The following is a 128921-nucleotide window of genomic DNA, read 5'->3' on the forward strand; positions in this document are numbered from 1 at the left end:
TTTTTATTTATTTGTTTTGTGTTCTTTGTCAGTAGTTTATCATGTAGACGTTATGGCAATTCATGATGTAATTCTAAAGTGTTAGGTACAGGGGAGCCACCACATTTCCCTTTTGGGTCTCAAGCTGAAAGAGTTTGAGACCCCTTGAAATAGAGTATAATTGAGAATGAGTAATGCGATACGTCAATGTCATCTTTTCAGTAACAGGAAGCCAGGCTCGGAAGTGGATGAGGTAAGCATGATCACATTTATTACAATAAATCACATTAATAACAAAAGTCTGTCATCACCTAGAGAGACTCTGATGTGATGCTGTAAATGTGATAAACAGGGTAATCTGAATAAATCTGAATACTGTAGAAGACAAGCTGTCTCTATAAAAGCCTCCGTCTGTGGGGCGATGGCTCAGAGTCCGGGGCCTCCAGCAAATATGAGCTCCAGGGCAGATTGGATGTCACCATCTGTGGCCTGCAGCACCCTCAGCATCAGATCCTCGTCCTGGATCCCCATGTCCCTGAGCTGCTGCATCTGGGACTGCCAGCGGCCCTAGCAGAACAAAAACACATTCACTGAATAACTATTTCATCCAAAAGACCATCCAAAATCCAGAGCACCAATCATTTCCATTCCTGCCTTGTTTTGCTTCAAAATATACAAATATTTTACCTAAAAAAGGACAGTAACCATTTTAATTTAATCGACAATTCAGAGTACACCTTCTCCATTAATTGCGGCATTGAGTCTGTTCAGCCTCACCTGTAGAGCCGACATGTTGGAGGCTTGCAGAGCTTGCTGCAGCGCCTGGCTGAAGAGATCGTTACTCACTGGGGTCCCTGCTGGCATGGGGGCTACGCCACTAGAGGGGTCCGACTATAGCAAAAACAAAAATCTGATTTTGTATGTTTTCAATACATATTAATGTCCTTAATAGTTCCATATTTTAAGCTCAATACAACATCGGTTCAGTAGTAAAACATATGTGTCATCGTTTTCTCCTTGTTATGTTACCTGGCTAGAAGTTGTTGGAGTGACCGCGCTGCTGTCAGGCGTGCTGGCGAGGGCCAAAGCTGTGGCCAGCTCGCTCTGCGTTATTGGTCGAGGGCCCGTCGCTCCGCTGTGGCTCAGAGACACTGGGCGTATTCCCGCCGAGCCTCCTGCTCTGTGTGAGGGACCCGCGGGGCTCCCCTGTTACACACACACACACACACACACAGACGTTAGCATCATCAGTTATCCTGTACATGACACGTGATGTTCAGAAAGGGGCGGAGGTACTCACGGACTGGAAGTCGTCCTCATCGTCAGACATGCCCTCAAACATGAAGCCCCCTGCCAGGTAAAAAGGATTATGTATTTGTAGTGAAAAAACACAACAACATGGATTCAAAATGTCTATGCATGTTCTATTTTAAGGAACACACGATACTCTAGGTTTTATTTCATTGAGAGCATTGACCTTGTGTCTCACTTTAATCTGTTGTTTAAATGTATAGCTTGCCAACAACAATTCTTCATAACCATAAGCTTCCCTCTCTTGCTTGCCATAGGTTATACCTGTTTTTATTGCACCCTGTCCTCGCTCACCTGGCATATCGCTGTAGGAGCTGGCGGAGACGTTGCGAGAGGAGCTGGCACTGGCCTGAGCGGGCATGCTGCCGGCCACAGAGTGCAGCACCAGGATGATGGCATTGACGAGGGCCGGGTGTGAAGAGATCAATCTATGAAACAGACAGAGAAGTATAGATGGGAATTTAAAGGACTTTCTGTGTGTGTGTGTGTGTGTGTGTGTGTGTGTGTGTGTGTGTGTGTGTGTGTGTGTGTGTGTGTGTGTGTGTGTGTGTGTGTGTGTGTGTGTGTGTGTGTGTGTGTGTGTGTGTGTGTGTGTGTGTGTGTGTGTGTGTGTGTGTTGTACTCACTTATTATGTGTTACATTAGAGTGAATAACAAAGAAAAGCCAAACTTACACATCCAGCATGCTGGGGTCTGTGAACTGCACAAAGAGATCTTTGTCTTGAAGCACGCCTGAGCAAATAAAAGGGCGTATTGGGAAATGTAAGCATTTGCATACTTGCACAAAATAGGATGGTAATATTAATAAAACTCAGCAGGTCTTACCTAAGGCAACTGGGTCTAACCTGAGCCCGGGTGTGGCCACGATGATCTGATCCAGAGAATCTTTATTTGTCAGCGTTTTATAAACCTATGTGAGGGGACAATACAGTAAGCTTCATTGGTAACTATAGATCTGAAACATTTCGATACTATCTACATGTTTACACTTAATACACATGCAGATTTTACACAAGGTTGGACGAGTTACCCACTGATGGTGAAACATTAAAATAAAAATATACAGTATAGGCGATCTACACATCCTTTGAATATAAATATACCATCCTTGACTTCAAACTACATTTGAACCATCCACAGTGTTTTATATAGATCTGTCATAGAAGTGTAGATCTATTAAGATCTGAGGGATGTGTAGTGGTTTCAAAAGTTGGTGCTGACACAGCCCTATCCACGTCCGTGCCATTATCCAAGGATCAAAGTCAAAAATAGTTGAATCTGAACTATCCCTTTATCACTTAAGCCAACATGCTGGTATTCCAAAATGGTGCGAGTAGGTGGACACCATGGAAAGCTGCCAGGCATTAATAGCTAAACCTCTTCCTGTTAAGAATCATTTTTGACCAGCTCGATGCTGATCTGACACACGGGAACAAAAATGCATCCAATCAGAGGTCAACAGCTGTAAACACAGGTGTGACTGCACCCGAGGGAACAACTAAAAATAACCCCAGCTAAATAGTTACAAGGTTAGTGTGTCCAAAAATGTGTTTAGTGCCAACAACACAATGCAGTCCTGTATTCGGCAGTGAAGGACAACCCATTTAAACCTTTACTGAGTGTAAGGCATGAGAAAGCCACCAAACTCCAATGGGTACAGTGATGTTTGTATTCCAAAGAGGATGAACTCTATATTTAATTCACCCTTTTCCAAGTTTGGTGAAGTTAAATCTCATCAGAAGAGGTCAACCAGAGCGCGTGTTTTCAAGTCTGAAAACAAATCTTCACAAGGCCTTAACCTATTCCCTTCTGTTGTAAAATAAATCGGCGATATTGTAGCAAAGGCAAAACAAATATGGAAATTAATACACGTTTTATACATTATGCCAAAGCAATATTCAAAATATATGTATGTGGAATGGATCACAATTTAAACTCATTGGATCATAAAGGGTTGTCTCCACCATGTGCTTGTCCCTGTGTGTGTTTTCTACTCACTGAGTCTCTGTAGGCAGAGTTTAGAGAGTGTAGAGCAGCGTGAAACACCCTGAACTCCCTGGCTGCTGTTGCTCTGTTCACAGGTTCTAGAAAAGGAAAGAAAAACAGTTCAGATTCACTTTCACTTACAGTACAGCTTAAACAAAATGTATTTCAATACTTAAATGACAAAGCAGACAGACCTGAGCGGCTCTCTGACTCTGGCCAGGTCTTTTTGAGGATGTGTAAGGTGGATCCCGGTTGAATCCCGCAGGCATCAAGAGTAAGGTCGTCCTTAAGCTTCCGACCACAGTGGACAAACTCTGATATGAGACATTATCACACATTTTAAGACAAATAACAATAAGACATACATTACAACTACACACAGAGATGCATCTCATTCAAAGTTGATGGCTTGAGGTTCAAACACCACACATGTTACACACCTATTAGTTCAGGATCTGGGAAGGAGTCTGGGATCTGTGCTGCGACAAGCTGTTTTACAGTGGCGATTCTGTATCCTCCAGGAGGAACGTCCCCAGGCATCATGTCTGGGAAGTGGAAGGTGGATTTGGGCTGATCCATCATCTTCAGAGACAGGCGCCATTCTGAAGAAGTCATCGCTACCTATAACATAAACAGAAAACACACTATCAACTACGTATTTACTCCATATTTGACGAGCTGTTGTTATTGTAAGCCGGTTGTTATTTACGTTAGCTATTATAATTTCCACTATGCTATGACACGTTCGGTACCACATGCTATAGATAATATACATCAGAAATGTGCATTATCACCTCCAGCTTAATCTTTTTGGGGGGTTTTGACATCATAAATTACGTTAGCAAACCTGCTAAACCCCTGTTAGCTTCTTAGCATTTGCTAAAAAAAAGCAGACAAAAAAAACATGCCGGTTCACAAATTCAACGTAATCTATTAGTAACGTATGTCTGGTTTAAAAGAATGCCTAGCAAATGTAAAATACATTACAGAAATAAATGGCATGACAACTGTAGCCGTTGTAAAATAACCGCAGACTCACCGTTTTATTGTTGACACTCGATTCACTTCCTGGTTTTTAGTCACGTGGTCTACGTAACGTTTACTTGCACCGTTCAAACAAAGGATCTTTCATATCTGTGTTTTCCTCTGTATTTGTAACCATTGGTAATCTTAAAGTGTCTCCTTTTCCTCTTTCGCACTCACACATAAAGACCTAATTGTTATCCAGTTTAGACCACTTGCATTATAGACAATATGTCCATATAGGCTACCTATTTTGTAAAACAATAGATACACACACAAAAAAAAACTTTTCTTGTGCTGCGGACCAAAGGTTCCCAATTGATTTTCCTGCTGCTACACAGCTACGTATTTAACATTTTCTAAAGCTGTGTCATGTCATGTCAATGTTTCCACACAGTAATGTCTGTCTGTATATCTCATTTTAGGGCAATTTAGGTCAAGTATTATTATTATTCTTATTGCAACCACATAACTGCTCACTAACAACAGCCTAGTTGTCTTTGGCCTACCACAAAACTGGCAAATGTAATTTATGAATCATATTAAATAACGTGTCTAATATATAATCAATCAAATAGATGTATTAATCCACAAACAAATTATTAGGCTATACAAATGTGCACTCAAAGTTAATTATGTGAGTTTCATTCCTATGGTTTCATATAAACTGCATAGTTGGCACTGGCAGCTCAGTGATACGTTCAAGAACCATGTGATAAATCAATGCGGTTATTATAAGATAGTCTATACAGGCTACATGTAAAAAGTAATGTCGTGTGCCCAGCGAATGAAAGCAGTTGCATATGAACCAAAACGTGTATTTATAAGATACTTGGTCTACTGCATGTGTAAAGAAAAAAAACATGTGTGTTCACAAACAGTTAAGCAGGGGGTCGGGACTCTCCAGTCTCATTTCTCCCCTCGGTATGACATCACTGCTGGACAAAGCAGCACCAAGGAGTGGTTACCGTGAAGAGACGCGTCCCAAATCATTGGAAGACACTCACACACTCTGAAAACACATATTACAGCTGTTTCCACCGTCAGGAAGAACTGTAATCGGCTCAGCAAGTTCTAGAAGTGCTTTGTGTTGTCCGAGGAAGGAACTATACTGTGGAAAAACACATCGGCTTGTGCTGGTCAGAGAAAAGAGGAGTCCCTGCCGCTGGATGGTTGGTGCTTTCCAAGTTTCGCCTTCCTAACATGGTAAGAAAGTTTGATATGAGAGCATAAGCTAACAGAGACGATATCGAAGACATAACTTTGGTTATTTTCCAACACGCGCAACAGCTGTCGGGGAACCCCAACTCGAGTTAGGGTGAGTGGTTCACAGAGTTGGCTTTATTCACTGGCTCTGTGTCATATATCTGTTATTTGTTGTAGTTTTAAAAAGCAAGCCAGAGGCCCGCTAAGCTATACAGTGTAGTGTTTCACAGATGTAGCTAATAACATCTATGAATGAACAGGACGGCGCCCCCATTTGAGAAAAAGTCAATACTGCAGCAAGGCATTTCATCTTCCTACCTTCCATAAGTCAAAATAGGGACATAACAGTCAGCTTTTTTTTTTAAACATACAGTAATACATTTTAAATAAAGCCCACCAAGTGCTTTATTTGGAGTCATCCAGCTTCAATATGACGTTTGATAGTCTCCAATATATGGACCTTTTATAATAAGGAAACACCACATATCTAAAAGTATAAGTTTCCTCACTCTTTCAAAAGAGGCTTGGTCGCACTGATAGCCAACCTGAGATTTGAAACTAAATAAAGGAACAAAACAAAACTGAGGGCTCAGTAAATATTAGCAGGATAAAACAGTTAGAAAATACACGTTTCTGAACTATGCTTTTATTCAGAAAAACTGAGAGGTTTGGGAAGCGGTGGATAGGAGATGCTGTAGCCTGGTGATGTTGCCTGGCCTCATGCTGCCCTTATCACATGGTAATGCAGATGTGCTTTGCTGGCAGGTACAGCTTCCTGTCATGTAGGAGGATGTAGTTACTGCTCTGACTTGGCAAGGAAATGAGATATGATATATTGGAAAAATAATTATGTTATTTGACAATGTTTGAGATGTTCACATGTTTTTTCCCGGGATGTGATTGCAGTTTGGCAATTCATGGTCCTTTTCCATCTCCATGTTATTGCACATATGTCAAGCTGCCATAAGATAAAGGTTATGCTAAATTGGCTCCTGCAGCTTTACAAAAGCAGGAGGTTGGAGTATCCGTCACATTGCAAACACTTTTCTTCTCTTGACTAGACACGTACCAACAGCTCTCACTGCCACGGTTGCTAATTATCATTGAGATAAAAATAGCAGTGTAGTATTGGGCTGGGCAAAAAGGCCAACGTCTTCTCTCACAATAGAGGTTATTTCATATTTCGATAACAGTATCAAGATACATAGTAGCATCTTTTCTGGTACTTCAATAAATACATAGTCTATGTGAAAATAAAAGATGATATCGTCTATCTTTTTACTTTCAAGTGTGAATTAAAATATATAACAAATGAAAAGGACTGTCATTTTAAAAACACTTTCTTAATTAAAGAAATTAAGAGTTTTTAATAATATTCTAAAGAAAAAATGTTTAAGCCTTCATCCCGATAAAAACGTATACATATATATACAATAAAAAAGTGTGTATCTTTTGATATATTTCATCATATTGCACAGCCCAGGTCTATTATTATGTTGCTTAATGGCACTGATGCATTGCCTAGTGTAAATGCCTATACAAGTAAAATGGAGTTTCAGTTAGTTAAAAAGAAAGTAACTTTCATACATCCCCTTAGTCAAAAAAGCTTTCTTTAAGTTTATGGAGCTCCTCTCTTTTCAGTTTGACGAGCTAATGTATAATTTGACCAATGACTTGACTACTATGGGAACATTTCCTTGCATTAAGTGAATCCAGCCATCCCTTAAGAGGCCTGCTTAATGCTCACCACCGCTGCCATATGGATTTGAAAGGCTCGTTTTCATCCCATGATGCCCTCCAAGGGACGGGGGTTTTCCAGGTGGGAAATGTTCCTATTGTCAAGGATGAATGGTTCCCAATGGTTTGAGAAGCTTGGCAATGGTGCCAGCCATATGCCAATGAGACATTTGGGCTCAGAAGGTCAGTTTGATCCATTATATTAATAGTGTTTAAAAGTGGTCTTGTCATCCAGAAGAGGAAAAGAACAGTTGTGTCAGTAAAAAGACAAACTGTTAGAGGACCACTGTCACAGATTCTTCCAAAGAATACTGAGTTGGTACAATGACCATGGCGAAACAGTAAATCTTAATGTTCTGTGATACTTAAGGAATAATTTCTCTCTCGTTTGACCTCAGTAAGAAGCTTAATAATCCTTAGTGCAGTGTCAAAAAGAAATACACTGGTGATTATGGCTCAAAAGCTGCCGACCAATCACTAAAAGAAAGTCAAGACATTCATACTGTCAAACATTCTATCAGTGACCGACTCTTTTACATATGAATGATCTTCAATTTAGAGAGCACCATCATCAAAAAAGATCCATGAATAAGTGTATAAGTCATTGGGGTAATATACTGATGGATAACATAGCCTTTTAAAAATACAACCTTTTACAGTTAAAGTTGTATCATTATATTCTTTGGGTTGCAACCTGGGAGCGTGGTCAGCTTGTTTTGACTTCTGACAGTGAGTGGAATCGTTAAAGGTGAATCGTAAAATGACAGGAAGGAAAATGCATTAACAGGCCGGCATGGGGTCCTTTAAAAACCTTGAGTCATTCAGTAAAAAAACCTTTTGATGGCTTCCTGCTGTCTGGACAACACAGACAGTCAGACTGTGGTTTGGTGTGTTGGCGTTTTGTAGTTCATTATGTCTTTAGTTGATATATTTACAGAAATCTTGTCCTTTTGGAGAGGCTGGCTGTGGTATGAGCCTGGTCTTTTCCTCATTTGATATTTATCTCCATTTTTAATGTCTGCCCATTGAATAAGCCACGTTCTCTGCCTTTGAGGGCAAGTATCTTGGGAGATTCAGATGGTTTTGCAGGGATCTCTTTTGAGTTTGTTTCTGGCAAATGGTGAGTGTGCGCTGTTGGAAAGTTATGGATGAATCTGCACTTCTTCCCACATCCTCTCTGCTAAAGCCATACATGGAACCTCATGGAAAACGCTTTGGTTCAGCCATGAGGTGGAGCCACAGCTGACAGCAATTTCCAATCATTTATAACACCAAAACATCCCGACTGATCTGTTAGCTGCCTTCTCCAATCTAAAGGAACTCATATATGTCCACATATAAAACTAAGTTTGAATTAAAAATGTGAATTTGATTAAACCTGAATCTGCTCAACCGTAAGGATTCACTTTTCTTGCTTTGAAGCTTAAATTATATGTTTCCAGTATAGACAGACACAAACTGTTGTTACTGATATCTTCTGTTTCTGTAAAACTACATGTAACACTATACGGCCTTGAATGTAGTTAACAGAAGAAACTAAAATGAATATGTGAAAGCATCCTATGACAAAAGGATGAATATGGAAAGATATACTGCCAAACAAAGGTTGGTACAATCCTTTTGTCTTGTTTGTTAACAGCCACATAACTAAATGATAGAGAGAAGAAGAAATGTAACTCCTCCAATGCATCTGAGCATCCTCAATGCCAGTTCACACAGACCAGCAGTATTAAAAGCAGTTGCATTTCTGATGTGTGCTTTCCATTTTGAACGCCAGCACTAAAGATATTTTATTATGGTCCTTGGTCTTGGAATAACCTTCAATCACGCCTTAAACTGATGGCACTTGTCCCAATAGCCTGTTTTAAGTTGAAGGTGTCTGAGGTCCTTACCACCAGCTGATCTGGCAGTAATAAGTAGTGTACCTTACTGTCCCTAATGTTTACTTAGTTGTGTTTTCTGTATTTTATATGTCTGTGTTATGTGTAAGAACGTTACTGCCTTCTTGGCCAGGTCAGCATTGTAAATGAGATTTTCTCTCAATGTTTTCATCTGGTTAAACAAAGATTAAATACAAATAAATACATTTAAAAAATATAAGCTACTGCACATTTAGCTTTACTTAAAGGGGACCTATTATGCAAAATGCACTTTTTGATGTCTTTTATACATAAAGTGTCCCCGGTGTGTCAGGGAACTCACACAGCATCAGAAAATAAAACTTGTCTCTTTTCCTCCGTACCCAAATCTCTAAAAACGGGGCTACAACGGAGCTGATCAAGATTTGCGTCCGATATGACGTAATGTCGGGAATGTAGGCTGGCTTTACACCCACGGCCCAATCAGAAACGTTGCTATCAGAAACAATGTCCGACTGGTTTGGACGTAATATGGTCGGTGCATGCTTACATTAGCATCGCTAACACTCAGAGCTAACCTGTACTGGAGAGCATGTGTGTGAAGAAGCAGGAAATAAAAAGGAACTCACCTTTTTAATATATAACCGGCAAGAGAGAAAGCCTTTGAGCTCCATACTGTTTCAGAAATAATCCTTGATAATCCATGATATGGCTTCGGAGATGGTTCGATAACATTTGCAGGATAATGATTATGTAGCATTTCTCTATTATCGAAATGATGACATTTTATAATGGGATAACATCAAAGTGAATGGCCTGCTGCTGCTGAATGCGTCGGGCAAGTGACTGGAAAAAGTAAAAAAAGTTATTAAATAGTTTCAGATAATAATAATGATAATTCATTCTATTTAGAGACACCTTTCAAAGCACCCAAGGAAACCTTACAATTCATAAAATATTTGAAGGAAAGGTTTAAGACAGTCCAAAGAATGCAGTCCGGGGGATGTTTCTTATGTGGGGTGCAAATGAGAGGGAGCTGTCCAGAATGACACCATGTCGTGTTTGAGTTGTGCTCTTGATAAGCCATTAAAACAGTAAAATACGTGTCTCCTGTTCACCAAAACATACCCATCTGTTATGGAAAAAGAAAGTTTTCCAAAAGTATTCTAAAAGTAATCTGAATACGTAACTTTTTTAAGACACATAACTGTAAATGTATTCGGATTACTTTCAGAGCCATGTATTCAGTATTCAGTAATAATTACATTTACAAATTAACCCTGCCTATTGCCTAAAAATAGCATGATAGGTGCACTTTAAGTTTTCCCATTGTTATGTATATGATTTGAAATGTAGTGACACCCAGTGGTTGTTTTGAAAATGTCACCCTCACTAAGAGGAAACTGCCCTACACACACACAATCTGAAACACTGGTGCTAAGAAGAATGGGCTGAAGGCAAAACATATTCTACACCAATTGTCACTATCGATATCTATTGCTGCCACAAACCAAAACATTTGCCATCAGAATAACTTCAAATATAAAAATATAGAAGGAGCTGTTATCAACCATGTGCTTCCTCTTTCAGCCTCTCAAACGTCTCAGGGCACATACACTGTTTCCTGTGTATTTAAAGAGGAATTGAAAGAATTGTGATACATGAGAATATGAATAACTCCTGGAAAGGAAGCAGAACCATGTGTGTCGTGCTAAGACACCTCATGTTATTGACAGGAAGCTGTTGCTCATATCCTTTTCACCTTAAGGGTATGCCCACCACATTCCAACACAATAAAGATATCCAATTGTTTGAATGGCCATACAATCTTTCTCAAAATATGTTTATTGGAAGGTTTAACAAGTGACAAGTGACCCATTTGGATGTTTTGAAGTAGTGTTGTGTCAGTTACCTTACCATAGTCACTGTATAACCTACACTGTACACAGTAGAAAATCAATGTATTGCTGTGTGCGGGGGCGGCTGCAAAACATTACAGCTATGGGAAAGAAAAGCCCTCCTAAAAAAATCAATATCAGTTTAAGTGTTTGCTATATTTAGAATATTTCCTTCGTCAGACCGCTGTTTCCGACGGGAAAACTGAAGCCCTACTCAATGCCACCGGTCCTCATGACAAAAACAGCAATTATACCGAGCAGAACAGGTGAGAGCGAAGATGAATACAGGCTTCAGATCCCTGTCTGACAAAAAGGCCTGCCTGCTGGCAAGTTTAAATGGTGTAAATATAATAGCCTAGACTTATTTAGATTTTTGTATGAGGGCCTTATTTTTAGATACTCACACTACATTTTTACATGTGGCTGCTGTCATCATCCACAGCAGTACTTTCCTGATGGTACTCATTTCTCATGAGAACTCTCTATTCATTTCTCTTTTTTATCTTCCTCTTTTTCTTGTACAGTTTATAAATGTCATTGGTTTCGAATAATATGTGTTTTTATTTCGAATAATATGTTTTTTTTTTGTCATTTTGGTTAAGAAAAATCACTTGTATTATATTTTGGTTCACATTTGAAATATTTTATATTTATCTTTTCACTATTTATAATTGTAGACATTTTTTTTACATTTTGAAAAAAAACGAAATTCCATAGAAAATGCATGCAGGTCATTTTTGATCACTTATGGAGCTTGGGGTAGAAATAAAAAAACTACAATTTCTTAAAATTTAAATTTAAAATTTGAATGGCACGATGTTTTTTGAGGAATAGCTGGAATATGAAATGATAAAAAAATGTAATTAAAAAGATACTCTAAGAAAACCACCTCACCGGGTCAAAAAAGACCCACTTATGCATCTAAGGGCTAAGACTTAAAACCATCTTAATCTAGGTGATCCATTACTTCTATTGCATATTTATCAGTGGTCTTATTGCTCTGAGATTTACCAACAAAATATTTGCATTCATCCCAGAAGATACTGTGAGAGAACATGGACACTGGAAATGCAACACTGAATTTGCTTTTCGATTTAGCTGTCGTGTTTTCGTTTTACCCAATTATTTATAATAGCTGACAAGCCTTTAAAACAGTGACTTCATGTAAATGAAAGAAAACATACTTCCAGTTTTGCCTATAATAAAAGTACTGTTTGTGAAATGCCAAATACAAATGCAAATATTGACCTCTACCAAACTCTCCAAGAATATCACCTCATGAATATGTTATGGGTGGTAGAGTGGAAGTAGAGGGGATGTTTTGTCTGTATCTACTCGCTCCTAAAAAAGTGTTTTTCCGTCTAGAATGACTTGGCTGTTTCCTGTCATTTTGGAAGTCCCTGTTCATCTTCACAGCTTTCTGAAAGAGAAGAGCCTTGAGCAAGCACGAGAAACGTCTGACAGTCAAGTTCAGACACAGATTTAATATATCTAACTTTTAAATAAGCCTGCACTCCATAAAATATGTTGGATTGTCTCAAACCCCGCCCACTTGAGAGACCACACACAGGAACAGAACACACCCTGTCTGTTTCTCTCTTTCACCAACAGATCTTTTTATTTTTCTGTACTATTGTGTGTATTCTGTGCTATTACAAGCGCCCTCCTCCTCTGATGTCTGTGTTTTGTTCCCCTTCCAGAGCTGTGTCTGAGATGATCTGCAGATTGAATCCACCCTGGAAGACCATGCTGTCCCTCCTGCTGACCGCGATGATGGCCCTCCAAACTATGGGTGGGTGTTTAACCCCGTTAGACCAGAGTCACCGCAGTATAAATGCCTCTGCCTGTTAAACAATACGCCCTGCAGAGCCTATTAGTCTTCCCCCTTCAAAGGCTTCACTGGGCAAAACAACAGTTTAAATGAGGCAACTCCCAACAATAATGTGCTGAAAGTTTGAAAGTTATAAATGTTTAAACTCTCATCAATCCAGAAAAGTTACCACAAAAACATTTTCTTATTTATATAGATGTCGTTTCTCACATAGTAAAAGACAATTTTACCCTATGATATGGCTGTGAGTTTTTATATGTTTTTAATAATTCAGCTTGTAAAACAGAATAGCTTTGACCTTTTGCAGACAGGTGAGGAATGGAGCTTTGGGCTTGGGTGAGGCCCTCGATGAAAAGTGCCAGAAGTGCAGTTTTTCTGCTCTGACTCAGGGAGTGTGGGGAACTCATCGTCTTATATTTATAACACCGGGAAGCAGCGCTGTGGTTGATGTTGCAACTGAGGATTCATAACTCACACACTCAAAAGTTTGACTTCAATAGAAATGGTGCTCGAGGAAGAACTTGTGTCATCATAAAAACAAGACAAATAGCCTGTACGGGCTTGATCGCGTCTCGAGACACGGTGAATAAAAGAAAATACATTTGGCATGTCAAAAGTTGGATCAACAGTGCATATTTTAGCACCACACATGTCCCAACTGCTGTGTTGCTGACACATATCATAGTAGGTGATAATGTTTTATATTATTAAATAGCCTGAAGAAGAAAGAGTAAGAAAGCCTTTAACGGTTTCTCCAAAAATGAACTTACTTTGGCAAACCCACAAAGTTCACAAAGAACTTATATCATCCAAAATGCCATCATTTAAAAAGAGCTATTTTTTGCCTGTTCGGCTCTCTGGTTGAGCTGACACAACCTCCTATCGGCCATCAGTGGCACATTTCAATCTTGACTCAGTGGACCTAAGTGTCTTCAGTGGTTCATTAGGGACCTATTCTCTCCCAGCACAAATGGCCCCGCAGCCTGCTCATTACCGGCTGTGCGGCATCCGGAGCCTAACTCGCTGCTCTCACCGGGGGGGGGGAAGAGGAGGAGGTGTCGGGCACTGATGGAGCTCTTTAACTCACGGGTAATGGGCTATTGTTGCTCACACACTGATTCAGTTTCTCTCTGCTAACTGGAGCACTAAGTGAATTAGTTGGAGTCTAGTTTGATTCTATAGTCTGTAACACTGTATGATGAAACAAAAACACCATGCTTATTTCATTTAGTAACTTAAACTGTGCAAACAGCTTCCAAAGAGTTTCAGGTTCTTTCAGAGCAAGAGAGACAAAGACAATGTGTTTTGGTGACAACGTATTTCTATTTGTTTTACCAGATAGGACAACAGAAATGTTCTTGATGAATAATTAAAGGTCAATTTGGTTTTCCTTTGTTTTATAACTAACCGTGTTTTGCTTCTGTGGGCACCCTAAACAAAAACCCTACAGACTTGTATAGTTATAAGAGCAGCTGTGTTTGAATATGTGTGTGTCTCTGTCGGTATGAGTCAGGGTCTCCAGTTCCCTCGCTGGGATTACTGGCTGTAATCTTCCTTGTATTCAGCCGTGTCACTGCTCGATAACTCCTGCAAGTGCCCATATCAGTAGACACTATTACACTTTGTGGTCTCTGCCAACACACTTCCTGTCGTGAGAAAAATATTTGTAAAAGAAAAAACCACAAGGACAGTGCATGACAACACTGTCATCCCGACGCAGTAACATCGCCTCTGTAGCTACCAGCTGTATCCTGACTCACTAGTCAGATGATGGATCATTCTCTCTGAAACCTCTCCCTGATGTTACTCATACACAGCTGTTGTGTCACTGCAGCGGTGAAGAGGCTTGACTGTGAGGGGTTGTTGATTTTGTGCTTAAATGCACTATTAAGGAAGCAGAAGGGATACAAAAATATGCTACACCAATCAGCTTTGACCATTGACTCTACTGGATGCTTAGGTGTATTTGTACCGCATTTATTATAACCCAAAGTCTTAATAAACGTCAGCAAATTCTTGAATCTACAATGAATATGTGCAGTAATGACTGCTTCACAACAGTAGCTGTGTACAGTAACATCTTTGGCTCACTCCAGCACAGTGTCAGACAGTGGCAGAGCTAACAGGAAGCTGTCTAGCTAATTGCTTGTTGTTGTCGTACTCTGTGTTCAGTTAGCACAGCCACCAGGCTGCCAGAGCTCCCTGTGTGCAGCTCTTAGCACCCAAAGAATGAGCGAGAATTGTATTCATGCAAATGCAAAAGAATTGAAAGCTGACCTGATTTCACTCGCAGTGATGGGAGCTGTAAGGTAATTCAAATTAATTAGCATAATTGGATAGATTGCATCTAGCATAGCAGTCGGCAGGCCCACATTATGGCAGGGCTGCAGAGCGTGAAAATAGCCCGCTCGTGCCTGCATCTCTGGTGTACTTTTTAAAGGTCTGCTAACTATGAATGCCCTCTTCCTGTCCTCCTTTTCTCTTCACAGCAATTGATTTTGCAGAGAGGGGACACTTTAGTCTGCGCTGAAATTCAATTTAGGGTTATTACCCCATATCAGTGATGTTCTTGCTAATTTGATTGCGTCAAGTGAAGTATCCTTTTAAAAACAATCGAGGACAGGCTCAACAAAGATTGGTTTCGCCGCAATGCATACATAATCACCAGTCTCTGTTGGCTTGCCTCTGTCTCACCGTTCCCCGGCTCTTCTTTTTCTCACAGTGCGCTCATTGAAACAGAGTGCATTACCCAACAAGCACCTCATGATTATTTCAACAAGTCCTCAAAATGCTGCCTTGTGGGAATCGTTAAAAAATTGATACGGTTAATATGCCGAGATTGCAGTTCTGGAGGGGAAGAGGGGCCCAGAGCCATATGTGGGTCTGTTGTGTGCCTAGTGGGCTGTGATGAATGATGCTGATCTGTGCTTGGAAAGCATCACAGCTACTGAGTTGCTGAGAAAGCTTCACAGCAGCTGACACTGGGAGACACCCACCTCCAGAGTGAGGCTGTGGTGACGCGGTGTTTGTGATGTCAGGGCCGGGGGCTCTGTCATCGAGACATCGCACAGCTGGCGACCAACTAACCCCTGTTTAACCTCGTGTCACATCTGGTGCATGGAACCATGAGGCAGGATATGAACCAGAGAAAGAGCTAAACAAAATGTATAAGGCAGCATTTGGAAAACACTGTCCTCATTAGAATATAAAAAAACTTGCTTTTCTCTGATAGTGGCTGTTATTTTTTTTATTCTTTATTTTTTAACACTTACATTAACTTATTGTGTTTTATTTATTATAGCATTATTTATTTTATTATTTTATTTGATTCTAATAATGAAGCAAGTGTCACAAAATCCTATTTCCCCTTAGATACACAAAGTATTAAAATTGTTATTCATAGTGTACACACTACAGTATGTAGCTGGCCATTATGAGAAATCAGCTGCACTCAACTCAGATCTGACCTCTTGACTCCCTGATACCTTGTGAGACTCCCCCGCTCTGCCTCGTTTCTTCACCAGCCTCCTGCTCATCAAAGGCTCGCTGTCTCTCAGGCTCGTAAGCCAGAAGCTAGTCCTTATCAGCCCACTGTCCTTTAGCCGGCCCTATTATCTGACTGCCGGAGCCCATTAACAGCTTATTGACAGGATATGAGATGGCGCACATCTATGAAGGAAGCAAGACAGAGCGAGCAGCGATAGTGAGCAAGAAATAGAGCTAAAAAAGGGAAAATAGAAAGACCCATTTTGATTTATGACATGGCTGAAAATAAGCAAGTCAGAGTCCTTGTCTTCCCTATCTGCCATCACCTGTATCTCCCTGAGTGAGGGCACTCACACTCTATGACGAGTCCCTGCAGCAGAAATGGTAAAAGGAGAGATTATGTTCACAGCTTAATGTTGAAAGTGACCCCTGCACACCGCAGAAGGCTTTAAGTGTCACCTAATCTCATCCATTTTGGGCCTCTTCAAAAGAAACGCTGCTTAATTCACAGACTGTTTTTGAGATTGCTAATTTCCAAACAAATCATGCTTACTATGGACGCAGTCGCTTAATATTTTCCCAATGCTAATTTTTTTTTCTCCAAATGGACATCTACATCTGCTCCTGACACCATGAAATCAAAAGCTAGCTTCCCCTGAGACTTTTTACCAGGATTGGATATATCATAAGAATAATCGGTATGAAAGGGCTCAAAGATCCTTTGAGCAAAAAGCCTTTGATGTTCTGGTTTTGCAAAATGTCCAGGCTGGAAATGTGTAGACCTGAAGTCACATTCTTCAACAGAAGGGGGCAGTGTTGTAAAAGCAGACTTCTCCTTCTCACCCTAATGCTATTGCAGTCTGTTAGTATTGCACCTGTTTACTTTGCCGTGTCAATATTGCCCCTCCAGTGCTAGTGCTTGACTTTCCTTATGTGTGAAATCCTATTGATACTTCCTCCAAATTAGTTTTCAGCAGGGTTTTAGACGTACCTTTTTAAAACAGGTGTACATATGGTGTTTAACAAATGACTCCACACAGATTGTGTAAATAGCTCTGTTCACTCTCTGTTATTGAACATCACCATTTTGTACTTCTTGAGGAGAAGCTGTGAGGTGCCATTCTCTGTGAGGTTGTAGTGATATTGGAGGGAGTCAAGTTGGAGTGACGTTGCCCAGAATTTGATATTAAATTGCATGTTGAAATGTATGTGTGTATGTGTTCTCAAGATCGATATATGAACTGCATCTGAAAACATCTGCATCTTAGTTGACTAAAACGCATTATGATATTTTGGACTAATCAATGAGTTGATATAAAAGACAGATGAATGAATCATAAAAAGCACCACTTTAAAGCCTATGCTGGATGTGCTTGTAAGATTCCTGGAAAATAAGTCACTCAGCATGAAAAAGGTAAATCGACCAATCACTTTCCAATTTTTTTTATTGACTATAACAACCAATGAATTGACTAAAAGTCATGTTCCCCCCACTTGGTACGGCTCTACTCAACGCGACTCACTTTTAGAACCAGGTGCTTTTCAGGATCTGTTTCCCACTGCAGATCGTAGCCTATCAGTGTAGGCGGGATGATCAGCTATTGTCTGGAAACTGCCATTTAAACAGGAGACTCCCTAATTAATCGGCAACCAAATAAATGAACGTCAGCACTGACAGTAGTTTACTATTAAAAACAATTGCTTAGTGCAGGATGTCTCATTACAAGCTAAGAGTCTTTCTGACCAATCAATGGTCTGCATTGTTTTTAACTTCACCTTTTGGTATTGGCTCAGCTCCATTTGTACCTTCAGCTGAGGTGGTACTGAAAAAGTATTACTCACCAGGTGCAATCCACAATTTATCCTAATGGAAACCAAAAAAGAGCTAGCAATTGAAATAGAGCTGTACCATGCAGTTCAAACATAGATAGATGGATAGATAGATACAGTAGATACAGATAGATAGATGGATAGCTGTGTTTGTGTGTGTGCCAGCCTGTGTGCTAGCGCTGTGTACATTTGTGTATTTGTGTGTATTTGGCTGTTGCTGGTCATGCTGATGGGGAACCTCTCTGCTCCAGAGCAGCTTTGTAACAGCGTCTCCATTGTAGTGTCAGAGTACCTTGTGTCCAATTCCTCAGACAGTGTGTTGCTGTGGAGCTGTCAGGAGTCATACAGGTGTGGAATAGCAATGCGCTCTCTAGCCTGTGAGTCTCTGTTTCTGCATGAAATTGTGTTTGGGAGGGTGTGTGTGCAAGACAGGATATTATTTCAAGTTTAATGATACTTTTACAACTGATTTTTATTTCTGATTAAATCCAAAGCTATGTAGAACTTGTACTGTTACGTGTTTCTTTTTCAAACAGCACAGTCAAAGATAGAGCCGATCCATTGCACAGTGGATAATACATGTCTAATCACTTGTTACTGCTTCTACACAAAGTGCAAAACCATTTCTCCCTAGTTAATAAACGACAGCAGAAATGAAATAACCATCATTTAAAAAGCTGACATGCACTCAAACAGAACTGATCATTTCTGGCATGAGCATGATTAGTTTTTGGAAATGCAAGAGTATATTTTTCCCAGAAGGGATGAGCTGGGAGCATTTTGCAAAGATCAACAGTTTGATACAAACTCTCCTCCACTGGAGCATGTCGTAGCTCTAGCTGGGCTCATGTCTAAGGATAAATTACTGATGATAAAAGTAAGGATTTCAGACAGACTTTTTCTCAAGTCATCGCTATTGAATTGGTATCATTTGAGTATTCTAGGCTTGAAATGTAGCCATTAAAATCTTGATTTTATGTCAGTTATCTGTCTACTCTAAACCGTCTCCGATTGAGCAGTTTTTGCAGAGAAAGCTGGAAAAGGAAAGGAAAAAAGGACATAAAAACTCTTGCAGCATAATCTACTTCTCTGTTCTCCTTTTTGTTATATCAGTACATTTCAGTTAAACTACTGCCAGAACCCTGCTAAATACACTGTAAATATTTGACACCAAGCTCATCACTTTTTTGGTTCTTGATCACATTTTTGCCATTATTTTGGTTGTTTACTTTTTGGTATTTAATTAGAAATGTTAGCCGGATGTTTGCGGCTGCATTGCTTTACATGACAGATATAAAGAAGAATGAGTCAGATTTTAACAACTATTAAGCAGCCATGAACACAATATATGATCTATTTAGTGAAAGTAGGGACACAGTAGAATACATTTGATGTTATTCAACCCCAACCCTCTTTTTAGCATTGTTTGTATAAAGTCATGTAGTTATTTAGTTAACGCTAATATTGTAATTCATACATGCCTGTTGTTTTAATCACAACACTATATCGACCAGGGAAGAGAAATATTCGTATTCCAGTTAAAGGTGGGGTAGGTAAGTTTGAGAAACCGGCTCGAGATACACTTTTTGTTATATTCCATGGAATGCTCTTAACATCCCGATAGCAATGAATATCTGAAGTGCTTTGACAAAAAATCCATCTGTGGAAGCCGTAGCGCTGTAAAAAGCACGACCAATCATCTGAGCCGGCCCGGCTAAAGTAACTGGATGGCCTACCTGCCTGTCAGCCTTCCATCTGTGCACAAACTTATCTGGTGCCCTCATTGGTCATGTGCGCGTTCGTGTGTGTTGGAGGAGGGGCTCTGTGAGGAAGTGGCAGATTTGTTCCGGCTGTGTATTTTCAAATTCTAGTGCACTCGAGCTGGTTTCTCCAAAATTACCTAACCAACCTTTAACTGATTTTGTGTAACAGTTTACTATATGTGCATGTGGGTGTGTGCTCTTTCCTTACTGTCTGTGCCAGGACGATGATGTGAGATATCTCTGGATTTTATTTACCAACAGCCTTACACGTCACCCTGCAAGCACCCTCCCTATAAAAGCTGTGATCTTCTTATTTGCTGTCTGCTTGCATCCCACGCTGTCTCCGTCTCACACTCCATGCTCACCTCATGAGCCCAGCTAGCATCACTATACAAATAACATGGTAGAAGCCACACCTGAGGGAGAGCTGATGGGAGGAGGTGTTGGTGGCGACAAGGTGGTGCATGGTTTTGAAGGTGGAGTTGAAAGCAGTGTGAAGAAGCCTTTTTTCCAGCCGGCCCTCTGCCTCTCTGCTAAGCAGGGCCCGTTGCCAGCGCTCGCGAAGGCTGTAATGAGTTTATTTCATGTCGGCTGTGAAAGTGCCCGTCTCTGTCTCGCAGGCACTCAAACAGAGCTGAGGCCCATAAACACAAAGTGCAGTGTGTAAATCCCCACAGCCTGACGTCTCCCAGCCTGCCCTCTATGGCTTCTGAGCATCTCTGTATCGAGAGGGAGAAGGGGAGAGGCGAGATCCCCACTTACCCCTCAGGAGAATCCACAGGCAAGGCTACAAGGTGCAGCCCGGCCCCCTCACCAAAGACCACTTGTGTTGTGATCTTCAACCTCTGCTGCTTACACTTGTCTCTTCAGAGAATGCATGTTTTTTCATGTCGAGAGGCGATCAAACGGCCGGCTGCCACGAAGAACACGCTGTGTGGTGTAAACAGCAGCAGATCAAAAAACAGCCGCATTGATTGGCTCTGGCTCGTGGTATTCCACCTCTGACGAATAGGACATCAGATGTTCGCTTTCCATGACGTCAGCCGGCCTCGCTTGCCCTCCTCTGCTCTCCTGCTTAATTCCCTCCCCTCGGTGTATCGCAAAATACCTCCCCTTGAATTTTCTTTCCAAGCACAGGTCGGTGTCTCGACACAAGGTCCCTGTGTAGAGCTGCGTCCTCCCGGGGCCTCGGAGCCAGTGGTAGGTCACCGGTTAAAGAAGCAGTGAGTGAAGGAGCAGGAGGGAGGAAGGGATGGGGAATGAGAAGGAGGAGTTTCTATCTCTTTCCTTCCTGACATGGCTTTGGTCCGTGTTGAGGGATTAGTGTGTGAGGCTCCACCACAGCTTCTACCTTGGCTTGTATCCAGATATTATCTTTAAGTGTGAGTTCGGCCTCTCTCTCTCCGTTTCCCTTCCCCCTTCCCGTATGAACTCAGTAGTGTGAGTCATCCCAGGCTGCTCGGGGAGTGATTTAATTGCTCTCTCTCCTCCTCCTTAAATGTGCACTTCTCAAAGAGGGCTGTCGCTGACCCCTCCACTCCTACAAAAAACACCAGCGACCTATTCATTACCGCAAAGGTTGACCCACCTCTCAAAGACAGCGTAAATACACAATGCTGACATTTGTTCGGTTCGCCCTGTTGATGCCGGCACCGCCTGCTCCTGCCGCGGTTCGCCCTGATAACTCTTCTTTATTGTTTCCCGGGTTGTAGCCCAGCTGAGTGAATGTGGGCACAATACTCACGATTGAAACGACCCCACAGCACCAGAAGAGCTTTGGTAATCACAGTAAAGGAAAAAGCGCTCTGTTGTCATCACACTGGGGGTCACAGAATTGTTTTGTGACTGCCAATTGTTTGGTATATAGAGGCTTTGAATTGTTCCTGGTTGAAATTGTGGCACAACATTCTCATTCAAAATAACACACTGAGGTTTTCTGGTTTTATGAGATGCAATATGTGAGGGGACAAAACCTATATAGAGTGTTTCTATTACACAATTATTATACTTTCTATTTCATTTTTCTCTGAGCAATTTGGGCTCCAATCAATGGCGCCGTATGGGGTATTCGGACAGCAATCTGCATTTTTCTGTCTCACGTCTCTGCACTTGTAAGTGTAGTCAATAGGTGGCACTGTTCCTACAGACCAGCAGTTCTTTCCTAATGTGATGTGTAGACGCTACCTAACTTGGAAAGGCTGATTGTGATTGGAAATAGGTTTGCCTTGACTCAGAAACACCCATCCATATACTGTATGAACCCTCTCAGATGAAAGACTTGTTTGTTGTTAATAGGGGAGAGTAATTATTGCACCACCACATCAGTCCAATCTCATTCAAGTGATTGAACATTGACGCTGGCTGTGTGATAGACACAGCTCAAAAAGGGGGCGAGGAGGCTAAAATGCCACTGTGATTATAACAATTAGAGAGGCTGAGCATAAAGAAGAGTGCATTGCTCCTGGGGCCGACTGGCTTTTTTGTCTCCCCTGTGATGCCGATGAGTGTCTCAGAGTTGTATAAGAGCGGACGGGGATCAATGGAGAATGCTGACTCCTGAGAATACTATGGATGTACTCTGGACTGCCTGAGATGGCTACTAATCCAGAATGATTATGCAGTGTACCCTTTGCTCTCGGCCTAGTCTAGACAAACAACACATACTTAGACACACACACACACACACACACACACACACACACACACACACCCCCACACACACACACACACACACACACACACACACACACACACACACACAAAATATACTCTGTTACAAGTAGGAGTCATGCATTCATCATCGTACTCAATGATCTTAAGAAAAAAAGTATTACCATCAAATATATTTGAACTATTGAAAATAAAAGTACTCTTTTTGCAGTATGGCCAAATATTAGTCATATTTAATAGTCTATGTCTTTAGTAACTAAAGTTAATTTCAACATTGACCAAAAAATGTGGTGGAGCAAAGTTATATTGTAGTTGAATTAGAAGTACCTAATTGTGAAGTTACATACACAAACACGTACTGATGTGTACAGATACTCCAATGAAACAAATCAAATCTTTAATAATAGGCATTTGGTTCAAAGCAGAGTCACTTTTCTTTCCCACAAAGACACACACTCTAGAGTTTTGCTGCAGTTTGCAGTTCACCCCCCTCACAGAGAAACAGATTTATTTCAGATTTAACTAATGATCTCACTAAAGCTATACAGATGTTGTTGCTTCCATCGCTGAGCCATCGCCAGGAGGCAAAGCCTATAGGAGCACAGACAAAGTCCTAATGCTTACCTCCAGATCCCTCCTCTTCCCTCCTGCCTTCATCCTGCCTCACCCGCTCCATGCTGCACAAACAGAGTGGATGCTTCCGAGGCAGTCACAGCATAGATTTCAAAATACTGCATTGATTTTGTTTTCAAAGACATTCAAATTTGAGAATGTGTCAGTTTCTCACATCTGAAAACAGCATGCGGAATTAATGCTGTGATTCAGTGAATACTGTGTGGTTAAACTAGACCTGGGCCAAGTAGTGTATCTGATACACTTTACACTACCATGAAGACGAATGGGTTATAAGATTGACACAGTGAAGACTGCAGAGACAAAATCACTGCAAGAAGGATTTTGGAAGTGTATTTTTTATATATTTCTTTCTGTGACAGCTTACCTGCCATTTTCTATCGCACAGCAAAACTATTGTTACAGTCATTTCAGCAATTTTCTTTCTTTATTAATTGTGTTGTCACTCCTCATATGTCCTCCTCTTCTCTTTACAGCTATGTTGGAAGTGAACGTCCCGGAGCAGCCAGTGGTGGTGCTGCACGGCAGGGATGCCATTCTCAACTGCTCCTTCAGTCCCGCCAGCGCCTTTAACTTGTCCGATCTGAGCATCTTCTGGCAGCTGACGGACACCAAACGCAATGTGCACGGGTACTGGGAGGGGCGCGACCAGCTGGTAGACCAGGCCGAGAGATTTGCCAACCGTACCAGCCTGTGGCCCGTCCAGCTGGGCCTGGGCAACGCCTCACTCCTGCTGAGCAGCGTGGTGGTGGCAGATGAAGGCAGCTACACCTGCTTCGTCAGGGTGCAGGACTACGGCAGCGCCGCTCTGCTGCTGCTGGTGGCCGGTGAGTCAAGCTCCGTGACACCTGTGGAAACAGACGAACATGCACATGGACATTTATAACCAGTGGGAGGTAGAAAATAGATACACACATAAAAAAAAACATTACTTACAAGGGACTGCAAATTAGCTTCATATCGACAAATAATGATATCCAATGCATTTATTATATATATATATAACTATGTTTATCTGTATTGTTCTTGTGGAATCAATCAACAAACACCAAGATTGACTTTAATTATCATTTAGAATTATTTCTCTCTTTCATAATCAACACAATATTTTATCAACCCAAAAAATAAATATATATATTTATAAATAAGCTCAGTTTCCTACCACTCAATGAGATGTTTTAGAAAAAATACAACATGTATGACATTTTTCATAGAATGATGAACTGAATATATAAGAAGAGTAATGATGATAATGTTAATAAATAATTAAAGCCTAAAATGTATGTATTTCTTCAAATGATTCTCTTTTACTTTGAAAATAGCAATTTAGTATAGCACCACGAGTTAGACAGTGAGACAGATTTTAACTGGGTCTTTCATAATATAGGATTTGCACTAAAGGAAGGAAAATAATGTTACCAACACACACACACACACGCACGCACGCACGCACGCACGCACGCACGCACGCACGCACGCACGCACGCACGCACACACACACACACACACGCACAGAGATGTGTACATATATTGTTTTCTGTCATGCTGTTTCCTTGACTAACGTTTGCATCGTAGCTCACTTCACACTTTGAAGTGATTGTATCGAAAGTGATTTGACCTCAGCCCTTATACACACATATACACCAACATCACTTAATACAATCTATTATTCAATTACCTACAGAGGAGGTTATTTATGATTATGTCTTTTCACAAGATGTGCAGGTGATAAACAGTTTCCTCAGGGCTGCTGTGGTTTTGCTCAATAAGCGCTGATTGTGGTCTGTCATGGTCAATATCTGCTGACTTTGATTATTAGCTGTTGTTACAGTCAATCAGCTATCACTAACATCTTCACTAGATTGCCCGCCTTCACAGCTGGGAGCCTTTTATATATTTATAATGATACTGTGGGCCTATCTTTTCATCCTGGCTGGGGAAAGGAAAAACAATGACTCAAACGGGGACAAATTGGTTCCATTTTTATGCATTAGATTTATAGCTTAACCAACATTTACAGTTATCTTTGTAGTCTTCCTTGAAGCTGTGCTGGAAGAAAATGAAAGGAGCCCCTTGATGGAAATCTGCCTGTCAGTCAAACGGACAGCTGGGGAAGTTAGTGTTTACCACGCTAAATCTGTCTTTGTGTTGAGAGTCCACTTTTGAAAAATCAGCTCAGTCAAACTTATTTCATCTCACCCTCAGCTCCACCCCATTGTTTACTGTGCAATGATTGGTTCTGGGAATACAGCAGCCTATTTCCCCGCCACCTCTATACTCATGTTTCAGCTCAAGGGATTGAAGAAGCGTGATTTCAGCTGAGGCGGACAACTAACCCCTCACCTTCACACCCCTTCGCTCTTTTCCATGCTACAGGCTGAGTCGTTTTACATTTCTGCGCCTGCCACTTTTCTCCTAGGCCTGCCCACCTCGTTCCCCCAGGCTTGCACCGTATTCCCTTTCTGAAAGTGTCTCAGAGCTTTGGGTCTCTAGAGAAAATGGCGTTGAGAGTGTGGGGATGCAGCATCAGGATGTGCCACAGATGCTCTCTGTGTCTGTGGGATCTTAAGCACTGTGTTATGCTAAGCTCCCTAAATATAATTAAGAATTTAATGGGAATCATGTCAAACAGTTCCCAGGGTGACTCTCACTGCAGAGAATTCACTAAATTCACTATGTGTCTGCTTCTCCTTTTCCCCCTCTCCATCTTTACCCCCCCATACCTCTTTTTCTCCCCCATCCAACCCTTTCCTTCTCTATTTCTTACCCTTTTTCAGCCCCTTACTCCAAGCCTGTAGTGACGTTGGTGTCTGAAACCAACCTGCGGCCAGGTGATGAGTTGGCACTAACTTGCGTGGCCTATGGTGGGTATCCTGAAGCAGACGTGATATGGCAGGATGGAGGCGGGCGCAACTTGACGGACAATATCACCACTTCCCTGGTGGCCAATGAGGAAGGGTTGTTCACGATGACCAGCGTGCTGACAGTAGTGCTGGAGCCCAACAGCACCTACAGCTGCGGACTGATCAATCCACTTCTGGGCGAGGAGGGCTACGCCTTTGTCACAATCACAGGTGGGTGTGGGTTTTCATCTCCCTTTCTCTATAAATAACTTCCAGGCATTTCAATCAACAATGTCAGCTCCATTCTGGTGCAACGTAAACAATATTCACTGGCTTCCTGCCGCGTTTGAGTGTTACCAGCTCAGACTAATCTCACTTTCAGACATAGTTTCTTATTATAGTCTGCTATGCTTATGTGAATCAATCCATCAGTCAAATGTTATGCTATGGAGAGACTGTCTTTGTCCTTCTCAGTCTCTCTGTTTCAGTTACGGTTCCGCTCCAAAGAAATGAATTAGAAATAATGAAATGTCCAATTATAGTTCAATGAGCATAACCCATCAGTTCTCTTGCATCGGTAAGTGAGATCAGTGGGTGATCATTTCCCGGGGGACAGTCAAATAGCTATTCATTACATATTTCAAAAGGCAATTTGGGTAATACAAAAATTGTGCTAGGGGGAAAGATCGGTCTCTTACCAGCTTATTGCAAGTGTTAGCTAACCAGGAAGTAGATTCATGTTTTAATGTCTCTGTTTCTAATCTTGAACTTGGTGTGACAATACCATCTAATGGGTCTAATGGTCCCCTGAATCCCACAAACCATCTTCAGCCACAGCCCATGTCCCCCTGGCCCTGCTGCTGTACTATATGTGTTAAGTGCAAGGAGAGTGGCGTGTAAGGTGGGCCAAGGCTGGGGCTCTAATGGGAGCAGCCCTGTGTGAAATGGCTCATAAATAAGTAGAGGTAGCCTGAGCCGGCTCTCTGGGCTGGAGCTGGTGTTGGAGCTCGGACTGTTGAGGCGGAGGTCGAGGCAGAGGTCAGGGAGTGCTGCTCCACTGGGCTGGGAAATGACTGTGCTGTCTGAAGACGGGATGGCCGATTGGCAGGGCAGGTTTGCAGGGTGGCCTTTTCTAAAAGTTTGGTTGGCCTCTTTCAAGACAGCAAAGCTAACCAGAGTGACCATTGGGGCAGTGGACAGGTATTAAACACATGGTAGGAATGAAATATGACATTAGGGTGACTGGTAAAATGGTCCGGGGCTGCTATTACCCTTTGATCCTGCCCGATGGATGTACTACTTCAGGTTCGGTTGAAATATAAAAATATGTGATCCTTTTACACGGCCAATGCTTGAGTTATTGTGTTTTCAGGTTGTCGGTACACACGTCTCTCTGTTAGAGTTGCATGATATTCTTCCATACCTTTTCAGCCCGAAATTTTATTCAAAAAAATGGTCCCTTGATGGAGATCAGTGGCATAGCAGAAACTCTTAGTTATACACCAGAATGACATCATCTTACTATTGGATGGCTTCTCAGTGCACGACATAAATGCTTGGTCTTCAGGGATGCAATAGTGTCATCATAGTCCAATGTCTGTCATCTTTCTTTGGAATAAAAGTAACAATAAACAGTTAAGTATACTCGTCAGCACGGTATGGGCGCCCTGCTGTGCCATGTGGATAACAGCCATTCTCCCGTGCAACTCTTCAAAGCCAGTGTGACAATTGCTTTGAGTGGTTATAACAATAAAAGGGAAACGACAAGAGTCCAAATTCTTGGTGAGTGATGGATTGGAAGCATTCTCTTTTAAAAAATGGTCACTTCTGCTGTAACCACGTCGTTTATTTCAAACTTCAGAAACGTTTCTGTTTTATTTGATTGAGAAACACTTGCATTGCCTTATCACGTTCACTTAAATGGCTTTTATATAGGCCGGATCGTAATTCTGATGCAATTGCATCGTTGACTTTGGGTATGATATAAACATTTATTTGAAACATGTCATGGACAAATTAATAAAATAATGATATGAACATGCTCAACTTGTGAAAAGCACTGTAAAGTGTGATGATGACTTGAGTTCCAATGCTTTGGTAATAGATACATTTTTTTGAAGCTAATGGGGATCATAATAACGAAGACAGACGGGTTGTTGACATTTGCGTTAAGACTTCATTCATTCACCGATTATTCCAGTGGGAGACTCTTGCACACAATTTGGCATTTAAAGGAGAAAGATAAAGTTGCAATGATCAGTTGATTATTCTATTAAATAGGGCAAATATTCTCTGTTTCTGCCTTCTTAAAAATAGGGATTCGATGCATTTGTCACACATGAGTATCTTTGGAATATAACCAGTTGGTCAGACAAAAGCTGACATTTGAAGATGTCACTTTTGACAGTGGGAAAATTAAACAGTTTTCTAAATTTGATGGCAATTTATAGTGAAAAGTAACTAGTTGCAGTGCTAATAGTCAATATTAGAGCCGTTTATATAGGCTTTGATTGTCTTAATCGTTTAACATGGTCCTGCTGTTCCTCTTACTTAAAAAAAGGAATCAATTTGAACGGTGGCAGTCAAAGAAAGTACCAAGATGAAAAACAGACTGAAATCGAGACTTCAGGCCAAAGAGTAAGGATCTACATCTGTCGTGTGATAAGTTACACATTTAAAGGGGACATAAATCCACACATAAACTGGATAACCTTCAATTAAAACATTCGTGACCACGATTTACAGAAATTAGGTATACATGAAAAAGAGGAATTTCTCTAGGAGCGCCAGCAGAGCTCATTGATGGCCCGAGTTGCTGGTAAACACACCAAGGATTTACAGTTTTTTTTTATGTGCCGCGAAAGAAGGGGGTTTGTTTGGAGAGAAAATGTATTTGCATTTGTTTACTGCAGCTGGTGTGTGCTTAACAGCTTCTGTAATTAATTTTGACCCAGCAAAAACTCTTCTGCTGGAGTAGCTGAGTGTGTATTGTGCCGAGCTTCAGTTGATATAGAGAACACACTTGCTTGCTGCATACACTTACGGGCACAGCACATCACACACTGCACTCAGGAAGTGGAGAAGCCTATTATGAGAATGGGGGAAATATGCTTAAAATTCTAAATGGACTATGTGAGTGAAAAAAACCCAATAAGAAATGAGTAAAAATAGAGAGACGCAGGGATGGGGGGAGGTTGAGAGTGAAGAAGCATGTGGAAATTTCACACTCTCCCCAATTTGTGATTGAAAAATTGCAATAGTAATACAAACCTCCCCCGGGCAGAACACGAGTCTGACAAGGTTAATTTTGAGAAAATGAACCCTTTACTCACACTGAGCGCAGCAGAGCCTGTGTGAAGTCATCCATGTCCTTCTAACCTCTTTTATAGTCACCGCCAATTGAACTACCTCCCCATGAAGACTGCCAACAACATCCACACTATCATGCATTCTAAGGGACGGTTATGTTTGTAAATGTGACCTTGTGTATTTGTATAACATCTCAATGCCTTCATGTGTTCATTGCTCAGTTTAAGCCACGCTCTGGCATCGGGAGTGTTTTTGTGTTTTTCTGGGATATTGATAGATTTTGCAGCAAAGCTTAGCTGCAGGGAGACTCTAAGGAACAGCTGGTATTAATGAATAGTTGAATGATGGAAAAGAACAGCTTCAGACCTCGAATGAACTGTGTGCTTTCCTGGCAAGCATACGTGTCTACCAACCCGCCCTTCTTTCTCTCATCCTCCCCCTCTTCCTCCACCTGTCTTGATGCTTTCCACTGCCTCACATTTCCAGCCTATTCTGACCACTTTGTTCTACTCAAAAAAAGAACAATGTACTTGGAGTTTGGGGGGGGGGGATCAAGAGTCCATATCCAATCATTTTTTTACTCATCCTTTTCTGAATGTGGAGCTTTAGCAGTGTATCCCATCTACTGGAGCTGGGTGATTACTGCAGTGTGTTGTCTGATGGCCGGGTTTCAGGGCCTGTCACTGTGAACACCCCCTCCAGCACCACCCCCACTCCGTCTGCTTGCTCTCTCAATGAGGATGGCGCCATTTCCCCGGCATCTCTCTGCTGGCACAGCATTTACAGTGAACAGTGTGCGGATGGAGATATATAGAGCGAGGAAAGGAAGGAGACAGAGAGATGAGGCAGGGAGATAGAGAGAGGGAGCTGGGGGGACAGGGTTAGGAGGGGTGAGAAGTGGGTGACAGAAAGTAAGATGGAGACGAAAACGTTTGCTGAGCTCGGAGTTGTGGCACTACGGCCTGACAGGCGGGAGATGGACTCGCTGAAGGGGAGGGAGATCACCCCACATGGTGTGGAAGGCTTTTTGCTGAATTTTACTATCTATCTGGCATTCTGTGGCTTTTCTCTTGGCAACACAGTGGCTCAGCGGTTAGCACTGTTGCTTCACAGAAAGAGGATCCCAGATTTCCTTCCCAGTCCCCGTCCTGTCTGTGTGGCTTTGGCTCGCTTCCTCTGTGTTAGTGTGGCTTCCTTTTCATCCCTTGGTTTCCTTACACATTCAAATGTCATGTCGTTTTCACTCCTTATAGTATGTGTTTCTGTATTTTATTACCGAGGACGAAAACTGTTGGCATTTTGAGATTTTGCTAAATAATTTCTAGTGGACCCATGAAATAAAGACTGATAATAGACCCTCTCTTAGGTCAGCAGGAGCTTGTCAATGGCATATATTAGGTGTTGAATAAAACCCATGAATGAAACTTAACCAGGGTGTCCGCGGGGTCTTAAAAAGTATTAAAAGTTGATCAATCAATTTAGCGAATATTAAGGCTATTCAAAAGTATTAAACAGCATTTTCCAAGGTATTACATTTTGTAGCTTGTTTTCAATAAGTATATCAATGGTCCAAAGAGGTTGTATTCTACAGTCTGCCTGAATGTAATCATTGCGTAGGTGTGTAGTGTGATTCTGTGTAGTTTATTTATGGCATCCCGTTGGATTTGACGTCATCTTAACAGGACATCTCACGCTCACTGCTTGAAAGCGCACGAAGGTCCGTTTACGCCGGTTGTTAAACAACATCGTTATGGAGAAATGCAAGTCTGCGTCCAAATGGTTGGAAGATAAGGAGGAAGGACAATCAATACTGTATATAGTAACTGTGAGGTAAAGTGTGTCGCCAATGTAACCGGTTAAAACTCAAAGTAGCGATGAGGTCTTAAAATGTACGGACAGGGTCTTAAAAGGTTTTACATTTGACTTCAGGATTCCTGCATATACCCTGTTAATGTATAATAGGAATCAGTGCTATGTGTATCCACAAATGTTAAATGGTGTTGGTTTGCCTTATAACTGGATGGAATTGGTATCAAATTTTTTCGTAAATGTTTTTTTTTTAATCCAACCCTGATGGACTCTTTTCTGCCACATTTAATTAAAAAAACGATATCGAAACGCAGAGATGGGGGGAGGTAGAGAGTGAACAAGCTTGTTGAAATTTCACACCATCCCCTATTTGTGATTGAAAAATTCCAATAGTAATACAAATCTCTCGTGAGTCTAGGTTTCCCATCTCAACTTCATCAAAGGCCAATGGGCAGGAAAAAGACATGATGGCTTGTTCCATGTTCCCTTGTGCAGGAATAAACATGGAACCTGGTCACTGAGCATCTCTCTGTGCTTTTCCATTCATGTCTTATAGACCACATTCTAACATGTCCCCAGATCCTTTCCGTTTCCTCCAGAGTCTTTTCTAAGGTGACTTATTCTTCTCCTGCTACAGCACTGTTTTTTATAGGGTACATTTCCCCACGGAGACTGTTTGTTACTGTATGAGTGGGAAGCATGTGAATGCTAAACCAACCTTCGCTGGGCAAATCAAGGTTAAAAAACATCTTTAATTGCTATATAAACATTGACCTTTGCTGTGGAGATGGAATCTAAAACCGATGGTACTGAGAGCATTCAGCAAACCACTTAGCTGGGTTTTCTTCATTATGTGTCTGCCAGTTGGGTTTCTTTCCCCCTTGTTCCTGACTGTTATTATGTTTTCAGACATTTAGCTTGATCCTGACATCACTTTGCCATTTAATGGCTACCTGCCACGCTTGCTCCAGCCATGAAGCGCTCATTCCTCTATTGTTGGTAAGATGTCCCTCAATGGGTGTTTTCTCTGAATACCGTCATGTTCATTATTTTTCTCTGTGTGGCATGTTCAAACATTTGATTAAAAGCATTGCTGTGCTAGCATTGCCAAGGGGCCAAACAGAAAGATGCAGAGATCTACTAGTTGAAATGTTCTCTCATTAGAGTAACTGTTGGGGGGAAATTGCAGTAATTGCAATTATTCGTGAAATATTGTACAAGCATGTTTGCACCTTTCTCTAAAAGGAACTTCTTTCAAAATCTCTGTAAGTCAACTTCTGGGTAATATATTCCCCCATATGTTTGTTTTGCTTCCAGCTTCTATAACAACCCATGCTGCTCCTTTTTCTCTCCTGAACAAGGTCTAATTTAAATGCAATTAACAGAGGCTTTCGGGGAAGCAGAAAACAGCAGTATGAATGAATCTGTTGTCAGAGGAGCAGCAAGCAGGCGACTTTCCCGACAGAGCGCTGTATTAATTAGTGTCCAGTTCACGAACAGGCCTTCTTCCTCTTGCTGAATGCATGCTCTGTCTTATCAGGAGCCCAGCCAGGGAAAACTCCCGAATAGGCAGATGAAGTAATGCAGGCAATCTAAAATAAATGCAGGTAGGCAGCAATGGCACTATTGTAAGCACATCAATTCCTATCAGGATTATTAACTCGGGCCACTTGCCGCTGCCAGTGCTCTGAAGTTTGAATGTTCTCTTCTGGGCCTTCACTATAGGACATTTTATCCTCGTATTATGGCCCAGCCAATGTTATTTGTCATGCTCCCAGTCTTAGTGTTAGCGCTTCTGAGGGATTGTTAGGCTTGGATTGAGTTGTGGCCACTTTCTGGTCTGTGTGCCACTCTTTTAGAACGGTACAATCAGAACGATCAAATGAGCCCCGTTCTTTTGTGCTGGGATCTATTTTCCCTTTCTGCCTTTCTAGTCCCCTCTCTCTCTGCCATCTTGACTTCTTAGCATTAAAGGTTTTTTGGTGTCAAAACGCTTCTCATTGCCACACTCAAGTGCTATAGTATATCTTGCTGGATGATGAGCTTCTGAAAGGTCATCAGAATGTGTGTGTGTGTAGATATATGGACATGTTTTGTATGTCTATCAAATGCACACACATGGGGTTTATTCTTCTTTCCCGATGTCAACATGCCTCCGAACAAAGACAGGTTGCCATCTTTGTTCCAGGACCATCAGATCATGGCGGTGTGATCTTCCCCTGCTGTCCTCTCACAAACAGCACTCTGACATCTTTATGCTCGTCCCCCGCCCGCTGGAAACCCGCCTCTCTCTGTTCTCACTCGCTTTTCCTTTTCAGGACAGTGTATTTATGATGGCAGTAAACGCACAAAAGCCCTCTTTTGTTACTGATCGGGTTCATTTTGATTTGGACTCACAGCTAGGACTATCATTGGGACCGGTAGGGCCCTGCAGTGTACATTTCACACAGCTCCAGCTAAATCCTGTAAGAGGGATTGGTTTCGGGAGGTCTGGCATCAGTCTTGGCTTCACGATATGAAATCATATTAGTTTCAGCTTTTCAGAGTCACTGGGAGAATAGCCACCAACAAACGGCTGGGCACACCTTCAAAGTTTGCTTATTTAGTTATTCAGCCTGTTTATTTGATGTTTAAACCCCGGACCTGATAACACCGTGAATTATTGTCCTGCAAAGGATGTTTGCAACCTCAGTAAATTGCTTTGTTCTGTGCATGCAAACAGTCCGAATTAGTGTCTGGCTACACAAAGAGCATTGTCTAGTGATATAATGTGTTTTCAATTAGGAGGCGTTGAGAGATTTAGCTTATTCTCAGGATAGGTAGCTCTTTTCTTCGATAGCACTCGAGACCAGTAATTGATTACCAAGTGTGAAATGGAAGTTAAGAACGGACTGAGTGTGGCTGTGTCCCAGAGGAGGGGAGTTTCAAGCAGGCGTATAGTGCTCGAGTCACTCTCCCCCCCACCCCCCTCCCCCATCTCCCCGGTGCTGACAGCTTGACTTGAAATACGTAAGCACCCACTGACTCACTGTGCGATAAGAAACACTCTTATTATAGAGCCCTTATTTCAACCCCAGTGTCAAATATCACGGTAATGACTGTGATTAAGCCATGCTGCGGCCGTGCACCTTATGATACCAGCTCCAATGGACAGCGGTTGAATATGACTCACATCCCCTTCAGGTTGCATTAACATCTTCCCGCTGTCTCGGACTCTGTATCAACTCCTTCCTCCCAAGAGCCTGACAACTTGCAGCTCATTACAGACTGTCCACGAGGAAACAAACTCGCTCCTCTTACCTTATTAATATTGTCAACCGTGTTTAATTCCATCACATGCGCTCTCAGTGTGTGTTGCCGCTGTAAGTGCAACTCTCTGTCAACAGCCGAGACAGCTCGGTGACCCACACCGCAAGAGTCTGTCATATCTATAATGTATCCGTCTCCACGCTTTCACCCACTTACTCTAGCAGATGAAGAGTGATGCCGTTTGTAATGTCGGGGTCGTTTTCCTGATGTGGTTGTTAGAGGGGTTAAGCAATCCAGGGTTACACTGCTAAGAGTTTCTCTGATTACGATGGCTGTGTTGTCGAACCAAGACATTTAGTTCAACCAAGCTGAAGTTTGAAAGGAACGAATTGAAGAGGTTTGCAGACACTTTACATGTGGTTTAAAGTCATAATTTTCAACATCAAAAAAGCTAATTTCCCCAAAAGTCAAAGAAATACTGATGCATTACACATCTTTGCACAATGTAAAATGCACTTGATGTCTAATTGTCATTGACACATCTAAGTTTGCACCCCACAAATCAAAGGTGTTGTTACAAGTTGTGTATACACCTGTTAAACGACACACACAGGCATACAGATAGACTGATGTCCTTGGATTTCCATAACGTCTCGGTAATGCCACGTGACATAAAGTGATGACATTGCGTGCGCCATGATGTAACTGGTTATAGTTTTGAAATATGTGCTGCTTCAGCAGAGTGATGACTTACACCCAGAGATGAAAGTGTCTGTGCGTCCTGTTTTGTATTGTGTAAGACGAGAAGAATTAGTGCCGGTAGTCTTAAGCAGGAAAAAGAAGCTGTCAAGGTTACAGAGAAAAATAGGATTCAAGTTGTAATCCTGTACATTGTAAATCTGCCATTGATATACAAGAATGTCTTAAATAATGTGTCTCCCGGTATTTTCGTGTTATTTATCATACATTTTAAAGCAAGACAGATTCAAAGATGGCAGTAGTGTATATCATAATGGTGTCAAAATATGATAAAGAGAAAAGGGAGAACACTCCTTTTTATCTGAGCTTCAAGGTCTACTTGTCATTCCAGCGCAGTGGGGGCTATAGAGGTCTATTGTGAATCTAAAAAAAGCAAAGTGAGGAGATAATTGCTGGGTGTTTTACTGATCACCCGTTCTGGTGTTTGTAAGCTTGGGGAGTTGGACACATTAGCCATCACATGTAGTAGATGTGACTGACTTATTGGCTTCTGTGTGTGAAGTAGATTGGACAGTGAAAGTGTAAAGCACATTATAATCAGTTGAATATTAGTTTACCTGTATTAATATAATCAAATCCCGCACCTACGCTGGGACCAGTTTAAAGCGGCTGCCAATCATCCTGTTTGGAAACTTGTGGCTGTGGTTTCGCAATTGTTCTGTTGGAAGAAAATTGTCTTGAAAAGATGGCCTTTGTGATCGTCATTTTAGTTTTTATTTACCAAGAAATTGCTTTCATAGCATGCTGGTTATAGTGGTGGCCTCAATCTCACACACACACACACACACACACACACACACACACACACACACACACACACACACACACACACACACACACACACACACACACACACACACACACACACACACACACACACACACACACACACACACACACACACACACACACACACACACACACACACACACACACACACACACACACACACACTCACACTCGTCCTGCCTGTCACTCCGCAGCTCCACAGGAGAGATTTAGGGGCTAATGCCTCGCTCAAGGACAGCTAAACAGTAGCCTGCAGCCTTTTCAATTATTTCTGCCTTGTTAACATGCAAACATTCAGAAACAAATCTTTATTTACCCTCTTTTACATCCTTTCTTGTTACTTAGTTTGCCTTTTTCTGTATTTATCTAGAAGCCTATCAAATGTATTCTTTTTATTTTTTATCAACTTAAGATGCTTAAAAGTTGATCTATGTCAAGTTAATCTTTTGCTTGGTCTTCCCTTAGACTTTATTTACACAATGCTCACTCTAAGCCACATGTGTCAAACTCAAGGCCCGGGGGCCAAATCAGGCACTTGGTGGATTTAATTTCGGCCCGCAGGATAATTTCTTATTACTATTAGATCTGGCCCGCCGGTATATTGCACGCACCTTCACTCAATCCTGAGGGTTTCCTCAGATCAGAGCCTGAGCCCAAACATTGATGAACTTGCACCTAAGATGAGATGCCAAGTATCTGGCTTGAACTAGCATCACAGAGCAGCACACTGAGTTTACATGGATGTTTCCTGCTGCACTTTCTTTCTTGAGACAACAGGGCATGTTTGGTTTTCTCTTTGAGGGAAATAGTTTTGTTTAAGCTGTTGTTGACCTGTGGAAAAATGTACTCATAAGAAATTACTCTGGAGAAGCTGCAGATAGAGCCATAAGAAATGAATGCAACTGATTATTGAATGTTTAATGTTGTTTTTATAGGCAATCATTTAAGCTTTGTTAGTTCCAGGTTTAATATGTGCAATAAGTTCATTTCAATACGTTTTGCAATAAACATTGAACCAGTCTGGCCCTCCACTATCAATGTTTTAATGGTGGCCCACTGTGTATTTGAGTTTGACACCCCTGCTCTAAGCCCTCGGTGTAGATATTTTATGGCATGGTCATATAAGAGAATAAAGGTCCTTATTTCTGCATTAGCTAGCCTTGTTTTTGTCATAATGTATTAGTTTCTTGGAAACTGCTACCCTTGTGGGACATTGGTTTGAACATATTGTTCCTAACTCTTTTCTTAGCCTGCGGCTGAGCATTTTCTCAGGCTAAATGACTTAGCTACACACAAGTTGTGGGACTGTGATTAGCTATATTCCACAGAGGGAGAGATTTACAGAGTCATTTTTTCAGTCTGTCCAAGATATCATATTTTAAAAGTGCTGGAAGTCCTGGAAGGAGACAAAGTATATTTAAGCAATAAGCCATGAGAAGCTGCTCTTGACAGTGATTTTGGAGCAGCTTAGAGGCATTGTTCGGGACTCATCTAAAAAAACTGTCAAAGCACGGCTCCAAGTAGCTTTCTGCTTTGTTAAATGACTGCAATAAAAAAAGAATGCAAATGTTACATTTTAATGTAATTTCTGCAATAAATAATAATACTTCTCCTTGTGTGAGTGGAGATTTTGGTTTGCTAGGTACATTAGAAGAACTTCAAACACAATCAATCAAAAGTGAGATAGGCAACTGTTATGATTTAATCTCGATAAATGACTAGATTTTTTAAGAGGTATTATATTTATTGATCCTCTTGAGCTAGTAAGTGACATTGAAAATATGTTTCAGCTTTTAAAAGCCTTGTATCTAGGAAACGTTTATTTTGGATACTTTGATTTCACAATTGATCTCAGTACTTTCTTCTAGTATCAGTCATTCATGTAAGCTTGCAATAAAGGGTAATGCAGAAATGTCCATCCAGCTATAAGATAAGGGTAATAATTAGACCGCACTAGTAACTTAGATACGATAAAAGTATTGTACATTGCTATTGTACGCTATAAACATAGTGTTTTCATTGTGGTTAAAAAACTGTAAGCAATGCATACTTGATATTTCCACCCAACAACATGCACAACACTTTAAAAAACAAATGCTAATCTTGACTGTGTCACCGAACAGAGGAGGGATTATAGGGAAAGCCTTTTGCCTGTAACGTTCTGTCCAGAGAAATGTCCTCAAATAAGACTCCGGTTGTGGTAGAAAAGTATTTTCTTAGAAGTTTCCTAACGTGGTGAAATTATCCAGAAGTACCAAAGTGGCAGCCATGTTTAGGGCGGTGAATTCTCTGGACTAGGGGTTCCCAACCTTTATTCCCAAGGGCCCCCCCAAATGACTCCTGTTGGAAGTCATTTGGTAATTAACAGCGGTAATTAAAGTTTGAAAGACTCAAAAATGCTACAACTGCTGCCACAAACTAGATGAATGTGAAGTATTTTGTTAAAGGAGGATGAAAGCGTAATGAAGGAGCACTATTGGAGTGACTTTGATGTTTATTGGACTCAAGATTCATTCATTTGGATTCCCTCTGAATGAAGAAATTAAAGGACGGCGCGGAAGTGGAAACAATTCACAAAGGGATTAAACTGTTTAAAACACATGCTCAAAGTAAGCCGGATTTTGCCGATGTGTTTATGTGGATTCAAAAGTCGTAAATAATCTACAAAATGGAGGAGACCGATCTGATCGGAGAAACTGTGACAAATAATCCAACTGAAACCGGCATGGACAATGACTATGTTTTAAAAATGTGCTTATCCAGAAAAGCCTGGTTCGGACACTTTACGGGCAGAAGAAACATTTCTATTAAAGAAAGAATTATACATTGCTGTCTTTGTTTGCCTGTAAAAGCTACTAACTTGAATTTTTATTCAAATGAATGAATCAATTATTTTTTATATTTTATTGTAATTTAGGGACAAGGCCTTTAGTGACAATCATGTATTGCGTTACAATTATATGTATAAAAAAAAAAGGTACAAAAAAAAAAGTCTAAATATGATATTTGGCATTAAATCATCTGAGGCCTGGCGCCCCCCCCCCCCCCCTGCTCTCTAGACGATATAAGAGTTGCTTAAATACTTCCCTTATTATGTTCTCTAGCATGGGATGCACTGGACCATCCTTTACGGAAAGAAAGGATCAAATGTCGTCCATTTGAAGTGACGCACCATTCTGAAGTTCAACGATAAACATCCCATCGTGACCAACAAACGCGTATCATGTAAGCTATGGTGCTTATTAAGCATTTGCCTTCTTAAGCCATATCTTGCCAACGGTGATCTCTGAATGCAGTCGGATTCTCTGAGCACTGCCTCCTAAATCCTGATGACCTTTCCTTAACGTCTTACCTATATCCCATTGTTTTTCACTGAAGTCAAGGACAATAGGTTAGGAAAAGGCAAAGGACCTGATATTCTTTTTCTATTGGACCACAGCACGAGTATCCCTTCTAGCACCAACAGTGTTCAGGATGTTTATCTAAAGCTATACCTGACCTCTGACCTCCGTAAAGGCAACAAGTATTTCTATTAATTTGCATTTTAAGTGAAGTTAAGTTCATTGCAATAACATGAGTAGGTTTGATTTTGAGATGAATGACTAACAGGAATTAGCTGACCTGCTCCTAAGTCTGAGCGAGGCCTATAGCTGGAGTGCTTTGAGAGTATTCATCTGTCTCTCTAGTAACCACCAAAGACTCCAGTAGAAGAAAATGAGAAATGCTGTTTTATAATGAGAGCCCTAGGCAAAGACATACAGAGACATGTCTTTTAAAAAAATCTGTCATTATATATTCTCCTGGTAATACTGCAGAAGGAGAAGCATACTAAGAACTTGCGCTCTTTGAAGAAGTCCAGGCAGCTCTTTAATGTTTGGGATAGTACTCGAGTTTCCCTGTGATATAGGAATATTAATCTTATATCCTGTCATCTGGTGCAATCATGTAAGCAGAAATGGTCCCTTTCCACATGAAACAGCCTGGATACAGACATAATCAACCATGGCTGTAAACAAGGTGGACGTGTATAATGGGACCACACTAGATACAAGGAAGAAAGGGAAAACTATTACAAAGGCTGGTGCAACTTCTGGGTGTTTCCTAGACTTAAGTAACCCCTTAAATGGATGGTTCAATAAGTGTCATGTTAAGGTTTATACTCTGGTTGATATTTCTCACCCACTTTGCGGTGTACTGATGTAACACAGGAGTTGTTGCAGCAATAGGTGTGCACTTCACAAACTGAGTGCAAAGAGTTTCAAGCTGCAGTCTGTTCTTGGTGCAATGAGCCGTTGGATTGAGCACAAAGGAATTGTGTAAGCATGGCTTTCTGGTAGCATAGGGTCTTAATATTATTTTCTGTTTGTCTTTATGTGTCATTGAAGCAATCTATGTGTAATGGACCCTTTTAATGCTTTTTATCTGTGCGCTTGATCACTTACTGTCTATGGTCATTTCGCACAAGCAGCGGGTGAACATGCACTCGTAAAATAACGGCTCAGGATCACAGTTAAAGCTGCAATAATTAGTTTTTTGATATCGGCAATGGATTCAATTATTGATCGTAATGTGTTAGAATACAGTATGCGGTTAACATCAGCTCTGCATAGCAATTTAGATTCTTTTAGCGCTTTGTTTTGCTTTTGTTAGCCAAAGTTTCATGTTTTGTTGAGTCTTACAGCTCTCATATGTGCACTGTTTTAGTGAAAAAAATCAAAGAATATAGGCTACTTTTCTAGCCCTTAATGGCAGACGTATATGGGTAGCCAAGTAGCTATAATAGTGAGCATTAGGAGCAAGATATTTCTTAACATACAAATATTGGACGGCTGGGTGGCCATGAACACAACTGCAAATGTGTGCTGATTTTATTTTATATCTGCTGCATGCGTAAATTTGTATTGTATGTATTCATTTGCATCATGTTTGCCATTAAGGCTTGTGTGATAATGATATGTCAATGTTGTGTGTAGAGCTTATTGCAATGCCCCATGTGTATAAACCACATCAACACTGATTTAGGAGGAACTAGATGTTCAGGTTACAAATGAAGTTTGGGTTTGTTTAGCAGGATCAATGCATACGCTTTGATTTAAAAGGCTCTTTAATCCTTGCATAGTTTTGTGTCCTTGTCACTCTGCTCTCAGTCCTCTACTTGGCTTTATCAACATAGCCACTAGTCTGTTTTGGTACTGATAGCTGTCAGGAGTGATTCTCTCCGACACATCCTCAGCATCTCAGCGGCAGCTCTCGCTTTAAAGCTAATTAAAAATGTAGACGCAACACAATGTTGTAAACTGAGTATTGCACCCAAGTTCTGCATGCACTGCAAAGATGGTCGAGTGAAGAAATGGAGCAACCAGAATAAAAAAAGAGGAGAAAATCAATAGCCCACTCTGCCTCCAACATCTTAATGCCACTCTCAGTGGAGGGGGATGTGTGGATGTGTGGATGTGATGGAGTCTCTGTCAGTTACGAGACATCAGAGGAGTTTTTAATTGAGGCCTCAGTGGGGCTGGGAGGGACGCGGGAGATGTTGAAAGAGAGTGAGCCCGGCCGGTGTCAGACGAGGTGGGCAGACCGGTTGTGAGACAATATTGTCGCCCTCTTTTATCCCTCTCCAAGAAAAGGGTTGGGCAGCGTGACATGACATTTATAACATAGCATATCTTTGATGGTGGTGGTATATATTATTTTATTACAATCTCAATGAAACGAGATTCAAATTCAGGACAGACTCTTGATAGTAACAATTTATTAACTGAAGTTAAAATTATAATCATGAACTATTAATAATGTTTATAGCGATTTTGGAGGAGTTTCATACCTGGTGGAAATTAAGAGCTTATCACACTGCACAGCTGTGTGTGTGTGTGTGTGTGTGTGTGTGTGTGTGTGTGTGTGTGTGTGTGTGTGTGTGTGTGTGTGTGTGTGTGTGTGTGTGTGTGTGTGTGTGTGTGTGTGTGTGTGTGTGTGTGTGTGTGTGTGTGTGTGTGTGTGTGTGTGTGTGTGTGTGTGTGTGTGTGTGTGTGTGTGTGTGTGTGTGTGTGTGTGTGTGTGTTTCACTTTTTCACACACACAGTTCATATTAGGTTTGGGTGAAATAGTTTGCTTGCGTCTGTTTCATGCACCATGGACATGTCCTTCCACGTCAAACTTGTCTCATCATTAGGACAGGGACTCTACAATGCTTTGTTTTTTTGTTCAAACCAGTGCCAGTGCTACTTGTGTCAGCAGCCCATTTTCAAACCTTCCTCATGCTTACTTGCTGACATGTTTCCTCATGACTTGCTCCTGCCTCTTCTGAGCTGTCTGATTCAATGTCTTCACCCACCCTTTTCCTCGCATGCAAATGTGTGATTGTTTTAGTGTAAAAGGGAAGTGATATGCTCACTGGTTAATATGCAGAAAGCCTATGCTTGTGATGCAATTCAACGTGACATTTAAAATCCATTCTGTACCAGAACAAATAGAATAGCCAAATCCACATCACAGCACGTATCTCCACCAGTGTGAATTTAATTCTGGTTATACTGCCAGCCTCTACCCCAGGCCATATATTCCAGCACAGAGCTATTACACATTCTTGCACCTCTCTGCCTGTAACGTAGCCTCCGCCTTGCTAACACGACAACCATGCAGTTGGCTCTGAGCTGTATATCCCGGTAATTAGCCAGTCTACTGGGTATGGGATTACCTTCGACTGTAAAGATGAGAAAGCTCTCTCTAACCTTGCCTCTGGCATATCTGAGTAAGACTTGAAATCATCCCTTTGAATATACCTGGGACTTCGCTGTGCTTCCCCTTCAAATCAGTGACTGTCATATGTTGCCCTCGGTGTATACTGGAGTATAAAAAAAGCTTCCTGACAGTTATTGAGTTTACCTGAACGAGGTGTATTTAAGGCACTATGACATTGTATCACATTAATCATTGATGTCGGTCACCTTATCTCTGTATGTGCAAGTGTCTTTTAAATATTAGGTATTTACGTGTGTACAAAAATGCACACACATATTGAACTGTTGGTTCGAATCACTTTGCATGAATCTCGCAAAAAATAACGACCAACAATCACTTCATTACTGTATGCGCGAGAAGAAAGAGTCTAGCAATAGTCTTTATTCATCTTTAAAAAACAGATAAAAGAAAATATAGGACTGTAGATATGGAAGCCATATAGGGCTCCTCAATTAATCGTATTTGAATCGCGATTACGATTATGGCTTGCGACGATTACGAAAACAACGTAATCGAAATAAAACGATTATTTTTTTACTATTATTATTATTCCTTTTTTTTTTTATATAATTCTTTTTGAGGTTTTTCAGTTGAATTATACTTAAAGTTCAGGGTAATCAACATAAACAAAAAAAACATACTATTCACATTTTTTTTCTCCAATACATGGATGTTTTCAAAGTCAATGAATAATCGCATTTAATAATCGCAATTACAATTATTGACCCAAATAATCGAGATTATGATTTTTTGCCATAATCGAGCAGCCCTAATATCAGCTCTACTTTCTTTTGTTGGAGCGAGCCACAATGATTGGGATCCATATGGTGCATTGACCATACCTCAGTAACTTAAGCTCATTTAGTCTGCTTCTCTTAATGTAGCCTCTCTAGGGAGTGTGTGTCCACGTTGGGTGGCAGCAAATATTCACTTAAGGATAAATCTGATAAAGTCTGACCTAAAAAACCAACCCTTCATTCTGAATCCATAGCGCCTCACCATAGTGTCTTTGGACTTTGAGCCAACTTACTCCTGAAGAAAGGTCAGTGTCAGCCTGCCATGTCTGAGAGACAGCTTATAGGTGGAGAGAGGTCTAATAACACAAAACCTCATGGTGATTACAGCTCAGTCCAGCATTCACCTAGTTACCAGCTCCATGTCTGCTCGCTTTTGAACCCACAACCTGAAACATATTCACTTGCTGGTTTTATTCCACCTTGTCGGGCTGCATGGACCCCCTCCCTCTAACCTTCCCTCCCTCACTAACTCATTCACCTTACTCTCCTGTTCACCCTTCACCATGTCCCTCACCACCACCAGATGGCTTTTATAGTTCTCCTGCTGAGAAAAAAGAGGGCTGTTAGAAACTTTATTCCTATAAATGCAGAGCCATTACTCTGTTTTAATGTGCACGTCTGCACATCATACACTCGTGTATGCCACAAGCCCATGGCGTCAAGGGAAGGGCAATAATGTCAGACAAATTGTGTAAGTAAGTGGCAGCTGGGTCGTCCAGGAGACGAGCGCATCGCCTCCCTGCATGACAATAAGACAGTGAGGTAGCATCTCGCTGAAAAGCAATTTATTGAAATGCAAAAAAAGAGGAGAGAAGCCTCAGAGCAAAGATGCTGACAGGACAAAACTCTTTCACCATCCATCTCTGTTTGCCAAGTTTTCCCTCTACAAGTGAGCTTCTTATCCTCTCCCCGAGAGGAGATGTGTTTCCTAGAAACCCTGCATGAACAGCTGGTGTGCCTGTGTGGTCACAAGCTTTCCATGCTGGGGTGGAAAGGGAAGGGTTCAGAGGTTTTGATGGACACCTCTGAGGTAGATAAAAAAGGCTGGTAATTGAAACTGAAGCGTTGAGAGTCATTTGTTCAATGTAACCCTAATATTCATGCTCATGTTTTTCATTCTGACTAATCCACGTCCTCTGACACCGAGGCCATCTTCTTTCCATTAGCACGTTGTTATTGTTTCTGCCAATCTCTTTCCTGTGAGATCGGCGCTGCTACACAGACACTGAATAAAGAAGTTTAAATCACCGACGTCGGCGAGCCTGCTTTCACTCGCGGAGGTAGCATGCATCAATCACCTCGCCAGTGTTGGGTGAATGTAATTTAAGCGTGAGCTCCTGTTTTGTCTCGCTGAGTTTTATATCTCATTCACTTCTTCCCTGCCTTACTGTATTGTCTGAATGAATGTCTTTATCTCAGCCATGTGACCCATTGTTAGAGAGATATATAAGCCTATTCCCAGTCACGGGCCTGGCTTCTCCTCTCTGGTCTCCGGGGCTGTAAAGGCCCTCCAGCTGGACGGGCACTGCCACAGATCAACCCCTGGGCTAGCCCCTGGTCTGTGACACTCTTCTCTGATCAGCACTGCTCCTTCACAGGGCCCCCTTCTCCCTTCCTCTCTCTTTACAACCAGGCAGGATAAGGTCAGGTTGTTGATCTTGACAATGAAAGAAAAACCTAATTGACTTTTCCTCTCTTCCCCCTCATCCCTCCAGCTTGTCTACAATGAGCCTTGAGGCTCTTTTTAGCCTGAAGCCATCTTTCTGTCAAGGGACATTATTCTCCTTTGGTCACAGCTTAAGAGGCTAGGTTTCTTCTCAGCAGGTAAAACTGGGCTGACAGTTGAAGAGAAGGCAGCTTTGATCTCCATCGTCTCCACGTTGCAGAACCAAGATGACAGGCAAGGGAGTCTTAGGAGCACTTTATTCCACCAAAGGTGCCGGAGAGAAAACACTCAGGCTTGTAAAACTGCCTGCAAATCCTGGCTCTCACATTCACTGAAGCCCAAACAATACCAAAGCTGGCCCCTCGCTAGGCCCCTATAGTGTCTTCCAGAGAATAAGGGAGCCTCATTTCTCACCAGTGATGTGCCCTGTGTTACAGGCTCCATATGGAGGTGGTGTTTTATCATACTCTTGCCTGCCCCCATTAAATATCTATTTTTACCATAGCAGTCCGCTGTGGCCTCCTACATTATGACACACGAAAAACCTACGGCGAAGTACCACCTATAAAAAGTAGCTATTAGTGGCGGATGCGCCAGGTGTGGTCAATATAACCTGTAATGCATTTTGCTAACATGGATTGAAGGTGCATTTCTAGCTACCCGTTGTATCTTTTTATTCTATATCATTTTTTTAATAGAAGTTTGATAGAGTTCAACAACAACAAAAAGCTGCAAGGGATGGACAAAATAACACATCACATTATATGTACAACATAAAAGAACATAATACCACAGCAACACTTTATAGCCTCTAAATCTGTAATAGTGTCGACTCAATGCCTCGCAGACATAGTTTCAATAAAACCTGAACATTTTAAGTAGGCTACTATATTGGATATGCCTTATATTGATTGGGCAGGTGTTCCTGTAATTGTGTCCACCTACCAAATCTCTCAGATATGACCTCTATATGTATTATTTGGGCATGTTATAGGACTAAATTATACTTAGATTTGTGATGTCACAAAAAGATGATAGGTAAGGATAATGGAAAATGGTGGCAACACACTTTAACCACTGCATGCCTCACAGACAGTGCTACAATGCCAACGTTAACATGTGCAGTTTTACTGACACGCATCCAACATACGGAATCTAATAAAAGCCAAAGTAATAAATGCTGCACGCAGGTTAAATGTGCTGAAATGTCCAGAAATGCATCAAGTCTTCATGTGGGAGTAAATTATATGAGAACAAAATGAAAATATGTAATAAATCTAGAGTGTAATTGTATTCACAGGCTACATACTTTAGCCCCTATCTCTTTTTATGTTTACTTGTCAATTAGCATTGAGTGTTGACATCAGCAGAAGTGAAAAGAAGTAAATACAGACAGGAAACTGGGTGAGTGTGTGGCATTTAAATTGGTAATTATAATTGTCTTGTTTCATTCTCTATCGTGTCAGTTATAAACACACTTTCCACTTGTTTTGATGTGCATTCTAATTTGTGCCACACATTAGACAGTATGGAGGAAACGTGTGTGAAGGGAAGTTTCCCCTATCGGTGCAGCGCTGTAGTCGAAGGACCATATAGTAATGTGACACTGCAGCCAAAAGCACTCCATCCTCACCCCTTGCACCGGGGGAATAGGGGAAGGGGGGAAGAGAGGATAGGTAAACAGAGCCATTAGAGACAAATCTATTTCTGAAGAAAACAAAATCACATCATCAAACAAGAGAAAAAGAAAAATATGATCCTGCAGCCCTCTGGGTCCCGGCGTAGCAATGATAGCCGACTATGGCATTTGTCTTTATCAGCCTGCCTTGAGGGAGGGAGAGTGTGGTGGGAAGGTGTGAGAATGAAAAGAGAATGAGAAAGACAATGGAAACAAAGAGCATGCATGGCGTCTTCTTCCCTCGTCACAAAGAGCTAGACACATTTGTTACTGTTGTGACTTCCAAGACGTGAACGGCTTGTGTATGATTATTCCGCTTTCATACATGTTTTGTGGTTTCGCTGTGTGTAAGAAGTGGCTCTCCGATGGTCATTCTTTAAATATAACAGAGTGAAGGGCTCGGTGGACAGCGAGCCACGGTATCATCAGTCATGACCGGCCTGGGGAGGCATACACAGCTTCATCAAAATGACAAGATTGACTTTCCAGATGTTATCCTTTCTCTGTGACATTTGGTTGTTTATTCCGCTGCACAGTAGCAGCACCGGAGTGTCTTTATAGTGCCTTGTGTATTGAGAGACTCTTTAAATAGATATATATGTTCAAGCAGACTATGTTGACCTTAAAATTGAAATATATAACATGTAATAAACATGAGTATCTGTTGACGTGACAACTGCCTCTATGTTATATTGAAGGCATTTTTCAGATACTGCCATATAACCAAGAAGTAGTATTAACACGACTAATCTGCATGCACGCTAGCAGCTCTGTAGGAGGGTACTTAGAAACAGTGGTGCTTTGGGCTAAATACTAATGGCGTCAAGCTAACATGATGATGTTAAGCAGGGGTAATCTTTACTTTGGTAACCATCTTAGTTAAGCTTCATCAGCATGCTAGCATTAGAACATTAGCACTGAACATGAAGTACAGCTGAGGCTGATGGGGATGTTTTGAAGTTGACGAACCAATTAACTGGACAAATTAAAACTTTGACATGAGGATGACACTTTATGAAAGGTTAAAGGGATCACGAAAGTTATAATTTATCCAGAGGGGATATTAATGTCTGTTTTCATAGGATTTCTAGCAATCCATCCAATAGCTGTTGTGACATTTCACTCACAACAACCGTTATTAAGCTCACGTTAGGGCTAGGAAAATGTCAGATGATCATTAAAGTTATTCGGTGTCATGTTCTAGGGACCTCTAATGTCTGTACAAAATGAAATGGCAATAAATCAAATATTTATTGGGTTATTTCAGAGAGGAGAAACAGGTATATTTGCTTCTGGGCATCAGATGGACTGGATTTTAATCTGAGAATCTCCTCCAAAATCACGCCTTTATTTGCCCTCCATCTTGGCTAGGCTGCATGATAGCCTTTCTGCATAGCTGAAGCCAAGTCTTTCCAGATGCTCCGTCATTTCCTCTTTCCAATAGCAGTCATTTTTCAGTCTTTTTTTATTATTATTATCTTCCCAGAGCGGGCACTCTCTGAGGGAGGCCTGTTTGTGCTGAAGCCAGGCTCGCAGCTACAGTATTTAGCGGCTCGGCTGTTTTCTTTTCTTCTCCCTCTGTTCGGTTTGAAAACCCCAGGGAAATTTGGCTGTGTTTCGTCCTGCTGACCAGTTTGTATTCCTTCTCATCAATTTGCAGTTTGCCAACATACTGGAACTCACTTTGATGTTTAATTGTCTTCAAAGTTATTTGAGTGTAAAAAAAGATCATCAAAAAGTTACACAGAAATTTGTGGCGTGCAAGTTTTTCAATTTGCCTCTATTTGAAATGCACTGAATTCTTAGACATTAAGAAGTTATAGAATATGAAATCAAACGCATCAGAACATCTGAGTAATGTGTAGCAGAAGGCAAGGGGGTGGGATAGTTAGCGCCAACATCCTCTTAATGCTGTGCCAATGCTCTATGAGTGAAATGACAACATGGTCTTATGTGCCTGCATAGCTATCTGCCATCTGGACTCAATTGAATGAGTCAAGTGTCTTAATTGGACACTAGTAAAGCAGTTCATACTCTGCTCACATTGACTAATGGTTCAGACTAATTTCTCTAAATATCCCTCTATTTCTGAGTCAAAAGTTATACAGAGACAATATGAAGAGCCTTGCGATGATGACGTTGGAACCATATTTCACTTCCTGTTCTGCAGTATTGATAACTCTTGTTCTTTTATGGTAATCAAATCGAGTTGTATTTATATAATCCTATATCACACACTTAACATTTGTCTTAAGGGGCTTTACACCCTATGTCCTTAGACCCTTGAGGCGTACAAGTACAAATCTCGGAGTCCTGTCTCCCAGGACGGACCAATGTGCAATAGATGTTGTTTGTTTAAAAAAAAAAAGACATTGTGACCGTATGTACAGAAAAGATAGATTCAGGTGCATTTCAAAAACTGTCCACGTGCTGCCAAAAAAATCGAAATGGTCAAATAATAGTGATGGACACATGAGTGACAGTTGTGCTCCGATTTTTAACTCTGCAAGAGTGAATAACGAGGCTGTCCCCTTTCTGCCCTCCCCTCTCTCTGCCCTTTGCTTCAGGTCAGAACATGGCGTTCCCCCCGGTGGCTCTGTGGGTCACTATTGGCCTGGCCGTCTGTCTGCTGGTGCTGCTGATCGCCCTGGCTGCTGTCTGCAGCAGGAAGATCAAGGAGAGCTGCGAGGAGGCCAGGAGAGAAGGTACAGGGAGAGAAAGAGAGAGGGGGGAGGGGAGGGAGGCTCTGCACATTCAGCACCGGAGTATATTCTCACAAGTCATTGGTGATGACTTGAAAAGCCATGTTTAATCCTTAAAATGAGATAAAACCATGTTTTTTGGCTTTCATTAATGGCAATATAAAATCTCAGAACGTTGCAGCTATTTGTACAAAATAATAACATATTTCTTGATTCGTTTTTGGACAGTGATAGCCCACATACACAGTTCAAGGGCTTGCTGAATAATGGATGCTAACCTATCAAGCACTCTGGCCCCTTCAACCCTTTGCAGGGCCTCTAATAAATGCAGAATGACTCCTCTAAGCACATAGTGGGTCAGTAATTGATATCCATAATTGCGACATGTTGCCTTGATGATGTGGGAGGCACAAGAAGAGCGGTGAGAGAGATAGCAGCAGCAAGCAGTGATGAGATGTTAACTGCTCAAGGAACTTTGGGGATCCAGAGGGAGTTCTGCTTAATGTGCAGAGGCAGGATCTCGGATGGTGGGACACATATCTTCAGCAGGAAGGGACATCATTACTCGGGTCCAGTAATTAGCGGTGCAGAATGGCTGAGGATCGCCGCAAGTGCAAAGAGAAAAAGTTTTGAAATGAGATAGATTGTGCAGAGCCACCAGCTCTGCTGTAATGAGATCCGCTCATAGTGGAGGAGACATTTAAATAAAGGTCAGCCAGTGTCTGCACCAGGGCCCAGAGGTCTAAAATAAATATGGAAGTGACACAGACTCAGAGGAAAGAGTAAATAGCTCCGTGAAACATATGAAATCAAATGAAATGGAAAGAGAGAAATGTAATGCAGTTCCTCCCACGGGTCAATAGGCTCCTAGGGTTGTTGGGCCCTTTTATTCAGTGTGTGGGAGCTACGATTTCTGCCTGCTCCGAAGGCGGGATTGATTATGTGGTCAACCACTGTCCGCCTTGTTGAAATGTTAAGTCTTATTCTCTACCCTGCAGGCAATTGTTCTGCAGTGTTTGGTCTTTTCCAAGCACGAAACTGAAGAGTGGGAACGTCGATTTATTCACACACCATGCAGACTCTTCTGATACAATGATACTGTATGAATACAGATGGGGCAGGGCTTAAAATAGGATTGTTAAGCACATATCCAGAGCTGAGGGGAGGACAGGAAGCAGGGAAGTGCAACCTAATTGTTGTTGTCTTATCTTTTAATGGCGTTGCCGGCTATGGTCAGATTGAAGTTGACTCTCTCTTAACCGTGTCTGGGTAGTGAGGGTCAGTAAGAGTGGAGAAGGGAGTAAGTCATTTTTCTTACCTGTCATAATGTATGTGGAGCACCCAATATCGCAACAGAGCCGAGTGGCTTGTGGAAGCTCAATTCCAGAGGCAGTGTTGTATCTAAACACCAGCATGCTTCAGTTCTTTTTCACATAATGGTTATGAATCTAATATGATGTGCTTTCAGTGACCTATCCGGTGCCGCTGTTCCATTTCTCCGAAGCATATTTTACATTTAGATAAGCATATGATTTAATCAGACTTACGCTCGGAGCTCATCGGTAGGTGACACGGGACGGATCTCCCCTGGGTGATGGATGAAAGTCATGAGGGAAGCCGTGGTACCCCTCGGGGGGGGGGGTTTGAGCGCATTGGTGTACATTTTCAAAGGGGGTGAAGCCTCAGCTCTACCAAAGACCAAATGCCTTGGATAATTCACCTTTGTGTGCATGTGACTCACATTAAATAACTCACATGTAGATTCTTTCACCTCACATCTATGTAGCAAATGTTCATAAAAGCAGACATTAGTCAACTCCTTATCAAGTTAGCCAAATGAGCTAAATAGTTTCATTTTTGTCATCAAGAGTTGGTATTCGCAGGGAGAGAAAAGGAATCAAATGCTAATCAGCACAAACTCCGGCGACGTTAAGCGTCAGATCCGCATAACGGTTTTAAAGAGAATACGGCTCCACTGTTTCTTGGGTGCGAGAATGAATGAATTAGTCTCACTAATCAGTGTATTTATAGCACTATACGTTTACCGAGAGGACATTTGCCTTTGCTTACATTTGTAACAGTCATGATGTAACAGCAGTGTTTAAAGAGATTCAGCAGCAGCCGTGCTGCACCACTTCTCTGTGGGGGAAACACAGAGGCAGAAGGGAGGATGATGAGAAACAGTAACACTCTTCTGGCTTCACTGAGTAGCTTCCTTTCCCCCGACTCTCTCGTCTTTTATGTGGTTTGTCCAGCTTTTGTGCTTAAGCCATAACCGCTCTACTCCTTACCCCCACACATCTGGGAAGCAGCCAACAGGGGCATAAAATGCTAACACTCTCAATGTACAAGGGAAGCAGTTCTCACTCCCTGACCTGTGGATGCCCTCGCCTTCACCCGTACTTTAAGGTGCCTTTTTAAATGAGCTTCACTATCCTATCAAAGCCCCGTCCCCCGAGGTGGTTCCACTGCCGCCACAGTGGAGGGGCTCGCGGTTGATTTGCAGGTGTTGAATGAAGCAGTGAAGGTTAAGAGGCTCACACATCTATATGAATGTTACACCACAGTGCTGGAGAAGTGAACTAGTGGTGTGTGTTGCTTTCTCCAAGGTGTTCTTCTGGATTTGAGTCTCAAAGTGCATTATTAAGAAGATAACTCACACAGGTATCGTAGACATTCTGTTTTAAGTTTGCAACAAAATATCATCTTGTCTACCAAAACAACATTTTAGAAGACATGCCCAAAGCTATATTTTACTCTGACTAAATAAATAATACAGTTTTTGTACCTTTTTATAAAAAGAATCCTATTTCGGGCTGCCATATAATAGCTCAGTTTGTAGAGCTGTCGACCCATTTAGGGGCTAGGTCCCAGTGTGGAGGACCCTGGTTCGGATCTGGCCTGGGACCCTTTGCCATGTGTCATGCCATCTGTCTCCCCCATTCAACGCTAAGACTTGAATAAAGGCACTGTAGTGAATAAACATATAAAAAATCTCATCTCAGAATCTCATTTAATTATTATACAACATTACACAGAAGACAAACTAAAGAATGTGATGTGAGGCTGTTTGAATAGAGGGAAGACAAACGTATAGGAATACAAACAAATGACTTGTACTGCCTTGACATTTCATTTTGCTCAATAACCAGTTTGTATGTATCACACTCCAAGTATTCAATTTCAAGCCCAATCGATGTGATATGTGTCATACAATTAATATCAGGCGCTCGGATACTCTGATCTATTTTTAGCCGTGTGTGTTAGATGCATGCCATGTGTGTGTATGTAAGTGTGACAGCCATCACTGGTTTGCCGCCCTATCTCTGTTGACAGTGGGTTTTCAGAGAGCCAGCAGCTAAAGCCTAATGTGATTACTGTCTTTGCAAAAGAGCTGGATGGGAGGTTAAAGGGTGGGTACGGCTCTGTGAGTATGTGCGTGTGTTTTTGATGCGGCGGGGGGGAATTGTGCGGAGCTTCGTGGTCATATAGCTCTCTCACCACAGCTTGTCCTCTGAGCTGTGAGGGATCAGCTCACCATAGGCTTGTGAAGAAGTGACTGCATTGCGTGCCTGCCTTTGTACTGTGGCTCTCTCTGATAATGGCTCCTCTGTCTCCCCACAGCTGAAGAGGCCAAGGAACTGGAAGAAGAGGAGTCAAAGACAGGTCAGCAAATCCACACCTGGTCAAGCCTCAGCCTCTGCATGCATCAGAGATCTGCTTTGTGTTTTAGTTTGCACTGCTGAGGGGAGTTAGTGACAAAAGCTGGACAGGAAACAGCTGAACATCCAGTTATGAACCCTTCTACTGTATAAGAGACATATTTAACCCATTTAATAATATTCCATACATATATATTTTTCTTATGGCACAATACTTTAAAATAGCTACTGTATATAAAAAAATATTAATATTACCATCATTCTATTCGGTTTGAAACCCTACAATCACATTTCTAAAATAAATACAAATAATAATAAATGATCCCTAGAACATTTTACATTTGTGGTTTTCCAGGAGGTTCTGTGGATAACAACTTAATCTAAAATATCCTTCTTGGAATGCAGGCAAGAATTTACCCTATTTTTGATTATTTTCTGATTTGGTTCGATGCGATTCCACAGCATTGAACACAGTTAAAGTTACAAATCTTTTAGATGAAACTGATGTTGAAATGTGTTTAATATTTAGCATTCACCACTTGGAGGGTTCAACCATGCAGGTCTGTAAACACTGTCAGGAACAGGCAACGGAGCATTTCATCCACTGAAGGGTGGATCAAGCGGGAAGACCAGACCGTACACGGGGCAATTAGTTTAACACGTGCAAAATCTCTTTGACATCTTAATCTACATTTTTCAAACAATTGGGTTATACTCTTTACATCTACTTTGAAAGCTAAGCTTTGAGGTCACAACAAATATCAAATCAACCACAGTTTAGCCTCTTTTTAAAGAGCCCAGGTGGCAGGATGGTAGGGACCCAACAGAACAAGTAACTGAATGTTAAGTTTGTTTACTGAAGAGTGAGTGAATGCTGATGAAGCATGAGTGCATGTGAGAAATGAGACATGCTCCAGGCACCAAATCCATTCAACACACTCACCCAGTGGCACAAGTGAGTGTGTGAGTGTGTGTTTGTGTGTTTGAGGCAGAGAGGGAAAGACTGGCGCACTAATTTAGTGATGCCAACAAGCTGTTTTACATTTACATTATACGTTCCCCTAAAGCTATAGCTATAACACTGAAATCTATCCGTCTATAAATTCAATGGTAACAAGTTCCTCAAGTTCCAAGTTTCACAGAATGCCAACAATAGTGCTGCCGTGTCCTGAACTTAGACGATCATTTTCTCCAAGCCAAATTGATTTTTCTCTCCAGTCCAGGCTGAAATGTGTTATGCATATTATTGTCACTTTGAACACGTTGCATTTTTATGACGAATCATCCAGCAGAGTGGACAGACATCACCTGTGACAGCCCTTGCACCGCTTAATGCTTCACTGATTCTGACAGGTCACTCTTCTTTCAAATCTAACAAGTTTGAATCACTCTCAAATGTTTTTCGTATCTATTTTTTGCCCCTTGGTAAAAATACATTCCACAAAGTCCTGCATTAAACCAGGTAATACAAATGAACAAGATTAAGAGTCGACAGCCATGCTGTTTTCCCTTTTAGACTGCATTAAGTAAATTTGTGCTTCCAGCTAAATGGTAATATCGATATGCTAACAATGACAATGCTAATATTATGATATTTAGAAAGTTTAATGTTTCAAAGAAAACGGTAAACAGCTTTACTTTTTGCTTTGGGCTAGATACACATGCTGACATGCTCATAGCAACAATGGTAAGCATGATTGTCAACTTAGTGTAGCATGTTAGCACGAACACATTTGCTAATATGCTTCGAACACAAAGTGCAGCTGTAGTTGCGGAGTGTAGAGCTCATGTCTACATGACAGGCAAAATAGTGGTATTAAACTTTTCATCTAAGGCTTGGCAAATGAGCATATTTCTTAATGTCAAACTATTCCTTTTATACCTATTCAGTATATTTCACCTATTTGAAGAAATTGATTTAAGTTCAGATTTGAAAAGGATTATAGGTTTTACTCAGAACTCGTCTTTTGCTTTTCATAACACTAGCGAAGCAGGACAAAATAATTCTGTGTGTGCTTCTTTTTTTTGTGATGAGAGTAATTTGATATTTTGCTTACTGTGACCTTATGAGTCCAGAATTAATTTCCCCATTAGCAAGCAGAGCAAGCTTCTTTTGCCGGCCCAGCCTCAGTGGCTACCCTCACAGTCCTGAGCAGTTCTCCCTCAAGCGTTAATGTCATTAGAGTTATTCATTTGACTCCTTCTTTAGTCTGATTGAATTATTTAGCCTTTCTGTGAACGGCAAAGTTAATACCATGTGATTTTAATAAGCTGAGAGGTGAAGGAGAGTCTCTGAGTGAAGGGGGACAATGACTTTCACTCTCTAATGCCTCTCTCATGAATGTTTCAGAAAGATCTGTGCAGCCTGAAGCGTGGTCAGCCATCCCACAACTAGTTAGACTTATGGTGCATTAACACTGCATTGTGAGGCCTGGCTCTACTAAACTGGACTCACTTGGAACTATCCTTTTTTGGGGTTTTCAATTAGCAAAAGGTGTCGATATACCTGGTTTCATAGAATTAAAAAAACTGCAGATGATCCTTCTGAGAAAATGTTCACTAGTTAAACACGGAACGCACTGCACTAACCAGCCATCTTTAGATAGCCAAGCTACATCATGTTAGCCTGAGAATACGGTGGTTTACAAGTCTTTTTTATATTTGTATTAACTGTCTAGCTTGCATTATATTAATCTACGGGGGAAATGAGGACTGACCTACAGACTAGGGCTGCTCGATTATGGCAAAAATCATAATCTCTTATTTGGGTCAATAATTGTAATTGCGATTATTAAATGTGATTTATTCATTGACTTTGAAAACATCCATTTATTGGAGAAAAAACATTTGAACAGTATGTTTTTAACAGTTGATTACCCTGAACTTTAAATATAATTCAACTGAAAAACCACAAAAAAAATAAAAAGTAATAATAAAATAATTATCGTTTTATTTAGATTACGTTGTTTCCGTCCGTCATCGTTGCAAGCCATAATCGTAATCGCGATTTAAAATACGATTAAAATACGATTAAAATACGATTAATTGAGCAGCCCTAGTTCACTAGTTAAACACGGAGCGCACTGCACTAACCAGCCATCTTTACATAGCCAAGCTACCGCCAAATACAACCACAATTATTGCTATTTAAAAAGGCATCTAACCAAATCCTGTACATTCTCGACCTCTCTGTCGTGGATACAAGGATACAGAAAGTGTTGAGTTAAATATGATGTCACTACATACTATGATGGTTAGATTAAACCACTGCCTACACCGAGGGGGAACTAACTTCAGAGGAAACTGAACAGTACCTGGTACCATAAGTGAGTTAAAACGAACTCTGCAGTGGTAATGAGGCATAAATAGTTCAGATTTAGCTGAAGGGAAAGGGCAAAGGACTGAGCCTGGAGACTTGTGTACGCCTGTACTCCAGCGACAAGACAGAAACTTACAGCCCCCCCCTCGCTCTTGCCGCCTCTCGTCATGCACCTGGTTGATCCAGGTGGACGTTGTGGGCGGTGAACTGGTAAAATCAAGCTAATGGCTGTGCCTTCTGAGATCACTATGTAAGCACTCCAGACAGGAAGCTTTGTTTTGCCATCTGGCTCCAATTGCGCTGACAAAGGCAGAGGTTCCTGCATGAGACAAAGGAGCTGAAATGAGCCCCACTTTAATAAACCCAGGATGATGGGGAGCCACGTTTGTGTGTTATCTTAATGAGCTGTCCAAAGGAGAGCGCGCCTCCCCTTTCAAAGCCAGCCTGATTCTAACAATAACCAGTGATAACTAGGGACCTGGGCGCTTTCAGTTGCAATGGGGTAGGATCCCTTTGTTGCCTTTACAGCAGAGGCAAATAATGTTTAACAAACACTGGAGCTCAAATTCTGGATTTATATGCAGGTGCCAAAGCCAAGAGCATCCCCTTCACACTCACTCACAGGTCCACACAAATGCTAAGGGATGCACACACCACTTGCTGATAGAGAAGCAATGTTACACACTAATCTACATCCACACAGATGTGCAGTACAGTGCTGGTTTCCTCCCTCACCTCCCCACCTCTTCCCTGAAATGTGTGTTCAGTAATCTGAGCATGATGTGCTGTTTAGAGGGGGCTGCAGTCACGCAAGTGCAGCTCCTCCTGTCAGAAGCTGGCTTTAGTTTTTGTGCAGCAGCCCCTGTCTCTCCCTAAATCCTGGACTCCAAGGAGTCAGGCCTTAGCAACCATCCCTGGAAGAGTGTTAGTCGGTGACCCAGTTCTTTTATAGACAAAGAATTGTCGGAAAGAACAATTTGACACGCCCTTTGAAAAGGGAGCTCCATGCCAAAAACGGTTGTATTAACCCTTCTTAACCGAGCCAAGGTCCCGTGAAGGTGGGAAGTTAGGGAAGAGTGGGCTTTATAAAGCTTGAATGCACAAGGACGCCCGTCCCTTTACCACATTCTGGTTCCTTCACGCCAAGGCCACCACTGAAAGTTGCTCAAATCATATTAAAGCTTCAAGCCCAGTAGCTCATCTCTGTAAATGATTTTAAGAAGCCAGCTAGCTAAGACTGTGTAAAGGTGACTCTCGAGCAGACAGACAGAAACAAGGACAGCTGTACCAGTCAAAGTCACCTCTGCGCTTATTATATCCCCCCTCTATCTTGTCTATTGAGTTATTCACATAGCAATGAAAATACAGCTCCCTAATGCGTGAGGAACAAATTCACCCTGTGTCTGTCATGGCAATCTAAGTGTAGAATCTTTACTGCTTCATTTAAGATGTTTAAATATTTCTGTATGCTTCAATTGCTGTCTCGTGGAATATTATCCATTAAAGAGTTAATTTGACTATAGTTAGGCAATTTCTTATCCTTTATGTCCATTTAACCATAAGAATTGGAAAAAGGAAATTGGATAATTGCAAGCAGCCAACAACGACTGGAGAAATGAATGTAATACATTTGGTTTCTTAAAATATGTTTTTTCTTTAGATCTTTTAATGATTTCCAATTTCTTCAAAGGCACCTTAGAGCAATAATTTTTCCATCAGGCCCTGTTTTTTGTGGTTTCAAAACGTATTCACTAGCATTTCGTGGCTGTAACGTACCAACAAATTCAGCAAGATTCCAGCAAATGCAGTAAAGAAGACGATTGCTTGCAAAAAAACGATGATGTAAACAATAAAATATTTCCGATATCTTTTTAAATTGGCTTTGCAGATGTGGAAGAAATGCGCTCGACATGTTCGCTGGGCCTCAGGGAAACACCTCAGGAGTTATAATGGCACACAAAAACTTCTTCGACACATGGCATTAACAAACCAAGGCTTATTAAAAAGTTGCAAACCGTATTCTTTACATAACCCAGTTCGACAGACCTGCAGGTCACTAACATACCACTCCGCATTGCTAGTTTGAATTGATAGGGCCTTGGAAAGCAGCCCCCAGGCGGCTCGGCTTGACATGCTCTCCCTTTTCACTGGCAGCACACACTCAGCCACTGGGCACTCCCAACGGTCACACATTACCAACTAAAGATATGTAAATAGAACATTCATGTTGCCTTCATTATTAGATGTGGGTCACCGGATAACTTCAAGAGCACTAATTAAAAGAGCTCCAAGCACACCATTGCTTAGTAGTTGTGCACACATTACTCAAGCACTGCACTCATGTTGCCTGCTGGTTCAGCACCATACAGTCAACTGCTTGTTTGCTACTGTGTTCTTTCTGTGTCGAACCCCGAAAGATGCTGTGTTGGTGTTGAAAGCCAAGACCATTTGTTCGTTAACAATGGAAATTATAAATTGCACAAGTTATAAACAAACATGTAGGCTTCACGTAACCAGAACTTTCTAATGATGTGAGATGTGAGGTGTTTCCTGTAGATGCTGTTCTCCCTTCTTGCTATAGATGAGAATGATGAGATTTCAAAAATGAAATTCCAAGTTGCTGACAAACTTGTCTTTAGTTCAAGGAAGGAAGTCCTGAAAGTCTTGCAGCACTGAGCTACTTTGCAACCTCTGGAAGGTTACCTGCTGGCCCGTGGAGGAAAAGCCCACCTGATCATTGTCAAAACAAATGTAGGAAAAATAACAGCCTCTAAATCATTTGGAATAATGAGTGTTGTCACCGTTAATAAAAGCAGTCAAACCCCCTCAGTGTACAACAGTATAAAAAGGAGCTTTGCTGAGAGGACAGGGGAACTTTAGGAGTGAAGGCAGTCCTTTTCCTGGGATGAATCCCCCGGTACCGACGCCATTTACATCCTCCTGCCACCCAAACCCCCCCCTCATCCCCCCTTCTGTCATGTAATCTACGCTCCTCTGACAGCACAGCCAAGGCCCGGTGGGAGAGTGCCTATCCATCTCACTACCCCAATCTGCCTCCCCTGTTTGGTTCCACATGAGCACTCAGCTGCTGTGACTAATTAAATAAAGCGCTGTGCCCTCTGCTTCCTGTTAGCCATGGCAAGGTTGGTGCACAGAGATGGAGCAGAGGAGGAGGAGGGGAGGGGGGGGGGGGGTGCTGAAGGAGGAGGGGACGCAATAACAACCACCAAGCCTGTAATGATGCTCTGGTCCTTAAGACAATACACAAAAGTTATGTTGAAGAAATATTGCTTTTATTTTACTCCACCATGTGCTATAAAAAATAAAAAACAACCAGTGTAAGTGTACACGTTTTGTAAAGTTTACAAAACTTTCTTAAAGTGTATTAAACAAGACTTAGATATTGCTGATGTTCCTCCCACAGTCTCTTTTACATCCAAGTTCTCCAAGTCTTTGGCATGTGCTTGAATATTTGCACACAACATAACCCCTGTCCATATGTAGTTTTTAGGGGGGGTTACTTATGCTAATACAACACAACAAGCCACATACCTCTTATTTTTTATCTAGTATGATTCATCATACAACACCTGGGTAAACATGTTTTAGCATGATTTTAAACATTTGGTGTGTTTGGACTTTTTTAGCTTCTTAACCCAACATTAAGAAAAGCAAAACAAAATGTTGTCCATCGAGTAAAAATGACGTCTTACCCCTTGTGATGCAATACAATAACTGCCATGTGTGGAATAAACAGATAAATAAATGTTGATGCTTACATGACTTAGTTGAATTCCTCTCAGATCGTTAAAAGTTCCACCATTTTGATTCTTTTTTTCTTTTTTTCAGCCATGACGCTCCTGAATAGCTAAAGTCCAGAGATAAAAGGTGAGTGTGATTGCATTATGAATATCTGTGTGTTAAATGCAGCTGTGGGTTTTATTTGTTGTCACACTTTTTCTCGCTTATCACAATTGCCTTGTGTTCTCAGCCGTAATTCTCTGGAGGACACAGGGCCTCTGTAGGTTATGGGTAAGTGCTGCTGTAATGAGGCTCGGCTGCATTCATTTAGCAGACAGTCGGGGAATATTAGAAGTCTTGACATTTTGATTTCAGGAATCACAGGGTCACTGGCTGATATGACAAATCTATTTGATTTTATCATGCATGCACACATAAATTCCCCCTGCCTGCTCAAAGCTGTAAGAGTCCAATTAATGCTAAACATTTAATGTGGGAGTCATTTATTTCTATTTCCTGCTGTGTATAACTTCATGTTCAGTGCCAGCGTGATGTTTTCAATCTGCCAGCTTTGGACTGTGAAGAGTTGACCATTACATTATAAGGTTAAGAACATAGTTTTAATGGATTCAAGCAATGTGTCCCAGATTCTGGTGGATGTTTGTCAAATCCTCATTTCATCTATGTAAATGCAAGATTCAAATATAACAAGTATTAGATGAGAAAAAGACATGCTACTTAAACGGTAAAAAGAAAAGTCTGCTTTGTTCCTGTTGACATTGGTCAAACTTTATCTGTCCTATGTCATGCTAAAATATAAATCTCATTTGTAGTTTTATTTGTTTATGTTGACAAGAAGACAACCCCCCCACCCCCAACTCGCTGATTAGCCCTTGAGTAGTAATCAAGAAATGGTTCAGTAACATTTCATAAGAACTGAATATCAATATTATCGATCAAACTCAAATCTATAGACATTAGGGAGGCGTGTGGCGCAGTGGGTAGAGCCTTGGTGTTGGGATCAGGGGAGCACAGGTTCAAACCCCACTGCAGTCAGCATGTTGTTGTGTCCCTGAGACACTTCACCCCAAATGGCTCCTGTGGGGATTGTCCACAGTACTGAGTATGTAAGTGGCTTTGGATAAAAGCGTCTAACAAGTAACATGTAATAATAATAATATAGCAATGTATAAAACAGGCCCACAATAGTAAAGCAAATCATACATTATGGTATCAATTGATAGCAATGTGTAGGAGTAATTTATGCTTATTTAAAAACAAAAGCATATCATATATATTAAAGGAGACCTATCATGCAAAATTCACTTTTATACATAAACATGTGTCCCCGGTGCGTCGGGGAACTCACGCAGCGTCAGAAAATAAAACCCTTTCTCTTTTCCTCCGTACCCACATCTTTTAAAAACAGGGCTACAAGGAGCGGATACAGATTTGCTGCCGATCTGACGTGAAATTGGCGGCGGACCCACAGAAAGTTGCTATCAGAAACAATGCCTGAAGTGTTTTGGACGTAATCTGGTCTTTCTTTACATTAGCAAGCCTCGCTAACACTCAGAGCTAACCTGTACTGTAGAGCGTGTTTAAAAAGCAGGAAATAAAAAAAGAACTCACCTTGTGATGAACCCGCAAGAGAAAAAGCATTTGAGCTCCACACTGTTTCAGAGATAATCCTTGATGTTGTTTAGAACAGGATGGTGTTTTATCACAGCAGAATTTAACTTTATCTCCGATAGAATTCTGATCAGGCATTAGCTCCGCCTCCTCTTTTTTCTTTTTCAAGCTAAGGACCCCAAATCCGCGTTTCTCTAACAGGGCTGGAAAAGAGGGATATGAGGGATTTCTAAAATGCATGATCTGTTTGTATTTTAAGCAAAACACATCATAGACATGTTTTTATATATTTCTATATATCTGAGACCCATAATATATGCCTAATAATAGCATGATAGGTGCACTTTAATATAGTTATAAGTAAGTATTCTCTTTGTATGTGACCTGACTTTCAGCACCATGTATGTACAGTTCCACATCTCATAGCAGGAGAAGCAGATTGAAGGGAGATATCATCAGATGCAACATCATCTTAAATGGGCTGACGAAATTACTTGTTGACAAGGATATTTTATTACATGTATTAACACATGATCATTTTGGCCTTTCTTTGATAGGTTGTTTTGAAAAGGCAGACGGAAGGGCACTCGGACCTGTGTATATTTCTGGGTATATGCGACTTTATTTAATCTTTGGTCTTTTCTGGATTAGCACATGACCTAGATGAGCAACTTGACAGAAGGAGAAGTGTTGATAACTGGGAACAAACATTAGTAACTGCATTATTCCTGTCAGAAATGGAAAAACGTTACGCAATGATGTGACCAGACTGCAGGAACCTCATTGGTAGATAACTCGTCAAAGAATATATACCGCAGAGGGCGGCAACTCGGGAGTACCTGACCAGGTTTCATGCTTTTTCCTGCCTGCTGATATGCATCTCCCTCTCTGTTTGTGACCCCCTGCTGAGCGCATTCAAAAGGTGGAGGTGGACCATTTTGCTGCAGTGGGGATTGACTCACCTGCCGAGTACAGACTGGTCAGTCCCGCCTCTTTTAGCTGCTTCTGCCCCAATTCTCCAGATTTACTTTGGAGACCAGGATATTTATAAAGATTCAGAGATTCAAAGGTTGTCATACGCACAAAGCTACAGTGTAGGAATGGCAATGCACTTCTTGTGACCTGAGCTCCTCCAACAATGCAACATATAATAAAGTACAAAAATACAAAGTGCAAAAAGTCTATATACATGTCAATAGATGTAGACTATATAGCATAAATGTATTAGTGAACACTGTGTTTCTATTGCTATTTCATAACCTGGTGTGTGGCACTATTCTAGTTTTAGTTTTTCTTCAGTATTTCTTCACCTTCCTGTTGTGAAAATGGGCTTTTGTCCATGTTTAAATGCTAGGAAGGCAGCCAGTGGTTTATCGGAAATAAAGCTGTATAGCTGTGTTCCCTATTTTGAAATGACTCTGCTAGAAGCAGGCTGACCTGGAGAGCAGCAGAAGTAATACAGCGGTAAGCAGGCAGGCAATCTGATAGTAATGGGAGCCAAGGTGCTGGCCCCTGTGGCCCTTTGGGAGAGGGACACTCCCACCGGCCCCATGTCCACTCAGCCATGGCCATGAGCCTCTATAGGCCAGGAGAGCCCAACACCCTGAAGGTATTTTGGGAACGCTACACTGTGTAACCAACAAAGCACAGTTTGGGCAGAGGATTTTGTTTGTTTTGTGAAATAGCTGTTTGGATGTTTTTAGGCACATTTGAGTGGCACTCAATTTGACAGATATTGACGTTTTTTTTGTCACTCTTTGTCGCTGGAATGATAAAAGCATTTTGATGCTTGATGGGTTGTCTTTTGCCAGAAAATGAGACACAATTTGACGCATTTAGCTACTGATGATTCCCTGCTGTTCAGGACCATTTCAAATCTATTAAACGTGTTCCATGTTTTTTAGTTGAATCATATCTATTTAAATATACAAGAACAAATAGATTCAAAAAGTAATCTTTAAATGTATTTTGTATCTTAAGAGTCAATCAAGTCAGTTTGCTCAGTGTTAGATCACACATGACAGATAGTAACAGCTGTTCAATCCACCCTTATCTTCAGATGGCTGTTTATAGTGTATGGGCATGTTTTGACCACAGGCAGATATGTATTTTACCAGCCTACAAATCTGTTAAAAATACAGACCCATGGAGACTTCAGCAGAACTGACGTTGGCAAACAGTGTGAACACTTCTCTGTGCACTGTTTCCATTGTCATTTCTCTCGGAAAATACTTTGAATAAACCTTCAGTTTGTCAGACATCAGGTTGGTCTCCTGCTTCCTTGTTTTCTAGTGAATGCTCCAAAAAGAATTTCCATCAAGAACTAATAAGGGGAACCTGTACTAGAAGTCCCCTTAAGCTTATACTTAACAGCATCTGGAAAACAGTACAGATTTAATATGTCAAGTTGATGTCTGGAAATGTGTTTGTGTACAGTATGGGCACAGCTTTTGCAGAGGAGACAGAGAAAACTGGAAGATACTGCTCCGCTGTCTATGAGCTACTTCACTTCCTTCTCACATTAGCATACAGTACGGACGTACACTTTATCTCTCCTTAAACATTCCTCTTAACTCTTACTTTAATTCAGATGTGTGAATACTTTTATTACAAGCTTGGACAGTTACAGCTTGTTCTTATTATACCCTAACTGGTCATTGCCATAAAGCCGCAGCATGCAGAGTGAGTAAAAGATGATGGAAGGTGCAGAAAGTAATTTCCTGTAACTAGCCAAAATAAAGTCTGGCCAGCAGGAGTCAAAGAGAGGACATTTGTCATTACTGTAGTATCCACTGACCTTCACCGAGACTGTTATTGCTAGGTAATATCCTGCGAGCCCCTCGACCTTTCTGCTGCTGAATCATCCTGGATCAATTATTCTAATATTTGTGTGGCAGTTTTGCCATCGATTAATGCATTTATGCAGAGTGCAGCATATCTTATTTAATAAAGCAAGGCTCTGCATTTAATTAAGCCGTTTTAGTGTGAGGCGGCACTTTGTTTTCATAAACCTTTGCCTTATCGATACATGTGTTCATTCCTGACTTATGTTCATCCATTCAAACTTTTATTGTTTCATTACTGGCGGCCAAGCACAGATAACATAGTAAATGGCTCCGCAGCACACTCAATATGTTGTAGATTGTTTCCATCGTTAGTGGCTGTGCGCTATCATAAATACTGCATACTGATCATTATGGCAACTCTGTGCTTCTGGAAACTTGGACATTAATGGAAGTAGTTGTGTTGAGTAAATAAAACTTGATATTGGCTTGTTTTCTTTTCCCCTGGTCTAGTAAAAATAGAATTATGTAGGCAGGCGTTAAAAGAGGGGTTTCAGATGAGTACTTCTTTATTTGATACACCTTTCTGTGTGTAGGAAGAGGGTTGGTTTTACACATGTCTCCTCCTCTTCATACTGATTCTGAAGTTAACTCTTCCTACTGTAGACCACTGTCATAAATGTGGGTCAAAATCCACTGTTCTCTAAATACATACGCCAGCTGTCAGCCAAAGCTAGTGTGATGATTCAGAATACTCCGTGAGTCAGCTGGTTATTTTCCAAAGTTAGATTTTGAGTTCAAAGTAAACTCTTTGTCAGTGAAGGTTACTCACTGGTAGTTGTGTAACCACAGGGTCTGAATAATGCTTTTTCCAGCAACACTTGAAAATGCTGAATATCAGTGGTGTTGTTCTTTGGACACTGGAGTTAATGTGCACCATCACACAACTGGTGTGGGTCGAGGGAACCTTGCAAGGTCCTTTGTGAAATTCTGCTTTGGACCGCTGAAACCTTTGTTCATAATCCTCAGAATGTATGAAAGACTTTTTTGTTCTTTTGATGTGGAAAGGGGCAATAAAAGTTGTTGCAGAACCTTGGCCTAGACGCAGATCGCTGCGAATGAGAAGAGAATACATATTCAAAGGCAGACATGAAGGGAATAAATGAAAACTCAGTGAAATGAGCAGCAGCGTGGACGATCCCGGTCGACGACTTTCAATGAATTCCAATGAGAGAGATTCCATTTTTTAAAGATAGGCCCTATAGGTGCAATTAGTGCTACATAATAGCCCCTCTCAGGCTCATTCAGCGCAGTTGAGAAATATTGATTTAATTCCCCCCTATACATTCACTTAAACTCTGTAGAATAAATCTCCTTGTTACATTTGTTTGGAGTAATAGCTCAGGGTTTACTCAGTCATGGTTGTGTAAGTACAGATTGCACATACGGGGGTTTCTTTCTCCAGGGATGGGGACAAGATAAAAGAGGTAAAATGGATTTAAGTGAGGAAGGAAACCGGTCTAAATGTGGTTTATAAGCCTGCAGCAGGTAGGTTTAAGTGATCGGGTGTGTGCTCTCTAAAAATCTGATTGTTTTAGTCGGTGTGTGGAACAGCGAGGTAGTAGAGAAGAGAGTTCTTGGAGTTCCTCTCTGCTGTACGTGGCAGGTGAAGCCCTGCAGACGCTGATGATGTCAGACAGGACTCTTACGTTGGACTCCCTCCAGGGAGGTGTCTCGAAGTGGAGTTTGACTCACTATTCCAGTGTCTCTGATCTCTGCATTATTTATACTTTTGTCTCAGCCATTTATCAGCATGTTCACACCTCTCAGCATCATTCTACAGTACATCTCCTGTGATGGAAAAGGCTGCAGCGATGATAGCCTCTGAGGGAAGCCAACAACTGAATATAGGAGCTCATATTCATATCAGAAAACTGAGGAATGGACAAGTGTGCTGCGTGGCAGTCTCTGCATACCATTTAAAACCTTGGCAAAAATCCATTCACATCATTAAAACGCATTGGAAAATAACTTATAATGAAGAAAATGCTGTGCTGGCTCCCTTTTCGTACCTTTATATTAATTCTGAGGACATGAAACTGGTAATATGTGAGCTGTGGTGCGCAGCGACTGAATCGCTGATCAATGACAGCTAATGAACACGGCACGAGTTCTGCTCTGTTTGCCTTCTCCAGAGAGCTCTATTTCTCCTGTTTTTGCCAGAAAAGCACAGTAGCCTTCATCGAAACCAACTGCCTCTGGGCTCAATTAACTACCATAGATTACTCATAATGCAGATGAGAGTGTGTACAAGATCAGCGGTGTGGGGACACAAAGGGTGCATGGGTACAACTGGGATGCTGGGATATGCCATCAATGTATAGCTGATAAAAAGGGCTCCATATAAAAGGCTGTAACAAGCAATATAATGTCCTGTAATAAAAGTGATTTACCAATACTGAAATGATCTCCATCCCTCTCTTCTCTGAGGCTGCTTCATATCGCTCTATGCTTTATGCGGTATGGACATAAACAGGAATAATGCAAACTGATATCAAGCAAAAGGGTTCACTGGATCTCAATAGCCTGTAATTCTCTTAAATGTTGCGTGCAGGTTAAACACACCCAGTCACCTTTGACCCCGCAACAGATATAATGCAGATTTATATGTTGCAATGTTTTGTGGGCAATAGAGACCACCATGGTGATAACATGACTGTTGTGTGGTCACCAGGCCATGGCCCGCCTTGTCACAACATATTATCTTCACTTAACATGCCTCACTCCGTACCGATCAAAACACTCTCTCTGAACAGTCGTCACATTTCAAATATCTCTCTTGTTTTGCCCGTGTAATGTCTGAGTTCTCCTCTGTAAGCTGATTTTTTACACAGTCAAAAGGTTCGCTTCATGGCAAGCAACTGCTTCTCGTCACAGACAGTTGTTTTGAAATGGATCCCTGCCTATTGTTTAAAAATCAGAATCAGAAACATGTTTATTGCCAGATAAGTTCGCACGTACTGTACGAGGAATTTGACTTGATGTCATGGGGCTTACATCAAATATAAAAGAAAACATCTAAAAAAAAAAGTACACAGACAGCAATCAAAGAGAATGTTTTGAGAGCAACAGAGCATTTACAGATGGATAAACCTAAATACTGAACAGCCCCCCCCCCCACTGTGATGGGAAGATGCTAAAGTTGTTGATCATTGAACAGAGATACCTTTTATTGCACATAAGTGAAACTGTATCCATGCTCGTATAGTTGAAGGTAAGACATTCTCTGCATGCCAAATAACTGCTTTAAGGGGTTTTTTTATGCAAAAGAAGACTAATTATAAAGAAGAATGTGATCAAACATGCAGAGCAAGTCATTCAAAATTAATTGCGCAGAAATTATTCTCTAGAAATGACCTCAATGACTTGAGAATGTTTTTTAAGGTGTTTTCTTTCAACTATAAGATCAGAAGTTGTGTCCACAGTATGTTAGTGGTGCACGAGTGGATTTGCAACGATTCAGTGTTTGAACAAAGCATAAACCTCTGGGTCTTAAAAGTGAACCCTATACAGATTTTTCTGAAACTAGCATTGTCACTAATCGCCAGCAGAGTGAGACTCAACTCGTTGCAAAAAAGCTCAGATTCTATAGAAGTCTATGATAACATTACTTAATCTCACTGGATTTATTACTTTAGTAAACATTTTCCTGACAGGATTATTGCTTGTGTTCTTATCTTGGAACTAAATCTTTTACGGTGTGTTTTTAGTTTTTCACAGTTAATTGTGGCAACGGCCAAAAACCAAGATGGTGACTAACACCAAACTCAAGATTTCACAAAATGTGTACAAGCCAATAGGTGACGTCAATCTAATTCTTGTATACAACATATGGGTTGGACATTAGTTCAAGGCCATTGTTCTACCTTTTAGATTTGTTTCATTATTTTAATGGTAAATGTGCATCTACTATGGTTCATGGTTATGGGGTCAACACAAAGTGCAGCAATGACCTCTGTGCATACCTATGATGGGCTACCGTGCAATGAAATGGGGCTGAATGTAAACTCATCGACATGTCACAGCCCTTCAGCTCATAGGGTGACAGGCACCTTCACGCTGCATCGAGCAACTCACAGGTGGAAGACTGGCGCCTGTCATGTCCTCCTCTTTATATTCATCCAGATTAACATACTTAACAACATTTGTGGTTTGAGGTAAATTATTGACTTTCCTTTTGAGGTGGGCTGGCATCCCAGTGTGAGCTCGGAACAAACTGTGACTCTTTTTCCACTCCTCCTCCTCCTCCTCCTACCTTTCTCGTGGTACTGAGTCACCTCGCCTTGGGGCTTACCACAGGAGTCTCTTCAAATGATCTTTTAGACTGAAGTGGAGAATCAAGATTAATGCACTTTCACGTCCCACCCAGGCTCCAGTGGAAAAAGTCTTATAATTAACACCAGGGGGGCTGCAGGCTGCTTTCGGAGAGAGGTCGAGGTTGGGGTACCTCGACCAAAGAAAAAGGGCTGATAAAGGTGTGAGATTTTTAGAGTGTGATGTGTGCAGCTGCTTTGGAATAATAGTGGAGTGGAAACAGAATGACCCGTCACACACCTCACTCTGCCTTATTATTATTATTGGGACAAGATGGATGGGCCTACAGCAGAACTGCATACTTCATAATGATGCTTTTTGAAACCTTTGTGAATTATCACTAAGGTTGACGGCTTACAAGATTCAAATGTTTTATTGCCGTATGCACAAAGCTACATTGTACAAATGGCATTGAAATTCTTCTGAACTCAGCTGAGGAATAAAAAGTAGTGCAAAAAGTCTATATACATGTCAGTGGAATACAAACGATTACATGTTTAAATGGCACTCCTTTTTGATGAGAGTTAGATGAAATTGATATCACTCTCTTCCCAGTACGATGTCAGGAGGGTAGCTTAGCTTAAAACTGGAAAGAGCGGCAATATTATTATAACTTAAAGGTGACCTATCATGCAAAATGCACTTTTGTACGTCTTTTATACATGAATATGTGTCCCCGGTGTTCCAGGGAACTCACCAAGTGTCAGAAAACATAACCCTCTCTATTTTCCTCCAAACCCAAATATCTTAAAGCGGGTCTGCAACGGATCTGATACAGACTGATCCAGATTTGAACACTTCTATGACGTCACAGAAGTGGCGCTACGGCTATTGGGCCAACTCCACCAATCAGGAGGAGACAGCCACGGACATTGCCGTTGGAAAGCGCTGGAGACGCTGTAGTACATATGCCAGGCCTGTAGATGGTGCTGTTCTCACAGAATCAGCCCATGCAAAGACAGTGTTAAATTGAGCGAAATGAGGAATGGCTAAAATGCATGATCTGTTTGGTATTTTTTAAAATAAAAAGTATAAATATGCCTTATATAGGTATGGTCCTACACTATATTATTCAAATATAGCATGATAGGTCCACTTTAATTTCTTTGAGCTAAGTTTTAGCAACAAAGCTGCTTGCTGCTTCATATTTTTCCTGCAGATGTCAAGTGCTATTGACATTCTTAAATAACTCAAACAAATCCCCCAAAATGTCAAACAAGTTTTGACATTTTAGAAAACATTAACTGGAAATAAGCATTATTAAAATTCCTCCCGATGCTATATTAGAGTAACAATACCACTAGCAACATGTTATAAATCAGATGGCCTAATGTCGCATTTAGAGAGCAGCAGTGATGGTGTTTTTATTATTAATAGTTAAGCTTTAAATTCAGGTTGAAACTGATGTTTTTGTACCAGACTTCACAACTCGTTATAAAGAGAGATAGCTGGGGGAAGGTAGACAGAAGACACAGTGTATTTGAAGGCCATGAAGTACAATGCATCGTTAAGCCTTATAATAATAGCCTCTTATATCTCTTCCCACACTGATGGTACTAACCGCTATTTACAGTAGATATCTTCCACACCCCACCATTTGTGTCCCGCCACTCCCACGGGATCCTATTTCCATTTAAGCTCTCTACTGTATATTGAAGTCTGTAAGGCCTTTGTTGAAAGGCAAATAAATCCATGGAAGCAAATCTGAAATAGTATAATTGTCCATAATATACAGAGAAATTGTCATGGTGTGTTTGATCATCTGGTAATGACCAAAGTTTAGCAGCTTCCTCATTATCCTGAATACTTCCCAAGGTTATTCCCAAACATTTACTTTCATAATCCCATACCTGCTGTTTGTCTTTGATAGTCACTTGGATTTTTGTTGTCTTTCTGTCGAAGTCTAAAAGCAGCAGGCCTGCTGTTTTGAGGTGTGATGTTCAACAAGAATATAAATATAAACAAGTAACCGACAGGGCACAGGAAGTATGGCACTACTTTCAATGTAGATGAGGAAAGAAATGGTTGGATTTACAACGGTTCATTAGATTGAATCCTGGGTGCCGGTGTATCTTTCACATGAACAATCTCCTATAGCCCGAGTAAATTAGTGTGCAATCTCGTGTACCTGCTTTAAATGAATCTGTCCATCAGCTTGCGTCTCAGGTGTTGGAGTGCACCGACGGTTCTGCCCTGCCAAGCTTGCTTTGGATTCTCCGCCAGAGAGAAGCTGTTTGTTAAACACTTAAGTAGGAGTTTACTTTTTGATTGCCTGTGTTAACAATCCCAGAAAAAAAAAAAGAAATCGTTTCAGGTTGCTTGTCCCTGTGGTTCTGTGAGATTCTAAATTACTCCGCAGCAGATGTTCATCCAGTGTCTCGGTAAAGGTCTCTCATTTCACCTCTGACCTCCGGACTCAACAGATAGCAGGACTGCTCTTTGAAATACAGATGCTGAGATCTCTCTGGGGGCTGAAGGGGTATTTGAATCTGATGAGAAAATGCATGTGTGAAAATTGTGTTGTGTTCATTTGGGTGATGGATGAATTGGATTACCCTCTGACAGGGAGCAAATGCAAGCAAGACTCCACTTTCAAATCCTGCGCTGCTCTGCAAAAACAGATATTATTCTGCGCGTTTTGCAATTTGCAAACACTCCTATCATTTAGAATGACATACTTTATTACTGTTTCAGCTCTTGCTTTGACATTTTGGAGCTGTTAGTAATGCCCTTAGGGTTTCAGTTAGGATATATCCACATCGCATCAGCCTAAAATGTAATAAAGGGGAGATAATGAGTGTCAATTAGGAGGTAGGAGAAGCTCACTAACAGAACTATTTTTGTATTTCCTGTGAGGACATATTAGCATAACACACAGTAAGTGCTCAGGAGGCATGTGAACAGAGCCAAATCTATTGAAGTTTACAGTATATCTTAATCAAAGTGGATTTATGACAAGTGCAGCTGAGGTCTTAATGCGACACAGAGCACAAGCAGGTAATTTATGTTCAACGTTTCTCTAGGAAACACAAATTAAAAGATCCATCCTGATGAAGTGTGTTATTTCCATTTAGAAGTCCAGTTGCATGCAGATATAGCTGACTGGCTTGAATAATGTATCTAAAAGCCGAACCTCCAAGCATATAGCAAACTATATTACTTTTAAAAGCTTCAAGTAGAAGAGCTTCATGTGTGACATAATTAAATTCCACCCAAGTTAATTCAAACTGTTTAATGATGCAGTGAGAACAATTTATCAGGCAGTGCCAGCGGTGGGGTGGTCCGCAGGGGCTACGAGTGAGGAGAAGCATTAGAAGTTCAGAGATACATTTGTGAAACAGAGAGGAGGATGTGTAGGTGGAGAGAGACTTGAAGGTTGAAACATCCTTGGAAAAGCAGCTTCTAGTTGGTGTGATTGTTTTTTTAATAATGCTAAAATTGCTTTGTTTGCGGTTTTCTTCACTTTTATTGCATTATTTATAACGATAATAGTGGAAAAGTATTATAATCTGCACATGAGACCAACATTTACCAATGGGATTACCTCTGTTTTAGTAATTAGGTTAGCTGTTGGTTACTCTGACAGGCCTGCAGTGTTTCATTATTTTTCAAAGTTAATAACCTCTCCCACGGTGAGCAGCCTGACATTATACGTATTGTGTTTTTGTGTCTTTTTCCAGGAGTCGGGGCCAGGCGGCGGGCAGGAGATGAGTCTGGCGGGTAATCCCACTCCACCTATCCATCAACCTGGAGACTATTTCCAGCGTCCCCCTACAGAATGTCAAAGCCTCGCTGAGCAGAAGCTGAGTCCATCATCTTCCTTCTATGACTTTCCCTCGAGTTTCCATCAAAACACATAAACACATCATGTGCCATTATTTTCTATTGCCCTCTCTCTCTCTTTTCTGTCAATGGAGGGCCCCGGCAGTGAGTGAACGCAGTTGTTTTATGCAGTATGCAAAAGAGAAGCTCTGTTTGAAAACTACAGGATGTGACAGGATCCTTTCTCCGTGGCTGACATCACTCCGTATGGGTTGTGATGGGGCATGTGCCAGAGATCTCCTGTCTAATAGGAAGTGAGACACTTAAAGAGATGACCCTGCCTCAGTTGCCATCCCTGTCTCTCTGCCAGAGAGGGAGCTTGGCTCTTCCATTACTTCTGCACTTGCTAATTAGCGTCTGTCGCTGGAGTAACTTGTACCTGTCAGTGTGCGCCGCTCCTATATTCAGTAACTTGAGGAAATTGAAATTGAATGCCAGCTAAGCTCCAACAAACTCCAAATGGTGCATGGGATACACCCTGATTTCCTCACTGACCTGACAGCCTTATATGTAAGAAATTGTTTTTAATGAATACGTTTTTACTGCTGCTGTGGAATGTTTCATCGTTTCCTCACTAGTAGCTGTACTTTTATTCAATTTTTTCAAGGTACTTGAGCATGTCCCTGTGCCATATGTTCATGTATGAATGCCAAAGCCATTTGTGTAAGATAACCGAGTGCCTATTAACATAAAAGCGACATGGTGAAACTGGTCATTGGTAATTATTGGTCCCATTCCCGTGGCCACTTTGTGCTCGTTCGAGCAGAACAAGGTTGAGTTTATTACAGACATTTCTTCACCCACAGGATTAGCCATGCTGCTCAAATTCATCCTTCCACTTTTCCATTAGTTGATTTATCTGCCGACTAGACTATTCTACATAATGAGTAAAACAAGAATTATTGTCAAAGCAATACAAATATTTCATTTACATGCAGATCAACAATGACATGTTGAATTGTTCCCGGATAGACGCAGTCCTATTTTAGGGCTAATCCTCTGTGTTTGCAGATGCTCAGTCATCCCAAACATTTTACTTGTTTTGAATAATGGATTTTCGCTGTGATTGTTTGTTCCTGTCATATGCGAAATAGCTACCTTGCATCAAGTCTGACATGTATTAGAAAGACCTCCCCGACACACACATGCACAGGAGCACATACTAAGTCCTCTTCCTAAGCTGGATGAGACTGGTGATCAAACCCCAGGCTGTGCCCAAACGCACAGATCTCTCTGTACAGTAGCCCTTGACCTTGCTGTGTGTCCTCATGGCCCAGACACCCACCTGAAATTAAATTACAGATTAGTGGCTCCAGGCCCAAAGAGGGGTTTATTTGCTCGGCCCCTTTCTGAGAAGTGCCTATTCTCTCATTCAGGAAGTGGGGGAAAAAAATGTCATGTGATTTAAGGAAGAACATGCCAGTCTTGAAGACATTTTCAATTCAGTCATTGGTCCCCTAAAACTAAATGTCGGCAAAGACTTCTAAATCTTACATTGTAGTTAAGAAGGGACACGCTTCTGGTGGAAATCTGGGATTGCACAGATGTGAGAAAGTGGTTCAAAGGAAATCAAATTCCGATTGAAGGACATTTGATGAAATATAAGCTCATTGCTGAATCGGTACCTTAGGGATTCAAAATATTCTGGTGAGACAGGATGTAAATGCCGAGCCCTTATTACTATGGAAGTCCGTCAAAGCTTTTTTATTTGATATGATTCGATTTATTTTGAATGTGTGAAACAATAATACAAATATTTCACATGAGAATTATTATACGATACAAAATAATCAGGGTCAAATTGATATACAAAAATATTACTGATTCTAAATTATGTATGAACAAATAATCTACTTAATTACACTTCCTTTAACAATCCTTTATTCCAAACTACATTACCTTCAGAAACATTATTATAAGCCACCATCCATGGCACTCAAAAGGAAAAAAGAACATTACATGTTACTTGTTAGACGCTTTTATCCAAAGCGATTCAATACTGTGGCCATTCTCCACAGGAGCAATTTGGGTGAAGTGTCTTGCCCAGGTACACAACGACATGCTGACTGCAGTGGGATTGGAACTTGCTACCCCCTGATTCGAAGTCCAGCACTCTATCCACTTAGATACAGCCAACATGAATATTCTGTGGAGTGGAGATAGCCATGTTAACAAATGTAATAAATACACATTAGAACTTGGTGAAATTGATACCCTAAAATACTAGGGATGCCAGAAACTGACTCGGACAGCCCTGGCGAATATTAATCGATTATTCGCCACTGCTGGCTTCCTCCAAGTTTACAGTAAAACAAACTGGTGGTGTTATTTATTAATAGTATTAATATTATTAGCATTAGTCTATATTTTGGTTGAAACTAAGCCAGGAAAAAAAAAGAAAAACATAAATAATAATACAAAAATATATAAATAACATTTTTAAAATAATTTTCGATTATGGAGACTGTAACGAATATTCGAAAAATCGAATAATCGCTGGCATCCCTATAAGATACCCACTTGATTAAGGCCAACACATATATATAAATACATAATATACGTATTAGCTTTGTATGAGCTTTGGGTGGCCTTTTGATGCCTATGCTTACGGTGTAAATGTGCTAGGGTTGGCTCACTTTATTGCAGATTACAGTGAGTTATACCTATATTGTGTGACTATTGTTTTTAAGAAGAACTTGAATGTTTTAGATTAGAAATGCGTCCTACTCTGCAGCTCGTTGTAGTCGAATGCTATTCAGCATGTTGCAACATAAGGGGCAGTGAGTGCAGACTGTGAATTGAATTGGCAAAGTAACTCTGTACTTACAAATTCAGCCTAAACTTGTTCAAATACACAGCCTGCCAGCTACAGTTCTTTACTTAACTTACTTCGCAAGCGTAATTGATCACACTTCATGTCACCTCACAGACCCGAGCATAAGAGGACAAATGTTTGAGATTTTAATGTTGCATTTTTATTTATATATCCAAATAAAACACTTGGCAGGGTTAAGAGTTGCACCAACTGCCAACTACTGTACATCACACACATGAGAGAACATTTCACAGACTTCTCAAATTCAAACACTTGAAGCAGTTAAAGGCTTGGTGTGGTGATTGCATGTGTAGGCCTACTAACATTTCTAATTTGCATGAGTGCTTAGAAAGTAGAAACACAGACAGAAACAAATAAAGATGTATTTGAAGCAGCGCATATTCAGGTAAAGGTATGTGTGTGCTCTCAATGGGAAAAGAAAAAGCAGGGCTGTCTCAAATCAAGTGCTAATGTAGGCTACTTACATTTGCAGTTTTAAGATGTGTTGTGGTTGCTCCGCTGAACAAAGCCCTATAAAACTATTATTTAATTAACAGACCATTGTTGAAAATAAGACACTGTTAATTTCTTGCTAGCTAGAATAGCTAACAGAGACAATCATCACTTATTGTGAGGGCGCTGCAGCGATTTGAGGCAACGCTATCTGATCTTAATGAACACACAGCGCAGGCGCGGATATATCAAAGACTCAACTACACAGAGGGAAACCAATTTTCCTGGTCAATTTGATCAGTTTAATATGCCACACACTCATCCCCCGAATGGTGCGTGTTATTTGGAATACATTGGAAGGCTATTTATGGCTGAAATACAGACTGAACAAACACTCTCCAGCAGTCAATTCCACTCATATAGTCTGAAGAAATGTGTAATCAATGCAGGCAGGATTAAACAGTATCTTGGAGCGAGAGAACACCAGTACTCATATTTTCCAGCGAGGTCTCCTCCCTCTGCGGAGCTCACACACCCTGGCTCATGCTGTGGTCCAATCACGCTGTAGATTTATATTAGCACTTCTGCTACTCTGCATTTCACTTGATTTGAACACGAGGTCCCAGTAAAGAAGTGACTGAAATAGGGCCAGCTGTGCTCTTTAAATTTAAGTGCACAGTAAATGCTTAGTGTGCTCTTTAGTAAATATCTACTACTGCATGAATCGTTTCTTTGACTACTATTGGAAGAAACCTCAGTGAAGTAAAGAGGATCCGGCAGCTATTGGCCCATGTTCGGTTTGGGATGGGACACCTGAGTTCAGCCGCTCTCCGTCCAAAAAATCCAAAGCTCTGAATCTTTTTAGCAGTTTAATCAGGGAGTGATTCACACCAGGGGACAGCAAGTGAATGCAATTAAGCAGAAGGTAGTAAAGAAAACCAGGACCAGGATTGAAGACCACTGTGTAATTGGTTTATTCATGGTATCCTAGGATACTCTATCACAAGTTATCAAGGTGCATGTAAATAGCTTGGGCTGTGGCAAGTAGTCGGTTAACTCTGGATGTAAGCACAGTGTGTAAACACTTACTGGGAATTCTGCTCACCGTGAGCATCCTTGCATCATTTTTACGATCTGCTGGGTTTGTTCAACGCTTAAGGAGAAAACACTGCCAGCATTTTACGCTGTGTTTTATTTCTCCTGAGGAGGTTCGATAATGTATTTAGTATGCAGAGGCGGGAGTGAAACATAAAACAGGCAAAGCAACTGCGATAGTGTTTCAGTTGTTTTAAGAAGCTGATACTGTGACCAATTGTAATGCTCAGAGAATATTCATGTTACATATAACATGAATTAGCATGGATTCATTCCAACTTAACTTTATTAAAATCTTAATTACATTTCTAAACATTGTTAACCAACTGTTGAAGTGATTTCTAGAATAACCATGGGATTATTATGTGGTTTACTACGAGTTATTATATAAAAATAAGATTATGAAAAATTATATAAATTATTATAAAAGACATTTGTATTCATTTTCTAGATTTGCTTATTTCCTTAATTGCCAAAATTGAGATGTTTGTCCATAACATTGTTGCTACAACCAGGATAGGTTAGCTTAGCTTTAATTAGCAGGGAGGCTGGAAGCAGATTAAAACAGCTGGCCTGGGTCTGGTAAATGGTTTAAACTTAACCTAGACTCACTAATTATTTGAAGATGATATAAGGTATACGTTTTTTTAAAATATTGACAGTAATGCTGGCTGTTTTCCAACCGGCCTGCATCTGGCTTTTATGCTAAACTAGGCTAACTGCCTTCTTTCAGTAGCTGTGGTGGCTCAATTTCCAGTTCAGTTTGAATCGCCGAGAGGCTATAAACTGTGACGCGTTTTCGAAGAGAAAATCCATACTGAAGCAAGATAGTTTTAGGATATTTAATAAACAAAATCAAAACACAGTAACTATGGACAAAACGGTCAACAGAAAAAATGACAGCACAAGCTCGTCATCCTCGACATCAAACAAGTGACTTAACCAAACCACACCCATTTGACAATTCCCGGAAGTGCTCAACAAACAAATAAAAGTGACGTAAACAAATAATAATAATAATACAAATAATGAACTTGGGCTAAGTAGCGTTATGGCACCTACAATACCGGCCCCTAATTATAATTTCACAAAATTATAATTACTATAATAAATGACAATACACACAAAATATACGTCCAGATCTCTTTCTTGAATTATTTTTGTTCAGAGTTCATATATTGCAGTCTTTTTGGAAAAGTGATAATCTTTAGCCTACTCACTAATCAGTATCAGTAAAATGCTTAGTGTGGCAGGGGGTAGGAGACAAAAAATAAAATAGGCAAAAATAGTCCATTTAGACTTGGCAAAAGTCCTCTGACTCCTGAAGAATGCTAACTTTGTTAATTGGTCTGCTCAGGAAACCAGTCTTGGTCTTGATCCGAAGCATACGTACGAGTCCCTTTTTGTCAGCGATGGCCCCAGCAACTTTTCCAGTACGCCAGGAGTTCCGAGGCGCTGAGTCATCCATGATGATCACATTGTCTCCTGGTGTGAAGTTGTGTCTGATTTTAGACCATTTCTATCGTTCTTGAAGTAGGGGAAGATATTCTTTAATCCACCTTTTCCAGAATAAGTCTGGCATATACTGAACTTGTCTCCACCTGCGGCGAGCGTAAATGTCTTCCTTTTGAAACTGTCCTGGTGGCAGGGATGGTGTTGTCTTAAGGAGCAAAAGATGATTCGGTGTCAGTGCTTCTAGGTCGTTTAGATCTATAGAAGCTTTGGTGATCGGACGGGTATTGAGAATTGCTTCTGCTTCACATAAGACTTTGTTAAGTCCCTCTTCGTCGAGACTTTGTACATTCAGAGTGGAGTTGAGAACATTTCGTACTGATCTGTTTAATCTTTCCCAAACACCTCCATGATGTGAGCCAGCTGGGGGATGGAAGATCCAATTCCTTTTTGGAGAAGTGTATTGTTGATCTGACCTTGATTCCAACTTTAATTGCCTCCTTCAACTCGCGTTCGGATCCTACAAATAATAATAATACAAATATTGAACTTGGGCTAAGTAGCGTTATGGCACCTAGTAGCTTTATTGAACAGGAAAATATAAGAGTGGTATCCATCCTCTCTCATTTTTGGGCATATTCATATTTCCCTAAATGTCAGATAATTCCCACAACTATTAAAAGGTGACCCAATGAGAAAACTACACCACACAGCCTGAAGTTAGAAATCTGCAGAAGCCACTTATATTCAAAGCTCAAAGTAAATGCAGTATATAATAGTTTTAGTGTAGTGCTGGTTGTTCTCGTGTGAACAGCCTTAATGTGTGACAGCAGCCTTGTATTAAGGGTCAAACACAAGTAGAATGTTCATTATAGTCTAACACAAGTACACATTCAGACAATTACACCTCCATGTTCCATTAATCACTTCAGCGGTAAGGTGTAACATTTGAGTTTAAAATGCTGCCCTTTAATTACGCCTCCTTATTAGACAGAGGGTGTAATGTGTGAGAATAGACGGGAAGAAATCTATAGAAAGCCTCTTGAGGTCTTTGTTTCTTTTCCACATGTACTTTTAAAAGCTATACGTCATTACTTGTACTATCTGCAAGGACAAAAGTGAGTTGCTTTCGAAGGTTAGATCAACATTCCTTGTGTGAATCATGATGTTAAAGGGAGAGAAGAAACAGAAAAATGTGCAAGCACCTGAATTCTTAACACTCTTACCCTCTACCCTGAATGGCAAGCAGCCTTACTGCGTATGAGATGTTGATGTAAGGGTTTAGGAGAGTCAAAAAATGAAGGTATCTGTTGGGAGGGAAGACATGCCAAACTACAATGAAAGAAAAAAAGGCAATTGAGGTTCTAAGAAGTAAAGCCTCAATCCGAAAAATTCAAGAATACCAGCTGTGAATATATACATAGATATCTGTAAAGCTTTATGGTTGCACTGTCACGTTAGTCCTTTTGATATGTGTTAAAAAGCTGCGTGAAGACAACTTATATTTCCAGCAGCAAGATAGAGAATAAGAACAAGGATTTCTGCGACAGTAATAATACGGTGGACATGTTATTCTCATGCTGAAGGGGGAGCTTAGTCTGAAAGAAAACCTGTTTGTTTACAAGTAGAGGGCTTTCCAAAGCTCTGGGTAGTGACACAAATAAGAATTGAATAACAGCTCAGAGTTGCTCCAATGCTACTTTGCATCAAATGTTGAAGTGGTATTGACGTCTGATCAGGATGAGTCCCCTGCAGATCAAGATCAAGATCAGCCTGGGAAGGTCTTGGATCCCCACAGATGCTTTCATATCCAGGTAAGCATGTGAATCATGAATGAATGGAAAACTCAGGCTGTTCTGTAGTGCCTGTTGCTGAGTAAAAGGGTTTTACATGCTGGGTCAATATGCAACCCAGTCTCACGGCATTTCGTGTTCACCAACACGATTTTTAATCTATTGATTCGTGTTCACCAACACGATTTTCCCCTTTTTTTCGTGTTGCACAGCACGATTTTAAAAGCAATGTATTTCTATTGGTAGTCTCACGACATTACGTGTTATAGGAAGACCGGAAGCTGTGTGGTTCATAAAAGCATGTTCTTACTCAATATCAAGCCACAATTATTGCTTTTATTTTAAATCGTATAATTTCGGACTTTTGTTGCCGTCTGTGAGGAAAATAAATGGGGCTGAGAGCCTCAGGATACTGAAATCTGTATATATATAAAAAAAAAAATCCTTCTAATTTGTTATTCTTTTCAAAATAACACACTGTTATTTACTCACCAATAACACACAATTATCCTTGTTTTTATTTATTTGTTTAATTCCATAATCTCTGTTTTTTTTGTCGTCCGTCAGGAACTGAATTTCAAAATAAAAATAACCGGAAACAGATGTACGCATTTCGAGTTCAGGATGGCCGAAGACACTACACTACCCATAATACCCAGCTATCGTTTAGGACTACAGTCCCCGTGATTAATCTTCAAGCTCTGGGATTGGATGTTGGAATGGCAGTGCACCAAGGTTACGCCGAGCGTCAAACAGCTGTTTGAAATGGAACGAAACCACGCCAGACTATCCAAAACTGGAATCGAACGCCCCCCCAGGACTACACATGCTATGGGACGTCTCTACTGAACGTTTTCGTTTTTCCCACAATTAGAAGTTGCCAGTATTAAACACATTGGTGTTATCAAATGTAAAACATATAATTAATAAATGGGTGAAAATCGCTTGTGTCCATAATGCGCAGCATTAATATATACCCACATGACAGCTCATTGTTACTTTGTAATTCGACTATGTGACATATATGACATAACGTATGACAACAACAAAGAGATGAACACCTAAACAGATTATTGTGTATATTGTGTTTATCAAATTGTTTCTGTTATTAATCTTAAACAGTCACAATGTCATTACCCTATTTGAAAGATGTATTTTTTTTAAACTTCAGCAATTGCTTTTCCTCATTTCTCCAAATCAAACAGACATATACTTACTATCAGAATGAATGAGTTCCCAAATCTGCTTGGATTTCATCCCTACACAGGTGTAAACTGCATCTGACCTTTTTTCATGTACAGTACTTATTCGGTTGAAACCTTGGCTTCTGAAATTGGCTTCAATCCAAATTGTGGCTCCTGCAAAATGAAATAAAACCTCTAAATCCCCCCTGCTAACTGAACTTGGCAAACAGTTCATCTGAAAATACTATGATTTGCCATTCGAGCGAGCCACAGCTACATGCCTTCTACGCCAAAATGAATGTGTGCTTTTTCAGTGTGCCGCTATTTCAACTCTCTGATCAGTATTCTGCAAAGATGCTCACTTTCAATTGTGCCGTGCTATTCATGTTAGCCTCTAAAGAAACCAGGAGAAAAGGAAGAAAGGGTGAACTGGTCGCGGTTTATTATTGTGAATCAACATCAAAGACATATAGGTGCAATGGGTACAAAAGGGAGTGGAGCTGTGCCAGCTCAGCACAGAGGGGTGGACCCCTGGAGTTTAATATAGAATAACGTGTAGGTAAGCGATGGCTGGAAATCCTTTGATAGTGCTGCAAACATCAAAAGACAAACCCTAATGATGGAAGTTCGAGGTCAAAAGAAGCTGGGAAGACAATGCACATGGATCAAATTCAAAGAAGTAATTTAGTCAATGCTTAAGTGTTATGTTAAGTCTGAAAACATGTCAGTGAAAAAACAAAGCAGAATTAAACAACAGATAAATTATTAGGCAAATATTTGAATGCATGGGAACAGCATGAATGAATGTAACACATGCGTAGTGATGACCTTAAGCTCACTTTAGTCACAAAGCATATCAAAGGTCTTAAAGCTCAAATATTTTGCCCCCAAATCCTAATTATTGAAGACAGAACTCTTTGTCTAACACATAAAACCGTCTCATTCATATTTAGGACAGATTCAGCTGCATTTGTTTCAAATGACATCCTTTATCTATTTCCGCATGTTTGGATTCTGATGAAATAAAAGCATTTTCTTGTAAAGTCATTCAAGTTTAATTTCGTGTCACATCATGTTAGTTGACACAGAAGGCTGTGCTTTGGGTTTCATTCATTTTAACAGTTTCTTTTAACAGGACATCTCCTTCATAAAACGAGGGCGAATACTCTTGTAGTTCGATGTGTGTATAGGTGTGTGTGGTTAAACCTAGCAGCCTCGATCTCTATTCAGCTGTTCTAATGAAGGGAAACGCAGTCAAGTAAACAGTAAAAGGCACAGCTCTTTGCAGCTGGTGCTGCTCTTCTCAGATTCTGCTGAGTTACACGTTACTGCCTCCAGTGCGCTGTACGACATATCCAGTCCAACAGAGCCTGGATATGTTCGATTTACCCGGCTTAACTAACCCTAACAAACGCGATGTCGCTAAGCGGTCCTACGAAGCTGGTTATCAACTCAGTAAATCAACCAGGGTTTCTCTGACCGGCTGAGAGCGCGTTCACCTGAAAGGGACGGGGTTAGCAACATTTGACCAATCACAAACATGGAGACGCGTGCTGACAGCGCAGCGTCATACTTCATGAATGAATAGTGTAAATAGCAAATCCTGCTTCGTAGTACAGGCCACTGGTGCCGCAGAGATTTCATAAAGTGAAGGAGGTTTTCCTTCTATAAAACAGCTGTGGGCAGCAGATACTGTGAGTCATGGACAGGAATCCCTCAATTTAAATAAAACGAGGCCACGCTTTATTAACTCGTGCGCACGCTTTATTAACTCGTGCGAACGAGAAAGTAAAACGTGGTCACGTTTTATTTATTTTTCTCTCAATGAACCTTCCAGGGCTCCGTATATAGTTTGATACAATATGTACAGTTTGAAAGGGCGTTAAATGAAATTTGGTGATGATTAATGTTTTTTTTGTTAATGTAATAGCAGTTAAAACAGGACCGGTCAAATTTGACTGCGAACACCAAAGTAAGGGGGGGAAACGAAGACAATTTAATAATAAAAGTTAATAAAAGTTGGTCAATATTACACAATAAATGCACTTAGAGCAGACACCCTCCTGCCTGTTCATAAAGAGCATATTGAATATACAGATCTTGTTTTTTGTTTGTCTCCCAACTGTTCTTTACTTGCTCCGAGTTTAAACATGTTATAAACAATAATCAATCACCAAGTACACACAAGAGAAAAATAAGTGATGACGCTCCTGGTTGGCCATTGAAAACTGCAGCTTAATATCTGACTCTGCAGTTGCATGTTTGATTATTCTTCAATTCTCCTATCTCATTACCTTTAATCAGGATAAAGTGATATCATGCTAGATTCTATTCCCTTTTCAAAACAACCTCCTCAGAGGCGCTGAAGTAAATCACTGGGCCAAACTTGGGAAAACAAAAGCCAGTGCATATGCAGAGGCTTATTTTAGCAACAGAAATGTGTGCTTTGTCAGACTCATTCAGTTGTGCTGGGCTAGGCCGTCCCTAATTAAAGTGTTCTGCTCTACAGAGTCTCAGAATGGTCCTGAGCATGCAGAAGCTGTCTTATTCTTTCCATCCATCACATCTACTGTAATTACTTTTGTTTACAGTGGAGGAAACGGCCGCTGTCTGATTAGAAGTTATTGAGGAGATAACTCATAGGTAATTTAGAAATGGCGCTCAGCTTCTCTTCTGGATGCAGATGAATCATTTCCTGTATGAAGTGTGGGGACGATGTACAGACGCTCATGGAGAACGACCCTGGCAAATTACCGCAGTGCTGTCAACTATCCAAGCTGCTTCCTCTCGAGCCGTACTTACACTGTTGTTTTCATACAATGGGGATGATGGTTTTGTCTTTTCCTGAAGTAGGCTATAAATAAAAAAGTTTGCAAACATTGTAATTAGTCGCACTGGTTGTAAAAATAAAATCTCATTATGTGAAGAATATGTTTTGCTGTTATATTGTTTTGAAGGAAAATCTCCTTTCTTGAGTTGGGAAGGAGATTTGAGATAGAATATAAAAATCCATATAAATAGTGAATTCAATGCACATCAGCAAACTCAGAAGGAGCCCCTATTGACTCACACGGTTCTATGGTGTTTCTCAGGCCGTTTCTTTTCGGTTTTTGGTTACTTTATTTCGGTTTTAGGGTTAGGGTTAGGTTATTTAATAGGTTATTTAATTCTTATTTTTGCCTGATTTTACTGATTTATTATCAAAATTTTTATTATTTTAACATTTATTTGTATTATTCTAAATGACTTAGGGGGGTCCAATCTGAACCCCCCCCCCCCCCCCCCCGGGATTGACGCGCTGCGCGTTCACAGCAGGGAAGGGAGGGGCCGCAGCCAGTGCACGTACGGGAGTGCCGCGGTGGGGATGTCTGACAAAATTACAACGCGCATTTGGGGCATTGTTGTATATATTAGAAGCTGTTAATCCAGAATTGATCGATGTTACCGTGAGCCACATACAGTAGCCTACACTGTAAAAAAAAAAAAAACTGTAAAAAACGAACTTTCAAAAGGGCACATTGCTGTCCAGAGGGCAAAACGGGCAGGTGCTCAAGCACTACCTAGAGTCTATGTGTGCATGTCCCTGCATTTAAATGTAAGTATGTAGTGGCGTAGAACATGTGTTGGTAAAATATTACTTTGTTACATTTGTTTGTTATCACCAAACGTGTTCCGTGAAAGTAAAGCAAGTTCATAATTAGATAGACATCGTGAGGTATTTATTTTCGGTACAGTTTATGTTGAAACCGTTAGAGAGAGTGGCACACTTGTTAGCCTGTTCCATTCTTCTTCGTTTTCCGAAGCCGTGGCTTGGAAGTATACTTGCTTTCGTTTCTGAAGGAAGTGACTTGGAAGTACACGACTACCAAGCCAGGATCCTCGCGATTGAGAAACACCCTCAATGTCGAGGAAAGCTGCTCCAGAGCCACTATTTCAAGGATGCTACGTCATCGAGTCCCGCCGAAGGACTGTTCCAATGTCCAGGATGCTTGGAATTATTCGCTTGCGTCCTTCGTTGCGGGAAATTTCGAGGCTGCATGTGTATCCTCCGCGGTCTTAAAATCCCCACAATGCTCTGCGCATGGACCAATTTCCAAATCTTTGGCAAAAATCGCGCTCCATTTAAGGCGGGGTCTCGCATTATGACGCACACCTGTTAGCCTGTTCCACAATTCTTCGTTTTCTGAGGCTAGGAAGGATTCTTGCCTTGCTTCTGAAGGACCTGACTCGGAGGGACATGTCCTACCAAGGAAGCGTCCTCGACATTGAGAAACACCCTATGACTCAGTATTTAACATTATGCAATTTATTACTATCTACCATTACAAGATTGTCATATAAATCATATCTTTGTGTGAAATGAATACTGAGATGTCCGTTACTGATAAAGAAAATGGAAGTGCAATATCAAGATGGCAAATCGATACTGCAATATCCACTTCCAATATGTGAAATGGATCGTGCAGCCGCAGTATGATATCGGATTTCTTCTTTTTTTTTTAACTACTGCAGATAAAAAAAGAAAAAGTAAGCCTAGCTGATATTTGATATTGCCCCAGTAGTTGTATTTTAGTCGGATTGGTTATTAACATTTTGCATAGTTCACTTAATGAACACTCATATTTATCTCTGCAGTAACTGGTATTATCCAGAAATCCTTTATTAGTCTCATAGTGGGGAAATTCAGATTGTTACAGCAAAAGTGGCATATCAAGAAAAAGAAAGGGCATGCAATATTACAATAATACAGTAAGCTAACATTAATATATCGAAGAAAATCACATATTAGTTGTACTAGAATAAAAATATAGATGACTAAGTAAGTAAGTACACATCCATGGCTCAAAATGATGAGCTGCAACATCAGATCTTAGTGACTAATATAAGGTGTTGAGACATTATACAAAAATAAAAATTGTTGGGACATTCATGATGCTTTTCACATAAAGGTGTTATTGCACAGTATTTCAAGAAAAGTCTTTATTGCACATTGCCGTTTTATTACAAGATGCACAGTCTGTATTGTGTGGGGGTCTGCCAGGGGCCGCGGTGGATATACAGCCTATACATACTATAACTCATAACTCACATGTTCAATATTTAACAGAAAGAGACTGAGCTTATCGCCTGTCAGTCATGTTGAAGGGCACCGATACACCTGGAGCAGATATCATCCCCTCTGACAATGGTCTGCTAATGACAAAGTACCATAAATGAGCAAAAAAAACTGAAGGAAATGCAAAATGTTGAGCATGTTGTTACAAATAAAATCTTCAGAATATGAAGTCATCCCTTTTCTTTGACCCTTCCAATTTTACGGAGCAATAATTGAGTGTGATCTCTGTATTCCTTAATAATGTAAATTAATGCATATATACGTATATAAGTTTATACATATTTGCATACATATTTTTATGTATATATTTGGTTTTGTATTCGGGATTGTGGGAAACGTTATTTTGATCTCTGTCTGTATACACAAACAGGAAGATTGACAATAAAGTTGCCTTTTGATATATTCCTTTAAAATGCATTTCTGCCATTTGTTATTCGTCTAAGAAAGCCAACATTTGCAAGAAAGCTTTCCTGTCTGAGATTTACCTGATTGCTATCAGCAAGTAAGGGACAGTGCAATTTAGCATGGCAAGATATGTTTGGCACCCAGACAAAAAGAACTCCCGTACAAACTAAAACCACAACACTATGTCTGACATAATGTATCAACTTATAATTGTGTTGTGGCAAACGTGTTAGTACATCACAAACTTACTTAGACTCATCTAAGTTTAATTTTATCTCTGGTTTACTGATCTTCAAACGTTAATAAGAACCATATCTGGACCCTCGGGTTTGACCTCTGCTGATGAGGTAGCTAGCAGTATTTTATTATTATCTTAATTAAAAACCATAATGATCCGGGTTGATGGGGTTGAAATCTGCAGGTCGAACAACCTTTAAGAAAGCTTGATGGTGCTTCTCTGTATAGCTCCAATGCTGGGTGACCTTTCTGTAAAAGAAATGCAAATATATGATATATATATTTGAAAAACCACCATTGGTGTTTACATAGAGTGAAATCACATCTTTGTGGTCTCCAAGACTCCCCTGTTGTCCTTGAGAGCTGAGTGGGTTCACTCAATTAATGGCTGTAATTGGACTGTTTGGAATATCAGCCCTGCTAATGTTACTTTGACAGTGATTTAATTTGACATGTTAATCAATCATCCACATAGCTGGAGCACCCACTAATGTGTTAACAAGAGACATAAATAGCATTTATATTGTGCGCAAACAGGGGTGTAGAACACAAGGCCTTGTTTATGATCATAACTTATTTGCACTTTGTTTATTGATTTATTTTGCTCTTTTATCTGTAGCCATTGTGCCAGCGGTGCTTTTCTCAGCAATGGAGCCAGAAAATAAAAGGGAGTGTCGTCAAATAAATAGTAACTGATAAACTATTGTGTGGTGTACATGTCATGAGTACTTTCAGTTCTTTGTACTGCCTCGTTTTCGTCCTTGCTTGCATCATTAATTTGCAATTCAGTGCCTGTTCATGTGAAAATATTACAGCTCAAAACCAGTTTCAATGAACTGCTGTTTGTACTATCCACTCCCTTGCCAAAGAGTTAGATTAATTACTTTGCTGTAATGGGCCCCACTACTGGGTTCTAGTAATTAAAAGATAATGATTGGTCCCTTTGAATGTTACAAATAAAGATGCACGGACTCATTTGTGTTATTCAGGTTGTTCAATAAAAGATTAGGTTCTGTGCGAGGGTGGAGTTAGGGGTGTGGGGGGGGGGGGGGAGCAGGGGCTATTTGTTTTTTCTGCCAATTTATGCATGCTTTCCTGTGGTGTCTCTGTTCTCAGAAATCCATATGAGATAAACTTTGGATTATCACTCTGGATAATAATAATGAATAAACACAGCTGCACATTGGCATTCATCTCCATGACCCCATAAACTGGAGAAAAATACAAGTAAAGTCATTTCATTTTTATGTTTAGGATTGTTTCCAATTTTCCTACTTTTTATTGGATGTTGACAGCTGCGTTTGGGGATGAAATTAGTTCAGTGTTTGGCCATGGGGACTGTTGAAACTCCATAACCCCATTTATTTTTGTTTAAATCCTGACCTGCTGCAGTAACACTAGAAAACAAAGAAACTGTGGGGATTGATGATGTGTTTGGTTCTTATTTAAGTAATTCAAGAAAGACAAACTCGATATTGTACCTGTATGCACCTGTTCACCTTCCCTAAAACTGTTTTCCATTGGTATCAAACAAGTAAAGTTAAAATGTAACAAACCACCACTGCGAGTGTGTTGGGATTAAGGGAAGTGTCGGTAATTAAGCAAGTTGTCCTCAGTTTGTGATCCCTCAACGTGGCTGCATTTCCCTGGATTATTACATTACATGTTACTTGGGTTTCATTCATTTTAACAGTTTCTTTTAACCACAAAACAAACAGTTCATCACCCTAAACCTAACCAGACCTTAAATGATTTATCAACATCGTTGATCGTTTTTTCTTGCGTTAATATAATGTGCCGAATTTAAGTTGTGTTTCTTTTTTGTGAAGCCACCTGAGCTGCTTCACTTAACCCTCCTGTTGTCTTGTCTTTATCCAAAGCGACTTACATACTCAATACTGTGGGCAATCCCCGCAGGGCCAATTTGGGGTGAAGTGTCTCGCCCAGGGACACATCGACATGCTGACTGCAGTGGGGTTTGAACCTGTGATCCCCTGATCCGAAACACCTACGGACGACCCACTACGCCACACAATGTTTTATTCTGAAAGATAACACTTTCTGTTTTGATGATCTAGTTGTGGCAACACAGTAAGATAAAATGGCATCAGGGTGCTAATGGAAAACAGAAAAACAACTTTTAAAAAATGCAACTTGGGTTTTGCTTCATTTATAAAGCTCTGGCTTCTGTTCCTTTTTTAGCATGATGAGCTATTTACTCTTGAACTGTATCAGCCAACTGTAGATAATCAATCTATTTGTTGTTATTTTTTAATTATGTACAGTACATGCATAGGAAAACATCACAACACATGTGTTTTTCATTGTGATGTAGAGTCCATGATACATCGCTGCGGTGTACAAAATGTTCCTCGTGTTTCTACATGAGTGTAAGGAGTGAAAAAAGCGCATTAGAGGCTCTGGAGGGTTTTCCAGAAAGGAAGCTACGAACAGCTGGCCTTACTGGCAGAGATCTCTGAAAATCAATCCATAACTATCTACGGGAGAGCACTTAGGGGTTGAAATAAAAACATAATGTTACTTAAAGCCAGAGTACAATGAAAAAAGGACTGCAGTGTTTCAGCCTGGTTGGACAGTTTACCACTTACTGAGCCCATAGTTGTCAAACAGCGGGTTAGGTTAAGGGCACGAGTTAACAAACACAGACAGGGTTTCTCGAGAACATGAAAATCCAACATCTTTTTTTTAAATATTTTGTTTTTATATATATTGTTTTTTTTACCACTTAATCCCACAAAATACTATTTATATACCTCTGTAGCCAAGCTAGCTCTTGGGTTGCAATGTTTTCATGCTTTATGCTAAGCTACAATAGCTAGCAGCTGGATGTCCCATATATTTACCACACAAATAGAGTCCTATTGATCCCGCTACTCTCAGAAATAAAGCTTATAAGCGTATTTTCAAAAATGTGGAATTATTATTTTACATTTACACGTCAGCTTTATCAGACAGTGGTACAGAATGAGCAAACAATAATAGCAAGGGAGGAAACCTGACAAAGGCTGTCAGAACGAATGTCGTGAATTGTGCCACATTAAGCCTGAATAAACCCTATTTTGAGGATTTGAGGCCACAGGCCTTCTCTTGGCATCCAAAAGATGATGTAATAGATCATGCAGTCTGCAGAGCTCTGGTAATGTAGTTTGTGGTTTTTCCTCCAGTCATAAAAAGCAAAATATTTACTCTTTAAGTGACATGCATGTTTTTTTAGATTAGATTAGATTATAATTATATTTGGCATGTAAGGTAGAGCACCAGTAAAGAAAATCACATTACATTATCATCATTTGTATTCAACACATGTGATTGTCAATACTCTAAATGACAAAAGCTGGAAATGCATTAATTTCCCACAGAGTTTATTTATCACTCGCTGACTGCAGCACAACCACTGACAGAAGGTCAAACGTGCCATTTTTGATCACAGGTCATGTGACCTGTATCTTCTTGGTTGACAAGGAAAGTATTTAAAGAGAAGGAAGGGGTTGCCCACATGACTCACAAGAAAGCAAGAAGCTCTGCAGGAGCTTGTGAACAAACAAGTAATTAACGCTTGGCAGTAAATGCACAAGACAGGCAACATGTTACGCGATACTCAGCACTCACTCAGTTACATTTGCATCTCAGCAGGAGAAGAGGCATGGGGCAAAGGAAAGCACTGCTGCGTTCAATCCTTCTTCCTACTGTTTGTAATCACTGGTCACACTAGGGGCCTGAAAGAAAGGGTTCTCAGCCATATGACCCCCTCTAGCTCTGTGTATTTGAAATATGTTCATGAATCTCAATTTTTCCATCGACAGATCAAGCCAAATAATATGATTATTTATTTAAACTTCCACAGAAATGTTGCCCTTACAGCCAAATGCGAGGATGAAGTAGAAGAAGATTTTTTAATGAGCCTTCTGAAATTAAAATAAACGTCTATCCTTGGATACTTTTACACAAGTAGATCTGAAGTGTGTGATGTTCCTTGTGTTCCTTATGTTTGCAATGAATGCTGCCTGTTCAATGGAATTAGAGAGTTTCACGAGTAAGTACCATTGAAAAAACAAAAAACATGGCTCCTCTCAGATCAGGGTGATGTCAAATGGATTTATATTTTTTCACCCAAACCTGCGTCGTGTACTTTTGTGTCGGTAGCTGAGGTGGTGACACTTCAACACAAGATGCTTTGTTTTGCAAAACTGATACCGGCGCTGCAGAGCTTTCTGGGGGCCCTGGAACATTCCTTAACTGTACTTCATCTAGTTTACATTTATTTATGACTTCAAATATTATAAGGACCCAGATTAAGCTATTCTCATTGTGCCTACTAATTCCTAGCAGTGCCATGTCTTGATATTTCAAATTTAGTCTGCATATATCTCAAAATAAATGGAAATTGTGTTTTTGAAATGAAAAACTAAGTCTTTTTTGCACTAACAACAGTCCTACATAGCAGACAAAGATTTTAAAAACAACAAGAACACTTATAATTTCCCTGCCCCAAAACATGGGAACACTGTAAAAGGCCTGCATTTGCAATGATACATCATATATTTAGTCTCCTTCTGTATTCACTTAAACCCTAATAAAAACACACCATTTTGCCCTTTGAGTGAGGGTGCCTGAAATCCTTCCATTCATCCACCAATAAAAAGTGATGTTTTTTCTGGCCAATCAGAGGAGGAGGTTACAGTAACCAATCAGTGGAAGGTGTCAATTGACTTCTGACGCAAGTCAGAGACGCAGGTGCAACGACAATGGCGACAACAAGTGGAACTTTATGGATAAAGTGTTTCTACACCGCATCTTCAGTTACCTGAAGTGACTTTTTTTGGCTGCGTGGAGAGAAGATTACTTTGCAGTTAAGTTTAGTTTCCGGTCTAGCAACACGTTTAGTAGCTAAGCCACTAGCATACATGCTTGCAAAAACGTCTAGCTTACATTACCAAGCAAAGCAATGATGACACTACGAACATGAGCCATGATTCATGACGGTTGAGCCGATGGGATATTCTCAACTCTCGTTTGCTTTGGTGTTGATGGAAAAGTGATTAAAGCTGTGAACCTCGAGAGGGACAAGTTCTTTTTATTCTGGAAAATGCTCTGGACCCTGGTGAGTGTTTCTGCTGACTGACATGAATTAAGACTACCACTCACTTTCAGTGGCCTGATATGAATGTATTAACATCAGCGGTAAAAACATTTTGCAATGAAAAATATGAGAAAATAAACAAACATAACAAGTTTACTGTTTACTTTTCCCCCTGTCCTGCTACAGTATGACTGTATGCAATATAGGTTCAACGTGTCAGCTTAGAGAGTCATGGTATGTGTTTTCATATATTATGAAATCTCTCGTTAAAAAAACTTCAGTATTTGTATCAAACATTGCAATTAAATGCTGCATAGGCTATTTCTCATATTAATAATTTGTCGTGGTAAAACTAAAACAGTGTAAAGTTTATTTTCTACTTATGGGTTCCAGAGTTTTATCCAAATGCAATGTTCTTTCCATAATTGTCTGCCCATTATATTGTACCCAGGACAGGACTGTGCTGGAAGTGAATCCTCCTCTTTGAGACCTGCATGTCAAAGTTTTGTTCCAGTCTGGTCCGGTAAGCTGTTTTCATTTACTCTTTCTGTGGATGTGTCCGAGTGATTTCCTGAAATGATTGTGGATAAGTACAAGCAATGTCTTATAATGTGAGAATGATACAACATCAGGACGGGTGGTAGAATAAGACTTTTGTGAAATATATGTGACAGACAGGAGATTGCAATCATTACGCCTAGATAGGACATCATCATTGTTCTTTTACCTTAGAGTACAGTGTGATGAAAACACAATAGGAAAGCAGTTTTGAAAACACTGATTTGGAAGCTGCAGGTAATTGTTGATGGCACTCCCATGTGTCTTCATAAATGCCTTTTTGATTTCAAAACCAAGCAATTTAGAAGGAGCTTTCCATTAACAGCGTTTGCCAAATCAACATCTTGGGGTGATTATGAACATGTTTTCAAGAGCAAACGCTGTGATTGTTAGACAGTGTGTCGATAATTGCGCAGTGGATAATGGACGGAGGGCAGCAGCACATCGCGGGAGGTGCTGGACCCAATGGGCCATGATAATTAACCAAAATCTTAATGACACTGGGCAAAGTGATTCCCCCCGACTCGTAAATGATAAATATTTAATGTTTCATTACAATAATGATGGGAATGCAAAATGCCAAACCACTAACTGTCAAACTTTCTGCCGCTGTTGTCTTGTAATTAGAGTCCCTCTAACTGTCTAATTTCCCAGTGCAGCTTCTGCCAGCATGTAGCAGTCTCATGAAAGAGCGGTGACAGGGAAGGGAGTTGTGTGTAGAGCGGAGTTGGACTGCACTTTTAAAGAGTTTACCATTTAATTCAGTACTTGGAATCCGCTGGTGTCTGAATGTTTATCCGTTTGACGATTAAAGAGTTACTAATCATACACTTACTTACAATCCTTTGTGTGCTTATGTTACCCAGACACAGTTATTTTCGGCGAGTGAGCCAGTTTTTAATTTTCTCCTGTAAAGAAAAGCACTTTGATGCAAACGAGAACGATGTATTACCAAAAGCCCTACATAATTGATTTATCATTACAGCTGGGTAGACAAATGAGTGGGCGCCTAGTAGAAATGACAAAGTGAACCGTAGTGGTCTTATACCATGTGGTGACACGTGATAGGACATAATTCACCGTGTGGTTGGTGTGTGTTGCAACCCGGACCCGTTAGTGAGGGTACCGGGGTTTGTTGTCTGGCTAGCATGACATGACAGTAGCAGCAAGTGTACTCATGTTGTCTTGATAAGTGTATAAGAAAGTGTGGAGTTCCATACTGAACACACCGCCTCCGACTCCCTTTCATCAGCTCTACAACCAACACATTATTCAAGTTATTTTGACCACATCGCCTCTGTGTAAGCTTTCCGTACACAGTTGAGAAATCCCAGTTCAATTTCCTTCTGGCTGCTTTAACCCACATATACACCAGAGGGAGCGGTGATCAATACACTGTACTTGGCCATCATTATCAAGACTTATATCCCCTTCAGCCCCGGGCCCATTAAATCAGAGGACCACATTCTTCTCCCCCCAGTGTCTCAACCACGACTCTCGAGTCACATTAAGGTCTGATTTACGCGCCTTTAATGACGGGCCACCCTTAATTAGCTGATGCCGCGAAAAAACACAGCCATTGCTGGAAAAAGGATGACCATCTAAGGTTCAGGAGGATGTTTGCTTTAGGGCCACTCGCTCTGTCATCCATATCTAGCCGCACTCACATTGCACAAACAGCTTCCTCTCATGGCTCTGGCCGTATCTCATATGTCGAGAGAAGCCAGAGGCAATAATGAATCCTCGCTGAGAGATCCCTTGCATCAATTCAGGGTACCAGTTACGTGAGACTCTTGGGCTGCAGCAAAATCTGCTACTTCTCTTTGCTAAAGTATTTGCTGTCACACGGTGGACTCTGATGACTTCTTTCTCTCCTTGTTTTGGTCTCAATCCATTGGTTCAGGCCTGAGAGGCTCTCTATATCATTAGCAACAAAATAATTTGGTTAGTTTAATGGAGTGACTTAGACTAACAAGTTGTTGCAACAAGAATACCCTGAAGTGACTTGAGATGTATTACCACAGTAGTAGCGGCTGCTCATTAGCTCCTTGCAGTGTTATTGCAGTTAGGCTCATAGGAAACCTGCATAATATCCATGCACGGCTGTAAAAAAGAGACGACTGATAAATTGCATAATAACCAGATTAGCAATATGTCACACTAAGCCTCTGGCAAACGGCAAGGGAATTGGGAAGAGTTTGCCCTCCCTGTGAGATGAGAAAGATATAAATAGAAACCTTGAAGCACAATTTGTCAAGTTACATGAGCAGAAATGCATTCCCCCTTTCCACCTCACCCGAAAACATGTAAGGGTCCTTTTTGAAGCAGATTTCATCAGGTCATTATCTAAATGGCTTTGAAAGCATTGACAATTATGGAGTTTAAAGGTCAGTCTTTCTAAAATCTCTAGTATGTGATCTTGATTTCATTGTGCATTTAGGATGCAGGACATGACCGTTTTCTATAAGGAGAACCCAGGCTTTTGGGCTAATGTAGTCTATTAGGCAATATTATATTGGACGGTTCAAAACGATAATTACGGCTGTTTCGAAGCTAGAAGTTAAATTGGACTGTGTACTTTTGGCAAGGTCAATGTCCTGGCTGAACACATTATGTGGTCACTAATAATGTTGCAATATTTATTAAATGTGATGAAAACCCCCAGACAGGTGCTTCTACATTGCAATCAGACTTATTTGGTTTTGATTTATTGCGTCATAAACAAAACATGAATAGAGGAACTTTTCAAAAGGCACATTTCCCTGTTAATAAGGCACTTTATTCCTGGAAACACAATCAATGTGGCAGGGCACGGAAACGTTTTTTTCAGTCGGCCGTAAGTCAGCTTGCTCACTAAAACTGTATACATATATTCAAAAACATTTTAAATGACTGCTGACAACACTGACACAACATCACAGTCAAATTGTTTCACGTTAGCTCTCAAAGTGCAATTGTGATAAACAAGGATATACTTTTGGTGTTTTTTGAAACATCCGTTTGATCTTAATAAGCATTTGATCCTCATATTATTAACACAGAGACATATGGCAATAAACAACTGCTGACAATTTGGACAGGTAAACTAAAAGTAAGTTGGTTTGATCAAGAAAAGTACACTTGATAAACCTTATTCTTTGGAAATGTCAATGACGACAATCAAAGAATGAGAAAGCCAAGACAATACTGTACCTGTCCATTTTATAAATCCAAAGAAAGTAAGAATGGCTATTTGGTAACCTAAATGCATATATATGTGTTGTCTTTTTGAGATACTTGAAATACTTTCATGTGCTTTAATGTAAATCATCTTATGTCACCATGTCACTAAGTGTCAGCTTTTTTTATGTTGCCAATGTTTACTCAAACCAAGGTAGGATTTATAAACATTCAAATTAATTCAGGAAACTGTTAACAATTCAGGATATTTGCAATTCAGATGATTTCTGATAATTGAGGTGCCATTAAAAAATAACATTTACTAAGCAGCTAACGCACTAGGGGCAATCAGGTTGAATCTAAGACGGGCAACAACAAGTGATATCTTTTCTTCTGTGTTTTACTTCCATCTCATTCACTCTCTTTCAGTTTTAAGTATTTCAAATTGCCTTGGAACTTCACATTTTTGTAAGATGAAATGTATACATATTATTTGTGCTTCACTTTGATATAAAAATGACTATAATCGACAAATCATGAATGTATTTTAGTTGTACCGATTGTCAATATGGCATATCACAAAACAACCCCCATTTTAAAGAAATAACAAGTCACCCTGCCACTCTGTTTGGAAAAAAAATCAGTTGATGATGACTTGTTGTTGTTTGTCCTTCGTTGCTCAGTTTCCTGCTAATAAGCTCACTGCAGGTTGGTTAGTCTGCTCCCACTCCTCAGAGGAGCTACATCCTTAGCTCTTCCTCACATTGCTTCCTCATAGAGTTAAAATATTGGTCAGCAGCACAACCTTTTTGTTCAGTATTCTTTACTTCACCTGCTTTCTCTCTGTCGTAGTAGCGAGTAAAGTTTGTTTTGCTTCTTGGTATCGGTGGATCTGCAGGGTCTCTGTTCTCCACAGGGCAGCGGAACGTGTGTGTTCCAGTGACGTTGCAAACAAGCAAAGCCATGAATATAGAACAGGATATTGGCTAGAGGGGAGCTGTTTGGAAAGTAATTACATCAAAGGCTGTTGTGGGAATATTTGCCACACAAAAATTGCTGCTGATGATAAGCCAGGCCCCATAAGGCAGTAATTAGGGACTCCTGCCTTATGGCCAGTGCATTGTGGCTTTTTAATAATTCTTCTTACATTTATGAACCTGCCAATGTTTAGGAGCTATGACGAGTTCTGAAATCTGTCTGTTATTGCCTGTCATGCCGTACTGACACTTGTAAATTAAGTTTATATATGTTGTGCGTTTCAATCACAACATAATTAAATGTTGAATGCCCTCATCTCTCAGGAAAACTGTAGTGTTTCTGCATGGCTTCAATCTTGAGAGCGTCCTGGATGCAGACTCCTCACATCCTTCTGTGAATGTCACTGCGTCATCCAGCCAAAGCCTGCTGCTTTAAAGTCCTTGGATGCTCCTCTTTCAGTACCTGTCCTGACTGTGTTTAGCCTTTAATGGTTTAGGAGTGTCTGTGCATGTCTCTCTGTGCATGATCTTCCTCTACAATGTTCAGCTACACCCCCCTAAGCATAAAGAGCCTGCCAGAAAGCGTTGACCTACATAGTCACTGTCGAGTCATGGATGCAGAGGTGGGTTTGACAGCCTTACATATTTTTGCCTGGAAAGAAATGGTAGCTCGGTCTGGTCGGACATCAATATGCTACTTTGTGTAGGATATTTGGATAATTCTGTTTTAACAGAAATCGGGTTATAAAAAAGTTTCTGGTTGAATATGTCAGAAAAGAAAACTGAAATATCATCACTTTTCCACCATCCTCTGCCAACACACGTTACTCTTGCCATGTTGTGCTGAGTCAGCAAACGGTTGACTTCGAGCGAGGACAATCACATATTTCAGCTAAGTACCCATACATTTATTGCTGTATGCATTGCAAGTTGTATTTTATTCAGAAAAATAGGAATGAATGGCGTAACATTTGCATAAATATTGCAACGGTTTGCAAACCTACTGCACCACTTCCACTAGAACTGCGGCTTCAATAATGGCCAGTATCCAGTTTTCCTTGGAGAAAACTGTTGGCGTGTGGGAGGTACAAAGTCCAAAAGCAGAAATACTGAATGCAGCGTCCAACACTTTCAAAGAAACCCTTTTCTATGTTAAATTTATATTTTTGGAAATGTTTAATCCTTGTTACCAACTTTCTTTTAAGTAATTATGCGCACAATACAATAATATCCTTGGATTCTGTTTAAATCTACAAAAGAAACTGTATTTTTGTTAATAAAATGACAAAAATGTGTTATCCCATTATAAAAAAATGTGGGTTAATTTAAATGTGCAAAAATAATACCAGTGATGTAAATGCTGAAAGTGAAGAAATCCAGTCTGTTCAAGGCATTTATAGATGATTTTAAAAACTGGCAGGCCTCCATAATAATCCAATTTGCACATAATACAAAAATGACTTTGATTATCCAGAGGGAAGGGTGACTGGAGTTTTGTTTCAGGAAAAAAATGTCTGAGAGATATTTTCGGGGGCTCAGTGTGCATCGGTCCTTATATAATCTGAGTGAGAGTTATTTGAGTGTATAAGCTTGAAATCTACATGGAGTAGCCAAACAGTTTGATGTGCAGAAGGCACAGAAGGTCATGGACTTCTACCAGCACTTGTTGCAGAGTTGGAAGATTTCATTTGGCTCCTATGCGGTCGTAATTGAGAAACGAGCAGCACAACTCTCGGATGAATGCAGATGACGTGCACATATTATTGCTGCCTTAACCAACTGAAAGTTACGACCCCTAATACATCTTCCAGGAAGTTTGTGAAGGACTCGTTAACAGGATCCCATAGAGGACACCTGAGGCTCTGTGTGAAACAAAATTAGCAACCATATCTGTGAAAAATATCTAGAATCACATAACTGATCTGCATTTGAAGGAAGGCAAGATTTATTTCTGTGAACGCACATTAATCAGAAGAGTGACAGTTTTTTATTCTGAGAAATGGCAAATTACTCAGAATTTATGCAGCAATACATAATTACAGTTACACAAAGCTGCTATTTTCATTTTCTGATTTTCATTGTTTTATGTGTTTACAGGGTTTGTGTGTGTGTGTGCACCAGAATACTTGTGTGTATGTGGGAGTAGAATCGGGATCTGTGCTCAGAAGCAGATGTTTTCTCAGGGGGTGTGTGGCGCGCGCTCAGCAGTGTTTGGAAAAGGATGCGCTCACTGTAATTGGTGCGTGTGTTAAAGCCAATCCTTGCTGAGATCCCTGGTGCAGCTTGTTATCCTCGACACCCAGCTTCTTCCCAGTGGATTGGAATCCAGGATGTCGCACTTCAGACATAGTATCTGGCCCGTAGTGGATCCAACCATCAGGGTATACAGAGAGACGAAATGTGTTCCAATATGCAGATTTGATCAAAGCAGTTGATCATGTTTAACTTTTTTTGAATATGTGTTGATCACTTTGGTGTTTGATTTCAGATCCAATGAGTTAAGTCACGGTTTGATTTCCATTTTTATCAACAAATTCTACATTTATCTCACAACGTCTGACTTCCACTTTAAAAGATAACATCTCCTCTAGTCTTGTTGACCTTAAATAATGACTCTGTAAAATAGACCAAGAGGGCATTAAAGCTTTCTTACTTTGCACATTACTATTACACTAGTGAACTTTACATTGATGTGTGTAGAAATGCTACAAGGAAATGTCATCTCCCTTAAAGCAACGACAGTTTGCAACATCTGCTGTGTCACAAGTTCGACAGATTTCAGTCTTTTACACAGACAATTACCATTTCAGTATGTAACTCATCAGAATGGTGAGTGTTAGAGGAAACTGTTACCAAAATTGTCCTCAGGCCAATTCAAGCTTCTATTTTGAATCCAGATTTATAATCATACTGGGCATAATTTACAAATGTAATCACTTGGACAGAAAGCAATCCGTATTTGCTTTTATTTTTCACCAAGTGTTTGCAGAAAACCAACACGCACTGTCATTCACAGTGGAAATCATATGTTCAAATATGAATATATGAAATCCGCTCTGGTCCACTTTATGTTTGGATTTCCCCCGTGTGCACATGTTTTTAATGTTGGTGCCTTGATTTCAAAGACCTGCATGATGTGAGGTGAGCTGAAGACTTTAAGGCCCCGTTTACACGAGAACAAAACGGCTTGGATCCGCATAGTTTCTCTTGCGTATAGCCCTTTCATTTACACAAGGCCGTAACAAAACGATAGAAACGGACCCCACAAACGATAACGGGTCCCAAGGTGGATAGATTTGCAAACGAAACGCTCTGGGGGGGTCCAACGGCTCCGTGTAATCGCCTCTAAACGATCATTTCCTGAAAAAAATAACGATAGCCCTGCCTCTCTCCGCCTCTGCTGCTCACTGCTGTAGCATAGTAGTAGCTACTGGCCATGCTACAGATGTTAGTACAACACCTACAGCTCGACCATGCTACAGATGTTAGTGCAAAATCTACAGCTCCTCTACCACAACCATCAGCAACAAGTGGACATGGAGAATTGCATAAACTAAATGTTGCTAAATCCACCGCGGGGCATAAACAGAAGGGTAGCCATGGCAACATTGCTCCGTGGTCTTCTTCGCTGCTTTTGGTGTATTTTGTGGCGGAAGTTAAAGCGCCACTCACAGTCCCGGCATATGTACTACAGCGTTTCCAGCGTTCTCGAACAGACACGTCAAATGAAACGAATACGTGTGAACGGAAGACTTTTTTGAAATTCATACTGTGCATAAACGCAAACGTTCCCGTGTGAGCAGCACCTAAAAGGCCACTCGACATGGACATTATGCATGAGTCTGTTCTTGATATGTTCTTCCTGCACTAGCCTGGTGTTTCTTTCAGGATGGATGGCTTGTTCCAGCAGTTGTGTTTTCAGTATTTTAATGCAAAAGCTGCTGACCCTAACACAAGTGGAAGACCATCCAGTAAGAACACCTTTTTGTAATGAGATTTGATCAGTGACAATAAACATGTACACATAAACAGGCAGATAAACGGTAGATAAAAGCCTTGCAAATGCTTTATTCTGCGCTGGCTGCAGAGCTACAGATGAATATTGACACGGTCAGTGCAATGACAAACAAAGACAGATGTTGAGAAAGTATGCAGCCAAAGTGTGCAAAATAAATGAATTAAAACCTTCTATGCAGTAGAAACATCTATTCTCACTTTCAATAAATTCTCTGTTTATTTTCAGATCCCAAAACTCACATTCATAGATCAATAACCTGATTCTCCCCGTGTGATTATCAGAATACCTTTATTAGTCCCACAGAGGGGGAAATGTACATTGTTACAGCAGAGAAGAGCCAAAGACAGCTTAATGTTACCTAAGACATTTACATGTATACCAAACAAAATAATGTGAATGAAACCATTTGGTAATGAAAGGATGCAACGATCAACGCCACGACTGCAGTCCGCTTTCCTAAGAGCTGATATTCCACATGATGCCCATATTCCTTATGTTTCTCATTGAGGTTTTGGCAGCTGGCTGGTCATGACGCTCCCTCTGTGCTTGTCAGATTACAGGCAGCCGAGACCCTGAAACCAGGAGACTATTTTTAGATGGCTAATAAGAATTCATTTCAGGCGGCGCCTTCACTTGAAACAATTATGTTCCGTGAACAACACTGTCAAGGCAGAAAAATAGGCCGAAAATTGAGCAAAATGATTAATTACCTCCATGTCTTTTGTTGACTATATACGAGAATAATAATAAAAAAAGGGTCTGGTTCATCTTTTACCCATAACCACATGTGAAACATTAATGGCTTGCAGTGGTTTTCAATCATGTCACACTTGAACTACAGCAACTGTAAGTGTCTATTGTAGCAAATAAATATTTCAAGCATCGACATGATAAGCCCCTCTTCCTCCGTGTCGCCTCTCCAAGGCAGCTCTTTGATATCAGATTCCTCTTTGCTCAGAGACGCCATGATCTGTCTCTGACCCAAAAGCATCATCGAGATGTAGCGTAGTTTCACAGGCTGTGGCCAGCTGTCATATGTAGTCCAATAAAACACATCTGAAGCATGCAATATTTATCGCAATACCCACAACGGCGCTTCCATAGACACAACTGTTGAGAAATGCTTTCCCGCTTTCACAATAAACCGACAGCCTTACGGAGCCAATCGTATTCAACTAAATCTAGTGTTATGTACAAATTCACTCGCTTGGAAAGCAACACGTTCATGATAGAAATGGAATATGATTGCTTTTATAGAACAAATGCAAATGACTCATAAAGAGGCAATACCAAAATTCTTTAGCATATCTGTTTTGACTTAAAGTTAGAAAGTGATTATTACCACTGTTGGTATATGGCTAGAGAAAGGGGGGAAAAGGAATCGGTAAAGACTGAATATACATTTCATTTAGATTGGGTTATAATTGTTCATGAAACCCTCTAATGAGAATTCAAGCATTTTCTCTTTGAGGTAAGAATGGTACCAGATGGTGCCAGCTCCCCATTGTAAGTGAAAGGTATGAGAACAGCAGTTTGTTTTTAAAATGAATATAAACACAAGCTCATGATAGTCAACCGTAAAGCAGCCGCTAGAAAGTAGTGTTTAAAGTAGGAAACATTTGTCCCCTTCATATTACTCATCTACTGCAGCATTCGTACAGGGAGCCTTCACAACATGTTCTTTGAGGCTGGACCCAGGGAGTCTGTTGGCATGTCCCTGTATAGAGAAGAAAAGAGTCTGCTAACGTAACAAGCACTTTGATGATGTGGCACCCAAATTAATAAAGGTCATAAAGACACGCCAGCAGTGTTGTTACATACTCAATACTGTGGGCAATCCCCACAGGAGCAATGTGGGGTGAAGTGTCTTGCCCAGGGACACAACGACATGCTGACTGCTGTGGGACTCAAAGTTGTTATCCTCTGATTCGAAGATCAGCGCATTAACCCACTGCGCCACATGCCCCCCTGATACAAACAAGATACAAGAACTTGGCTCTTGAGGTAATGTAGGTTTGATTCACAGACAAATAAACTGTACACATACTGCAACATTCACAGCTATAACATTACTAAGTACATCCTCACTGTCAAACATATGGCTGCCCGCCAGGCTTGCAATACACTGGTAGAGCAACTGACAGAGTAACATTATGCCAGCAAACACACAGCAGACTACCTCGCAACTAAACCAATTGATGGAGAGAACTCTTACTGGGAACGTGTCTGTGTGTGTCCATGATAACGCAGGCACCATCTTGGCAGCTACTTCTCCTGTACTGTCGACCTGGGTACTCGATTGCCTGCTTTTACATGTAGGTATATTATAGATTAAAGTGGTTTGGGCGTACAGTTATCGTTGCAACTTGACAAATTGGAAAATAGTATCCTAATCAAGAGAAGATGAGCTTTTGGTTAACGGACTCTAATGTTAAATGTCCACAGTACTTTCTAAATAAATCACCAATTCTGTTGAAACAATTTGTGCAGTGTTGAAGTTAACAGAGTTGTCAGTTTTGATTATTTTAATATGAATGGTGACACAGGCTGAGGTGTTGGCAGCTGATGAGTTGAAAGTCGAAAGGTTGTCATCACGTCAGTTTAATTGTCATTTGCCATAACAAGGTCCAGATATAGAAATTGCAAACTGAAAATCAGAAAAGGCAATTATTTTAAATATGAACAGAGAATATGAATACAGAGCCAGTGTTACTGCTATAATAAATGGCTGTCTATTATTTTTGTTACCATGGCTGTAGTAGACATCTTAACTAAGTGTTGACCTTTCAAGCTTTAGTGCTGATGTCTTCATGCACAATAGGAACAAGCCGATGTGATGCTGGTATCAGATCGTAGGCAATTATATTATCTACACAGGAATGCCAAGATTATTGTAATGCAAACGAAACAGGTTTCATCAAATTGCAGCTGCCTTCATAAAAAAGGGTCTAAATTGAGACAATTTGAGCAGTTTAAAGTGGTTCCTAGTACATCACTTTAAATGAAACCTTAGTAATATTCATCTGTGTTTCGTTACATTGATAAGTGTTAACTGATAACTTGATAACAGAATAACTTTTTGTATCTCAGCCTGTGGAGTGAGACTATGGAACAGTGTGCATGTGGAGCTAAAGCGATGTCCAGACATGAACCAGTTCAAGAGGAAATACAGATAAATAATTTTCTCGAGGTACAGGGATGGGGAAGGTGTTTGACTATGTGTGTATATGTGCATATATGTGTATGTACATGTATATATGTCAATCAACAGGTAAAGCAGATTAATAATAACAATAATAATTATGATAATTATTGCAGATTATAGATTATAATAAATCATTTAGGGACAAGGGGGTGAGATTAAATAAATTATACTTCTTCTCACTCCTTTTCGAACACTAGATGTGGGACTGTTTATGTTGCTAATGCTGTTGTAAATATCATTTTTTGTTCTCATTCGTAACACTCCGTTCGATGTCTCACTATGGGATGCGCCTCATCGCGGAGCAAACAGAAGCATCAATCTCATTACGCCAATCCTGATTGGCTGGTGATCTTGACGTCAGCGTCAGGGAATCTAACCCCTATAAGTAGCTTGCGCTACGCCGCATGCATCATTCAAACACCTCTTCTCGCTTCAGAGCACATCTCTACTGGTAGCCGGGCGAGCTCACACAGTCCACAGACGGAACCAAGCTATCCAAGCTAACTTCGGTCGACGGGCGCTCGCCGGCTACTTCTATATATACTTCTGCAAGAAGACTGTTAATACTAACACACCAGTTAGTGTTGCAATCTACCTCACCGTTTCTTTCTTCGGAATTAAAGGTAAGGTTTTGATTTTTCAAGCTGGTAACACACCTGTTACTAACTTGCCTTTCCTCACTACCGACACCAAGGTAGCGGGTACGGTTTTTTCTTTTTCTCTCTCACACCAGAGGAGGGGAAGATAAAAAGGGTATTAACACACCAGTTAATATTCTTTGAGAATAAAATTCTACACCTTCGTTTTTTCTCCGGATTAACGACAGGTGGGGAAGGATTTTTTTTCTCAGCAACGTACCTGTTACGAGCGGGTCCTCTCCACTCCGTCACCACGGCGACCGAGATGGACGCTTCTCTCCCTCACACCAGAGGAGTCAGGGACTCGGAGGCTCGGCTCTGCGGCTGCGGGTTGAAGATATCAGGCACAGACTCACACCAGGTCTGCTCGTCCTGCCTCGGGCTGGAACACGCCCAGGAGGCTATCGACAACCCCGGCTCATGCGGACATTGTGCCCGCTTCACCATCAAGAGCCTCCGCCGACGGCTAGCACACCAAGCTAGCTTGTCGGGTCAGGACTCCCTCATGTCCTCTGATTTACCGGACGGAAATCAGGACACGGGGGCGTCCGCCACAGAGATGGAGCCCCGCACTGTGTCGGTCTGGGGCTCATCAGTAGTGGCAGCTGCAGAACCGGAGCCCCGCGCCGTGTCAGGCTGGGACTCGGAGGCAGCGAGGGACGTGCGAGCGGAGCCCCGCGCTGTGTCAAGCTGGGGCTCCCAACTGGACCTCACCATGGTCTCGCCCGCGAATGATGTCCTGGAGTTGGACTACATGGAGGACGAAGAGGATGAAACCTCTGGATTCCTCCTGTCCGACTCTGATGAGCAAGACGATGATGTCTTCGTGTCATCAGCTCAGGCTGCAAAGCCGGGAGCGATGGCTGCTCTCCCGGGCGATAGCACACCAGCTTCGCCCTGTCTGAGTATGGACCTGCAGGCCGTGTGTCAGCGTGCCGCAGCCAGACTAGACATCCCATGGCCCGAAATGGCCAAGGAGACCTCCAGGTCCCGTTACGAGGGGAAAAATTTGCCCCAAGCAACGAGGACAAAGAGGCAACTCCTGCCGGTCTTCCCGGAGATGTTGGATGAGGTGTCGGTCTCGTGGAGAGACCGGCCCTTCAGCAACAAGGCCCCAATCCAGGGTGCCTCCTCCCTAGACTGCGACGGTATGGAGAGGCTCGGCCTGCTCCGAATACCGCCGATGGAACCGCTGGTGGCAGCTCACCTCCTCCCGAGGATGGCGACTACACCGAGCAGGAACCCCACGCTGCCGGCAAAGGCGGACCGGTTCCAGTCAACCATGACTGAACGGTCCTACAGAGTTGGCCCAGAAAATCTCCGGCTCCGGCTGCAGCCCAGGCGCAGCCAACCCGGAATTTCGGCCAGCAGGCAAGGAAGAAGAAGCGGGCGGCCTGACAGCCTCCTCTTCTTCCCTCGGTGACGGAGCTGGAAGGTCCCCCAGCTCCAGATGTGTTCCCGCTGCCTCGAGAGATGCCTCAAAGCCATCCTCAAGTGCACCAAAACACATGTCACAATATTGTTCTGTTTTCTCGGATAAAGCATTTTCCACTGACGCATCCAGGCCTCAAGCTGAGGGCGCAGCTCAGAAAAATGAAAGAGAAAACAATAAAACCAATAAACAGCCCGCCATTTGTTCCCCTTTTGAGAGCAGCTACGGCCTCTTTCAAAAGGCGGACGATGAACGGGTCTGTGAAGGCACCGCCGCCACGCGCATGCGCAGTGACGACTGGGGCTGTGAGGCTACCACCGTCACGTGCAGGCGCAGTGCCGGCTGGGGTTGTGAAGGCACCTCCGTCACGCGCATGCGCAGTGTCGGTGGGGACTGTCAAATCGGGGTACCACCGTGTTCAGACACTAGAGGGCCCCATAACACAACAAATAGAGACTCAGAGGGCAAAAGACGTGACATCTCCGCTGGCTCTAAGGAGCAAACAGTGGAAGATGCTCACAACGTCTGCTTGGGTGTTCAAGACAGTTACACAGGGCTACAGACGCCAATTCGCTGTCAGATGTCTCACCAGACGGCCCTCCTTGCTATGGTGAAGCGAGAAGAGGTGCTTATTTTGAATGATGCATGCGGCGTAGCGCAAGCTACTTATAGGGGTTAGATTCCCTGACGCTGACGTCAAGATCACCAGCCAATCAGGATTGGCGTAATGAGATTGATGCTTCTGTTTGCTCCGCGATGAGGCGCATCCCATAGTGAGACATCTCACTTCATGTTACTCTGAGAACTGGGGTTACGTAAGTAACCTATAGTTTTGATTTCTCTTACATGACTATGCACTGCAACATTTTATTTTGTAATTATTTATTTTACTTGTTCGGAATAAAATGTATCAATCAACTTTAGCAATCATTCTATGACAATTATTATTTATTTTTTCACACCAACTTCCCTCTATACCATTTCATTATAATACATGTTGTGTGTTGCTGACAGCAATGCAGATTCTAATTGCCAAATAGCATGAACTAAAAAAAGAAGTCCTCGTTAAGAAAAAAACTAGTTATAAGCTCCTTTTCAAACAAAGCGTCTCCGTCCATGATTTTATAGTGTTCGTATGCAAAAGATAATTTCATTGGTATGAAGATGAAGCCTTTCATATTGACGCTTTAATATATCCATGATTCATCATAACAATATAATTTGATTAGTTTCACTCAAAGCCTTTGTCCTATTGTAATGATAATCCGGTATGCTGAGTTCTATAGCAGTTTGCTTATAGGCCAACATAAATGAGCAGCAGCTACAGAAAACCACATGGCTAAGATACAATAATAGAATAAATGCTTTGGTGCATTATGTTAATTCTCTAACGAGACCAAATCTAAAATGATTACAACACAGCTGTCATTTATTATTTTCATCTGCATTGCCTTTTTTGGGGGAGAAAAATAAAATGAAGTTGTGGCACGGTGCCAAAACTTCGCCTTGAAGTGCTCTAACAGTAGTTGGATGGCTAGCTGTCATGCTTGTAACCAGCCTTCAGGAAATGTAGCTGTGGAGAAAAACATATATATGAGGGGTTGCGAGCAGCAGAGCGGTTACCATGGTGATGCGGCGGCTGGCGGTCCGGGAGGTGCTGGATGTCGGTTTCTCTGGGCCACCGGACTTCAGACAGGGTATGAAGTAATGAGCGTTGTGAGGCGTGTTGATGGGCCTCGCTGCTGCACCCCGGCCTGGGAATCTACGGCACCTCCGCCCTTAATTCCCTGTAAGCCTGCTCCAAAACGGGGGCCAGGGTTTCATTCACCACCACGCGCGCAGAATTTACAGGCGACTCTTCATATGCAAATGAGCCAGTTTAATTGTTGCAGCGCCTAATTCCTAATGTATGAGAGGAAAGAGGAAATGCATTCGAAGATGTGTTTTCAAATGAAATATGCAAGGCTTCTAATGAAATATTCTGTCAGTTTGGAGTTTCTATGGGCGACTGCCAGTGGAGCTGCTTTTAAGAAGAGAAGCGGGCTGCTTTAATGAGCCTCTGGGCAGCCTCAGCCAGCCTTTTAAACTCTGCCTGTTTGTTTAGTGGCCTTTTATTCCGTGTCTGCCGCAGACTTTCATTGCAGGATGATGGGCCAGACATTGCATTAATGGCTTGTTGAAATCCTTTGCACCCCATTTCTGTCTATACAATAGGCAAGATGAACATTGGGCTTTGTCGAAGAGAGCTTCCACGTCTTGATGTGTATCTTTGATTTGCTCAATCAGTAGAATAATCATGTCCTGCGGGCATAGAATATATTGTTTTAATCCGTGAAAATGTATTCTCAATTAACGATGAGATGGAAATTGATACCCCATCAATGTGATTAGAAAAATGGGTGATGATATTCTTACAGTGTTTTTTGTCATTTATTTTTTACATGCTACTAATGGGCATATCCAGATTGCTTAATTAGACGCACTGGATATGTTAATTATGCCAAGAGGAAAGGAGCTGGAGTGTTAAATTACTTCCCAATGCAGTGGCTCATCCACTAAAAACGAGAGGCATTTTAAAGGTATGAAAGGTAATCAAAAGGGTACAAAGAGAATTTAAATAACAGTGGCCTTGATTGTGTCCTGAGGTAAAACTTTAGAGAGGAAGACTCACTTTAAACTCTTGGGAGGTTCTTATCAATGTTGGCTATAAAACATTTTGTGGGTGTACTCGGGAGGCAACTCAACTTTTGATTACGCAATGCAATCAAAACTTTTTGTTAAAGAAATGAAATGACACTCCATTCCCCTTTAAAATGTAATCTTCCTTGTGAGATCATAGGAAATTGATCAGAGGAAAAAAAACATTTCCTGTTACAGTTAAAGCCGCTATATACCCAATTTAAATGTGTGAAAATATGTTTCAGTTTCATGAAATTTGGAGAATGCTTACAGGCAGGTTTTGTTGCTTCTACATTGTTGCTTTTTAAAATCTAGATATCAAATCCTGTTGGAGATTGTAAAAATGTTAATGCAATAATAATAGATAATATTCTCCTTGTAAACTAGCATGGCTATCAAACTAGCCACACACAATGAAGGGTATCATTGATGTAATGCTCATTGAAAGCTAAACGTACCTTCCTGTAAATTATTTACTTATTCATTTGACTACATATAAGGGACATTAATAAACATCTTTTAACCGACAAGAACATATTTGTGTTCCATTAATGCTATCATAGAAACAGCAACACATTTTTAACTTAAAGTGGACCTATCATGCTATATTTGAAACATATATTGTAGGGCCATACCTATACAAAACATGTGTGTGAAGTTTTTTTTTCAAAATACCAAACAGTTCACCCATTGTAGCCATGCCTCATACTGCTCAAACCCCTCTTTTGAAGCCCTCATAGAGAAACCAGAGAAACGCGGATCTTGGGTCCTTAGCTTGAAAAAAAGAAAGAAGAGGAGGCGGAGCTAATGCCTGATCAGAATTCTACCGGAGATAAAGTTAAATTCTGCTGTGATAAAAAGCCATCCTGTTCTAAACCACATCAAAGATTATTTCTGAAACAGTAAGGAGCTCAAATGCTTTTTCTCTTGCGGGTTTATCACAAGGAGAGTTCCTTTTTTTATTTCCTGCTTTTTAAACACATGTGCTCTCCAGTACAGGTTAGCTCTGAGTGTTAGCGAGGCTCGCTAATATAAACAAAGACGAGATTACGTCCAAAACACGTCAGGCATTGTTTCTGATAGCAACTTTCTGTGGGTCCGCTGCCGCTTTGACGTCAGTTCGGATGGAATCTGTATCCGCTCGTTGTACCCCCGTTTTTAAAAGATTTGGGTACGGAGGAAAGGAGAGAGGGTTTTATTTTCTGTCGCTGTGTGAGTTCCCCGACGCACCGGGGACACGTATGTATAAAATACATTGTGATGTGCATTTTGCATGATGGGTCCCCTTTTAAAATAATCTGACATTTTTCTTACTCGTTGATGATCTGTCAGCAATGTTTCTCAATTTGTCAATCAGTCTAACAATAACAGTTATTTACAGTACCATGACCATCGAGGCTTCTGAGATCTCGTATATGCTACCCAGAAATATCTGGGTCATATTCTGGAAGAAGTACCTATGATCCCTAGCGTTCAGACGACAGTTGATGATGTTGGGATTACTAGGGGAAAAAGATTCCTTGAGTTTAGCTTATTCTCCATATTTGAGAATAATTAGTCCAATGTACTCTGCCTTGCTTTTCAAAAAACAAATAATAATGATTCAACAGTAATCTTTTATGTGGTTTCTTTCATGTTCATTTGTTTGGAGTCCAAACATGTTTGCATCTGTAATACAATATTGTTTCTATTGAGCAACATGGAACCTAATTAATCACCGCAGAAAATAACCAAATTCTATTTATAATGCTCTGTAATTAGTCTGCATGCGTAGAATGAACCGAGTGCTACTTACATCGGGTGTTTGGTGATTAAAGATGATTAATTGGGACTATTTGAGGATTCAAAATGAAAACTACGGCAAATGCAATGCACACCCTGCTTGACAAGAATGTTGTCCCAAAGTCTGCATTTCACACCGAGGGGAAAACGCAAGAAAAATGCGTTCCATTTCATCCACAGTCGACAAACATTTGCAGTTTTAGTCCATTTTAACTGGTTTTATCCCTACAAGTCAAAGTGTAAAAGTCACATTGCAGTGTGTCTTGTTTTGTTGTGCTGTGGTGCTCTTCTTGGCAATATATAACATCACTGGGACCTCAGATGTTGCAATAGTTGTGTGAGAGTGACTGCACCATGTTGCCTTCTTTATTTGTGGATATAGAATCTGTCCCTTGTGTTTTTCTCCGTCTGTGAGGTTTAACTGTTCCCCTCCAACATTCAAGCCCTCCTTCCTCGCCTTAATAGGACCAGTGGTGCAACAGATGGAGCTTTACAATGAAGCGTGTGTGGAAAATGAATAGTCCTGAGATGCGGCGTGTTGCATGATGCTTTTATAAGTTAACAAATATTTAATGTGTCCTTCTGAAGAAATAAAGCCAATGAATAATGCATGCATCTAAACTAGTGTGTTATGCTAGCTGGAGTGTTGAAGCATAACTACAGTCAATGGTCACATTGTCGAGGCTTCCCCCCCCCCCCCCCCCCCCCCCCCCCCGAGCGTTTAGGGCTGCAATAAAAATGTACTTGTATTATCGTTTAATCTGTACATTGTTTATGGTAATGGGTTATTTCTTTGGTCCAGTAATTGGAAAGAGAAACATGTCAATCCCAATTTCTGAATGTCAACATGAGGTCTTCCAATGTCTTGTTTTTCTTTCCAAACCCAAAGATATTATTACTTTTCTGTTGATTGATTCATCAACTTATCATTGTTGCGGCTCTATGGACTTGTGATTAACACATGTTTGGTTTGTTCATTATGTTATTTAAATAATATTTATTTTTAAGAGTGTATTATTTAACATTTGTAATTTCATGTTCCTCCATATATAGAGAAAAATGATACAGGGCAAAATCATAGAAAAACAATGAATTCATCCTTGAAAACATGAGCAGCTATTTTAATTATTCAGTGTGTTGCTTGTCACGTGTTGCTATGGAGACTTATTTGATTTCATTCCTACATTTACAGCTGCTTTTTTCCCCACATTGGTTGACATTCATTTCATCAGCATTTTGTATGAATGCTGAATTCACCTTTTGAGGCTAAATCCAGGCCATAGTCGCACATCTCGAGGATAAAAAAACGTGTGAAAGCAGCCTTCATCTCTCTGAGAATTCGCCATGGTTACTACATCTCCAAGTACGACACACCTTCCCCTTTGATTCGAGGACTGGAGGTAGTGTTAGTAGTAGTGTCTTATTCATTACCTGACCCCCTATCTTTCATATTACTCGGAGCTTTGTGTATCTCAGGTGCCCCTACCTCAGCATCCCGTCAAGAGAGACATATACTGCATTGGAATGAAGACTTCTATTTGACATTGATGCACCTTTGTGGTATTGTATGCAAATTGGCCGAGATGAAGGCGGCGGTTGTTTGATGTGCAAATGATGATTTTGGGGCACTGCAAATGTGCACACCACTGCTTTTCTGTTAATTGCCTTCCCCGTGGAGTCAGGAAACTTTATTAGAGGGAATGAATGTGAGCCTGAAGGTAATGTGTTTCAACGTGGAGGACATTGTGTGTTGAACATCACAACACTGAATACAATCATAGGCTATATGATTTAAGAGTGTGTTTTACATTTTGATGGGATGAGGCTTGGTTTTGAGTGATTGGCTTACAAACAGAAACAAGTCTTTAAGTCATATTTGTCGGAAAAAGGAAACAGTTATAGTAAATCTACCTAGGGGTTCAAATAACTTCCACGTGTCAGTAATCTTTATTGCAATGTTCCAATCTGTGTGTCGGGATCAGATAAAGGCTACCTCACTTTTATTGATTCTCTGTGCTCTTCACTGAAACTGTAATAACTGGATGTTATTATACTCTCTGGCCTTATCAAGTTTCACCATAGCCTAGTACCTGACACTACACCAGGGGTTTCAAACTCAATTTCATCGTGGGCCACATTAGCATTATGGTTGCACTCAAAGGGTTGTAACTATATAAATATACTTCATAATTTACTACGTCTGAAAGCAGAAGTCTAGGGCAAATAATTGCAAGTTTCTTCAGCGCGCTTGTCACAAAATGAGATGCATTGTGGGACATATAGTTTATGGGCAACATGCTTCTGTAAGATAAGATGGACCTTTATTAATCCCCGTGGGGGAAATTCAGTAGTTTAACAGCAACAGGGTAAGACTGAAAAACAGGACAGCACAGATTCACACATTGATAAAATTAAGGATAAACATGTAACCGTATAAACATATTATATTCTTTGCAAGCTCTTGCGGGCCACATCAAATGAAGTCGAGGGCCGTATTCGGCCCCCGGGCCTTGAGTTTGACACCCCACCAAGAAAAGGTCATAGCAGACAAAGTTTACAGTAGCTGCATATCAGCGTTAGCAGCTGCTCCACATTTTCTGGCACTGTCACCCGGCAACCTTTACTATGTCATAACTGCGACCTAGCGTCACATAAATGACCAGGTAAACTGAGATAAATTGGATAGTTAGTCAAATCTATTCACTTTGAATTTCTGAATGACCCTTTGATCAACTTTAGATGATGTGTAATCAAAGACATAGTTTATAGGCCTACCAGTTGTAGTCAACCAGCTGTCAGACACATTGCGATGCAAAGAGGCCCACACATCCCATGTGTGCCAACCACAGCCTTGCAGGCAACAAGCGTTCACCACCTTTCTGGTGCTGCACTGGAGGCGACGGAGAGCATGACTGTCAGTGCACACTAATCAAAAACAGGTTTTAAGACTTGACGTGGACGAGCAGAGGGTGATGGAGCACCACTTTATTTGTTGAGAAATGTATGTCTTTTAAGGTGGTTTTTGTTCTTTGCTTTATCTCAAAACGTTGTTGGGCTCGTTGATGTTGAAGCTTGAGCTATTGTCCTTTGTCAGAAGCATATCAAGAGTTTTGTGGACATATAGGCATGCTTTAGTCTTCTGTCACAAACATAGGTAGCTCAGACTTTAACATCGACCAGTGTGTGTCGTGAGTAAGATCTAATCAATGGACTTCTCTCAGCAGACTGTTTGACTTGTCCAACGCAAGTGTAACTAATAACATTATTAATGGTTGCAATCCATTTAGGTGTCCCAGTGCTACGGCCCTGCTTGCTGCCTCACTGGCTTTCTGGCAGCCAGGATAGAGCTGGGCTATCGTAAATGTCATTTGTTACACTTTTATTTTATTTGAGTGTAACATGTCAGAAGTTGAAAAGTGTTTTCGTAGACGTGATTAATGAATGAAGATCTTAAGAAATGTTACTAACTAAACGTAAAAAAATAATTTGCCAGCAGAAACGAGATATTAACGATACAATAATAATAAAGGTTTACTGCCACGACACAGTGGCATCACTACTGTACGTAGTGCTCGCTTCTATTGGCTAGAGCTCCATCACGTGATCGACTAAGGGGATGGAACGCCTCTAAGCAGTTGACCAATCACAACAGAGCCGGCTTGCTAACCAGTCAGAGCAGAATGAAGATTGAGCATAAATAGGTCCCCTTTAAGTTGCTTTAATACAAAAAAAAACTTACAACACTAACATGAGTAGGATTTCAGGGTCCAATCAGACGGATAAGATAAGTTGGACTTTATTCATCCTGAAGGAAATTGGTGTGCCAGTTTTAGAAAGATACAATAAACACAGCAGCATAATAATAAAAGTAACACTTCATTATATTAAAACTGTACACTAACAGTTAGAAGAATTGGGAGGGATGAAACCTGTTGTGTCTCGTCAAATGTGTTAGTTATGTTTATGTATTTTGTCTGTAATTTCTTGTTTTATTTTGCATTTACCTTTTGTCTTTCATTTCAGGCCCTGTTTTCGTCCTCCCCCTTTGTGTTTTTCCCGCCATCATCGGTGGGTGTTTCTCAATGTCGAATACGCTTGCTTGGTAGCACATGTCTTCCAAGTCACTTGCTTCAGAAGCGAGGCAAGAATACTTCCTGGCATTCGGAAAACGAAGAGTGGAACAGGCGAGCAGGTGTGCGTCATACGAGAGGCCCCGCCTTACATTTTCCGCCACAGATTTGGAGAAATTGGTCCGTGCGCAAAGCATTGTGGGGATTTTAAGACCGCAGAGTTTACACATGTGCAGCCTCGAAATTTCTCGCTACGAAGGTACGCCGGGATCGGTAGAATTCCAAGTATGCTGGACATTGGGACAGTCCTTCGTATGCTTGAAATAGTGGCTCTGGAGCAGCTTTACTCGACATTGAGAGACACCCAGTGTCTGCCCCGCCTCTGATTGTTTCCACCTGTTCCCACTCACCTCATGTTTAAAAAGTCCTGTCTCTCCCCTTTCCTGTGTCAGTTCATCTTGTTTGTTTCCTCGAATGGTCGTGCCAAGCCTCAGCTAAGAAAGGATTGCTTTCTCTCATGTCAGGTTTTCTTATGTTTGTTTATTTTGTTAGGCTTAAGTTTTTATTAAGTCCTTTTTGTTACACTAGTTTTTTTCTCCTTGTGAGCCCCCTGTGTTATCTCCACCACCTGCTCTGTTAAGAGGGATTACCTGAACTGTATAAATACATATACATTTTTTTATATTCAAGACTTTGTCTCTGGGTCGTGCATTTGTGTTCGTCAGTTTGTGTCGAGGTCCTGACCAAACCCTCTTTAATGATCACACATGCAGAGCACACAGCCCACACAGCTCACACAGTGAAATGTGTTCTCTGCTTTTAACCCATCCTAGTACCAGGAGTCTAGTACTAGGAGCAGTGGGCAGCTATTGTACAGTTTCTATATACTGTACATATTGTATTGATTGTGCAATAGAGATGCCTACAAAGAGCATGGTTTCTTTCGTAGTGAATTCTCAGCGGCTAGTTAGTGTTCTTGCAATGTGCCGTTGGTAGGTTACTCCACAACCACTGCCTCCTACTTTCTCACTGCAGGGAGATTGTTGTTTGCTTGCTTGTTCAACAAACAGACATTTGCAAGACAACAGCTCTGTTTTTGCAATACGATTGCTTGGTAGCCAGAATTTGTTCAGAGATTTGGGGTCTCATAACTTCGTAAGAACATTGTCTTATTGATCTGTAACAACGAGGCTTATTGAAATGTAGCCCCTATGATTCAGTCCTTTTTTAATAGTCCAGATAGTATGTGCTTTCTCTAAATGAGTGTACCATCTCTCGAATGCTGAGAAATCGAATGCATCACAGGCTGAGCTCTACTTAGGAACTGAATCATTTGCTCTCTTAGCACGCTCACAGCTGCCTGTAGATAAGGCTTTGTCTTGTGTTTTAAGCAGATATTTGACGCAAAGATGGGTGTTTTCTCTGCCTTGGAGGAGCGAGCAGTAAAAGTCAAAATTGCCAAGGTTGACTAAGGACAGATAAGAGCCACAAATGTATTATAATTAAGCAAGCTGCCCAGCCTCTCAAGCTGTTGTACTATCTACTTCCATTATAAAAACAGAGTAGAAGAGCAAAGGAAGGCAAGGAATAATAAATAAATACTGGGCAATTCTTCAGAGCTAAATTAAGGTGGACGAGTTTAGGAACATATTAGGTCAAATATTAACAATGGCGTTCACATTAAAGTCTTCAGAAGTGACTGGAAATATCAAGGAGCTGCATGCTACACTAGCATGCTGAAAAGGAAAGTGGATTGAGTCGACTTCTACACACGTTTGTGTTCCGTTTTCTGGCCTAATTTACTTTTCAAACATAAAGGTGTTTCTCATTAGTTTGAACTGGTTCAGGTAATCTTATATAATCTATTTACAATATGGGAGACTATACATAGGTTATGCAATGTGTTAGAGACTTGTTCCTCAAATTCAGGCCACCCTTTTTGTTGTGGGTCTTTTTTCTGTTGGCAGAGCAAGGCTTTGACCCACATAGTTGCTTTTCAAGTTTGTGGTTTATTCCTCAAAAGGTTGCAGTCTGACTTTTTACAACTAACTGTGGATTTTATTTCCTGAAGCTAATAGAGTTTCTAAAGCTCTAAATGTGTTAGATACATTTGTGAGAAAATCAGATGCTTTACTTAAACAAGATAGAAGGATTTGAGAGAGGGGATTAAACAATGACTTGCTGTTATGTATTAAGTTTGGCTGGAGTTACTAGAGTATAAACCTCTCCAGAGCGGGTTAGAGTATGTCATTCATATTCTAAATACTGATATACAGCATTAGCAGCTTTGTTCAAAGACAATTACTTGTAATATCCACAACAATTAAGTTAAGATTTGTCTTTGGAAAACTAATGCTAGTTTGGTACAGTAGGAGAAACAACTTAATTTCCCCTATTAAACCTGTATTGACTGCTATGTGGAAAAATGTTTATCAATTTATTATGAGCAAAAAAGGGCTAAAACCCTGAAATAAGCCCACTTAGAACCGTTCTTTAAATAGTATAGGGTACAAGTATGACAGTTGTAGATGAGTGGGTGTGCGCTTTATTGCATGTTAGTGTAGGTATGTACACATCCAGTGACAACACAACCACTCCCAGAAAGAAATGTGTCTGAGGCCTGGCCCTGAAGTAGGGGGGCATAGGGGGGCAGTGCAGGAGGGCTGCAGAATGATTAATTGAGCTCAGGACCTCATCTGCAATGTTTTTATGAAGTGTGTGTGTGTGTGTGTGTGTGTGTGTGTGTGTGTGTGTGTGTGTGTGTGTGTGTGTGTGTGTGTGTGTGTGTGTGTGTGTGTGTGTGTGTGTGTGTGTGTGTGTGTGTGTGTGTGTGTGTGTGTGTGTGTGTGTGTGTGTGTGTGTGTGTGTGTGTGTGTGTGTGTGTGTGTGTGTGTGTGTGTGTGTGTGTGTGTGTGTGTGTGTGTGTGTGTGTGTGTGTGTGTGTGTGTGTGTGTGTGTGTGTCCCCTCTTGGCCCTCCTTTCACTTTCTTGCACTAAAGCTCACGATTGTCAAAACATGTAAGGATCCAAATCTTTTCTCTTCTCCGAAACACAAATACTTTAACCTTGTCAAGCACAAAACCACAGTCTACAATTGGGCCTTTGATAAAGTTTAATTTAACCTTGCCTGAGGGGAATGCCATTGTGCTCTAGTCAATTTATATTATTCTGTTTAACTACTTCCTCAAGTCATGCAGATACAGATCCAGCATGGTGAAAGTAGAAGGCACACCTTGAGAGGGAGCAGGAGAACAGCCATTTCAAAAGAGCTGCAATTATTGCTCAGCATGTGGAGGGCTGAATTGTGCTCAAGAGGAAAGTCACTCTACTGTGTTTGCCTGATTGAAAATCAGTACTCATAAACACGGCAATCACCTTTTATAGTCTCGCCCAGACAGTTTGATCCTCAGGGACTATAATAAACTCCCAGGGGAACACGAGGTGACATGCAGTTGGCGTTTAGTGATACGAGAGAAGCAATGGCCTACTTTGTCGTGAACGTATTTCCTTCAGTTGACATTAGAGACTGAAGGATCTAATTAGTATGTATGCTGCAGTGTGTAGGTTGGTCTACTTTATATCAAAACATATTTTTCAAACGGACAGAATGTTCTGCTCCGTCTTTTGAACACTGATGTGTTTACAGTGTGTCCCACACTTTTCTGTAGATACCAAACACTCACTGCTTTCAACCTTTTCTGCTTTACCTGCTACTAACTCCTCAAAATTAATTTTCTCCATGAATGCAGGAACAAACTCTCCATGAGGGTTTCATAAGAATACTTGTTGTTCTGTATTTAAACCTACAATAAGCTCAGCTGCTGTCTTTATCTACTGCAAAGCCACCAACAGCAAAGAATGAGAACAGGACATCTGCAGCTGCCATAACATTTGACAGCTAGGGTATTTTATTCAGGTGATTATTAGTAGCCATTATGTGAAACCGGGCCTTGGCACTGAAAAAGCTGAATGAAATGTGGCCATGATTAATGTTTTTCGCTTCAAAGTAGTTTTTTTTCCTCAAACAACTGCATCTACGTGTAGCTAATAACAATAATGGCTTATTACACTTAAGATGTTAAAGACAATACCCTGTCGATAGCATTGAGGTTGTTAAAGATGTTTTGTTTGCCATTTCCTGTGGCTGTTTCAAAATAACGTTCATTGCATTATTCCCCTCTTGGAATCGTTTTGATGTGAAGCATCAGCATTTGGAAATCAAGAGTGAACAATCATAAGGTAAAGCAAACAGGAAGGCTTACTGTATATGTAGATACAATTACAAACAAGCAAAGCCCCATTCCCCTGTGAATCTGTTAAATATACAGCAGGTCATCACATAATTCAAATACAATACTATCCAAAGCATTATATCAGCAAGTTGACAGTCATTTTATTTTCAGAAATGAAAAGCACTCGTGTGCAATTAATTAGAAGATTTGATGTCCAGTATGAGGCTTGATTTCAAAATGCCACTTATCAGTCTTGACTGAAAGCATAACTTCCCGTTGTCATTTCTTTGTAAAACCTCTGGAGAAGCAATTAATGCTCAAAATATAACTTTTATATTGTCATATCAGTCAGCAGTCCCTAGGTCTGGTTATGACAGATGTGTCTTTCCTTTTTGGTAAAAACAAATTAAATATAAATAGAAGCCGATATAATTATTCAGATTAGGAGTGACATGTTGGATCTGCTCAGAACAACTGAATGTGACAGCACTAACTTCAATGCTGTTTTGTTTTTCTTCAGGCCAGTCTAAATGCAAAAGAGGTTGGGACTAGAGAGGAGGAGGAATTCAGTTCCTTGGGATGCTCTGACTGTATGTCTCAAAGAAGCGGGCATTAAACCCACTAAAATGGATCCAATTACTATGAGGGCTTTTTGGTGACGCTCGTGGAACTGTGTGTAATTGTGTAACCCTAATTTCCCTGGCACGGAGGCTCTGGCAGAGGCCTGTCATCTCCCCTAAGCCTCTTCTCTCAGGCACAATGCTGAAATTAGATCTCGCCTTAGCTGAAGAAATGCTGAAAGTAATATAACGGACACCAAGAGAACAAAATCACCTTCTTACAGAGAAATCCCTTAGAAAAAGGGCTTTTTATTCCATATCTACGCTGGCCTCTGCGTTGACATGATGCAGTGAAGAGAGCGGTGTGATATCTACTCATAGTGTGTTCTCGCCGATGACAGGACAAAGAGAAAATGTTTCATTTTTCAGGACACTATGTGTTTTATTGTCAGCATGTTTTCTTTAAAAGTGGATACCTATGGGGTAAAGCTTAGTGGTTAGAGTTGGCAGCTCATCATTCCCTGCTGTGGGGGATGCAGAAAGGAATCTGGCCTGCTGCGCCCCTTTGACACCGACATATTCCAATGATGGCTAATCTGAGCGAGATTTCTTTTTTTAAAGAGGACATATTCTGCTCATTTTAAGGTTCATATTTGTACTTTGTGTCTATTGTGACATGTTCAATGTTGTAAAAGTACTTCTCTCATACTGCCTTTGTTGCAGCTTCTCGTTTCACCCTCTGTCTGAAACTGGTTGGCTGGCCGGCTCTGCGATTGCTCCAAATGTCACAGATGTGTTGGAAACATCCCGATCACGTACAATGTGTTGGAGCGCTTGCCAACAAAAGTGCGAGTGTTACATAGTGATGTCACTGTTACGGAAGTAAACAAAGGAGTCCAATGGTTTGCCGGCAGAGGGGATTGTGTTGGAGAGAAACGCCCTCTGAAGAGATTCCAGTATTGAAAGTCCATTTACATGCACACAAACCTTTATAACACACCACAGGAAAGGAAACCCCCAAAGAAGAACATAAGAGTTGATACCCCACATGTGTTCCCGCATGTGCAAATGCTTGTTTGAGTCAGACACTACATTTCCACGATGTGTATTCCCCCCCCCCCCACACACATGCTTCCCAGACTTCATAAGCTACAGCAGCTTCCTAATGGCTCACAAGTGTTCTATAGCAGTGCAATGACATCTGGCTATTCCGGGTCAATTTGGACTATTACCACTTCTTTTAGAGGCGTTAACATTGATGAAAGTAAGACTGTTGTCCCTTTTTGATTTCAGTCAAATCATTGTGGTTACAAACACGCTCCGAATTCAAATGAATAGTATTAATAGTAAGATCTTTATGCCTTTTCATCCATCTTCTACCGCTTATCGGAGTCGGAGGTAGCAGTTCCAGTAAATGTAATGTTTTGTCATCAATGGAAAATGGTATAGCTCACAGATGCGATATTCTTCCATGATCTGTTTTTGAATGTTTGGTTTTTAGAAAAGTAGATAAAGTCAGGGTGAGTGCGTATGAAGTGTGAGCAGGGGGGTCAGAAATTACTGCGCATAGTAGCAAATCTCCAGCCTTTGATCTTTGCAACCATCAAAGAGATCCGTCCTCCAAAAGTCAGACACCAAGCTACAAACAGTGGTGCATTTGGGAGAGGACCTCAAACAGCATCTCTCCGTTTCTCTCTTTTGCTGGTGAGTAATCTGCACAGAAATACTGTAAGATTTCTGCTTCTTAGATCACAGACTGCCGGCCACCAGCTCATAGTTAGCACAATAACACATGGAAAGGCAAAGTACTGCCTGTAGCTATCCGGGTACGAATCACAAAAGACAGGAAATAGAAGCGTTTTTCCAGATTCTTTTTTTTTCTTTTTCTAAACATCCGTAACAGCAATACCATTCTTAAATTGTCATTCATTGTTTGAACTCAATATTGACTTACTATAAATACAATGACATCTTTGTAGTAAGGATCTCCCTCTGCTAATTCAAAATGTTGCTTTCTGCGTAAATGTCACCCTTTAAATCACATTTCCCTCCCTCATTACTAAATTGCTGGACTCTGGCCTAAAGGTTCCTGTACCTATTATTTCGGTCATATTTTTTTGGTCATAGTGGTAAAAGTATTGAAACAACTGTCTGTGCTGAAGTCACTCACCTTTCTCTGCGATTGCTCTGAGACATTAATTGTATTTAACAATATTCCATACTAGGATTGACTTAGAAAAAAGTGGAAATATATATTTGAAAAAACTGAGTTTGATTTACATGTCATGTTCTTCATTTTTGTCAATGTTTTGCTGCTAAGTTGACTTGACTTTTTCGATAGGTGGAGCTTTCATGAGTACCTTTTTAGAGGCGGCGTGAAATGAATCTTCTTCTGCCTCATTCTATCGCTTATGTCACTCTTCATTTAGGTGACTTGCAGCCATTTCTGCCAATCAATGACATTTTAATGACAAAAAAGGCAACTCATCAACCCAACCAGTTTACAGTAATTTGTCACTTACCACCGCGGAGTGCATTATCAACTGCACCCACGAAAACCATCGACCCGTCTTCTGTTTATTAGATTTATTCAAATGTTGTTTTGCAGCTTTTTCAAGATATCGGCTATAGCCTGCTAGTAATGGTACACAGAACTAACTGTAGACAGTGATGGCTTGTTTTTTCCATAAGGCAGGAGACAACCGAGTGAAGAGCCGTTTAAATTGATCTGTTTGCTGAGAAATGGAAATCCAATCCACTGCAGGATTCAATTGGTGGACTTCATTAGTGTGCTGATGGCTGACCCGATACGTTCCAGTAAAGTTTGAAGAAAAAAAAAGTGTGTTTTACGAAATGCAGTAGGTGTATACTTGAGGTATCACCAACATGCTAAATGCATTTTATTTTGATAAGATGGTTGCAAAGATATGTTTGTGAAAGTTTGAAGCTTGGTTGATATACGTTCACATTGTGCTGCATTGAAAGAAGTTTATAACTAAATCTGGCATGCATTTCTTTAAACATTTTTTTTTCAATGCATAGTATTTGTTTAACAGAAAATATGAATACAACATGTGCATGCAAGCATTCTACTTGGATTCATACCATGTTTTTAAATGATATGTTGATTAGGCTTTATACAGTTATTAGAAAGTACAACTACGTAAAACAATTGGCATGAAGTGTAAACACTATACTTGCATTTTTTTTTTTTAGCGCTATAAGTCCATGTCTGAAATAGAAAACGCCACCTTTTTTACATTCATTACAACTAGACATATTATATACTCTTTCATCCGCAGCCTTGCCGTTTTTTATGGTTTGATGCCCCTCTCTGTCTTTGTCATTAAGAATGAACCTGACTAATGACGTTAAAGGCCTTCACTCCGATCTGCAGTCGAGTGCCGCCCTGCTGAAAGTAAACTCAGTCTATCTTGCGCAGTAGCAATGGCGTCCGTCTCTCCGTGAGGAACAGTGACAGATATCTGCCAGTATCGACTAATTCACTTGATGGAGGAGAATAAATAAATGTAAATTCAATTACCCCCTGTGCTTTCATCGGCATACACGCGACATTGGGAGTTTGCATGTGGGAATTTGTCGTTCAGGAGACATTGATTAATTATGCCACACACAATTAGCCCATCAAATCGAGTGTGTCCTCCTCTCCCGTGGAAAGGTGATGTCAGAATCGTACGGGGCATTAGGCAGTAGTGCTCCTTGGATTTTCTTAGAGATCACCAGAGAGAGAGAGAGCACCAGGGGAGAGGCACATTTGCAGGCTTTTTTTTATTTTTTAATATGAATACGAAATGGTGAGGCCTGCAGGGTAAAGAGAAGGCTAACTGATCCTTTTAGACCAATGTCAATACTGATAGCCATCACTGTTTGCACTCCCAGCAGGGTCCGTGGCCTCCCTGTAATGTCTGTGGCATCTCAGTGATTGTGAGAATAAATGACAGTGAGACAAATTAAGAGAGCAGGCAGAGACGGCTGCCCCTATAGCTCCTCATTCCCCAATGCAAATTGTCTCCTAATACCTCGCTTCTAGTTTTAGCACAGACATTGAAAAGACAGAATGGCCCTCGAAACACTAAATTATTGTCACTATTTCTACTAATGCTTTGCCATGGATATCAGGATTTGATTTGATAACCTCCATTTTTTTTCTTTGGCTTTCTTTTTTTTGCACTTTTATTGTCATTACACGGTACAGGTAACAAAATGGTTTCTCAGCATTTGACCCATCCTAGTGTTAGGAGCAGTGGGATGCCATTATGAACGGCGCCCGGGGAGCAGTGTAGGGAACGGTGCCTTGCTTCGGTAGCACTTGGTCTTGCCGGGACTTGAACTGGTGACCTTCCAGTTGCCAAGCAAAGTTCCTATGGACTTCGCCACCACCGCCCCTCGTTCTCGTTGCACAGTAAAATATAGTACCGTCATGTAATTCATTTTTAGTCTACTGCCATCTTTTACTATATGTGACCTTCATGTGCCAATTCTCTGCTCTTATCAAGTGTATGTATGGATTGCCAAAGGTCAAGTTGCCTCAATAGTTTAAGAAAACGTTGTGTATCTTGTAATCTGCTATACTTTTCGGGCATTTCTTTTGTCCTTCTGTGGCTTCTCTCTGATGGCCGTGGTTTCTGCTGAATAACCACATCTTTTATTTATTCAGAAAGTAATTGTCTCCTCTTCATAAAATGTCAAACTCATAAGTTACTATGCAAAAAGGATTTCCCCAGTTCCCACAGCCTACCAACGATTAGCATATAGTCATGTTCTTATATGGAAGTGCTGGATCATTGCAGTGTTTTATTTGTTGTCAATGAAATAATTATAATTCCGAAGTTTCTGTGCCGTTTAATAAGACTTTTCGCTGTATATATTTAACTTCACTGTAAGCACGTTATCCATATTTATGTGTTTTCTACCTATGAGGACGCCATAAAAAAGTAAATATCAAATAAAGGAAAAAGGGGGCTATTAACAAAACTCCCTGGGTCAGCTTTTGTACTTTTGTCTGTGATTTTGCAAAGCCAGAAATTATGGTTATCTGCTGTAAAAATGTGCTGCCACTTCATGGTGGTGAGAAAAAGCCTCAGTAAAGCTTATCTTGCTTTATTTCTTTCATACTTCAAAACCATTTTCGAAATGACAAAACCCGTTTGTGAGGGTTTTACAGATAGCCATCAGTTTCTAGAGGTTTTCCAGCAACTTTGCTGTAACCACCACACTTGGCTGTACAGGGGATTGCTTTTGTTGTTCATTCACCAGTTCCCCTTTCATGTGATTGTCATTTCAATTGTGAAGGTCAATGTACAGTTAATCGGCGCAGGTCATGGTCTGGAAAAGCATTTCCATGACAACCGTTTGCAGAGGAACTGCCTATGAATACAGAAGATAACTCGGCTGTCTGCACACATTGGTTCTGCATAAAAGAGAGTTCCTGGTAGGTAAAAGCACCTTCAGCGAGTGAGTGAGCAAAACAAAACGGCAACATCCAGGAAGATGAACAAAGCACTTAAGCTGTCTCTGAATGAGCTTTAGCTTTTAGCCAACTTCACTGTGGTCAATTAAAAAAGAAAAGCAGTGTGTGTAGCATTGGAGTAACGGACGTAATACACTTTGCTCCAGAGTGAAGTGTGCAGACAGTGTGCTGCTGCTCAGTATTGCATTAAAAAAAGGTTCTATATATGTATCTTTAAACACAGGCTATGCCAGCTTTTTTTACTACCATTATGTTGAATGTTCACTTATATAAAATAGCTGACATGTAAACTGGACCTACAGCCCCATTAGAGCCTGGAGCCTTCTTGAGGGAACATATTGATTTTTCCTTCATTATGATACATGGATCTACACCTTCCTGTGTGGTCAAGGATAATGGCTTGATGAAGTGTATATCATATTTGCCAAGCTTGCTTTAAAAGAATGGTGGTGAATGTCCACGAGCGAGTGCGTGGGCTTGTGCATGTGCCGGCCAACATAAGTAATCTTTACAATGGTATTATATTTCATGCTCAGATGAACGTTGGATTTTATGGCTGCCCAGTGCACGGTGCTCCCTCTAGTGCAGATGGCTTGGAGGGATACAGTCTGCTCCAGTGTCAGGAGGAATGCTTATTTCCTGTGATGAATACTACTCGAATGCCATTATTATGCTGCCTCATTTCTGGGTAGGACCATAACTCCCTGAAGCTAATGCAAGTGTGCATATGTACACACACACACACACACACACACACACACACACACACACACACACACACACACACACACACACACACACACACACACACACACATACATATACACATATCCTATTCAGCAATATAGTTAGTTGATAACTTAGGCAGGCACTCCAGGGGGGCATACTACGAAGCTAGTTCAACCTAACCTGGATATGTTTTGAGTTAGCCGGTTGGCCTAATCCAAAACATACGCGCTCTCGCTAAACGGTACTACAATGCGGGTTATCAAGTGGATCTCTCAAGCCAGCCGTGCCCTATCTAGTTAGGTGCGCGTTCACATGAAAGGGGTGGTATTTGGAGCATTCGACCAATCACAAACATGGAGAAGCATACTGACAGCGCAGCGTCATACTTCCTGAATGAAAAGTCAACTATATAATTAGACACATATGAAGACGTTAAACTTTAAACATCCATGATTTAAACACTTAATCCAGGATCAAAGCCACATAGCTGCACCTGCAAGGTGAACACAGCTGGTAGAAGAAAAAGTGTTTGAATGCGTACATTAACAGGTTTATGATATCACTGCCCCGTCTAAGACACGAGTGGATCTGACTTTAATTACATTTGTCTCGAGTGTTTCGTCAACTTAATGTGTTGCTTAAAATAATACTTCTGCATACAGTATGAGGCACTGTGAGTGTTGCACGGCCAGATACGGCTCAGCTGACTCAGATAAGGAGATATAATTATGCCGCGGACTGTACTTAATGTTTCTCTGATCCGGTTACTTATGTTGTGGCAGATATTTAAGTAAGCTTTCTTAACGCTAATGTTATAATAGTCAGATTGCTCTGAAGATGGGAGGTGATATTCTATTAATGTTCACGTTCACACAGTCGGTGATTTTTGCCGGCCGTCTTTCCTGCAACGGCAGCTTTTCTGTATTTCCTTTCTCCTGTAATATGACTAGACCGCTTTCACGGACGTGCTTTCACTGAGTTGATCTCTTAGCCTGCAACCTAACCTGGTCCCGACCAGGTTAGCCGCACAGCCTAAGTTGCCATGGAGATCTAGCCCACTAAAAAGAGAACCAGCTTCGTAGGACCGGAAACCCCGAGTTTTCCCTGAATTTAGCCGGCTAAGCGAAAATCCTGCTTCGTAGTATCCCCCCCTGGTGTTGAGGCTTGATGTTTAACATCAGAGTGAATTTTACTCCTCCTGGGAGAACGATCGATTACATTTAGAATATACTACCACAAGGGAATTATTTTAATGCACACATAGTGTTGAGAGCCAAGGACGTTTGATCATATTTAATGAGATGTAGAAGCATAAGATTCACTCTTTGTTTTACTAATGGGATTATTCTCTCACCTGGGCTTTGCAATGGGAGTCCAGTGATAATTGATGAAGGTATAATGGACTTATTTTTGTGTCCAGTCTCGTAGGAAGTTATTAAAGCAGAGGCCTGCCTAAAGTTACAGTGGCGTACGGTAAGGAGGAGAAAACCTTTTTCTTATCCTTCTCCTGTGCTAGTATTCAAATTGTTCTTAAATCACACAAGCACCAGTCCTGCACTGACAACTTTGTTTATTATTTAATTCACACTGCATTGCACTGTGAGCATGACTTGAAGTGTGGCAAAGCTCAAATCTGTTCAAAGATGTTAAGAAATATAAATCATGTTCATTATCATCTTGGTTATTAGTGTGTGTCTTTTGGCTGTTAAATGTGTCTATGATGTAACTGTTACCTTTCTAAATGTGTGTGCATGAATGCACAGTATTTCTCTTGCCTTTTTTCCTAGATGGCTGCAATAAATGTGTCACTCTGAGCCAAGGTATGGCTCTGAGGGAAATCTCAAATCGTCTGTTACAGAGAGAGACAGAGAGGTCACTGAATTCCCACCTTTTCTTCCTGTCTTTTCTGTCTGTCCCCCACTTACCTTCAACCATCTGCCCCACGGCCCAGCACACTTAACCAAACTAAAAGCCTTTAGGAGTAGTAGTGGGCCTCCAGTAGTAAGGGTGAGGCTGAGGCCTGTAGTCCTGCACTATCAACAGTCATCTAGATTCAAGCTCAAATGGTAACGCTCAGCTGAGGCATGTACTCAGATTCTCATCTATGACATCCCCGTTTTGTTAAAAGTACTCTACCGATCAGCAGTGCCCTCCCAACACATTTTCAGACTCACAATGGACAGTTCAAACAGAACCAGAGATATTTTTTTGTTACACCCATTTCCCCCCCCCCCCAGAGCCTACATTTCTACAAAGCAATTTGACCAACAGCAACCAGGTCACATATTTAAGTGTGTTATGCTTTTAATGGCATATTAGCTGCTAGCGTGGAGCCAAAAAAAGATTTTACAAGTTTTAATACATGTTTTTCACATGTAGTAGTGCTCTGGTATCAAATTGTTTTCAGTTAGAACGGTTTCTGTGAAACGAAAGATGTCTGTTTTGCAACTATAACTTTTTTGTGATTAAAAACTGCATTTTGGGAGGGATTACATTATAGGGAGTGGTAGTAAACCGCAACTGTTGCCAACCACAATGTTGGAAATGGTTTACACTCGGAATTACATTTTAGACAAAGGTATCCAGCAACAAAATAAAATGGATTAATGATTAGTTAGGGGCTGCAACTAATGTGTGCCACTCTATCCTAACACATTTGAAAGTAATTAATAAATTATCAAATGGAAATACTTTTTTCTAAGATTAATTAAATGATAAATAATCCAACTGCTGCGGTGCTAATACTTGAAGATGGTCTTACTCCTATTTGCTTACTCCTTCAGCCTTTGTTGAATGAAATGTCATTGCTGTCTTTTGATAAAAGTCTAACTTTTGTCTTTGTGAATTTGGCGT

General features: G+C 40.8%; 3 protein-coding genes across 10 annotated transcripts in view; 2 read left to right on the forward strand and 1 right to left on the reverse strand.

Annotated features, from left to right (window-relative positions):
- Window positions 1-224: 224 nt before the first annotated feature.
- Window positions 225-4439, reverse strand: LOC307028147 (ubiquitin-like protein 7). 2 transcript variants are annotated; one of them, XM_079662953.1, is made up of 11 exons: window positions 4316-4439; window positions 3717-3897; window positions 3471-3590; window positions 3289-3374; window positions 2116-2200; window positions 1965-2022; window positions 1585-1718; window positions 1280-1329; window positions 1009-1185; window positions 757-870; window positions 225-546 (listed from the first exon to the last, which is right to left on the reverse strand). In XM_079662953.1, the coding sequence occupies exons 2-11, from the start codon at window positions 3889-3891 to the stop codon at window positions 406-408; spliced, it is 1140 nt and encodes a 379-aa protein (XP_079519079.1). In that variant the 5' UTR covers window positions 3892-3897; window positions 4316-4439; the 3' UTR covers window positions 225-405. The 2 variants fall into 2 exon arrangements, with proteins under 2 accessions (XP_079519079.1, XP_079519078.1); XM_079662952.1 differs by lacking the exon at window positions 4316-4439 and adding an exon at window positions 4071-4301.
- A 791-nt stretch (window positions 4440-5230) lies between these two features.
- cd276 (CD276 molecule) lies at window positions 5231-73598 on the forward strand. Its single transcript, XM_079663846.1, has 8 exons — window positions 5231-5505; window positions 12700-12791; window positions 23689-24039; window positions 25990-26286; window positions 49420-49557; window positions 53179-53220; window positions 60385-60423; window positions 72746-73598. Exons 2-7 carry the CDS (start codon window positions 12713-12715, stop codon window positions 60405-60407), a joined length of 930 nt encoding a protein of 309 aa, XP_079519972.1. The 5' UTR covers window positions 5231-5505; window positions 12700-12712; the 3' UTR covers window positions 60408-60423; window positions 72746-73598.
- Window positions 73599-92180: 18582 nt separating this feature from the next.
- LOC307027590 (lysyl oxidase homolog 1-like) overlaps window positions 92181-128921 on the forward strand; it is a 238128-nt gene continuing 201387 nt past the window's right edge. For 3 of the 7 annotated variants that reach the window (XM_079662519.1, XM_079662518.1, XM_079662512.1), the window contains exons 1-3: window positions 92185-92559; window positions 92725-92772; window positions 92990-93061. Coding sequence is in view for 4 of the 7 variants with exons in the window: in XM_079662514.1 (XP_079518640.1) it covers window positions 92770-92772; window positions 92995-93061 (70 nt within the window). In the remaining 3 variants the exon portion in view is untranslated. Of the gene's footprint in view, window positions 92560-92724; window positions 92773-92989; window positions 93062-128921 lie in introns of all 7 variants that reach the window. The other 4 variants (XM_079662514.1, XM_079662515.1, XM_079662517.1 and 1 more) reach the window with 4 other exon arrangements.

The sequence above is a fragment of the Notothenia rossii genome, assembly GCF_949606895.1.
Source record: "Notothenia rossii genome assembly, chromosome: 2".
Lineage (NCBI taxonomy): Eukaryota > Metazoa > Chordata > Actinopteri > Perciformes > Nototheniidae > Notothenia > Notothenia rossii.

Coding starts and splice junctions, on each gene's coding strand:
- cd276 (XM_079663846.1), top strand. CDS start 12,713: ATGATCTGCAGATTGAATCCACCCTGGAAGACCATGCTGTCCCTCCTG. Junction 12,792..23,688: donor GATGGCCCTCCAAACTATGG/GTGGGTGTTTAA, acceptor TTCTCTTTACAG/CTATGTTGGAAGTGAACGTC. Junction 53,221..60,384: donor AGAAGAGGAGTCAAAGACAG/GTCAGCAAATCC, acceptor TCTTTTTTTCAG/CCATGACGCTCCTGAATAGC.
- LOC307028147 (XM_079662952.1), bottom strand. CDS start 4,106: ATGATGTCAAAACCCCCCAAAAAGATTAAGCTGGAG. Junction 3,898..4,070: donor CCAAAAAGATTAAGCTGGAG/GTGATAATGCAC, acceptor TTTATGTTATAG/GTAGCGATGACTTCTTCAGA. Junction 1,719..1,964: donor GACCCCAGCATGCTGGATGT/GTAAGTTTGGCT, acceptor TCTGTTTCATAG/ATTGATCTCTTCACACCCGG.